Below are 107049 nucleotides of genomic sequence, written 5' to 3' on the forward strand. Positions count from 1 at the left end.
GTGTGTCTCCACTGTGTCTGGATCTCGCCCCCCCCCCTTGGAGCTACCTTTAGGGAGGGCCGGATGCCCGGCGGACACGTCGGAAGGGAGTCGGGGCGGCTGACTTTTGCGCGCGATGAGCGCCGTCTCTCTCGTGGGGATGCCTCTGAAGGCGAGGGAAGGGGTGCGGGGCGTGCCGTGACCTGGGGGCATTTGGGGAGGAGACGGAGGTGCGAGGAAGACGGCACCTGGCAGGAGTGAGCAGGCAGTCTAAGGTTACTTACTGGCTGCGGCTTCAGAATCGCCCGTTCCCCTACTAGCGTTTCTCAAACTTGGGTCCCCACTACGCTATTCCTAATTTAAGAATGGAAAGCGTAATGCTGGTGGTCAGCAAAAGAGGTTTAAAGACTCTCTCAAGGCAAACCTTAAAAAAATAAATTCTAGCATAAACACAACTGGGAAACACTGGCCTGCGAGCGCTCCAGTTGGATAACACTCGTAGGGGTCCCCAAACTAAGGCCCGGGGGCCGGATGCGGCCCAAACGCCTTCTTAATCCGGCCCGCGGACGGTCTGGGAATCAGCATGTTTTTACATGAGTAGAATGTGTCCTTTTATTTAAAATGCATCTCTGGGTTATTTGTGGGGCATAGGAATTGGTTCATATTTTTTCCCCAAAATATAGTCCGGCCCCCCCACAAGGTCTGAGGGACAGTGGACCGGCCCCCTGCTGAAAAAGTTTGCTGACCCTTTTTACCAAAGGTGTCATGGGCTTTGTAGACACTCGAACTCAGGACGCAAGGGAGAAATGTACTAAGAGGAAGGCACGCTTGGCAAATCCACACTGTGATTAACTCCTGCCCAGAAACCAATGTCCCCACTGTGGAAGGACGTGTGGGTCCAGAACTGCCCTCCGCAGTCACTTACGGACACACAGTTAAGAAGACCGTGTTCATGGAAGACCATCTTACTCGGCTACGAGGGATCGCCAAAGAAGCAGGACCACAACTCCCATCAACCCTAGCTAGCAGGACCAGAGGTCAGGGATGATGGGAGTTGTAGTCCGACAACAGGAAACCCCAATTTGACCGACGGTTTGGCCTTCAGATGGAGGCGATCGCAGGCTGCTGCTGTGGGGCGAGAGGAGCTGCCCCTCAGCTTTCTCTGGGCTCCTTGGACGATGCCCTCCTTGCTTCCATCTGACCTCCGGAGCCAGCAGCAACCCACACGAGACCCTCCTGTCCCGCCCAGTCCCCTCTCGTGGGGTGAGGTGCAGAGGGGGACTCCCCCCCAAATTATTTCGGGGAAGAAGCTCTGCGCCCCAGGGAGCCCCACTCCATGCCCTAGCGGGGGAAGTATATTCGCTTAGTGGAAGGACCTCGCCCTTCTGTCAGCGGCTGTATTCCCATATGTTGCCCAGTTCCAGGGGTCCCTCAGTGGTCATCAGTCCCACCCAACCTGGGTTCACTTTCCGCTGGGGCAACAGTCCTATTGGGGGGACGGGACGGGACGATGACGCAGGCAGGCCAGGTCTCCCGTCACCCTCCCTCCCTCCCTCCGGTCAGGAGAGTCGTTGGTGGGAGCCTTATACCCAGGGGAGAAAAAAGGGTCTTCAGTAAAAGACCCTCAGGCCTGGACGCCCCTCACTAAAGCCCCCCTCGCTCGAGGAACAGCTGGCGGCCCCGATTTGAAGAGAAGCTCTGAAGGCTCCTGCGCGCCTCCTGCTTCAAGGCTTATTAGGAAGGAGCTTGAGGCTCGCGCTCGGGCCCCGAAGATGGACAGCAAGCAAGGGGGCTTTCATCCCTTCTTTGGACTCCCCCATCCCCTTTGAGCTATTCTCCAGAATACAAGTTCACCGTGCTGAGTCCGGAGCCCCCTCCTTCAACCCTGCCCCCCCCAAAAAAGTGACGCGGAGCAGAGAGTGGTTCATGCGTTTTATTGCTCAGTGGCACAGCGGAAGCGGAGCGCTCTAGACCCGGAGCCAAATGACAGCTCCGAGGGGGCGGGCGGCGGGGGGGCTCATCTGTACTTCTCGGTCAGCACCTCGCCCACCAGGCAGAAGAACTTGTCAAAGGCCATGTAGACCAGGGCGTTGTAGTCTCCGCGGAGGCTGGTAGCCAGCGTCACGTGGAGGCACCTGGTGATAAACTGCAAAGAAGAGAGAGAGAGACACGGGGGGTCAGGTGGGGGGGTCGGTCAAGGGAAGACCCAAGGCGCGCCCCTCCTGGCCCTCCTCCGCCCCGTCGGCGCGCTTGCCTTGAAGTTGACGGGGTCCACGCGGAGATTGTAGGCGTGCAGGTCGCTGAGATCGGACAGGCAGGCGCGGATGTTGTCCAGGTTCTTGATGGCGCTGTCGAGGGCCTTGATGATCTTGTGGCCCTGGCGGTGAATGTCGTTGGAGCCGGGGCTCAGGTCGAAGTGCGGGAAGTAGATCTTGGACTGCGGGTAGACCTGGAAAAGCCTGGGGGGGGGGGAGAGAGAGAGAGAGATGGAAGGGGGCCGTCAGAAAAAAGGACGCGGCGGGAGGAACCAGAGGCTTCTCTCCCTTGGCCGCCCCGTCGAGCCTACCTGGTCATGCATTCGCCGCCCAGATCCTCGTGCTCGGAGGCCAGTTTGGACCAGTTGGCTTGGATCAGCTTGCGCTCTTCACCAGTCAGCACCATGTTGACAGCAGGCAGGAGGTCGAGTTGCTCGATGGGTGGCGGGAGGTGGTGGAGCTGGGAGTTCTACAGGGGCCGCCGCTTTTATAGCCTCTGCCTGCCCCTTCGAGCCGAGGCTCCAGCCGCCGCCCTCTTATCGCGAAGAGCCGGGTTGCGGGAGAGGTCGCCTGCGCTCGGGCGGAGAGCTCAACTCTCCCGAGGCGCTCCCGGAGGGGCTCCGGGAGGGAGGGGTGCTTACCCTTTCCCCACCACACCCCCTTCCAAAGAGCCCCCTCCCTCTAGGCTGCCCCCTACACTCCCCCCCTTCCGAAACCAACAGGGACATGCAAATGACACAAGTGGTGACCTTATTTTGGTAAAAGAATATATTTTATCGTCCCCCCCCCACGTATAGTGGACATAATATTAAGCATACAATAGGCAGCAGAAGCTAGTCTGTCATTTCTGGGGGAAAGGTATAACAGCAGCTTAAAATTGAAAGCATTGCTTAGAACCAGTTCCCAATGCCTATCTGAGTCTCTAGTCCAGGCATCCCCAAACTTCGGCCCTCCAGATGTTTTGGACTATAATTCCCATCATCCCTGACCACTGGTCCTGTTAGCTAGGGATCATGGGAGTTGTAGGCCAAAAATCTGGAGGGCCGCAGTTTGGGGATGCCTGCTCTAGTCCAATGCGTCTCTCCAGATGTTTTGGTCGGTCTGGGGAACTTGTCTCAGCTGATGGTCCCATCTCATGCGAGGGATAGATGTCAGGTGTTTGGTGTGGGTGTGGGTGTGTTTTAACAATCAAGCTGTAAATTAAATGAAATGAAATAATTTAATTAAACCTCAAAAACTGTCTTGAAACCTCCTGACTGGACCTCACATCCTGAGCTGGTCTAGATGGGGAGACCACAACTCGCCTTGGTTAGTAGGTCGCAATGCACACCGAGGGACAGGTGCTGCAAGTGTGCAAGTCATTAAGAGCTCCTTGTTTATTTTTGCGTGGCCGAGAGGGAATCTCGCAAGCCTGAGCTTGATGTGTAGGTTGGAAAGTGTCCCCCCCCCCAACAGCACAGAAATGTCTGGGTGTTTCTTTTCCTCCAAGCCCCCTGGTCCTTCCCCCCCCATGACCCCTTTAGACAGCAGGCCTGGGGGCAAGGAAGGGCCCTGCCCTTTCTCACTCTAGGGCAGCCACTTTAGGAGTCCTCATCCCCATCTATACTGCTGTTGCTACTGCTTCTTTCTTTCCCAGTGAAGAATTGGACTCTTTGGTGGCAGAAAGAGCCAGAGTCGCTGGAGGCCTGAGGGAGGGAGGGAGGGAGCTGCCCTGCAATAGTCCCCTCCCTCCCTCCCTCCCCTCGGACTCCGCTATCTCCTCAGAGACACAGCCTGCCTTATCCTCCAGCTTGCAGGGGGTGGCCAGGGTGATAGGAGGAGAAGGAGCCTGGGCTCTCCGCCCACCACGATCTCTGCGCAGAAAGCCACCCTGCTGGCCTCATCCGGAGGGATGCTCCTCTCCTGCGATCTCACCAAACTGGCAGGCAGGCACGGACTCTGTGCTCCCTGCTGCTTCGGGTGCAGAGAGATGTCTTTTCGTGGAGGCAGCCAGGAGGGCGGAATCCGTTCCTCAATCCGTCCAGTGCTGCTCTGAGTGCCTCTTAAGCAGACAGGAGAAGACATCTCAGTGAAAGAATTAATTGAAAATCCACCCGAGTCCATTTTTGCTGACTGTGCATTGCAATTCCTTGTTTTTCTGACCACACAGGCATTGTCCTCCCAGAGGATCTCAGATGGGAATTTCTCTTCTGGGGGACTCTGCAGTTGGGGATTCTCTCCCTCCCACCCCTTAACACTTGCATAAGCATCACCGCTCCCTCCTGCAAACTGACTTCTCCCTTCATTATTCCAGTTTCTTTAGCCTGGCACTTGGGGGGGGGGAAGAGAAGCTGAGTTTGGGGAGCCTCCCCACACCCTCCTTGGGACCTCTTGAGCTGATACTTTCAAGGATAACTTCCCAGACCTGGCCTGCCCTTATTCCTGAGCCAGAAGATCACATTTGGGGTTCAGAGCAAACAGGCAGAGCCCAGGGGGCTGAGTGCGTCCCCTGCCAGGGCCAGGAGGGGGGGGCAGGGGAATATGTGAGGTGTCCCTTTGTCCGGAGTGGAGACAAACACTATAGGTGGCAAGAGGGACCGTCTCTTCCAGTGTCCTGTTCTCAAAGTGGCAATCAAAGGCTTCAGGGGGAAGCTTACAAACAGGACCTGAATGCCAGACTCCCCCCCCCCTTGTGATTATCAGCAACTGGAATAATTATCATTATTAAATGTCATGCTCCCCCTTTTTAAAAAAACCAAGTGACTTGCAATATATGAACGAACACTTACAGTGAAACCTGCAAGAAAGGGGGGCAGGAATCTGAAACACAGTTTTTAAAATTCAAGTAGGTAGCCGTGTTGGTCTGACGCAGTAGAGTTGTGGCCTGTAATTACTGTACTGTAAATCAGGCACGTCCAACAGATAGATCATGATCTACCAGTAGATCACTGGACGCCTATGGTAGATCACTGGTAGATCACTGGCTCCCCACAAATAAGCTCAACAACTTTGGCTCAACAATATCGCCCTGCACCCCTAAAAAATGAGGCTTTCCTCCTCTCTAAATAAAGCTCAACAACTTTTATGTGAACCCAAAAAAACAGGGCTGTAAATAATAGAGACTGCAGCTTACCAATATATTCCTCTTTTGCGTATATGCAATCTGTTAATTGCACCCACCAAAGCAGTTTCTAACCTAGGAAAGTTCCTCTCACAATAAATTGATTAACCTTAAAGGCACTCTTCCTTAGTTCTATTGCAGGATTGATCCCCTTTCCCTTTAACTTGTGTGTGTGTGTGTGTGTAGTTTTACTGCTAGGTAGGGGCTGGGCTACCATGGAGACAGCTGCACCATAGCAACACTTGCAGCAGCAAAACCAAACCAAACTTTTACTGGGGTGGGGTAGGGGGGGCAGAGAGAAGTTCCAGCACCAAGAAACTGCTGCAGATTTTATACATAGAATCATAGAACTGTAGAGTTGGAAGGGGCCACAAGGATCATCTAGTCCCACCCCCTGCAATTCAGGAAACCTTTGCCCAACATGGGGCTTAAACCCACGACTCTGAGATTAAGAGTTTCATGCCCTCTGCCCATAATAAAGGGCGAATCGTTTCAAAAGTCTACATCCAGCCTTATCTGTTCAGTTTCATAAGAAATCCTTAATAGTGTTATCATCAATCCATACATGGATTATATAGTTTTTATTCAATTTTTCAAATTTACATTTCAAGATACGGTATTTATTTAGACAACCTTAAATCAATGACTTCCCTTCTTCTCTTTCACTGGTTCATACAGTATACTGTTGTTGTTGTTGTTTAGTCGTTTAGTCGTGTCCGACTCTTCGTGACCCCATGGACCATAGCACGCCAGGCACTCCTGTCTTGCACTGCCTCCCGCAGTTTGGTCAAACTCATGTTCGTAGCTTCAAGAACACTGTCCAACCATCTCGTCCTCTGTCGTCCCCTTCTCCTAGTGCCCTCCATCTTTCCCAACATCAGGGTCTTTTCCAAGGATTCTTCTTTTCTCATGAGGTGGCCAAAGTATTGGAGCCTCAGCTTCACGATCTGTCCTTCCAGTGAGCACTCAGGGCTGATTTCCTTAAGAATGGATAGGTTTGATCTTCTTGCAGTCCATGGGACTCTCAAGAGTCTCCTCCAGCACCTCCTGCCCCTTCATGGATCAATGCCTTGTCGTGGCGAAGGGGCTTGAATAACTCAGAGAAGCTATGAGCTATGCCATGCAGGGCCACCCAAGATGGACAGGTCATAGTGGACAGTTTTCACTAAACGTGATCCACCTGGAGAAGGAACTGGCAAGCCACTCCAGTATCCCTGCCAAGAAAACTCCATGGACAAAGACAGTATACTGTATACAGTATATAAAAATGTAAAGGGTCAATGTTTGGGACTTTTCACTTTTCTCGGAAACCGCTTGACCGATTGCGTTTAAATTTGGACACAGCGTCCAGTACAAATACGCGAGTGCCAACATAACCTTAGATTCCACATGTGCCAAACCTTTGGCAGGTAAAAACGGAATTTTCTCATAAAGAACATAGCGCCCTCCAGTGGACGTCAAAGGAACATCCGCCTCACCTGCTGCCATTGGCTGCATACTATCAGTGACATCACAACAGAATACACCAACCAACTGAATATGGGCCTTCAACAGAAAACACCACCAATGCGGGGGGGGGGACCGGCCAGGCCACAGGGGTTTGCGAGGGGGACAGGGTGGGGCCAGTCATAGGGATGAGCCGGAGGAGGGGGCAGAATAGGTCATGGGGCGGAACAGGGGGGGGCAGTCACAGGGATGAGCCACAGTAACGCGTGGCCGGCCCGGGACAGCTAGTTTTACATATTTTACATGAACTGAAACATTCAGTAATCCATTGTTACACCACCAAAACTTATTCACACTGTTGAATTTATCTTAATGCTACCAGTGTTTTTAAATGTACACAGTTTTCACCCAAATAATCAGTAAACATTTTCCAGTCTTCTTTAAACGTATATTCTACTTGTTCTCTTATTCTATATGCTAAATCTGCAAGTTGCACACATTCCATCAGTTTAAGTTGCCATTCTTTGGTTGGGACCTCAAGGAAAACACAGACCACAGTAAAGGTAAAGGGACCCCTGGCCCTGACCATCAGGTCCAGTTGTGACCGTCTCTGGGGTTGCGGTGCTCATCTCGCTTTATTGGCCAAGGGATCCAGCGTACAGCTTCTGGTTCACGTGGCCAGCATGACTAAGCCGCTTCTGACGAACCAGAGCAGTGCACGGAAACGCCGTTTACCTTCCCGCTGTAGCGGTACCTATTTACAGTGGTACCTCTACTTACGAATGTTTCTACTTACGAACGGAGCTCCGTCCGCCATCTTGGATGCGGTTTAGATAGGATTTTTTCCACTTACGAATTGTTAGATAGGGTTGCTTCGACTTACTATTTTTTTCTCCCAATGCACTCCTATGGGATTCGACTTACAATTGTTTTCGACTTACGAATTTGCGTTCGGAACGCATTAAATTCATAAGTAGAGGTACCACCTTATCTACTTGCACTTTGACACACTTTCAAACTGCTACCGTTGGTTGGCAGGAGCTGGGACCGAGCAACGGGAGCTCACCCCATTGTGGTGTCTAGCAAAACATGGACCGCAGTAGTAGCATACATACACAATCTTTTTTGACACCTGGGAATTTCCCTCTGAATTATCTCCAACAAAAAGGACTCTGTTTTTGGGGGGGAAAGGTACTTTTAAAAAAATTCATTATATATCATTTCCCAATACCCTTTTACCCTTAACAAGTCCAGCACATATGTTAAAACTTACCCTCTACCTCATTGCACCTCCAGCACTTGTCTGATTCAGACTTCTACATTTTAGCAAGTCGGCTCGGGGTTAGAGACCATCTATGAATCATTTTTAGATAGCTCTGCTTTGAAGGAGAACCTTGGAAGGTTTGGCTCACATTCTAGTGCCTGGATGGAACAATTGAACTGAGAAGTGGGGTGGGGACGGCGCTGGAATTCTGTACTAAAACTCAAATTTCTCCATTCATCACATTGTGCCTAATTGATTGTGTGTGTGTCACATTGTGCCTGCTTGCCTGCTTTTTGACCTCTAGGTAGATCAGCCAACACAGTCCGGCTTCACCTCTGCAGCTGAGATCTAGAAACATGGGGCGGTCTCCAACGAAGCAGTTATGCTAGCCCAAGGACTTTTGCCAGTGCAGCGGAACTTCCCTTCCCCTCTTCCTCCACAGGATGGTGCAGGGAGAGGAAGTTCTGTTGTGCAAGCGGAAACCCTTGCGCCAGCGGCCTTGTTTGTGTGACACGGGAGTCCAAAGCGATCAGGAGATGTTGCTGAACCCTGCGCTGCACGGCGCTGTCACAGCCGTTCAGTCTCTGGGCATAACGCTCCTCCTTGGAACTGTGCCAATACCAACAAATATTTTTCCTCCCTGAAGTGCACAGGAGAGGCGAGGTCATGCCTGCGTGTTGCAGAGACTCGCACTGCAGCTGCTCATTGTTCTCCTGTTCCAAAGTGCAGGTCAGAGGCGAGGATTGTGGAGCGCAGCCTCCACAGTCCTTGGGCCTTCCTTAAGCTCGTTTTTTGCACTGCTCCATGTTATAGGAATTCTAAGGTCTTGTTTTTGTTGTTTAGTCGTTTAGTTGTGTCCGACTGTTAGGGCAAAATTCTGGGTGCGAGAATGCTCAGCCACCCAGCTCATCAGGCAAGGGCCTGTGGTCGTTGCGGAGTATAAAAGGAAGGAGTCCAGCCATGATCCGGAGCAAACAGCAAGGTTTATTACTGCGCAGCAGGTTCAATGCCAGACTGAACACCGTGAACAGGGCTGCAAGAACTTTTAAAACTTCCCACCACCATCCCATAATGCACATCGAAAGCATCATACATACATCACTTGTGACAGGGTAAAACGTCAGAAAAGGGGAAGGTGCAAGGGGCATTAGCATACAGGTAAACAGGAGGTAAGCAGGATTAGCATAAGGATGTCCCAGGACATTGTTAAGCAAGTACCAGTAAGTATCTGGGAAGGGATCCTTGAGTACCTGGTGGGGGGAAACAATGGGTCCAGTTGTGTGTATTGCCTCTGGCTTCGGAGGGTTGGGAATGGCAGGAGATGGTACCTGAATGGATTATGGATATGCAGAGGAGCACCACCCTGGCTACCTGACCTCTTGCTTAAGGGATTATGGCTGTTCCCTGCATCCCTGAGAGCCCTTGGCCAGAGTCGCAAAAAGGAGGTTTCATTTAGAAATAAAGATACACTGTATTCATTCATAAAGAAATATGGTTACATAGAGTCTCAGGCAACAGAGAAAGGGTAGGAAAGGGAGCCTTTATTACTCAGGGCTTGATCTTGAGGGGTTCGTGTTGGTGCGATACTAGAGTGGTGTTGTAGGATCAAATGGGGTCCCCTTGAGGGCATTAGTGCCAATCTTGATTCCCAAATGAAGCCTCGTTTGGGTGCCCCCCCCTATAAAATTCCCTAACACCGACTCTTCGTGACCCCATGGACCAGAGCACGCCAGGCACTCCTGTCTTGCACTGCCTCCCGCAGTTTGGTCAAACTCATGTTCGTAGCTTCGAGAACACTGTCCAACCATCTCGTCCTCTGTCGTCCCCTTCTCCTAGTGCCCTCCATCTTTCCCAACATCAGGGTCTTTTCCAGGGAGTCTTCTCTTCTCATGAGGTGGCCAAATATTGGAGCCTCAGCTTCACGATCTGTCCTTCCAGTGAGCACTCAGGGCTGATTTCCTGATTTCCTAAGCTGATTTCCTAAGATATCTAAGATCTTATATATATGTAAAATAAATGTTCATAAATTTACAAGGCAAACATATACATAAGTACATAAACCACGAGTCTGAAATAGCACCTACAGGAGAGCAATCCTGACATCATTGCAGAGACCTCAAATATTCTCTGCAATGAGGAAGGAAATGGGAAAACCTCCCCATTGTCTCTTGCTCACAACTCCTGTCTTAAGGGCATATTTGTGTATGAATAGGGTGAGCCTGTTGTCTTTGTCCATGCAGTTTTCTTGGCAGGGATACTGGAGTGGCTTGCCAGTTCCTTCTCCAGGTGGACTCCCGTGTCACAAAGCTATGGTTTTCCCAGTAGTGATGTATGGAAGTGAGAGCTGGACCATCAAGAAGGCTGATCGCCGAAGAATTGATGCTTTTGAATTATGGTGCTGGAGGAGACTCTTGAGAGTCCCATGGACTGCAAGAAGATCAAACCTATCCATTCTTAAGGAAATCAGCCCTGAGTGCTCCCTGGAAGGACAGATCGTGAAGCTGAGGCTCCAATACTTTGGCCACCTCATGAGAAGAGAAGAATCCTTGGAAAAGACCCTGATGTTGGGAAGGATGGAGGGCACAAGGAGAAGGGGACGACAGAGGACGAGATGGTTGGACAGTGTTCTCGAAGCTACGAACATGAGTTTGACCAAACTGCGGGAGGCAGTGGAAGACAGGAGTGCCTGGCGTGCTCTGGTCCATGGGGTCACGAAGAGTCGGACACGACTAAACAACAACAACAAGGGTGAGCCTGTGACCTGGATTCAGGAACTAAGTATTTAGCATCTCAAAAGGAATGGCCAGGCTGCCCAGGTAAAGCAACCAGTGACCATTATCAGGTATCCTGACAGACAGGTTTTCTGCTGTGGACCGCCCCCCCCCGCGATGTATTTCTGCTGGGGACCACCCAGCATGTATGGTGTTTTGGGTGGTGGTCTTGAGCTACAGGGTAGACAATTTCAAAAGTCTATATACTTGCACACCAATGTTCTGGGTTCCTCTCCTCCCTCCCTGCATGGGGTGAGCTGCTTGTGTGAACTGAGTTTCCTGCATTGCTAGATGGCCCTGCTTTTACTGCAAGTTTTATTGTCTTCCCTCCTAAAAAAATAAATATGTTTAACAACCAAATATCCCCAAAAAATCAGATACAAAATTCAATGACCAGCATATTAAATGATCAAAGGAAAAAATAAATCTAAATCAATCGACACCCAAGAGGCTCATTGAGCATAGTTACCGTCCTTATTTTTCCTATCTTGTGGCAGGTGGGTTTTCAGGATAACAGGAATTGTGTCCATGCCCTGTTTCATTTTACCTAAGTTAAATCAAGCCATCCTTTTGAAAGGCCTTGCTGTGAAATCAGGTCATTTCCCCGCTTGATAGTTGCTGGTTGCGCAATGAATGGAATTGTGTCCAGTCACATAAAGATTGGGTGCCCCTTGCTGTGCCCTTTGCCAGGTTTATCCGATATGTCAACTTTTTAGCCATTGCTATACACCATGGCTCTGAACACCAGAAGCCCCAATGGAGATTGTTTTTCGTCTGCAGGCTTCCAGTTCCTAGTGATCAACCTTCTAGCCCTCATCAACAAAAATGTAATAATCTTTTATAATCTTTTATATCTTCCTGTTGCTCCTGCTCTCCCGATTGCCAGTAAAGCTAACACAGGTACTGTATTTACCCTTCATTTTTTCTATTACATTCAACATTTCTGTAAATACCAATGCCCAATTAAAAAACCAACACAATTTTAGCTGCTTTAAACAATGACATTAGCATTGTGGAATACATCCCCGTTCCAACTCAGTTTAGGTAAAAAAAATCACCTTCCATGTCAAGGATACAGAATGACATTTTCCGTCTTCCCAGAGCATACCGTCGGCTCAGTAAGAGTAAGAGCTGTCAGTAAGAGCTGTTTGGCAGTGGAATTTGCTGCCAAGGAGTGTGGTGGAGTCTCCTTCTTTGGAGGTCTTTAAGCAGAGGCTTGACAGGCATATGTCAAGAATGCTTTGGTGGTGTTTCCTGCTTGGCAGGGGGTTGGACTGGATGGCCCTTGTGGTCTCTTCCAACTCTATGATTCTATGATTCTATGGCTTCAGGGCCAGCATAATAACCTGGGCACCCCGAAACGCCACCCCTTCGCCCTGCGTTTGGGCGTGCGCCTCAATTTGGGCGCCAGAAGGAGCGGTGCCCCTTCTTTCCTTTGCCAGGGCTCTGAGGCCTCCCTGAGCCATCCCTCCTCCCCTAGTTGGTCAGAGTGGTGCAGGGGCTCTGATGCCTCACTGAGCCCTCCCTCCGCCGTCTCTTCCCCAGAGCGTTGCCAGGGCTCTGATGCCCCGCTGAGCCTTCCCTCCTCCATCCCGCTTCCCCCTGAGCCGCTGCTAGCGCTGTCGCTGGGCGAAATGCTGGTCAGGATGATGGGGGGAGGCTCGCTGTAGGGAGTCCCCCTGACAGTTACTCTCTCCAATAAAGCGATTTGACAACTTTATCTGGTTTGAGTCAGTGGTAGCGAAGGAGTTAGTGTGTCAGACTAGGCCCTGGGAGACCCAGGTTCAAATCCTCACTCAGCCCTGAAGCTCCTTGGAGGAAAAATGTTGCATAAAAATGCAATAAATAACAAAATAAAACTTGCCGTATAGCATATTGGTGGCTGCCACTGATAAAAGGGTCTGAAAGGTTTGTTGCTGTTTAGTCGCCTAGTCGTGTCCAACTCTTTGTGACCCCATGGACCAGAGCACGCCAGGCACTCCTGTCTTCCTCTGAAAGGTAGTGCTGTGTTTTAGTGAAGGAATTGAAGGGGGTGCTCATCAAATGTGCAAATGATGCCAAACTGGGAGAAGAAGAAGAAGAAGAAGAGGAAGAAGAAGAAGAAGAAGAAGAAGAAGAAGAAGAAGAGGAGGAGGAGGAGGAGGAGGAGGAGGAGGAGGAGGAGGAGGAGGAGGAGTTTGGATTTGATATCCCACTTTATCACTACCCGAACAGCGCCGTCTTAAGCGCCCCTGTCGCCATGGTGCGCCGGATCTCTCCGCCGCCCTTCTGCCCAGTTTCCCAGCGCGGTGGGCGGGTGGGCGCGGCGCTGCTGCGCGACGGGCGGGCAGGCACAGCGCGATCTCTCCGGCGCCCTCCCGCCCCGTTTCCCAGTGCGGTGGGCAGGTGGGCGCCGCGCGCAGCTGCGCAGCGGACCGGCCGGCCAGCGGGCGGGCGCAGCTCGTGGCGCCCTCCTGGCGGGCCAGCGCCATGGTGCCCTGCGCCACCGGGGGTCTACGTAGAGCCGGCACTGTACCCGAAGGAGTCTCAAAGCGGCTAACAATCTCCTTTCCCCTCCTCCCCCACAACAGACACCCTGTGAGGTGGGTGGGGCTGAGAGACTTCAGAGAAGTGTGATTAGCCCGAGGTCACTCAGCAGCTGCATGTGGAGGAGCGGAGACGCGAACCTGGTTCCCCAGATTACGAGTCTACTGCTCTTAACCACTACACCACACTGGGAGGGGTAGTGAATGCCACAGAAGACAGAATCTGGGGGGCAATGGGGCCCAAACTAACAAAACGAATTTCAGTAGGGAAAATTGTCAGGTTAGTACACATCAGGGGTAGTCAACCTTTTTATACCTACCACCCACTAATGCATCTTTCTTGATGGTTAAATTTCCTTACCTCCCACCAGTGCTGCAAGACCTCTTACTGCCCACCTGGAATCCTGAAACACCCACTAGTGGGCAGTAGGGACCAGGTTGACAACCTCTGGTACACATAAACAAGATCTAGGGGTCTCGGTGGAGCACAAGCTTAATAGGAGTCAACAGTGCAATGCCACGGGGGGGGGGGGGGGCTATTTTTTCCTTAGGCTGCATCAACAGAAGTCTAGTGTCCAGATCACGGGAAAGTAATAGCACCACTCTATTCTGCTTGGTCTCCCAGCGGTCATTCCTCCTCTGGTCACTGCTGTGGACGAATGACCTGACCGCTTGTCTCCAGGCACTGCCATCGTCTGCCACCTTCCATTCTGTGGACATGAACAAGCCAGAGTTGGCGTCGCTGAGGCTTGGGAGAGCACATCTTTCTTTGAGACTCTGTCCTGCCACACGTGATGCCCCAAATCATCCCGATGCGCCACATGTGGGAACGTTGAGCCATCGCTGCTGATGGCTGTAAGCGACCCGCAACTCGCTTCCATGAAGCACCGGGCTCAACATGCCAGCCTGGGAGACCATCCTCAGGGCTCTCCTACTATTTGAATGGAGGACTTTCCAGCATAGCTGCCAAGTTTTCCCTTTTCTCGCGAGGAAGCCTATTCAGCATAAGGGAAAATCCCTTAAAAAAGGGGATAACTTGGCAGCTATGCTTTCCAGTCCACCCACCTGGATCCTTAAGAAACTCTTGCTGCAAGACACCCTGTGTTCCACAGAGGGACAGCAGTATATAAGATTTAATAAGTAAATAAAATGATTGTTTAAAGGATGGCTTTAAAATGGAGGGTCACCTTCTGGGACACAAAGGCGGCGCCTGATCTTTTCTTTCATAAACAAATCCTTTCTCAGCTGTGAAGCTCTTGCTGGTGGGTTGTTGGTTGTTGTTTATTTGCCTAGCCTACGTCGCAAGGTTGTTGTCAGGATAAAACTGGGCTGAGCGGGAAGGGCGAGAGCCGCGCGTGCTGATCTGGGCGGCAGGATTTTCTCCCCAAACCTTCCAGGTGGAAGGAAGCACCGCTGTACCGGTACCTGCGCAGCGCCTCCCGGGCGAAAGCGCCCCTCCGCCCAGCTCCTCCTTCCTTCCTCCTGGGTGCCGGATGGTGCTCAGTCCCCGGAGCAGCGGAGGAGGAGGAGGAGGAGGCGGAGGCGGAGGCGGGGCCGGCCGGGCGGGGTTTGGCGGCGATACGGATCGGAGCCCGGGCGCGCGGCGGCGGCGGGAGGCTGAGCATGAATCGCTTCAAGGTGTCCAAGTTCCGCCACGCGGAGGCCAGAGTGGCCCGCAAGGAGGTGGGTGCCGGCGGGAAGGACCCCGATCCCCGCCCGGAGAGCCACCCGGGGCGCGCTCCCTGCCCTCCGCCCGCACCTGCCTCCGGGGTGGGGTGGGGTGGGGGTACTGGCTCTGCTGCCCCCGATCTCCCCACCCCCGGGATGCCCTGCTCCCGATGGGCACCCACCCTCTGCCCGGGGACGCCCCCGGCCGGGACTCCCGCAGTGCCCACCAGCCGGCGCGCGCCCAGGCGCCCGGACGGGCACTCCTTCCTCTGCCCAGGGCGGCGGCGGCAGCGGGGGCGCCTTCGGGGTTAACCCCTTAGGAGCCGCGGCCGCCGAAGAGGTGGGGCGCCTTCGGGGCGTCGGCAGCCGCGCTCTGGGCGTGGGTCACAAGACGCGCCTGGCGGCTTCCGCGGCTTCCGCTCTCTCTTCCCCATCCTGCGCTTGCAGCCGGCTTCCTCCTCGCGGGCCAAGGGGGGGGGGGGGAGGTGGCGCCTGCAGAATCGGGGGGGGGCGGGGGGAGGAGCCTTGGGCCGAAGCCCCGCCTCCTTCCCCTCCGAGGAGTGGATGGTGATGATAATAGAATTGTAGAGTTGGGAGGGACCCTCGGGGTCATCTAGTCCAACCCCCGCAATGCAGGATTGGGGGCGGCGGCGGCGGCGGCAGGACCCCCCCCAGGAGCTGCTGCTTTGCCTGCGATCTGAGGAGTGCCACAGCCTTGCACCTTTCCTCCTCTGCTTTGGGCGACCCTGGCACCCTATTTCCATTTGCCCTCATCATGGGGGGGGGTATTTTAATAGGAAGTGGTGTTGCTGCAACAGGGTGCTGAGCCCAGGATCTTCTGCATGCAGAGCACGTGTCCTCCCACTGGGCTGCTGCACCCCCTCCTTAAGGGGAAGCATTTTGGGGCGGCCTCCAGGGCAATGGCCACAAACCAGACAGGTGTTTGGGTGCCCAGGAGGCCCCCCCAAAGTGTCACTTTTTAGTTTGCGCAGAGCAAAGTGGCTGGCTGTGAAGAACACAGGCCTTGGGAGGGAGCCCCCTGGCAGCCTTGGGGGGAGCCTGAGCCCCCTGCCCCCTTCAGTCCGCCCCCTCTTGCGGGTCTGAGCAGCAACCCTCTTGCATGGGCCGTCTCATGCGGTTTGGATTGTGAGCTCTCTGCAGGGCCCCCTGTGTGGTGGCACGACCAACACAGCATAGACGACTTCTCAGGCCTAAAGGCCAAAATCAGATGAATGCCCTGAAATTTCAATGATTGCAGGAATTATTATTATTAATATAATATAACAGTGTGGCAAAACCAGGGAAATGTCAGGCTTTCTGTTGCCTGGGCAACCTCCTCTGCCTGCTGAAATTGTGAGAACTGCTTTGCTGGTGTGTGTAGCAGAAGTTGCATGAAAGAGCCTATTTTTAAGTGGAATAAAACCAGGCAGCCAACAAGCCTCCCTTTGTGTTGCTGCTGTGCAGTTTTCGAGGGCTGCTGCTGGAGACTGAGTGCAAAAAGGCAGGTGGGCTAGAGCTGGGGGATGTGGAGAATTCCTGCACATAATCTCAGTGCCATTTTTTAACCCACTTTTCGTCTCGAAGGAGCCCCCCCCTCCAAAAGTGTTGCTATGGTGTGGAGCGCACGGCGCCTTTTCAAGCAGCTTCCGACAGGTCTTCCTAGTCCTTTCTTCATGGGAAGGGAGAATTCTGAGAGCTGCAGCTTCTCCCACCACTCAGGTACAGTGGTGGGAGAAGCCGTGTTTGCTACAATTCTTCCACATCAAAGTTTGAGGCTTTGGAATTTGGCCACAGAAGCTGCACACACGTGAACCTTGACTTGGTTCCCCTCTGGACTAGGAACATATAATGTAAGGCTTTAGTCCTCCCTGTTGAGCATCTGCCTGGAACACAATCCACCAAGGAGCAGCAGGGAGGGATGTGCCGGAAGTATGTGGATGGAGGAGGAAAAAGTGCTGAAAACTCCTTTGCCTGGTGGTTTGTCTTCCTTCCGTGCAGTTTGGGGTGGAGGAGATCACAGACAGAGGGGAGGGAGGGAGAAAGAAGATTCCACCTAAACATTAGAAAGAACTTCCTGACAGTAAGAGCTGTTCGACAGTGGAATTTGCTGCCAAGGAGTGTGGTGGAGTCTCCTTCTTTGGAGGTCTTTAAGCAGAGGCTTGACAGGCATATGTCAAGAATGCTTTGATGGTGTTTCCTGCTCGGCAGGGGGTTGGACTGGATGGCCCTTGTGGTCTCTTCCAACTCTACGATTCTATGATTCTATGAAAGCCAAGAGATGGGATGATGATGATAATAATAATAATAATAATAATAATATTTCAACCCCCGCCCATCTGGCTGGGTTTCCCCAGCCACTTTGGGCGGCTCCCAACAGAACACTAAAAAACAGAATAAAACCTCAAACATTAAAAACTTCCCTAAACAGGGCTGCCTTCAGATGTCTTCTAAAAGTCAGATACAGTAGTTGTTGATTTCCTTGACATCTGATGGGAGGGCGTTCCACACGGCGGGTGCCACTACTGAGAAGGCCCTTTCCCTGCTTCCCTGTAGCTTCACTTCTTGCAGGGAGGGAAACGCCAGAAGGCCCTTGGCGCTGGACCTCAGTGTCCGGGCTGAACGGTGGGGGTGGAGACGCTCCTTCAGGTCTACTGGTCTTTGATTTGGGACAGGCGCAAGACCCCTCTCTGGCCCCTGGGTGCAGATGCTTCTCCTCCTGCTGTTCTGCAGGAATGAGAGAGGAAGCTGCAGAGTCTCTTCCCCTCTCTTTCTCCCAGCTCTTGGTTGGGGGGGAGAAGGATGTGGCAAAGCTGCAGGGGGTTCCCTTTCCTAGCTGAGCTGTGGGGCAGGGAATGGGTCTCTCCCTTCCTTCACCTGCTGTGCCTTCTCTCTCTTCTGTGTTGCAGGCCTGGATTGGAGACCTCCGAGCCGGCTTCCCGGCTGTTTCAGGGAACCACATCAAGGCTGGCGGCCGCTGGATCGCCTTCCACACAGACTCGGCAGGTAAGCTGTGAGAGAGGCTGGGCCCTGCCCTGCCCTGCGGTGGGTGGCTCTGCTACTCTCCGTGGGGCATGCTTGCACGGTGCACTTTGACCGGGCAGAGAGGTTGTGCCAACCTGTGCAGGCATGACACAGGGGTGGGGGGAAGAGTTGGCAGCAGGGAGAGTCCCAGTTGCACGAGGATGGGAAACTCCTTGGGAGGTCTGGTTGCCAGGGGAGGAGGCATCCTCAGGATGAAGACAAGGAGGGGTTGGGTGTGGGACCTTGCCATGCATGCTGTCCCTTCGTGCCCTACCCTCTCCCAAAGGTTCCTGCTTGCACCTCCCGGCTTCTCCAGGCCTTAGAAACTCTTGGGAAGAGCAGGGGAGGTCCTGCCCCCTTCGCCTGAGGGGCTGGGGTTGGAGAACTCTTGTCCCAGGGGGACTCACCTGAGCTGGGCACTGTTGCAAGGCAGGGGTGCAGAACCTCATTTCTGGGGTGCTGAATGCCGGCCTCTCATTCTTTAGCTCATGGCACACACACCCCTTGCCAGCCCTGCTGTACCCCCTGCAAGAACGCGTCCTCGAATTGAGAAAGTTCCTCTTCCTTGCCTGCACACAGTTGCGCAGTAACCTCTGGCTTTTTCTGCGGCTGGAAGGTACACACAGGTCCAAGTTGCACCAGTTGCTCTGTCCTCTTTGTCCTCCGGCCCACCCACCCAGGTTATGTCCCACACAATGACTTTGTTTCTGGTAATGGTCTTCCTGCAGGACATTTGTGTAGCTTCTAGCACAGGCTTCCTCAACCTCGGCCCTCCAGATGTTTTTGGCCTACAACTCCCATGATCCCTAGCTAGCAGGACCAGTGGTGAAGGATGATGGGAATTGTAGTCTCAAAAACATCTGGAGGGCCGAGGTTGAGGAAGCCTGTGCTAGCATCATGCCAGAGGTTATTAGTGAAATATAAAAAGAACTAAAAGGGAAATTCTGTTTATTGGGGATGCGTTAAAATCCAGTTTACTGCAATCTTATCCTGTATAGTGTTCCCTGTTTGAAAATCCTGCCCCCCTCATGTATTGCACCCACCTGCCCCCTCCCTCATGGATGTATCTGGGGCTCCCTGTGACTTGTCTCTTTCCTTCCCCTTCCAGGTGTGCTGGGCCTTGTGCCCTTGGAGAGCCAGAAGGGATCCCAGAGGGTCGTTTCCCAGCTGGGCTGCCATTCAGGTGAGCTTGGCACCTGGCAGGGCTGGAGCCTGCCTGCCTAGGTGGGGTTGGGTTGGGGCAGGTCGAGCGCCAGCTTCCTTTTCAGAAACTTCGTTAAATTCACGCCACCATTACAAAACGGAAACCTCAAGGTGCCGTCGGAGATTTACAGCAGACACAAAAAGTTTACCAAACGTTACGCTTGGGATGATAAATATACAATGGATTGGATTGATTTGATTGTATCTCTGTGCCGCTTCCGTTTCACACGAGTCCCAAAGTGGCTTAATAAATAACAGTGACAAAACAAAACATCACAAGAGCAGCATAAATCATACAATATAAATAACAAAACATTTGGTGAAACAATTGCGATCAGCAAACCAGCAACTAAAAGAACAGGCTGAACATCACAAATGCAGCATAAGTCATAGAGTCATAGAATTGTAGAGTCTCGAGGGACCGCAGGGCTCACCTGGTCCGGCCCCCTGCAATGATATAGTGAATTCTGCCAGCTTATAGACATATGAGATTCCTATTTCCTGCCCTGAAATCCCCACCTCCTTCTAGCTCGCGTCTCTCCAGGTTCCCCTTGCTCCTGGCTTCTCCAATTCCCTCCTTTAAGCCTGGCTGTTGTTTTGAGACGGTTCAGTCCCAGTTAAGCCCCAGTCAAGGGAGGGGCACAAGCAGGGAAGAGCCTCTTGGCCCCTGCCTTCCTGGGCGCAGGGTGAGCCCTGGTCTCCCGATGGAAGCTGGCACGGAGTCTCCTGCTGCCGCGTGGGCTTGCATCTGCTGCAGGCCTGTGGAAACGGAAAATGACGCAGCGACCTACTTTTGACGGGCAGGCCAGATGCCTCAGCCAGGCGGCCGATTTCTGTGCGAGTGCCTCTCCTTTCCTCCACCCCCCCAACACCACTTGCCCTCAAGATGGAGGTGGTTGTTGTTATTATTATTATTATTATTATTATTATTATTATTATTACTATTTTTTTATTTATACCCCGCCCATCTGGCTGGGTTTCCCCAGCCACTCTGGGCGGCTTCCAACAGAAAAATAAAACAGAGTAATCTATTAAACATTAAAAGCCTCCCTGAACAGGGCTGCCTTCAGATGTCTTCTAAAAGTCTGGTAGTTGTTTTCCTCTTTGACGTCTGTTGGGAGGGCGTTCCACAGGGCAGGCGCCACCACCGAGAAGGCCCTCTGCCTAGTTCCCTGCAACTTGGCTTCTCGCAACGAGGGAACCGCCAGAAGGCCCTCGGCACTGGACCTCAGTGTCCGGGCAGAACGATGGGGGTGGAGACACTCCTTCAGGTATACTGGACCGAGGCCATTTAGGGCTTTCAAGGTCAGCACCAACACTTTGAATTGTGCTCGGAAACGTACTGGGAGCCAATGTAGATCTTTCAAGACCGGTGTTATGTGGTCTCGGCGGCCGCTCCCAGTCACCAGTCTAGCTGCCGCATTCTGGATTAGTTGTAGTTTCCGAGTCACCTTCAAAGGTAGCCCCACGTAGAGCGCATTGCAGTAGTCCAAGCGGGAGATAACTAGAGCATGCACCACTCTGGTGAGACAGTCCACGGGCAGGTAGGGTCCCAGCCTGCGTACCAGGTGGAGCTGATAAACAGCTGCCCTGGACACAGAATTGACCTGCGCCTCCATGGACAGCTGTGAGTCCAAAATGACTCCCAGGCTGCGCACCTGGTCCTTCGGGGGCACAGTTACCCCATTCAGGACCAGGGAGTCCTCCATGCCTGCCCGCCTCCTGTCCCCCACAAACAGTACTTCTGTCTTGTCAGGATTCAACCTCAATCTGCAGGATTCAATCTCAATCTATATAAATAATTTATTTATACCCCGCCTTTTCCCCTGACAGGTAATCAAGTCGGCATACATATAAAAATGAGAACAGCTCAAAACATCGGAATAAAACGTTTTTAAAAAATTAAACATTGAGAGAAGTAAATGATGTGTGTATCTCTGGGGTGCAAGCCTGGGCAGTGTGCCTGGAGGTCCTGGGCTGCCCAGGCAACAAGGCCCTGCTCTCGGCTTCACTGATGTGCAAGACTCTTGGCTGCAGGAGTTGCCAGAAGGAGGTGTAAAGGGGGCCATCCAACCATCTTAGGGACTCCAGATTTGTGTGGAGGTTTACTCCTGAGCCTTCCGCACCCCCATAATATGTGCCACATATATTTATCTGTAAATCTATTAAAAGCATGCCAATAATTACAACACAAGCAGCACGACACCAGCCCTTTCAGTAAGAGCAGTCAGTTCCCAAAAGCCTCTTGGAACAAGAAGGTCTTTGTCTGCCATCGCAAGGACAGCAAGGAGGGAGCCAGTCTGGCTTCCCTGGGTAGGGAGTTCAAACGTTGCCAGCCTCTCGCAGAAGTGGGCCTGAGCTGTGCTCTGCAGATGCAAGATGACTGCCTCCCCCTGCGAAATAACGTCAATGGGGGGGGGCTCTGCCTCCTCTGCCTCCTCCTTGGGAGGGATCAAGAGGCTTGCATACAGCTCTTCTCCTTAAATTTCTCCTGCTGCTCTGGCACAGAACGCTGACCTACGGACAGGGAGGAGCTTTTGCCCTCGATGCCCAGAAGCCTCTTGAGAGGGAACGTTCCCATCCACCCCCACCATTTATCTGCTGGGCATAAACCCTCCCACCTCACGTGGCTCCGTCCTGCATGGCAGTGTGGTCTAGTGGTTAGTGTCGGACTTGGGCTCGAATCCCTGTTCAGCCATGAGGCGCAGCTGGGCAACCTTTGACCAGTCGCTGCCTCTCAGCCTCACCTCCCTTGCAGGGTTGGGACAAATTGAGGAGCGAGAGAGAGGTGCAGTCTCTAATTAAATAAATACTGCATAGCATGCAGTCTCAAACCTTGTTGTTGCAGCAAAATAAAAAAAATTCCTTCAGTAGCACCTTAAAGACCAACTAAGTTTTTATTTTGGTATGAGCTTTCGTGTGCATGCACACTTCTTCAGATACACTTGAAACAGACGAGTCAGACCCTTATGTATATACAGAGGGTGGGGTGGGGGTGGGAATGGGAGATGGGCTGATGGGAGTGGTAAACCTGTAGATGGCTGTTAACGACTGCTGATGACTGCAATTGGTCCTGCGGGGAAAAAGCAAGGGCTGAGGCGCTAAAGAAAGCTTGATCATGCATAATGAGATAAGAATCCAATGTCTTTGTTCATCCCAGGTGGCTCCATGGTTTTAAGCTTGGTAATGAGTTCCAATTCAGAAATTTCTCTTTCCAGTCTGTTCCTGAAATTTTTCTGTAATAAAACAGCTGCTTTGAGATCTTGTATAGAATGTCCTGGGAGATTGAAGTGTTCTCCTACTGGTTTCTCCGTCTTGTGGTTCCTGATGTCAGATTTATGTCCATTTATCCTTTGGCGTAGGGTTTGGCCTGTTTGTCCAATATCGCCTGTTGTTGCAGGTGACTTTCTTCAATTGACCATTCCAGCTGGGATATTATTTAGGACCACTTTTAATTGTTCAGAACAACGGCAGCTGCCGGGGAACCCACCCACAGGCTTACACAGAAGCATTCCCTCTCCTCGGCTTTACACCTCCGTAGAAATTAAGTGGCATTCTCAGAGGCAAAGCAGGCCTCCGTTATCAGAGCTGCCTCAGCAAGAGCAGAATGTCTCCTTTCTATCAGTGTGGCTCAAGGCTGAATTCTTCCCGCGCAAACATCCTTGGCGCATTCTTGATGCAGTCGGAGGAAGCAGATTCTCCTAACAATGTCCTCTCAAACTCTTTTCCCATCTCTTCTTCATCTGTAGGGATCGTGGTGTGTATGCGTCAATTCGTTGTCTTAGAAGAAATACGATTTTAAATGGTTTCCCTTGCCTGATTTATCTCCGTTGTCTCCCACTTGTAATAAAGTTTTGCGAAAATGGTATTCCAGAGGATGAACTGTGTGTGGTGTAGTGGTTAAGAGCGGTAGACTCGTAATCTGGGGAACCGGGTTCGCTTCCCCGCTCCTCCCATGCAGCTGCTGGGTGACCTTGGGCTAGTCACACTTCTCTGAAGTCTCTCAGCCTCACTCACCTCACAGAGTGTTTGCTGTGGAGGAGGAAGGGAAAGGAGAATGTTAGCCGCTTTGAGACTCCTTCGGGTAGTGATAAAGTGGGATATCAAATCCAAACTCTTCTTCTGTGTGGACAAAAAATAATTATATATATACCACCTTATACCCGGTTCACAGACTAAAATCAAGATATAAAACCACAAAATACATAATAAAAATTCTTATAACACATTTTTTGTGTTGTTACTTGATGTATTGCATTCATCAACCTTTGCAAGGTTGCTGACCAACATCTGTACTACTTTTTCTTATTCTGTACCTAGATACTATTCTGAAAATACGGTAGTTAATAATATTCAAAGAAGAAGAAACATGATCTCTCTCTCTCTCTCTTGCCCAGATGTGGTGACAGATTTTGACTTCTCTCCCTTTGACGAGCAGCTCTTGGCCACATGTTCGGCCGATGAAGTGGTGAGTGCTCAGTGAAGGGGTCTTCCTTTGGCAGACACCCCCCCCCAAGACCCTGGCAGGTCGTAGAGGAGACCCTGCCAGGCTCCATCTGTGACGGGGTGGGGGGGGCTATAGTGGAAATGGCCCCCAAGGCCTTTGCCCGATTGCTGCTGCTTCTGGAGAGGGCTTTGGGCCTGGAGGGGTGGGCTCACTTGGGTGCAAGTCTGCAATTAAGGTGGTTGGGGACCTTGGCGCAATTCCCACAGTAGGGCCCCCCCCCTCCATCCCCATAAAAGGAATGCACGGAGTAAGGTGCCAGTAAATATATCTTGAGGTGGTACTATTACCATTTTATTAAAGATAGAGTTCCCTGGGACATACGATTGGCTGCTAAACCACGCTGGGAATTGTAGCTCCATGATGGGAGTCTCCTAACAACTCTCAGAAACCATAACAAAACTAAAGTTCCCAGGATTCAAGCCAGGGCTGGATTTAGGTTGGATGAGGCCCTAAGCTGCTGAAAATAATGGGGCCCCTTTTTATGTCCAGCTGTCCTTTGTCAACAACAAATTGTCAATGTTTTTTGTGTTGAATACTGTATTTTCCCGCGTATAAGACTACTTTTTAACCCAGGAAAATCTTCTCAAAAGTCCGGGGTCGTATTTTCTTATACGGCGAGTATATTCCAAACTCTATATTTTAACTGGAAATGTTGGCGGTCGTTTTATACACCCATTCGTCTTATATGCCGGAAAATATGGTACAGTGGTACCTCGCAAGAGGAATGCCCTGCAAGACGAATTTTTCGCAAGACGAATGCGTCTTGCAATCTGATGGTGACTCGCAAGACAAATTTGTTTTGTGAAAAATTCGTCTTGCGAATCGCAGTTTCCCATAGAATGCATTGAAATTTAATTAATGTGTTCCTATTGGCAAAAAAATAAAAAAAAATTCAATGCATTCCTATGGGAAACTGCAATTTGCAAGACAAATTTTTCACAAAATGAATTGACTCGTGGAACGTCTTGCGAAGCACCACTGTATATTCTACCATGTTTCTCCGAAAATAAGACACTGTCTTATATTTATTTTTCCTCAAAAAACACACTATGGCTTATTTTCAGGGGACGTCTTATTTTTTTCTTCCTCCTCCTCCTCCTGCGGCCGGCATTGCTGCTGCGCCTATCACTATGTCTTATTTTCGGGGTATGGCTTATATTCCTTGAATGCTTAAAAATCCTGCTACAACTTATTTTATGGCTACGTCTTATTTTCGGAGAAACAGGGTATATGGTAATTGATGGACCTAATAGGTACCTAATAGCCATTTGCACTTAACAAATAGGAGCCTACGCAACACAAAACACTGTTGCTGCATGTAGGTTTTATTTTATTTGTTTTTTTATCTTATATTTTGGGAATGTCCAGGTTTTTTTCCCCCTTTCAGTTTTTTGGGCCCCCCCAAGAGAGTGGGGCCCTAAGCTATAGCTTGTTTAGCTTATACCGTATGTCAATCCGGCACTGATTCGATTCATGACTGTTTAGAGGAGTATTAATACCCCTTTATAAATAAAGAGAGGGCATTTGTTTTCTCCCTTCCTTGACTGGAGGGGTCTGCTTGGCTTTGCTGTGGTTCCCCCCACTTTGCTGCCCCCCCCCCGGTGGGTCGGGGTTGATCTTCTCTCCGGGTGACGGACGGACCTTTGCTCCTGGCCTCTTGCTCTGCAGGTGAAGGTGTGGCGCCTCCTGGACTCTGGCCAGGACCTCTCGTCTTCCCCCCACATTGCCCTGGGGCCGGAGGGCCGGCCGGTGGACGTGCTGCTCTTCCACCCCACAGCAGACGGCATCCTGGCCAGTGGGGCCCAGAAGGCAGTGAAGGTTTGGGATGTGGGGCACCGGCAGACTCTGACAGGTGAGCACTTTCAGGTTGGGGGTCTTATAAGAAAAAAACTGCTCCTTTCCCCCTTATGGGGTACCCAGGAGCCCTTGTTGTTGTTGTTGTTTAGTCGTTTAGTCGTGTCCGACTCTTCGTGACCCCATGGACCAGAGCATGCCAGGCACTCCTGTCTTCCACTGCCTCCCGCAGTTTGGTCAAACTCATGTTCGTAGCTTCGAGAACACTGTCCAACCATCTCGTCCTCTGTCATCCCCTTCTCCTAGTGCCCTCAATCTTTCCCAACATCAGGGTCTTTTCCAGGGAGTCTTCTCTTCTCATGAGGTGGCCAAAGTATTGGAGCCTCAGCTTCACGATCTGTCCTTCCAGGGAGCACTCAGGGCTGATTTCCTTAAGAATGGATAGGTTTGATCTTCTTGCAGTCCATGGGACTCTCAAGAGTCTCCTCCAGCACCATAATTCAAAAGCATCAATTCTTCTTCCCTTCATGGATCAATGCCTTGTCATGGCGAAGGGGCTTGAATAACTCAGAGAAGCTCTGAGCTATGCCATGCAGGGCCACCCAAGATGGACAGGTCATAGTGGAGAGTTTTGACTAAACGTGATCCACCTGGAGAAGGAACTGGCAAGCCACTCCAGTATCCCTGCCAAGAAAACTCCATGGACAAAGACAAAGACCAGGAGCCCTTAGAGAGTCATTCTGTAGGTTCTCTATCAGTAGGAGAAAATAACAGAGGCCAACCAGAGAATATTGAGAAGCAAAGCAGCTGGTAAGCCTGATCTGTATTAAACTGTACCAACAGGGTCCCCTGCTCCCTCCACGCAGGAGGGAGGAGGAACCCAGAACATTGGTGCGCAAGCTCTTATATAGACTTTTGAAATTGCCCACCCTGAAGCCCAAGACCACCCCCCAAAACATCATTCATACATCACAGGAAGAGGTGGTCCCCAGCAGAAATTTGAGTGTGTTGCTTCTCTCCTGTCTGCCAGGATACCTGATCATGCCTTATCTGATTGCCTTTTCTGCACAGCCTGGCCATTCCTTGGAGATGGTAAATACTTAGTTCCTGAATCTCTTGCGCATATTGATAGTGTGCTCCGCTTAACAGATACATGGTGGACTGTATTTGCCGGGATGTTTATGCCCCTACAGTCCAAAGGCAATTGGAAAGCTTTTCCCATTTCCTCCCTCCTTGCAGAGAAATATTTGAGGTCAATTTGGGAGAGTCGAAATGGCTTCAGGATTGCTCTCCTGTACTATTTCAGACACGTGGTTTAGATATGTATGTGCATTTGCCTTGTACATTTATGAACATATTACAGTGGTGCCTCGCTAGACGAATGCCCCGTAAGACAAATTTTTCGCTTCACGAAAGGAATTTTTGAGCGGAGGTTGCCTCGCTAGACGAATTCGTTTTATGAAAAAATCGTCTAGCGAATCACGGTTTCCCATAGGAATGCATTGAAATTCAATTAATGCGTTCCTATGGGCAAAATAATAATAATAATAATAATAATAATAATAATAATAATAATAATAATAATAAATAATAATATTAAATGCATTCCCATGGGATTCGCTAGACGAATTTTTTGTTATAAGAACTGACCCGTGGAACGAATTAAATTCGTCTAGCGAGGCACCACTGTGTGTGTGTGTGTGTGTGTGTGTGTGTGTGTGTGTATATATATATATACACACACAGTATATGACCTTAGAATTCCTATAATGGGGCTGGGAAGGTCAGAAGGGGAAATGGCCCGAGTTCTCCCCTCTGCTAGGGCGTACTTGTCTCCATTGGTTCATTTGCGCCAACTAAGGCTATTTGCCCCCCTAAGCCCAAGACTGCCCACCGAAACTGGCAGTGGTGGCTCTCTGGGGTTGCCTCAGGCCGCCTTTCGCACCCGCTCCCCCTGGTCTCTTTTAGCTGAAAAGAGGCACTCTGCGCTTCCTAACAAGTCTTCTGCTAAATTCTGAATTCATTCTGAGTATTCTGTCAGGGATTGCAGGGGGTTGGGCTTGATGACCTTTGGAGATCCCTTCCAACTCTGTTTGGAAGCAGAATAAAGGTAAAAGGAGCTACAGGTGCATTGTGGCAGGCTAGCTGAGCACTGCCCTTTGCGTCCCTGGCAAAAGGGGGTGTGGGGGGTGTCACAGTCAGCTCTGGGGCAATTCTCAAGGCGCAGGTGGGGTTAAAAGTCCCTTGTGCCCCCACCCCTTCTGCTCTGTTTCTCTGAGCACACAGATGTTGGAGGAAGAGGTCAAGGACAAGCCTTTCCCAATGGCTGCCTTCCAGATGTTTAGAACTACAACTCCCATCAGCCTCAGCAAGCCCTGGTTGGGGCTGGTGGGAGTTGTAGTTCCAAAACAGATTGGGGGGGAGGAGGGTGTATTTCCAGTGAGATGCTGGGAGGAAGGGGCAGGCGGTGTTTGCCGCCCCAGGCCAGGAATGTTGTGTGAACAGGAAACAGAAGGCAAGGAGGCCCTGTTGCCTAGCAACCGGCCACAAGGTCTGCAAGCTCCAACTCTGGGATGGAATTACTGTTCCCGGGTAGCGATTCCTCCTTCTCAGCACAAAGCAAAGCCTTGTCCTCCTCCTCTCCTTGCAGCCCTGGGAGCCAGATTATTTCCTTAGGACAGAAAAGGATCCCAGAGGAGGAGATGGCCTCTGACTGAAAATTAATAAAAAATTATTATAAAAAAAAAAGGGAGGAGAAAACTTTCTTCATGGAGCAGAGCCAAGTAGGTGAGCAGAGCCTCAGCGCTAAAGGGTGGCCAGGGGGCCTTTGCTACAGGATCTGGCTCTGTCTTGCTAGCCCTATGGACGTCAGAAGAGGCTGCTGGATCAGGCCAATGGCCTTTTTATCCCAGCGCCCTCACAGGGGCCAACCAGATGCCCATTATGGAAAACCCGAAAGCAGGATCCGGGCACCAGAGTCCTTTTCTCCCCTCCTGTGGTTTCAAGAAACTGGGATTCATACCCATTGCTGTCTGTGGCTGTAGAGGCCCAGCTTAGCCCTCATGGCTAGGAGCCATAATAATAATAATAATAATAATAAATAATAATAATAATAATAATAATAATAATAAATTTATTTATTTATACCCCGCCCATCTGACTGGGTTTCCCCAGCCACTCTGGGCGGCTTCCAACAAAAGATACATTAAAACACCAGCCATTAAAAACTTCCCTAAACAGGGCTGCTTTCGGATGTCTTCTAAACATCAGGTAGTTGTTTTTTTCCTTGATATCTGATGGGGAGGGCGTTCCACAGGGCGGGTGCCACCACCGAGAAGGCCCTCTGCCTGGTTCCCTGTAACCTCACTTCTCGCAGCAAGGGAACCGCCAGAAGGCCCTCGGCGCTGGACCTCAGTGTCTGAGCTGAATGATGGGGTTGGAGATGCTCCTTCAGGTATACAGGACCGAGGCCATTTAGGGCTTTCAAGGTCAGCACCAACGCTTTGAATTGTGCTTTTTGTTCCAAGCAGCAAAGTGCATCCGTTCAGCGACAAACACCTGTTTGGGACTCAGGGCTGCTTGCTTCAGCAAAGTGGCTTGGGAATCTTGCAGATCTTTTCCCTTCTTGGGGATTCTGAGCTGCTCAGTTGTTTGGATGCTCCTCTGTTCTCCTTAATAAACGTTTCGTTTTACTCGATTGGTTTGATCGGATGCCTCTTTTCTCCAGTGAGCTGCCTCCAGAGTGGCTTACAGCAAACATTCAAGCCATCGAAATGCAGAGCGTTGGAAATACAAATATACTAAAATACAGAGCATGCCAGTATAAATTTTAAAAAACGACATAAATCAACAATTCGGCAAACACAGAAAAAAAAACCCTCCTCAATATTATAAAAAAATAATCCAGGCTGAAGTACATGAATACACAGCAAAACAAGAGTGAGCTGGCAATAAACTTTCTGGCCCTGGTCTTGCTGCCCTCTGAATTCTGGTGCTGGAGGAGACTCTTGAGAGTCCCATGGACTGCAAGAAGATCAAACCTATCCATTCTGAAGGAAATCAGCCCTGAGGGCTCACTGGAAGGACAGATCCTGAAGCTGAGGCTCCAGTACTTTGGCCACCTCATGAGAAGAGAAGACTCCCTGGAAAAGACCCTGATGCTGGGAAAGATGGAGGGCACAAGGAGAAGGGGACGACAGAGGACGAGATGGTTGGACAGTGTTCTCGAAGCCACCAACATAAGAGCTGTTCGACAGTGGAATTTGCTGCCAAGAAGTGTGGTAGAGTCTCCTTCTTTGGAGGTCTTTAAGCGGAGGCTTGACAGCCATATGTCAATAATGCTTTGATGGTGTTTCCTGCTTGGCAGGGGGTTGGACTGGATGGCCCTTTTGGTCTCTTCCAACTCTATGATTCTACGAACATGAGTCTGACCAAACTGCGGGAGGCGGTGGAAGACAGGAGTGCCTGGCGTGCTCTGGTCCACGGGGTCACGAAGAGTCGGACACGACTAAACGACTCAACAACAACAAGGGCTGACTGAAACACAGTTCCAATGGGAGCGGCTGGTGGCATGCATTACAGCAGGCTCCCACATCCTTACTCCAGAGGAGGCTGACAGCAACAAAAGGCAGATGTCGGGGAGGGCAGTGAGGGCCTGTCTCTTCCTCAGCCTCCTGGGAGCATCGCCTGGAGGTGCAGGTCGTCTTGCACTTTGCCGGCCTGTTATTCTGCCTGCTCTCAGGCCGGGCGATCAGGTTGCGCCATGAGTGGCGCCTGCCAGGAGCTTTACCTTATCTCTTCTCTTTCCCTGCAGAGCTGGAGCCTCACGACGACCAGGTCCAGAGTTTGGCTTGGAGACCCGATGGCTGCCTGCTGGGCACTTCCTGCAAGGTGCGTAGCGTAGACCAGGGGCTTGGGGTGTGTTTGTGTGTGAACCTGCCCTTCAGGTCAGCGGGTGGCTGCCGAGTGATTCTCCTCGGGCTCCAGCCTCTGCGCTGTGACCCACTTTGCTCTTGCCGTGACGCCAGGGGGGGCTGCTGCTGCTTCTGACCAAGAAAGGTCTGTGGCCGAAAGGAGCAGCTGGAAGAAATAAGTGGAGCCAGCAAAAGGGGCTCCGCTGCTTCCACAGATCTCTCTGCTGTTCTGCACCCTCTTTGCTCCTGCCCTATAGAGTGTGGCACAGGGGGAGGTGCCACTCAGCCATGCAGCCCCCTGGGTGACTCTGGGCCAAGTCACTGTCTCTCAGCCTAGCCTACCTCGCAGGGCTGTTGTGAGGATGACCTGGGGAAGGTGAGGAGGAGCACATGCACTGCCTTGAGGAAAAGGTGGGCTATAAATTTAGTAAATAAATAGTATCATGCCCCTTTAGGCAACCACGCCCCCCCCCCCAAAATCATGGGAACTGTAGTTTTTTAAAGGACCTGAGAGTTGTTAGGACACTCCTGTTCCCCTCAAAGGGCTACAATTCCCAGAGTTCCCTGGGAAGAGGGATTGGTTGTTAAACCAGTCTGAGAATCGTAGCTCTGCAAGGGGTCTCCTAACAACTCTCAGCACCCTTAAGAGACTACAGTTCCCAGGATTCTTTGGGGCAAGCCATAACTGTTTAAGGTGGTTTTTGTTGTTGTTTAGTCGTTTAGTCATGTCCGACTCTTCGTGACCCCCTGGACCAGAGCACGCCAGGCACTCCTGTCTTGCACTGCCTCCCGCAGTTTGGTCAAACTCATGTTCGTAGCTTCGAGAACACTGTCCAACCATCTCATCCTCTGTCGTCCCCTTCTCCTAGTGCCCTCAATCTTTCCCAACATCAGGGTCTTTTCCAAGGATTCTTCTCTTCTCATGAGGTGGCCAAAGTATTGGAGCCTCAGCTTCACGATCTGTCCTTCCAGGGAGCACTCAGGGCTGATTTCCTTAAGAATGGATAGGTTTGATCTTAAGGTTTAAGGTGGTATGATACCGCTTTAAATGGCCTATACCACCAGTGAACACTGGGTGGCGCAAGACGCACACATACAGTAATACGGCTCCCAAGGACTAATGCTTGGTGCAAAAAGGCGCATTGAAAAGCCTGTGGCGGAAGCTGCTCTCCTGAACCCGATGCAGAGTTCTTGCGGGGCTGTTTCTGGAGATGCTCAGCTGCAACTTGACCTCTGGTTTCTCTCAGCTTGGAAACAAAACAAGGAGCACCTGCTCAAATATCTTTATTTCATAAACTCTATGCACTGCTTGATTGCAGAACAAAACAAAACAAACCCCAAAGCGGTTTGCAAAAAGGTGAAATGATGAAATGGAGAAAAATCTGCAGCCGTACTTTAGAACATACGAAAAGTTAAAAAGGAGAAAGCGGATTAAAATTCACCTCCACTTTCTAAGCATCCAGCATTGCAGGGGGTGGGGTGTTCTGTGATCTGGGTGGGCTTGCAGACCCTCCTGTTTTTAGCAGGCACCGAAAAGAGTACAGTGAAGGCCTGATGTCAATAGGCAGGGAGTTCCAAAGTGTAGGTGCTGCCACACGGAACGACTCGGTTCTTACAAAGGTGGCACCTGTAGAAGACTCATGCCCATTCCACCACCTGGAGGGGGCGCATGTGGACTAAGGGGATCTTGTAGATAAACTGGTCCCAGGTTGTTAAAGGCTTTATCTACTAATAATAACATGCATGAACCACTGCAGCAATCACTGTGGGATCTGCTAGCATAGAAACCATTGCCTGGGAAGTTCTGCAACCTTTCCAGGTGTGTTCAGAACCAGTCTTTCAGATGAGCAAAGGGACCAGGTGTAGTTTCACTTAAGGTTCTGGTTTTTCTGGTGTTTTGGGAGCTTTTGCCTCTGTAGACCAGCAAGCATCAAGGGCGCTGGGCACTGAAGCAAACCAGAATTAAGCCAGAAAATGCGTTTCAGAGCATTCATGCAAGCAGAGATTCCTAAGTCAGCTTCGTACCATGGTTTCACATTCTGGTCTGCTAGTAGTCAGCTGAGCAGAGTCGATTAGGGTTGCCATATTCCTGACACCCACAAAATTGGTGAGCTTTTTAAAGGAAACCACCAAAACTGTTCATCTTTTTTTGGGAAAGAAACCCAAATTGTTCAGCTTTTGAGGGGAAACCTAACCCCAAAATAGTGATTTTAAGCTTTTTTGAGCTGTTTCTGCTGCTTTTTCCATCGCGTTGCCATGCATCCAGGTTTTCCCTGACATTTTGCCAATTCAACAAAATCCCCCCAGATGCCATTTTTGCACCCCAAAACCAGGTCATGTCAGGAATTTTCTTGACGTATGGCAAGCCTATAGTTGATGGCTGTTGTGTGTTTGGACAAACAAACCAGAGTTAAGCTCAATAAACCACGGCTTAGCAAAGTGTGTGAACCAGGCTTCTGTTGATTATACCTTTTATTTATGCTTTGGCTGGTACCCACTGTACAAGGTTGGGGTGCCAGGAGGTCACTGGGGCATGGCTAAGTTCTGCCTTCCTCTCCATCCTCTCTTGCAAGGATACTGTGGACGCTTAAGCATTATAGTTCTATATATAGTGCCTGACTAAATTGAAATTTGGCTGCTGTGTTTGTGACGAACACCTGAGCCCTCGTGACCTCCCTTTCTTTCTCTGTCCTCAGGATAAAAAGCTGCGGATCTTTGACCCACGTGCCAAACCTACAGCTTGCCAGGTATATGGGCCGATTTGGCTGGGGGCAGGGTGGGGTTGGGGAGAGGGCACTGCCAGGACTGGCTTGTGCGGAGACACCTTGCCTAAAGCTGGTTGTTCTTCCTCCAGAGCAACTTCCTTGGGTGCCAGGATCCCAAGGTTCCTGCCCCTCTTAACAGCTCACAGCGTCAACTTGAGAAAATGCCAGGCGGCTGGTATGTTATCTGGCGTTGGGCTAGCGAGAGCCACAGTGGCGGTGTGGCTAGCCCAGCCTTTGCCGTCCAGGTGCCCTCCAGAGGTTTTGGACCCCAGCTCCATGGGCATCATATCATGTGTGGAAGCACCCACACCGAGCCCTCAAATGCCCCTTATTGCTTTGACAAAGCTCCAGGAGGGAAGCCCTTGATGCAGCGCAGAGTTAAACTGTGGAACTCACCCCCGCAGGAAGCGAGGATGTCCACCATCCTGGCTTTAAAAAAATACTACACAAATTCATGGATCCTTTCTTTCCATTGGAGTGGCCCTAATTTCACAGGCGCGGGACCGCCCAAAGGGCAGACGGCAAGGCTGGCGTCAGGTCAGCCACAGGAAGGGCTGGGGCTCCCGGTGGCTGCCAGCCTGGGAGAGTTCCTCAGAGTCAAGTGGCAAAACACTTCCTCTCCTGTACCATGTCAGCCTCCAGTGGGAGGGCCCGGAGTCCAGGATTTGATGCCCATATTGATGTCTCCACCTCCATCGTTCTGCCCGGACACTGAGGTCCAGCACCGAGGGCCTTCTGGCGGTTCCCTCATTGCGAGAAGCCAAGTTGCAGGGAACTAGGCAGAGGGCCTTCTCGGTGGTGGCGCCTGCCCTGTGGAACGCCCTCCCAACAGATGTCAAAGAGGAAAACAACTACCAGACTTTTAGAAGACATCTGAAGGCAGCCCTGTTCAGGGAGGCTTTTAATGGTTAATAGATTATCGTGTTTTATTTTTCTGTTGGAAGCCGCCCAGAGTGGCTGGGGAAGCCTAGCCATATGGGTGGGGTATAAATAATAAATTATTATTGTTATTATTATTATTCATGTAGGAAAGCAGCGTCTTAGCAAGAGGTGCTTGGCCTGTGCTCTGCCCTGCTGTTCTTCTGCATTCAGCAAACTTCTCCTTTTAAAACCTTCTGCTGCCCTTTGCGGCTCTCTCTAACCCTGGAATGGGGCCGCCTTGGTGAAGACTTTGTCCCCCGCCTCATTTCCCTGTGCGTCTCAACGAGTCCTCCTGGCTTGACTTGTACTGGCGGCCGCTGCTGGTCTTTTGCTTCTGTGCCCCCTCCTCCTCTAACCATGCCCCCCCAACCCCTGAACCTTAGGGGCTGCCCCCAGAGCAAGCCGTGTCTGCTCCGCTCTGCATCCCTCTTACCTGGCGTGGGTCCTGGGAAGATGGAGGAGGAAGAGGAAGAGCTTCCTTCTGCCCACCCCTTCCCCTCCGCGTGGGAGCTGGCTGTTCACACCTCTCATGCTCCAGATCCAGCTGTGGGATTGTTTGGGGGGGGCGTGAGGATCTGGGGGGGGCGTTCATTCTCCCTCTCCCAACCCCCTACTTCCCTCCCACAGAGGTCACCTCGGGGGTACCTGGCTCCCACCCTTCTCGCTTGGTGGGAAGTCCGGAGCCTTCCCTCTTCCCAAGAAGGCCGTGGGAAGCTCTGGAAGGGAGCTGGACTGGGTTTTGGGAAGGCCTATTTATAGCAGCGTGCGGCCAGCGCTCTCAGGCTCCTGCTCCCCAGCGGAGTAGGGGGGGCGGCCTCAGGGCTTCCGCTTCTCTTCTCACCCTCCCCACCCCCTCCAAAACGCTGCTCCTCCGTCCCGAAATGCTGCACCGAGGAGGAAGCCGCGGGGAGGCTGAGCCGGGAGGAAGGTGGGGGCTGAAGGCAGAGGGTCCCTGCAGGAGCTGTGCCAAGCGCACCCTCCGTCTCCCCGTTCCTTGGAAAGTGTCAGGGTGCCCCAGCAGCAGCTGGCAGAGAGGATCGGGGCCTTTGCGTTGTAACCGGGACCCCTGCTGGGATGGCCCCACTGCAGAAACGGGCAGTTGTGGAAGGGGCACCTGTGGGGCTGTAGAGCCCACTATTGTCTTTGGGGGTGGGGCAGCCAGTCCTGGAAGAGCCACAGAGAGCAGCAGGGGCCCAGCCTCTGCTTCTGGGGCCCTCGGGAGCCCAGTGGGGCCCCTGGCCCAGCTGTGGAAGGAGAGAAACTGATCCTTGCTCCTCTTCTGTGCGAGTCTTGAACTCGGGCATCTGGGCTGCCCACTGGGTTCAAGAGGCTGTGGTGTGTGTGTGTGTGTGTGTGTGTGTGTGTGTGTGTGAGAGAGAGAGAGAGAGAGAGAGTGTGTGTGTGTGACGCACACACTGAGTTGTTACTTGTGGAGGTGGAGGAATCTGTGTCGGGAAGGAGGCGGAGGAAGTGAGCAAAAGTCTGGGAAGGAGATTCTGGCACAACGTCTTGCTTCTAGGGCAGCTTTTGAAGTTCTCTGAGAGGCTGTGACCCAGAGCGGGCGGCTGCGGCTGTGGTGTGTTTGTGTGTGCAAGGCAACTGTTCCCCCCTCTTGCCAATGCTGATGTGGCTGAATGCTCCCTCCCTCCCTAGACTTTGCCTTCTCACTTTCTGCAGCTCCCTTTGAAGGGCTGCACCCTCTTCCTTGGGCAGTTTCCTTGGAAATCTAAAGGGGCTGGGGGGCGGGGCGCTTTTTGGCTTCAGGCTCTAGAGGGCTTCCTGCTGCTGGGATGTGTGGCTCTGCCTGGTGCAACCCAGATGTGTGCTGAACCATGACTCCCAGTAACCCTATCAATGGGCCATGTTGCGGGGAACTGGCCTGATGGAGTCCCACAACATCTCAACATCTGGAGGTCTCGTGCCAAGGCCAGTTCCACTCTAGTCTGCTCTGGATATGAATCCGGGCACCTAGAAGGGACTGAACATGCAACATGTGTCAAACCCCCCCCCCCCCGCCCAGTCATGGTTTGCTGCATGCTCAGCGTTCTTGCTGGGCGATGGTTTCCTGGGCCTGCAAAGGCACGAGTTGGGGGCCCAAGTGGACCTGAATGCCTCCCTTGCGTGACCCTCCATGGGCAGAGACTTTTTTTGGGTGGGGGATAGGTGTTTTGTTTTGTTTTTAATTACATGATCAGGAGACTGTACGGTCACCCTGACTCTACTCATTCCAGCCCAATGGCACAATTCTATAAATTACAATACAGTGGTACCTCTACTTACGAATTTAATGCGTTCCGAATGCACATTTGTAAGTAGAAAAAAAATTGTAAGTCGAATCCCATAGGAATGCATTGAGAGAAAAAAATTGTAAGTTGAAGCAACCCTATCTAAAAATTCGTAAGTAGAAAAAATCCTATCTAAACCGCATCCAAAATGGCGGACGGAGCTCCGTTCGTAAGTAGAAACATTCGTAAGTAGAGGTACCACTGTACAGTGGAATCTCTGTTTTCAAGGGTCTCGGAAGCCGAATGATTCGGAAGTCGAACGGCGAAAATCCGGAAATGAATGAATGCCGAAAACCCGGAAGTGAATGCTTCCGTTTTTGAATGCGCCTCGGAAGTCGAATGGCTTCTGAGGCGTGTTTCTCCATTTTCTCTCTTGAAATTGCCGACCGCCCATTGCGCCTCGGTTGTCAAACGTTTCGGAAGTCGAACGAACAGTCTTCCGGAACGGATTATGTTTGACAACCGAGGTTCCGCTGTACAAGAACCAGTAGATATGTTAAGAACCACCCATGATATCAAAGTTCTCTGGCTGATGAGGAAGGTTTTTGAAGGTACCAGAATTAGAGGGAGACTTTACTCAGGTACCCCCTCCTTCTTTTCCGTAACAAAGGTGTTGCAACAAAGGACATGTCAAAATAGAAAGTTTAAAACCCAATTTCATCGGAGAGTCCTTTCCATTTGTTGGGTGAAATAAATAAGGCCGCAGAAGCCGTTGGTTAGAAGTGGCCTCCTTATTAAACCAACCTTAAATCAATGACTTCCCTTCTTCTCTTTCACTGGTTCATACAGTATACTGTTGTTGTTGTTGTTTAGTCGTTTAGTCGTGTCCGACTCTTCGTGACCCCATGGACCATAGCACGCCAGGCACTCCTGTCTTGCACTGCCTCCCGCACTTTGGTCAGACTCATGTTCGTAGCTTCGAGAACACTGTCCAACCATCTCGTCCTCTGTTGTCCCCTTCTCCTTGTGCCCTCAATCTTTCCCAACATCAGGGTCTTTTCCAGGGAGTCTTCTCTTCTCATGAGGTGGCCAAAGTATTGGAGCCTCAGCTTCACGATCTGTCCTTCCAGGGTGCACTCAGGGCTGATTTCCTTAAGAATTGATAGGTTTGATCTTCTTGCAGTCCATGGGACTCTCAAGAGTCTCCTCCAGCACCATAATTCAAAAGCATCAATTCTTCGGCGATCAGCCTTCTTTATGGTCCAGCTCTCACTTCCATACATCACTACTGGGAAAACCATAGCTTTAACTATACGGACCTTTGTCGGCAAGGTGATGTCTCTGCTTTTGAAGATGCTGTCTAGGTTTGCCATTGCTTTTCTCCCAAGAAGCAGGCATCTTTTAATTTCGTGACTGCTGTCACCATCTGCAGTGATCAAGGAGCCCAAGAAAGTAAAATCTCTCACTGCCTCCATTTCTTCCCCTTCTATTTGCCAGGAGGTGATGGGACCAGTGGCCATGATCTTGGTTTTTTTGATGTTGAGCTTCAGACCACATTTTGCACTCTCCTCTTTCACCCTCATTAAAAGTTACAGGTAGGTAGCCGTGTTGGTCTGAGTCGAAGCAAAATAAAAAAATTCCTTCAGTAGCACCTTAAAGACCAACTAAGTTTATATTTTGGTATGAGCTTTCGTGTGCATGCACACTTCTTCAGATACCAAAATATAAACTTAGTTGGTCTTTAAGGTGCTACTGAAGGAATTTTTTTATTTTGCTTCGACTCAGACCAACACGGCTACCTACCTGTAACTAGAACTATGGAAGGCACCACATTGAGCCGCATGAAATGGAAGTCCATCTATCTGAAGAAGTGTGCATGCACACGAAAGCTCATACCAAAATATAAACTTAGTTGGTCTTTAAGGTGCTACTGAAGGAATTTTTTTATTTTGCCTCATTAAAAGGTTCTTTAATTCCTCCTCGCTTTCTGCCATCAAGGTTGTGTCATCTGCATATCTGAGGTTGTTGATATTTCTTCCGGCAATCTTAATTCCGGCTTGGGATTCATCTAGTCCAGCCTTTCGCATGATGAATTCTGCATATAAGTTAAATAAGCAGGGAGACAATATACAACCTTGTCGTACTCCTTTCCCAATTTTGAACCAATCAGTTGTTCCATATCCAGTTCTAACTGTAGCTTCTTGTCCCACATAGAGATTTCTCAGGAGACAGATGAGGTGATCAGGCACTCCCATTTCTTTAAGAACTTGCCATAGTTTGCTGTGGTCGACACAGAATTAATTGCAGCAATTAATTCTGTATAAAACCACTAAGCACAAAGCACAATACCAGCAACGTGACCAAGACTTTGGAGGTTTTTAAACAGAGGTTGTCAAGGGTTCCTGCATTGCAGGGGGTTGGACTTGGGGCTCCCTTCCAGCCTTGTGATTCTGCGATTGGGTTCCATGATGTTTTCACCCTTTGGGGTCTCTTTCCTCCACTTTCCCCCCTTAGCTCAGAGGGACCCTGCCTCATCCTCTCTCAGCTGTTCTCCTGTTTTTAAGCCCAGGGGCTTCTTTCGTTCCTTTCTCCTCTGCACATGCTCAAATCGCTCAGATGCAAGCCCAAGGGACCCATGCCAAACCCACAGCTGAGAGAGAGGGAGACAGGGCAGAGACAGCGGGTGGGAGTCAGTTTTCCAGGCGGGGCACCTGTGAAATGGGCGGCTGCTTCTCCCAGCCTGGCTCTTGATGCCCTTTTCCCCCTTCTTCCTTGCAGAGCATCCTGGCACATGCGAACGGCAAGGACTCGCGGCTGATCTGGGTGGATGCTGAAGGTCACCTCCTCTCCGTCGGATTCAACCAGGTACAGTACCTGCCTCCATCCCCTTTATAATGGAGCCACAGAGTTGGAAGGGGTCCCAGGGGTCATCGAGTCCAAAGCCCTGCAGTACAGGAATCTTTGGCCCAAGGTGGGACTCGAACCCACAACCCTGAGATTAAGAGTCTCCTGCTCTACCAGCGGAGCTATCCTACCTTTAGGAAATCAGGAAGAGGAAAATTAGTGCTGGCCAATGAGCTAAGGTGGGAGCAAAGACTTTTTGGACTTGGAGCAGACAGGAACTGAGATGCATGCTCTACCTGGCGGTTCTGGCGCAGAGCTGACACACAGGGCCTGAGGACTAGCGTCTTGGTCAGCACAGCCAATTGAAATGAAGCCAAAGGCCAATCTCCCCAAACTTGGTACCCTCCAGAGTGATGTTTCAGTCTACAGGGCGGTGCTGGCTGGGTGTTGTGGGCCAGAACATCTGGAGGAAGCCAACCCCTGTGTGGAGGACCTGCCTCTTTCTCGTTAGCTTTCCTAGAACTGTAGAGCTGGAAGGGACCCTGAGGGTCATCCAGCCTGACCCCCTGCAAATGCAGGAATCGCAACTTAGCAAGGAGCCGAGTTCGTGGGGAGTTTTCTGTTGCCAGAGACCATCACCCTGCCTGTTTTCCAGGTGAGGGAGCGTGAAGTCAGGCTTTGGGACACACGGAGATTCAGCAACTCTCTGGCCTCCATCACCCTGGATGCATCTCCCAGGTAAGACCAGTGAGGGGGAGGGGGCAGGTGGGGGGCTGGGAACAGGCGTGGCTTTTGGGGTGCTGTTCAGCTGGAGTTCCCACTGTGGGGCGAGGGGGGATTTGTTGTTTAGCCTTGGAGGCAGAACAGAGTGTGCTTAATCCAGTGCTAACCTTAAGTGTCAGTTTGACCCCCCCCCCGCAGGGAGGAAGTGGGGTGACTTGGGGATGAAAAGAGGCAAGGGATCGGGGGGGGGGGCACGCTGGCAGTGCAAATAAATGCTCATCAGATTTCGAATAGCTGGTGCCACTCAATCACGTCCACCCATTTTGTTGAATCAATCAAACGAAATCGTCTCAAATTGGATTTTGAATAGACGTGCAACCGGCTGTTACCGTCCTGAATTTTATTGTGCTGATATCTTCCTCTGTGGGTTGTGCGAACCGCTGTTCTGAATCAGGCTTTTTACGGGGCAGAGGAGCCAAGGGGGCGGTGGCCCAAAAGAATTTGGGATCCTCTGGCTTTAACCCGTCAGAGCTTTCTGGGCTTTGAATGCAAGAACCCACGGGACTCTCTTTGAGGTTGCATCGCTCCTGCATGTTGGGCGGATGCAGAAGGCGAGGAGCTTTCCCTGTGATAGGAGGGGGTCAACCCCACGGGTCTCTCCAGCTTCAGCACTTGCCACTGACCCATAGCTGTCAAGTTCTCCCTTTTTTAAAGGGAAATTCCCTTCTGCTGAATAGGCTTCCTCGCGATAAAAGGGGAAACATGACTGATAGCTATGCACTGATAGCTATGCACATGAGGCTGGCTACTCCAGAGAAGGGCCTTTCCAGTGTTGGCACCCCCAGGGATGCCTGCAGAGCACCTGCGCGATGACTTCTTTTAGGTGCCGGATGAAGGCGTTTTCCGTCATAATTTCCCCTCATTGCTTTCTGTGTTTGTTGTACTGACGTCCTTCTTTGCTTGTGGGTTTTATTCTGTGCAAGATTATAGTTTCCTATAGCATTTTATGGCTTTCGATCTTTTCCTTGTGAACCACCCACAGGACTTTTGCCATTAGGTGGTGTATAAATATTGGGAAAGAACAAACGAACGAATGAATGAAAGCTGCCTCCGCGCGATGCCCTCGGGAGGGGTGGGGGTGCAGCTGGCAGGAGCAACCAGGGCTCCCCCCTCCCCACTTTGAATAACGCTCCGGCCTTCTGTGATCTTTCTACGAGTCTCTGGGATGGCTGGTCGCCTGTGGAGAGTCAGAATCGCCTCCAGCCTCTTCCCCCCCCATTTTCTCTGGGCAAATGTGGACTTGCAGCTTCTTGGGGGTGCTTCAGGATACCTCCGTTGGCGAGAGAGGCAGAGAGAGCCCCCCTCCGCCCAGACCCCCCCCTTCCTGGCTGCATCAGGCAGGGCCTGCGTGGCTGTTGCCAAGGTGGGCGGCTGCTGTTCCTTTCTTCCTCCTTGCAAGCAACCCTGAGCAAGCGAGCGAGCGAGGGAGTAAATTGATTCCAGGCGGCTGGCTGGCTTGTTTTGGCTGGGGGAGGAATGTGGCTGGCGGCTGCTGTGCGCCTCTCTTATCGGCCTGCGTTGCTGCGTCGGGGTTAGAAGGTGACCCCCGTGTATCATCGGGACCCGGCCTGATAAGGAGGGGAGCGGGAGAGGATCTGAGGGACTTGGGGGGGGGACACGGGTGAGGGGAGCGCCGAGGAGCCCTGTTTCTCCTGCGCAGCTTTCCGCCTCCTCTGCGCAAGGGGGGCTTTTCTGAGCAAGCAACACGATCCAACAGGCGTATTGTTCTGCGTCCAGATTCCATTCCTTCAAGCTCTTGGAAACAAGAGGAGTCGCTCGGAGGACTTTTGGCTGCTTGGTTGGACTTGTGATATGCAAAATATGGATCAACACACACACACACACACACACACACACACACACACACACACACACACTTTCTGTTGGAAAGGCAAAGTGAGCAGAAGTGAGCCCCTGAGGGGGGGGTGTGAAACCAATTTGCCCCGTTTCTGGGCAACCACAACCCCTGGCTCAGCTGTTGCCGCTACTCCTGCAGTCAGGAAGGGGGTTGCAGGGTCCGCCCCAGGTGTCATCCTTGAGGGGGATGGCACGCTGCGGAGGGCGGCACTTAGCGTGGGCCCTTGCCTGCAGCATGCCTGAGCCACGCGTCTCTCCTGGGAGTGATGTGGGGACTCGGGGACCAGCGCTGCCCAAAACGGCGGTGTGGGGCTTGCATCCGCCAGGCGGACTCCGTGGGCAGCTCCCTGTGCTGCCCCCCCTGGGCGGATCGCCACATTGCCCCCGTGGGTGGATCGCCCCACCGCCGCCTCCCCAGGTGCCGGAGGAAAAGGAAGTAAGAGGTGACATGATGGAAGATTGTGAAATTATTCATGACATGGAGAAAGTAGATGGAGTAGTAGAGGAGGGAGAAAGGTTTTCTGCTGCTCCAGAGAAGCGGACACGGAGCAATGGATTCAAACTTCAAGAAAGAAGATTCCACCTAAACATTAGGAAGAACTTCCTGACAGTAAGAGCTGTTCGGCAGTGGAATTTGCTACCAAGGAGTGTGGTGGAGTCTCCTTCTTTGGAGGTCTTTAAGCAGAGGCTTGACAGCCATCTGTCAGGAATGCTTTGATGGTGTTTTCTACTTGGCAGGGGGTTGGACTGGATGGCCCTTGTGGTCTCTTCCAACTCTCTGATTCTATGATTCTATGATTCTAGTGGATATTCAAAGAAGCTGAATGTGGGGAGATTCCGGCTGGGTAAAATAAAGTCCTTCTATGCACAGTGGAGGGTTAAACTGTAGAACTCCTTCCCATCTTGCATTGGGTTAGCGAGAGGCACAGTGGCGGTGTGCCTAGCCCAGCCTTTGCCAACCAGGTGCCCTCCATCGGCATCGTATAATGTGCAGAGGCACCCACACTGAGCCCTCAAATGACAAAGCTCCAGGAAGAAAGCCCTTGATGCAGCGCAGAGCAAAACTGTGGAACTCACCCCCGCAGGAGGCAAGGAGGTCTGCCAACTTGGATGGTTTTAGAACAGGCCTAGGCAAACTCGGCCCTCCAGATGTTTTGGGACTACCACTCCCATCATCCCTGACCACTGGTCCTGTTAGGTAGGGATGATGGGAGTTGTAGTCCCAAAACATTTGGAGGGCCGAGTTGGCCTAGGCCTGTTGCTCTGCTCTGCCTCCACAGTGCTTCTGAATCCCAGTTGCTGGAAACTGCAGGAGCGGAGAAGAGGGATCTTGTGCTGGGATCCCGCCTGCAGCATCTGGTTGGCCCCTGTGAGAACAGGATGCCAGACCAGACGGGCCCTGGACCTGATCCAGCAGGCTCTTACTAGGTTCTTGAGGCTTGGGGATGTGCGCAGAATGGTTGCCCAGGCTCTGAAGACAAATGCCTCTCTCTCCCTCTCTTTCTCCCCCCCCCTGCCGCCTCTTTCTCTCTCTGCCTCCCCCCCCCCCCACCAGTTGCCAAGCCCTGTTCCAAAGCCCCCCCCCATCCTCCGCCTTGCCAAGCCCACTGCATGAATGGCCCTTGAGTCCTCTGGGGGGCTGTTTGCAGAGCAAACTGGGGGGCTGAAAGCCTTTCCTTTTGTGCTTCTGTGTTCCGCGGCTGCCGGGGGTCAGCGAAACTGCTGAAGCAGCTGGTATGGTGCCAGAGTGCGCCATGCCCTGTCCCTCCATGCTCATCGGCCCGTGTGGGGCAGCAGCAGAGGGTCCTGGCATGTGCGGTGACCGGGACCTGGCCGAGGGGTCCGAGGCCAGAGGAGCTTTGTGCTCCAGACACACAGGAGCCTCTCTCAGGGCTGGGGGAGGCAGAGCGCAGGAGGCACGTCCATCCTGGGCTGCATCGGGGCTTCTCGGCAAGGGCGGGGGTCCACTCTGGAAGCTCCTGCAAGCTTTTCTCCTGATCTCATCTGAAATGGATTTTGAAAGGCTGGTGGGCAAGCAGAGAGCAGAGACCGCTGCCTCCCCGAAAGAAGCAAACAGGGAGCCACTTTCCCTTCCTCTTGGTTAATTAGTAGCAGGTGCTGGGGGGGGGGGGGCTGGTTGTGGTAGCAAGAGGGGCCAAGGGCAGGTGGGGAGGCTGCTCCTGAAGGGGTGTGTGTGTGTGTGTGTGTGTTGCAACACAGCTGGTGCAAACGGCCAAGTTGTGCAAATTCCCTTTGGGAAGCCCCCTCCCCCAGCAGTCTTTTGCTGGCCCCCTTCCTCATGGCACACCCTGGACTTGATCCTGCTCTGGGGGTGCCTCAGCACCCATAGGGGACTGTTTGCAATGAATGGGTTGGAGCGGGGTTGGGAGGAAAGAGGGAACAGCGCTGGTCTGGCCTTGACTCTTTGCAGAGTTGGAAGGGACCCCAAAGGCCATCCAGTCCCACCCCTGGCAATGCAAGAACGGCAAGTAGAGAATTCCTGTCGGGTGGCCACCCAACCTCTGTTGAAAAGCCACCTGGTCTCATCTGAAATGGCACGAAGCACGAGGGAGGGCAACCAAAATGGTCAAAGGCCTGGAAACAATACCTAATGAGGAACGGCTTAGGGAGCTGGGTATGTTTAGCCTGGAGAAGAGAAAGTTAAGGGGTGATATGATAGCCATGTTCAAATATATAAAAGGATGTCATATAGAGGAGGGAGAAAGGTTGTTTTCTGCTGCTCCAGAGAAGCGGACACGGAGCAATGGATTCAAGCTACAAGAAAGAAGATTTCACCTAAACATTAGGAAGAACTTCCTGACAGTAAGAGCTGTTCGGCAGTGGAATTTGCTGCAAAGGAGTGTGGTGGAGTCTCCTTCTTTGGAGGTCTTTAAGCAGAGGCTTGACAGGGGGGGGGAGCGTGGGGTCTTGCTGGAAATGGCCCCCACCACACTGGCAGTGAGGAAGGACCTTGATAATAGCCAGAAGGGGACGGCCACATTTATAAACTTCCAGTGAAGGGGCTTGGAAACAAGTGAAGGAGACTTTGGGCTCACCTGGAAATCTGAAATTTCTGGGGGGTTTCCAGTGTGTGCATGGATGGAAATTTTGTGGGTGGGGGAAATGAAACACGTCATTCCAAATATTTACTTCCTGCCTTTGTGCTTTTATAGAGCCAGGCTGGCTATCGCAAACCCAGCTGCAATCCAGACAGACCTCTCTTAGCAACGCTGCCTTGGCTGCCTCGGAGCCTTCTTGCAGCAGCCTGGGTTCCCTTGGCCAATGTTGTTCTGAACCATTGCTTTTAAAAATACTTTGCTCATTCTTAAAAACAAGAGGCTGCCTCATTTCTTTCCAAACTGCATTGCTTCCCCCCCCCCACCATTCCCCTCCCCTTTTTTTTGGTGGTTTACCACCAGCCCATACAAAAAATAAATAACCATGATGTTGGTGTCCTATTTGAGGTCTCCTGTTTGCAGGGTGTGTGTGTGTGTGTGTGTGTGTGTGTGTGTAGGCTTCATATATTGATGGATCCTGCCTGCGGATGCAAAGAAAATGGATAAAAGCAGCGCATTGGGGGGGTGGGATAAATTACAACTGGTCCCTGTCCCGTATTTGAAGGAGGGACTCGGAGAGGAGTTTCCCCCAGGCCTCCCTAGAGATGACAAAGATTCTCCCTGAGACCCCACAGCCCTTCCCTGAGTCCACCCTTCCTCTGCCTTCCAGAGCTGTTGCACTACAATTCCCACCAGTCTGTTATTTGGGGCTGGTGGGACTTTCAGTCCAAAATGCCCAAGGAGCAAGCCTGGGTTGGGGAAAGGTGCCCAGCAGTGTCTTCCACAAGGGCCAGCCAGCTGCCTCCTTGGCGCCCACAAGCGGGGCCCTCGCTGGGTCTCATCTGGCACTCTGAACGGAGAGGTTCCCATTTCCGGCTGCCGCACCCGCTGGGCACCTTGTCCTCCTCAAATTGGCCTCACCCTTGAGGGGCCTCCGGCACTTAACGGGCACCACCGCGGCATCAGGTGGCGGCTTCGGCAGCTAAGTGCTTCCAGCTGGTTGGCGGCTGCTTCTTAGCCAAGCAGTGGGGAGGTCAGGCCCACCCCGCTGAGCCCCGGGCAGCTCAGGAAGCGGCACAAATGCTTCCAGGACATGGTCTGGGGAGGGGGGCTGGGAAATGGCTGAGGCCCTCAAGCTCTCCAGCAACATTCTGGGGTTGAGATTTGGGGTGGTGAGGAGAGTTGCCGGGAGAAGGTTTGACGCCACCAGCCTCGGATGCTTTTGTGCCGAAAGCCAACAACCCCAGTTGCCCCCCTTGGGGCTCTGCTTGCTTTCCCAGCACACGGTGATGGCAGAAGGGAAGTTGTAATGTGGCACAGGGCACAGAAGCAACTGCTTTGTGTTGTTTCACGCTAAGGCCTGCCCTGAGAAGGGCGCCTCTTCTTGCATAAAGTTCTGCAGCCCCAATGGAGCCTTTTTTAGGCCTGGGCGATGTATTGTCCAAAACCGGTCTTGTGATATTGGTTCCATAGTTTTTGACCTGACAATATATCGCGAATCGTGATGTGTGTTCGAGTTGGGTGATGTATCATCCAAAACCGGTTTGAAGTCCAGACAGTCGTACCTTGGCTCTCGAGCTTAAACCATTCCAAAAGTCCTCTCGACTTCCGAAACGGTTTGGAAACCAAGGTGCAGCTTCCGATTGGCTGCAGGAGCTTCTTGCACTCAATCAGAAGCTGTGGAAGCCGGCGTTGGACGTTGGACTTACAAATAACATTCGCAAACTGGAACACTTGTTTTTGAGTTTGTGGCATTTGGAAGCCGATTTGTTTGGAAGCCAAGCTATTCGCGTACCAAGGTACCACTGTGTTGTGATATTGGTTCCATAGTTTTCGACCTAATGATATATCGTGAATCATGATGTGTTTTAGAGTTGGGTGATCTATCGTCCAAAACCGGTTTGAAGTGCATATTGTGATAACGGTTTCACATTGCTCTCCCTTGGAATGCCCTCCTTCAGATGTCAAGATTAAGAACTACATAAATTTTAGAAGACATATGAAGGCAGCCCTGGATCGGGAAGTTTTTAATGTTTGATATTGTTAGGGCAAAATTCTGGGTGCGAGAATGCTCAGCCACCCAGCTCATCAGGCAAGGGCCTGTGGTCGTTGCGGAGTATAAAAGGAAGGAGTCCAGCCATGATCCGGAGCAAACAGCAAGGTTTATTACTGCGCAGCAGGTTCAATGCCAGACTGAACACCGTGAACAGGGCTGCAAGAACTTTTAAAAGTTCCCACCACCACCCCATAATGCACATCGAAAGCATCATGCATACATCACTTGTGACAGGGTAAAACGTCAGAAAAGGGGAAGGTGCAAGGGGCATTAGCATACAGGTAAACAGGAGGTAAACTGGATTAACATAAGGTAACAATGCACGATGTCCCCGGACATTGATAAGCAAGTACCAGTAAGTAACTGGGAGGGGATCCTTGAGTACCTGGCAGGGAAAAACAATGGGTCCAGGTGTGTGTATTGCCTTTGGCTTCGGAGGATCGGGAATGGCAGGAGATGGTACCTAAATGCATTATGGATATGCAGAGGAGCACCACCCTGGCTACGTGACCTCTTGCTTAAAGGATTATGGCTGTTCCCTGCATCCCTGAGAGCCCTTGGTCAGAGTAGCAAAAGGGGTTTCATTTAGAAATACAGATACACGGTATTCATTTATAAAGAAATATGGTTTCATAGAGTCTCAGGCAACAGAGAAAGGGTAGGAAAGGGAGCCTTTATTACACAGGGCTTGATCTTGAGGGGTTTGATTGAGGGGTTCATGTTGGTGCGATACTAGAGTGGTGTTGCAGGATCAGACGGGGTCCCCTTGAGGGCATTTCTGCCAATCTTGATTCCCAAATGAAGCCTCGTTTGGGTGCCCCCCCCATAAAATTCCCTAACAGATATTTTACTATGTTTTACATATGGTGTAAGCCACCCAGAGTGGCTGGGGAAACCTAGCCAGATGGGTGGGGTATTAATAATAAAAATAATTTTATTATTATTACTGACCAGGCAATATATTGCGAATCATGGGGGTGGGGGGGTGCATGCTTTGTCAAAATCACGATGCAGGAAAAACCATGAAGCCAGTTCCTCTCCATAGCTCCATCCTTATTTCAAACATGGTGATATGTCAGTATATTGCGATGTTTAGCTGGTGATACATCGCAATGTTGAAAACCAAATCTCACTCAGCCCTTGCGCCCAGAGTGCCTGCAGTCCTGGCAAGCAGGGCTAAACCCTGGCCTCTTGCTGCCCGAGTTTCCTTGCCCCCCCCCACTTTGATTGCAAGTGCTGTTAATCATCTGCAGGCTATTAGTGCAGATGCCAGACCGGCTGGTGATAAGGATCTGATTTACCGGTAGGCTAGGCTGGAAAAGCCACTTCTGGCTGTTGCCTGCTGCCCTGCCCCAAAAACAGAGGAGGGCAAGTGGAGTTGAGGAGGTTGCAGCGACCCTGTTTTGCTCAAAGTCGAAGCCGCTTCTCACTTGAGGGCTGCAATGGACAGAGAGGGGAGGCGGCTGCCTGCCACAGACCAGAGACTGGGCGTGTTCAGAAGGACTTGCAAAAAATAAAATGAAGGCAAATAAGAGGTTTGCAGAACCTCCGTCCTTCAGAGATGTTGCTTTTTAGCAACTGGGGCTGGCCGGATTCAACCGCACCACGGCAACACCTTTCGGGAGAGGCGGGTGCACAATCACCAAGGAAAGACACTGGAAAGAAAACACTTGGTTTTACTTGAAAAAGAAATGTTAAAAGTTCACAAGGTGCTTCAGGCAAGCATCTGGGGTGTGTGAGAGGGGTGCTGTGTCGAAGAAGAAGAAGAAGAAGAAGAAGAAGAAGAAGAAGAAGAAGAAGAAGAAGAAGAAGAGGAGGAGGAGGAGGAGGAGGAGGAGGAGGAGGAGGAGGAGGAGGAGGAGGAGGAGGAGGAGGAGGAGTGTAACCATCACAACCAGCGACCGCATAATATCCTGGGGGGGGGTGTCCCTGTGCAGTTGCAGCATTTGTGCTTGAGAAACTCACTTTCCCTGCCCGCAAGTGTGGGCTCCATAGAGGCAGTGTGGCCTAGTGGTTAGAGTGCTGAACTAGGAGCTGGAAGGGTTGTTGTGAGGGTGAAAAGGGGCGAGGAGAATCATGTATGCCACTTTGAGCGCCTTGGAAGAAAAGGTGGTATATAAATGTAATAGATATCTTTTTTTAAAAGAGACAACTTGATACATTATGCTAGTCTCTCTCTCTCTCCCCCCCCCCCCCCGGTTGTGCAGAAGGGCCCTGATTGAGAGGGAAATGTGTTTGCGGCAGCAACAGAGAATTATGTAGCTCAGTTGGCGAGGGCACCGTGCTGATAATGCCAAGGTTGCAGATTTGGTCCCTGTATGGGACACCTGAATATTCCTGAATTGCAAGAGGGTTGGACTAGATGACCCCAGTGTGCCTTCCAACGATAGTTCTATGTTTCACCAGGACTGCTCCTCCTGGTGGCGAATACCCAGCATAAATGGCAGCCGGTGTAAAAAGGGGGTTAGGATGCAGTACGGAATAAACCAGGGAGGACCCTTGTAGTTCTGCAGCAGCGCACCTGTCCTGCATGCAGAAGGTCTTGGGTTCGATCCCCGGCGTTTCCTGGGACAGGAATCCTGGCTGAACCCCAGAGAGGGGCTGCCTGTCGGTGCCCTTTGCTCGGGGGCTGCTCAGGGTCTCAGGCCAGACGTTTGGGGCTGAGCCTGGCAGCTCCTTGCCCTGAGTGTAGAGCTCCTTGGTCGGGTGGGGCTTGGCAGGCGCCTCCGGAAGCCCAGCCTCCTCCTCCTCCTCCTCCAAAGCCTCCATCTCCTTAGCTGCCTCTGCGCTCGGCTCCCCCCCCTTTGGCTCTGACATCCAAGTGGGATTAGGGTTTCATTCGGGGGTTGAGGAACCCATTTCCTGGCGCAGAGTCAGACTCCTGGAACCAGTAGCCACCGCTTCCGTTTTTGCCCTGTCTTTCGCTCTGTGGGTCTCTCTCAGGGGATTGTGTGTGTGTGTGTGTGTGTGTGTGTGTGTAGGCTCTTTCCCTCCCTCTCTGGCTGGTTTATCGCCCCCCCCCCATGTCTCTGAGCCTCTGGGTCCTTCTAAGCTGACAAGTCTCATCCTTTGGGGGTGCTGCAGATCGAGCCACCTGCCCCCCCCCCAGCGCCTTCCCTGCGGATTTTCTCGTGCAAGAGGGCAAAGAAGTGCCGCCTGGTTTTAAAATGTGGATTTATTTTAATTGCATTATTTTAAAATATATAGAGGGAGTTGTGATTTGTTATGATGTAAACCACCCAGACTTCTTGGGAGCATTATATAAATTGCATTTTGATAAGCAGTCTCTCCAGATGTTGTGGGTGGACTCCCAAATCTGACCCTCCTCCCTGACCATTGGCTGGAGTCCTTGCCAACCCTTCAGGGCTGTTGTTAGCACAGCCTCAAGTTGGCCGGCAAAGTCTCCTGGCAATGTGAGGGTGCAGGCCTGTCCAGAAATAATCCCTTCTTCTTCTTCTTCTTCTTCTTCTTCTTCTTCTTCTTCTTCTTCTTCTTCTTCTTCTTCTTCTTCTTCTTCTTCCTCTTCTTCTTCCTCTTCTTCTTCCTCCTCCTCCTCCTCCTCCTCCTCCTCCTCCTCCTCCTCCTCCTCCTCCTCTTCTTCTTTTTCTTCTTCTTCCACCTCCTTCCTTGTCCACCGCCCTTCACTGGGTAACAGCAGCGCTTTCATCTCCCTCCCTGTTGCGGTCGGAAAATCCACATGGCTCTTAAGGAAAATATTTGCTCAGCAGCAGTTTTTGCAGGAATTCGGGAAGCTAATTTGAAAAATCTGCTGGGAAGCCGACAATGGGCCCTTTCAGCGTGTCACCGAGACCCCGTGGGGAGCAGTGCCTGGCTGCCCACCGAGCCCCAGCCCTTCCTGGCTCCCCCCCCCCCACCGAGGAAACCTTTGCCTTCTGCCTGCCAGGCCCAGAGGTGAGGGCAGGCAGGGTGGGGGCTGCCTTGGGGAGCAGAGAGGGCAACCTGCTAGACTTTGGTCCTGCAAGGGGGGCAGGGCAAGGGGCCCATGCTGGAAAGCGGCCATTGGCTTTGGGGAAACAGGAGCTGGGCTTGCAACGCCTCTCGTGTTAGAATCCTAGTTGGCAGGGACCCCGGGGGTCATCCAGTCCAGCCCCCTGCAATGCAGGCATCTCAGATAAAGCATCCCTGAGATGGCCATCCAACCTCTGCTTAAAAACCTCCAAGGAAGGAGAGGCCACAACTCCCCACTGCTGAACAGCTCTTATTGTCAGAAAGTTCTTCCTGATGTTTAAGGATGCCTCCCCCCCCCTCTCTTTGTAATTTCCTCCTCCTAAGGAGAGGTGCTTGTGAGGTTTTCTGCCTCAGGCACTACAATCACCTGGCTAGCTTTGGCTACACCTGAGGCCCTCCTCAGAGCCCTTCCTCAGAGGTTGATGGTAGCAGAGAGCAGGGCCTTTTTGGTGGTAGCTCCCCACCTATCAAATGCTCTCTCAGTGAGGGCTGCTGGGTGCCTCCACTGACGACTTTTTGGTACCAGGGGAAAGCCTGCCTTTCCTTCCAGGCCTTAGAGCGACTGAGACGATTGTTCTAGTTACAGGTAGGTAGCCGTGTTAGTCTGAGTCGAAGCAAAATAAAAAAATTCCTTCTGTAGCACCTTAAAGACCAACTAAGTTTATATTTTGGTATGAGCTTTCGTGTGCATGCACGCTTAGTTGCTTAGTTGCTGAGACGATTGTGTTTTACTGTGAGCTGTTGCTAGTGCGTGTATTGTAAAAAGGTCAATGTTGTATATGGCTTCTCTCTCTTTTTTAAAGACATATTTATATTTTTAAATGTAAGTTGCAAACAACTGATGAGTCCTAATAATAATAATAATAATAATAATAATAATAATAATAATAGGAAAGAACATAAGAGCTTGCTGGATCAGGCCAGGTGGAGCCCATCCACTCTGGCATCCTGTTCTCACCGTGGTTAACTAGATGCCTCTATTGGGAAACTCAGGAGCAGGATCCTAGCACAAGAGTGGCACTCTCCCCTCCTGGGGTTTCCGGCAACTGGGATTCAGAAGCATGGCTGCCTCCGAGGGTGGAGGCAGAGGCAAGCCACCCTGGCTGGGAGCCACTCCTAGCCCTCTCCCCCTCCATGAATTTGACCGGTCCTCTTTCAAGACCAGCCACGATGGTAGTCGCCACTGTCTCCTGGGGCAGGGAGTTCCACAGCTGGGGTTGCCGAAGGATGTCCTTGTATCTGTCCCGAGTTTTCCAACATTGGATGTCCACGAGTTTGAGAGAGGGAGAAAAGCGTTCCTCTGTCCACTTTCCCCGCGCCAGGCGTGACTTTATAAACTCCCCCTTTGCTCCCCTCTTCTCTAAACCAAAAACCCCCCAAATGCTGCATCCTTTCCTCACAGGGCAGCCGCTCCATCACCCCCTGGATCATTTGAGTGGCCCTTTTGTCAAGCTTTCCCAGCTCTTCCATATCCATCTGGAAGTGGGGCGACCAGAACTGGGCACATAATTCACAACTCTGCCGCTTGACAGGGGTGGGGATGGATGTTGTTTTCCGCTCTGCCTCGGGCAGCAAAATGCCTTGAACCGATGCCCTAGAGGTGCAGCAGGGGCACGATTTGCACATTAAGACTGTGCCTGAAACCAAGAGGGAAGGAAAGCCCCCCCCCCGCCTTGAGCATCCGCTGTGCCCCCTCCCCTGCCCCCCACACCACAGCCACAGGGAAAGAGCTGCGTTCCTGCTAGGTGGGGCCACGGCTGCGCAATCCAGCATTGGAAAGCCCCTCCGTCTAATCAGATCCATGTGGCGCCCGCTCGGTCCATGCGCAGCCGGCGGCAGCGGGTGGGGAGGGAGAAGCCGCCCTGGACTCTTGGCCGGCGAGAGGAGTCTGGAATGGGAGGCAGCTGTGTCAACAGGACCTGGGTTTGGCTCTGGCGGAAAAGAAGCCCAGGCATTTTGGCGCACCTTGCTCTGCCCCCCGCCCCCCCCCCCCGTGTGGGCACAGGCAGGCAGCCGTGCTTGCTCCAGTGGCTGTATCAGGCCTGTGGAGGAAGAGAGATTGGCTTCCCAGTAGTGCCTGCTCTAACTGGCAGCAGCTGCCCGGAGTCTCTGGGGCGGGGTGGAGCAGGGGCTTCATTTCCAGCCTTGCCCAAGGGACTCCGGCACGGTGTTGAAACAGGAAGGCTCCCTCGCAGCGTCCCGAGGGGAACGGCCACCGTGTCTCTGTGGAAGGTCCCAAGTTCAGTCTCCAGGCAGAGGCTGCTGGGAATGTGCCCTGCCTGACCCCAGAGCCATTGCTGCCAGCCAGTGTAGACAGTATTGAGCTAGATAGAATCCATACCCTCCGACATTTCCCTGATAAAATAGGGACGCCCTGTTCTCCCGTCAGGAAGCTTCTCCAGCGTTTGATCTTGCGGCACAGACAGACATCGTCTGCTCATCGACTTCGGTTACCTCGAGCCGATGGCAGCCTCTCTTCCTCACCTACCTCGCAGGGTTGTTGTAAAGGACAAATGCGCGGGGAAAGGAATCGTGTGCACCTTCCACAAGTAAATGGAAATAGAATTTTAGCTGTAAGCTGCCGTGAGTCCCCATCAGGGAAGAAGGCGGTTAATAATTAGTTAATTAATTAAATTAATTAATACTAAATGCAAACTGTGAGATTGCTCAGGAACATACCAGAGAGCAAATCCTATTGAACTCAGTGGGACTTTGTTCCGAGTAAAAATGCTTCGGATTGCAGGCTGCCCAGTCTTGACCCAGTTACCTGGGAGTAACTCAGCTCCATGGACTACGGTGGCATTTGCTTCTGAGTAGACAGCGTGACTCTCTATTTACAATAAAGGAATCAGCACTCGCTGCGTTTCCTAAGAAATGGCTGGCTGCAGAAGCATTGCGGCGAAAGGATTTCAAGTGGTTTGGTGACCTTTTCTTCAAAATTACAGGGAGGGCTTCTCTGCATGGCCGCTTCGCCATTTCCTTCATTCGGGGCAGGGATTTTATTTCCAGCAGAAACGGGACTCTCCTCTCTCTCTCCACTTTTAATTGTTCTCCGAGATGTGGAGGAAAGGGGAAAAAAGGGAAACCGGGACATTTGGGGATTTAATCATGAGCCAGGACAGCTTCTGTAATTCCGGGACGCTTGGAGGGTATGAGAATCACCAGATCTTAAGAGTGGGAAGGGACTCCCAAGAATCATCTAGTCGTGCCCCCCCTGCAATGCAGGAATTTCAACTAAAGCACCTTGGACACGGTATAAGTCCCCCACTCTTGGAGGGTGGGGGGGTCTCAGTTCATGTGTGAGTGGTCTTCTCCCCTGCCCCTGAGTGAGGGGGGGTCTCAGCCTCCCACCCCCCCTCCCCAAGTGCACCCCCTCCCCCTTCCTGCCACCGTCCCTTATGGCAGGGGGCGATGACCCCACCCCAGCCGCATGCAACCCTCGAGTCCCCCCTCCCCCCTGGTCGCACTCCAGAAACACCTCTTTCCTTTTAAATTTTTTATTTTTTGTACAAAAACGCTTACACAGCCCGGTGCTACAAAAAAAGGACCTTGGCTCCGTCCGTGTTAGAAAAGAGAAGTTCCCAGAAGAAATGGGACATAATTCTGTCTTATAAATATTCTCTAAGAGTCCATAAAGCTTTGTTTCCCCGATAAGCTCCCCCAGAGAGCTCCGTCTCGTGTGTCCCCCTCCCTCCCCCACCCCGACTTCAAGCCCCCCCCCCATCAGAAGGGGCTGCTGGTCCTTCCTTCATCTGCTTGCCCCCAGCTTGGCAAAAGGATCCTTCGTTGCCAGAACATGGAGCCCTCTTGCTTTGCTCCGTGGCTCCTGGCCACGCTCCGGGCATCCCTGGGGCGGCCACGGCTAAGCGGCCGCCTAGTCCGACGGCCTCAGGTCCACCCCTGGGGATGCTGTGCTCTGAACGCCTTAGGGGACTTCCGTGTTGCTACGAGGCAACCCCCCAGGCGGGCTGGGCCCTGCTTTTTCGCCCCAGGCTGCCAGCTTCGCTCGGCCCCCTTCTTGGGTTCTAGAAGTAGGATGGCCGCAGGGTCCTGGGTGCAGGGCGGCCGGCCGTCTGCGGCTGCATGAGCGGCACCTCGTACTCCAGCCCATTGGGGGCTGCTTTCTGGCCGTGGCCCCCCAGGTCCCCGTTCTCCTTCACCCCCTCCAGCTCCAGCGGGCTGGCAGCTCCAGAGGCGGCTTGCGCCTGTCTCCTCCTCCTCCTCCGGCGCACGTAGTAGGAAGCGGCTGCCACGGCGGCGGCAAGCAGCACCGCGGAAGCCACGGCGGGCACCACCACAAGCGCCAGGCTGGTGCCCTTGCCCTGGGTGACGGGCGCGTGCTGCTGGTGAGTCAGGTGCAAGGTGCGGGTCTCCACGCACAGGTCGTCCTCGTGCGCCGTGCCCCCCAGCGGCCCCACGCAGATGTGGTAGGAGGAGTTGGGTGCCAGGCCTCGCACAGTGTACTCGGGCAGAGAGGCTGGCAGGCGGAGGGTGACAGGGCGCTTGTCCGGCCCGGAGAGACTCCAGTATGTCAGGCGAATCCCTTTCAGCTCCAAAGACGACCAGGCCTCGTTCTGCAGGTCCACCTTCAATGAGGTGCCCCCCACGTGCTTGATGGCCAGCCGCTCGGGAGGGGCGGGTACCCGGGCGGCAGTGGGCACGGCTGTCGCCCGGACCCTAGTCTCGCAGTACGGGCCAGTGAAGCCCACAGGGCAGGCGCACTCCACGTGGTTCCGGGCATCCAGCTGGCACACTCCCCTGTTGAGGCAGGTGCCTGGCGGGCAGAGGCGAGGCTCCGCGCTGGGCAGGCCTTCTGGCGTGGTGGCAGAGGTGGCCGACGTCAGCTCCGTGGGGCTGGCCGTGCTGGGCGCACCCGGGCGGCTGGGCGCAGGTTTGGCCACATCTGGGCTGGTGGTCTTCTGCGTGCCCACACTGCTGCTGGTGGTGGTGGTGGCTGGGCAGCCGAAGTCTGCGTATTCCAGGCTCTGGAGCAGCCGGCCAGCGTTCCTGGGCGGGAAGTGGCAGCGAGTCTCCTCGGACCTCCGCAGCAGAGCTTTGCTGCTGGAGGCCCAGCTGACGAACCAGCTCATCGGGCAGACGCAGTTGAAGGGGTTGGCAGCGGCTGCCACGTCCCGCAGCCGGGGGAAGGAGGCGAGGAAGCCCCCCGGGAGGCTGCTGAGGTTCAGGTTGCTGATGTCCAACTCCTGCAGGTTGCGCAGTTCGCGGAAGTCCTCGGGGCGCAGGTGCGAGATCTGCGTGTTGCCGGCGAGGCTGAGCTTGGTGAGGCCCCTCAGGAGCTGCAGCCCCGGGGGCACCGCGGGCAGCAGGTTGTCGGAGACGTCCAGCTCGTGCAGGGCGGCTACTCTCCGCAGCAGCTCCTCCTCCACCTCGCCCAGGCCCAGCCCGGCGATCTTCAGCGACTCGAGGTTGGGGACCCGGAAGACGCCCGGCTCGAGGGCAGTCACCTTGTTCCGGCTGACGTCCAGGAGGAGCAGGGCGGGCAGCTGGAGGGGCGGCAGCGTCCGCAGCTGGTTGTGCTGCAACTTCAGCTCCAGGAGGTTCTCCAGCGAGTCAAAGGCAGCCGGGTGGATGTGCTGAAGGTGGTTGCGCTCCAGGTAGAGCCGCTCGAGAAGGCGCAGGCCGTGGAAGCTCTCGTTGGTGACCTCCCGCAGCTGGTTGGAGGACAGGTCCAGGTTGCGGAGACCGGCCAGCGGGCGGAAGACGTTCTTGGGGAGGCTGCTGATGAGGTTCTGGGACAGGTCCAGCAGCTGGAGGGCCGGCAGCCCCGCGAAGCTGTCTTCGCCCAGGGACCGGATGTCGTTATCAAAGATGTACAGGTTGGCCGTGTCCGGAGGGAGGCCCTGCGGGACGGCGGTGATCCTCCGGGAAATGCAGAAGACCGTCTGGGGCTGGCCACACTGGCATTCGGAAGGGCAGCCCCGGGACAGGATCCCGGCAGGGAGGACCAGCAGCGCCCAGAGCGCCAGCTGCCTCATGGCGCGGCTCCTGCGGGGGAAAGAGAGAGCCGGGTTAGACAGTGGAACTCCTGACCATTCTGCTGCAAGACACCCCCCAAGTTTCTTCCCTTCCGGAAATCTGGTTTCTGCTGGCAGAGCCCGACTGGGTTTATGCCCGGGGAAGGAGGCATGGCGAGGGTTTAGCGCCGATGGGGATTGGTAGCTCCTGCAAGGCAGGGGCGGGTGATGCTTCTTGTGAGATCCCCCCACCCCCAATTCCAAGCAATAGTGTACAATTCTTGCCCCCCTGCCTTTACTGTTCCTTAGGAACTGGGAGGTTATTTGTCTATTGGCTCAGTCTCATGCAATGTGGGGGTGGGGGTTTCATCATAAAAACTACACCTGGACAAGGGGGTCCCGCCTCTCCTTGGCCAGTCCCCCCCCCAACCTGGCTTGGTCCTCAGGTGAGGCTGTGCTCCCTAACTTCCTGCTTTTTGGACACCCAAGGGTCACACGGGAATCAGAGGATCACAGGATTGTAGAGTCGGAAGGGACCACGAGGGTCCTCTAGTCCAGCCCCCCTGCAATGCAGGAATCTTTGGCCCAACGTGGGGCCCGAACCCACAACCCTGAGATTAACACGAGTCGGTGCTGACACCACTAGTTAAACAATTCTTAAGAGAAGTTTTATTGATTCTCCTTCCCAGTAGTGGAGATTGTTTAGAGAGGGTTTTTTTTGGAAGTCAAAAGCCATTACTGGGACAAACCTAATCGAAAGCTTAATTATGGTTAGAATGAAGTCTGTGGTTTGGGCATGTCAGAAACGACAAAGCTTATATTTTCCAATAATTGGGCAAAACCAGAATCAGAAACTCTGGCATGAGGTGGATTTGCAAACTATAGTTTAACGCCATGTTGGAAATGACAGGCCATTGTTACAGCTCTGGAGGGAGTCAACTTACGAAACTTACGAGGGAGGAAAATTCGTCGCAGTGCAGCTCTCTCTGAAGCTGCTGAAGGCGGGGTGCCTGCCCCAGATTGCCGCCCCTGCGCCGAACCTTGGCTGCCCCTGCCCCCAAATGTCTATCGCTTGAGTCAGGCAAGTGAGGTAGAGCCATCTGGCCCCAGTCAAGGGAGCCCCACCCTGCCTCCTTCTGCGCTGCGTCTCCTGCTGCCACCCAGGGCTGGCTGCTCCCCACCAGCTGCAGCAAACTGGAGTTCCCACAGCCCGGGGTGGGGGAGCCCTTGCCCTGCCAGCCCCCCAGCTGCGTTTGGCTCTGGGCAGGAGCATTCAGGAGGAAGCCCCCGGGGGCTCAGCCCAGCAGAGGCATCTTCAGGGCTCCGCATACAGGGAGTTCTTACTACCCAAACTGCATCCAAGACTGCAAAAGGGAAGAGGGGATGGGAGAGACGTCGGGAGGGCTGCCCCCTGCAAGACGGAGCAAGCTTGTTTTTTGCTGCTCCAGAGGGGAGGACCCAGCCCCATGGATCTAAATGGCAAGGAGCGTCTCCACCCCCATCGTCCAGCCTGGACGCTGAGGTCCAGCGCCGAGGGCCTTCTGGTGGTTCCCTCACTGCGAGAAGCGAAGTTACAGGGAACCAGGCAGAGGGCCTTCTCGGTGGTGGCGCCTGCCCTGCGGAATGCCCTTCCATCAGATGTCAAGGAAATAAACAACTGTCTGACTTTTAGAAGACATCTGAAGGCAGCCCTGTTTAGGGAAGTTTTTAAAGTTTGATGCTTTATTGTATTTTTAATATTTTGTTGAGAGCTGCCCAGAGCAGCTGAGGAAACCCAGCGAGATGAGCAGGGTATAAATAAAAAATTGTTGTTGTTGTTGTTGTTGTTGTTGTTGTTGTTGTTGTTGTTATGACTCAACATTGGGAAGGGCTTTCTGTTGGTATGCGCAGTGGAATGCACTTAACCTCTCCTTTGCTGGAGGTTTTCAAGCAGAGGTTGGATGGCCACGTTCCGTTGGGGGTCCCTTCCAACACTACAATTCTATGACTTACATTTATTGCTCCCTGTGATGGGCAGAGATGGCTCCCCCGGGGATGGGGCAGAGAGAGAGAGAAGAGCAGCTCCATGCGCTCCCCCCTGGGGCTTGTTTCATTGTAACCACGTCACCCCCGTCGCACAGAGGCGTCTTGTGACTAGCCGGAAAACCCCCATCTTGCTTCCTTGCTGCCAAGTCCCCGGGAAGTCACAGTGAGTTTTTCTGCGCCTTGTGAGGGGGGCAGCCGTGTGTCAAGACACTCCAGTCTCATTCCACCTCTCTCACTCCAGCTGATGATTTCATTCTGCGTAACCAGTCTCTCCTCCTTGTATATATTAGCAATGTCTCCGAGGGAGGGGGCTCAGCCTAGCCTGTCATCAATTCATGCCTCCAAAGGTCACCGGAAAAGAGCCGAGGAACAGGCTTGTGCAAGAGAGCAAGCTTTTGGAAACCCCTGGCCTTTGGGTGCTGCTGACGGACACCCGTGGGTGGGGGCAGAGAAAGGGGCATGTGGGGAAGATCTGGAGGGAAAACACACCCTCCCCTCTCTCCATGAGGATCTGCCTCCCCCCAAAACTGTCAAAAGCCCAGGAGGAGGGACCCTGCCCTCTCCAGAGGGGTGATGAAACTCCTGTTTGGCTTCTTCTCGTATCTCAAGAGGGAAGAAGAGGGCAACCAAAATGGTCAAAGGCCTGGAAACGATGCCTTATGAGGAATGGCTTAGGGAGCTGGGTATGTTTAGCCTGGAGAAGAGAAGGTGAAGGGGTGATATGATAGCCATGTTCAAATATATGAAAGGATGTCATATGGAGGAGGGAGAAAGATTGTTTTCTGCTGCTCCAGAGAAGCGGACACAGAGCAATGGATTCAAACTTCAAGAAAGAAGATTCCACCTAAACATTAGGAAGAACTTCCTGACAGTAAGTGCTGTTCGACAGTGGAATTTGCTACCAAGGAGTGTGGTGGAGTCTCCTTCTTTGGAGGTCTTTAAGCGGAGGCTTGACAGCCATATGTCAAGAATGCTTTGATGGTGTTTTCTGCTTGGCAGGGGGTTGGACTGGATGGCCCTTGTGGTGTCTTCCAACTCTATGATTCTATGATTCAAGAGCAGCCCTTGTCTTGGGTTAAGAGTTCCCCAGGCTCCTGAATCCCACGAACTCCCAAAGAGTTGCAGCGGGTGCCTCTCTCTGCCCCTGCCCACCATGCGATTCCGTCTCCGGCAAGTAGACCAGGAGTGAGGAGCTGGATCTGGTATGCTGGACATACCTAGATCTGGACAGGTGGATCACGGTGGGCACCTGCCAATCACATGGGGCCTGGTAAGGTCAGAGCCAGCAGCCAGGCTGCAGAGGTCCTGCACACACACACACACACACACACACACACACACACACACACACACACCGACCGTAGCTCCCCTCCCATGCAGTTCTGCTGCAGGGCCAATCCCAGCAGGGCTGGCGCTGAGTGCCGGGTTTAAAGGTGCTGAATACCCAGCCTGCTTGCAGAGTGCCCTGGAAGCGACGGAATCAAGAGCCCTAATGGACTGGAGATTCTCAATTTGTGACAGAGACAAAGAGAACTGGAGAGTTGGGAGGGACCCTGAGGATCATCTAGTCCAACCCCCTGCAATGCAGGAATCGCACAGGGCTGCCTCATGGGTGGGGCTCATTCCTGCAAGTGGACTCCCCTCCCCCCACATGGAAGTGCCTTAGTGTCTGGAAGAGGCGATTCCCAAAACTTGCAAGCCGTGCACGGTTTGGGTTTGAACTGGGAAGGCATCTAGCCTCCCCCCCCCAAAAAAAACCTGGCACGAGCTTTGTGTTTGGATGCAATATTTCCCAAGTGAATTCTCCCGCTGGAAAAAGGACAGGCGGGCACCCAGGGCAGGAAACGCTGCTTTGCCCAAGCGGGAGAGTTGTGGTTCTCTTCTGTCCTCCGCTCGCTCAGGAGACCAGCAGTTGCTCTTTCCTGGCCTGGGACCCCCCCCCTGGGGCTGCCACCCTTGCCCATCCCAGGAGGAGGGAGCAGTGGGATCCCCCAGACCCCATGATGTAGGGCAGGGCCTGTCCCCTCAAGATCTTTAAGACTCAGGCTCTGCTCCTCTCTGTGTTCTTAGCACAGCCATTAAGCCAGGCATGGGTTCAATCCTGCTGCTTTTTTTTTTTAAGTTTGGGGGGGGGAGCGCAGAGGGAGAGGAGAACTCCCCTTCTTGCTCCCTGAAGTGGGAGTGAGGCTGGAGTGGGTCCTGGGCAGCTCAGGAATGCCCCCTCCCCAAAGCACGATGGGTCACGGGGGGGGGGGGGGGCGCTGCTTCTTTCTCACATGTCTGTCAGTGCTTTTAATAAGTGAGCTAATGAACTTTGGCAAAGAGGGGGGGGGCTCTGGAATGGTCCCCCCCAAAGCTGGCACCACACAGACAGGTAACAAAGGCTGGAATGTGCAGCTGGAGGAAGGAGGGGAGGGGGCAGGCCTGGGATAGGATGGGCCCCCTCCTTGGCAGGATGACCGTTGGTTGATGGTGAAGTGAAGAAATCTCCTGAAGGGAATCGACGGGGAGGGGCATTTTTGCACCCTCTTGCAATGATAGAACTTGGGGGCACCCCCTGAGAGAAAGGGAAACAGCACACGCTTTCCATGTGCTCATTCAGGGGTGGTGGCTCAGAGGCAAAGGGCACTCCTTGCTACTGCCAGTCAGCGTCGACCATTTTGAGCTAGATTGTAGAATTGTGGAGTGGGAAGGGACCCCAAGGGTCATCCAGTCCAGCCCCCTGCCAGGCTGTTGTGGAGAGTGTGTGGTTCATAGAATCATAGTGCTGGAAGGGACTCACGAGGGCCATTAGCCCAACCCCCTGCAATGCAGGAATCTCAGCTGAAGCATCCCTGACAGGTGGCCATCCAAGCTCTGCTTAGAAACCTCCCAGGAAGGAGAGTCCACAACCTCTTGAGGGAGTCTGTTCCGCTGTCAAACAGCTTTTACTGTCAACATCAACTTCGTTGGACTGGAAATGTTGTGCGGATGCCTGATTGTCGTCTTCCAAAGCAACTGCTCTATTCCAAACTTAAAAATGGAAAGCGTAATGCTGGTGGTCAACAAAAGAGGTAAAAGACTGTCTCAAGGCAAATCTTAAAAAACGAAGTATAAACGCCAATAATTGGGAAACACTGGCCTGCGAGCGCTCCAATTGGAGAACAGCCTTTCCCAAAGGTGTTGTGGGCTTTGAAGACACTCGAACTCAGGACGCAAGGGAGAAACTTGCTAAGAGGAAGGAACGCTTGGTAAACCCTCACCGTGATCAACTCCCACCCGGTAACCAATGTCCCCACTGTGGAAGGACGTGTGGATCCAGAATTGGCCTCCACAGTCACTTACGGACTCATTGTTAAAACCATGTTTATGGAAGACAATCTTACTCGGCCACGAGGGATCGCCAAAGAAGAAGAAAGAAGACTGTCAGAAACCTTTTCCTGATGTTTAGTCAGAATCTTCTTTCTTGGAACCTGAATCCATTGGTTTCAAGCTTGCTCCCTCTTCTGTGCCATGTACTAAGATCCTTGAAGATGGTTCTCCCATCCCCTCTCTCTGTCTCCTCTTCCCCAACTCCGTCCACCACCGTTGCTTTCCAAACCCAGCATCCTGCCCCTCCCAGTGTAAGGCAGCTCTCTACCTTCCAAGGCTGGCCAAGTTATTTTGGCACTCGAGACACAAAGTCCCAGAAGTGTGTCTCCCTGCAGGCAAAAAATACCTGGCTACTAAATTAAATAACCGTTTGCTGCCCTTTCTTGACATTCACCAGCCACCTCCCTCCCTCGCCTAATGGCCACAGGCTCAGAGGGAAGGCTTCGATCGGGGAAGCCAACATGGCCCGCCCTCTGAAGTTTGGACTGAAGCTCTCATCACCTCTAGCTGGGGGTGGGCGGGGTGGGAGTTGTAGTCCCCAACGTCTGGGGGACTGAGCGCTGGGTTAGAGGCATTTGCAGCGTGTGGGTCCCTCGGCAGCCATGTGGCTCCATGCATATGGATGCTGAGAAGCAGGCTGGATCTCAGAATACGGGGCACTGGGTTGGGGGGCAAACAGCAGGGGCAGAGCTTCCGTGCCAACTTCCTTTCAGTTGCTGCTAGGCAGCGAGGGAGCCGGCGGTGGGAATCTTGGACTGGGCTTCCTTTAGCTAGGTGGTACAGGATCTGGTCTGCCAAATCGCTCCTTTCAAGAAGCTTAGAAGTCAGCTGAGGGAAACAAAGGGCTTGGGGAAAAGATCTCGATGAGAAGCGGCTTTGTTTTTTGTGGGGACAGGTGTGCCCGTCCTGCGTTAAAGGCTTTGGGCAGGGTTCCCTGGGTTGAAATGCTTTACGTAATAAGCCTGTATTGCATACGGTTATTTGTTTTGAGGTTGGGGGAAAAAAATCAAATATTTAACAACGAAGCACCTTGGCGTTTGTTCCCTGCGTTGGAACTTCTCTGAGTGAGGCACCTGCCTGGCTGCTCTTGAGACTAGCTGGGGCTTGGGCTTGATCCTGCCCACGTCTCCTACCTGCCCTTTAAAGCTGGGAGCTGTGCCTGGCCGGCCAGCCTACCTTCCTGCCCTCCTTGACTCTGCAGACACTTTGGCTGTGTGACCCGGCTCAAGAAAAGGCCAAACTGACTGAGAGTACGAGTTTCTGTTGGTAGATTAATCAAGTATATTTGCGTTCAGGGGGGAATATTTCTACATATTGAAACGATGCCCGCGTGTGTGTCCCTGCCTCAGGGTGTCCTCTCAGTACAGGCGTCCTCACCTCTTCTAAAGGCAGCGAGTCAATATTCGAAAGCTTCAAAGAATTGTAGAGTTGGAAGGGAGCCCCAAGGGCCATCCAGTCCCACCCCCTGCAATGCAGGAATCCCAAGACATCCTTGACCAGAGAACTACCCAACCTCTGCTTAAAATCCACCGCTTCCCCAGAGAGTCCAGAATGTAAAGTCCGCTGCCTAGTCCATTGGCTTTTTGTTAATTGAAATGTCTTTTTAATGGGTTCGTCCAACTGACGAGTTCTTGGTCCTTGTTGCCAAATTTTTCAGCCACAGCCGGGGTGTGTGTGTGCATGGCGGTGGTGGTGGCGGGGGGTTCCCTCTCCCCTTTAGTACAAAGGGTGGAGCAGGCAGCTGTTGAAGGGTCCTCTCCTGCACCCCCTCCCCACATGAGCTCTCCACCCCCCTGCCTGCTTTGGGTGCCCCACAGCCCCCCTCTCTTCTGCCGCTGCCTCCCCCTCATCTCCCCCGCCCCCTTGACCTGCCCTCTTGTTCCTCCTTCTGCAAGCTCTTAACCTGTCAGGTGAAGGCAGACCGTGGGCCCCTCTGCTGGGGCGAAGGTTGGCCTGCCTGGAGCATTGTGGGTAATGGGAGCCAGCTGTGCTGGGGGGGGGGGGCGCTGACAGGCCAGCCCAGGCCTCCTGAAGGGGCTGCTGTGTTTTGCTGGCAAGGAGATAAGTGGGTTTGACCCTGGCCTGATTGCAGGGTCAGGGCTCTCCGGTTTCTGCCTGGCATCCTGTTCGGGTCAGGATTAGGGGTGAGGGTGGGGGTGGGGAGCCAGCAAAGCCCCCCCCCACCTTCCTGGGAGCTGCCAGGCAGCCTCCTTGCCACTGTCGGGAATTCCTCACTTACCTACGGATAAGCAAGAAAGGCCAAAAAAATTCCCTGACCAACCCCAGCCCTGTACATCCTGTTGGACCTCATCCAAAAGGAACCCCAAACCCCCTTGAACCTGTCCCGTGGCAACTTTCTTACTGAGCAATAAACCAGTCGGCTTAGAATCATAGAATCTTGGAGTTGGAAGGGACCCCCAAGGGTCATCCAGTCCAGCCCCCTGCAAGGAAGGAATCTCAGCTAAAGCAACCATGACAGGTGGCCATCCAACCTCCAAGGAAGGAGGCATTATGGCTCCTGTGGCAGAACCTCCCTTCTTCCTGCTCGCTGCTGTCTTCCCAGCCCCAGTCAAAACGCAAGAATAAATGGAATAATGGGAAGTCTGCTGCCCTGTCATGGTGACCCAGATCTACCACGGGGGCAACTCCTGCCAACCTCTTCCTCCCAGGAGGGCTGCCTTGGGCTTGCCCAAAATAATAATAATAGTAATAATAGTAATAATAATCTTTTATTTGTATCCCACCCTCCCCGGCTGAGACCGGGCTGAGGTCGGCTAACATCAAATATAAACACTGATATAAAATCAAACAATAATTAAATCACCTCTTAAAAACAAGTCTCCGTATAGTTAAAGCTATGGTTTTCCCAGTAGTGATGTATGGAAGTGAGAGCTGGACCATAAAGAAGGCTGATCGCCGAAGAATTGATGCTTTTGAATTATGGTGCTGGAGGAGACTCTTGAGAGTCCCATGGACTGCAAGAAGATCAAACCTATCCATTCTTAAGGAAATCAGCCCTGAGTGCTCACTGGAAGGACAGGTCCTGAAGCCGAGGCTACAATACTTTGGCCACCTCATGAGAAGAGAAGACTCCCTGGAAAAGACCCTGATGTTGGGAAAGATGGAGGGCACTAGGAGAAGGGGACGACAGAGGACGAGATGGTTGGACAGTGTTCTCGAAGCTACGAACATGAGTTTGACCAAACTGCGGGAGGCAGTGCAAGACAGGAGTGCCTGGCGTGCTCTGGTCCATGGGGTCACGAAGAGTCGGACATGACTAAACGACTAAACAACAACAAAAACAAGTCAGGATCAAATTAAAATCTGAATTAGATGGCTTTCCGCAGGATTTGGGTTGGGAACAGTAAATGCTCATCAGGCCCAACTGTGTACGCTGATCTTATATGGACCGGTGAGAATCCTGGGAGGCCTCATTCATACCAGTTATTATACAAAAAAGGAAGGGGAGTCAGACTGTGCCTTGGCCAAAGGCCTGGCAGAACAACTCTGTCTTACAGGCCCTGCGGAAAGATGTCAAACCCCGCAGGGCCCTGATCTCTCGTGGCAGAGCGTTCTACCAGGCAAGGGCCGTAAGGTCCTCCGTGGGACATACCAGGAGAGGCGGTCCCATAGGTACAAGGCCCTAGGCCATATATAGGGCTTTAAAGGTTAAAACCAGCACCTTAAACCTGATCCTGTACTCCACTGGGATCCAGTGCAATAGGGAGCAAGCAATAGGGTCAACGTGTGTCCAGCAGAGAGAAGGTCTGAGGGGGGAATTTGATAATAATAATAATTATTATTATTATTATTATTATTATTATTTATTATTTATACCCCGCCCATCTGGCTGGGTTTCCCCAGCCACTCTGGGCAGCTTCCAACAGAAAAATAAAACACAGTAATCTATTAAACATTAAAAGCCTCCTTGAACAGGGCTGCCTTCAGATGTCTTCTAAAAGTCTGGTAGTTGTTTTTCCCTTTGATATCTGGTGGGAGGGCGTTCCACAGGGCAGGCGCCACCACCAAGAAGGCCCTCTGTCTAGTTCCCTGCAACTTGGCTTCTCGCAACGAGGGAACCGGCAGAAGGCCCTCAGTGCTGGACCTCAGTGTCCGGGCAGAATGATGGAGGTGGAGACGCTCCTTCAGGTATGCTGGACCGAGGCCATTTAGGGCTTTAAAGGTCAGCACCAACATTTGAGAACAAAAAGGGTTCTGCAAGCCGCCCACAGTGCTGTTCCTGAGTTCCCGCCCTCTGCTGAGCCCCAGAGGAAGGCAACAGAAAACCAGCCCTGCGGGGTGGGATCAAAGCTTGCAGCAGTGTCTGGGCAGATGTCCTTGGGATGCCCAAAGCACCAAGACTGGGGCTCAACAGCCTCCCCTTGCTTCCCCTTCCGAGAATTTGGTACTCAGAGGAAGACGGACTCTGGTGCCAGAGGTTATGTCTGTTTATCTGTCCACATCTCCCAATCTGTCTTCAAAGTGACTAGTAGCCAGAGACGAGACAGGCTTACCCTCCAGGAATTGGTCTCATCCCCAGTTAAAGCCCCACAAGCCAGTCCCCATCCACACATCTTGTGGCAGTGAGTTCCACAAGGATGTGGGTTGCACTGCAAAGCCTTCTTTCTCTAGCTGGGCTTCCCGATGTTGGCACACAAACACACCTGCCACCTTCACTAGAAATGCCACGGCTGTATTGTGATGCTTTCATTGAGATTCCTGCATTGCAGGGGGCTGGACTGGATGACCCCCAGGAGTCCCTTCCAGCTCTCCAGTTCTACGATTCTGTGTCAAGAAGTCCTTCCTTTTGAATCTCCTCCTGGCCTTCACTTTCACGGAGTGGAAAAGCCGCCTCTCTTTTCCACTTTCTCCATGCTGTGCACAATGCTATACTCCTCTGCCCCACCCCCCAAATAAAGTTGGCTTTTTTTCCAAAGTAAAACGATTTGGCCCTTGTCTAGCTTCTTGCCCCCCCCCCCCAAATACTAGATGTGCTTCCAATCCACCTTGAATCTAGTGTAAACTAAGATGCTGTCTTTCCCCCCAATCACCCCAGAGCTGCTGGCTCAACTTTCTCTCCATTCTCCTCACTGGTGGGGGGGGGCAGCCCTTCTCCCCCTTGGAACCCCCCCCCCCGCAGCCGCTGGGCATGCGCCAAGGCGAAGCTGCTGGTGCTGCAACTCAGAGGCTTAATCAGAGCCTCAAAATGCGCTCATTGCTAATTAGGAGAGCTTGTTATCCGGGATCTGAGACAGGAAAGTCCTCTTAATTGGCAGCAGAGCGGGGTGGGGTGGGCCCCTCTGCCAGGCCTGGGTCAGTGCTCTGCCCAGGCTGGAGCCAGATTAGCAGAGGTGAACACACACACACACACACACACACACACACACACACACACACACACAATTGCACACCGCTGTGGCTTTGAGGCTCATTCTTGCCCGATGAGCTCAGCGCTCAGTCGACTGGATCCTGGAGACGGGTCCAAAAAGCTCTCAGCCGTTCCTTCCAGCTGGCCCAGGGACAGCCTTGCTCTCTGCCCCCCCCACTGCCCCCACCCCACAGAGGACCCTTGCTGGGCTCTACTCTCCCGCAGGTCTTCTGTCTGTGCAGGTTTTTGTGTGCGCGCGTTTGTTCTCGGTTTTTGCGTTTGCAGCGAAGGACTGAAAAGTTTCCCAAGCGCTTGCAAAGCCCGCTTGGATCAATTAGGAACAGCCATTGGAAAAACAAGGAAGTGGTTGATTGGCGTGAATTGAATGAGAGGCTGCTGGCTTTTGCAACAGGAGCAGCTCTGCAAGGGGAGATTTTTCTTGGAGAGGGAGTTGTTGAGGAAAGGGGCTTGTGTGGAAGGGCCCTTTTCTGCCCTGGCGAGACCCCTCCTGGTCACAGGCTGGTGGAATAAGGCAGCTTCCGCTCCCCAGATCCTGGCCAAGGCTTCCTCTTTCTCTACCCCCCCCACCCCATGGGAGTATTAACATCCACAGGGCAGCTGCGATGGCTTCTGCCTTTGGTCGTGTTGAGAAGGGGGGAGTCCCAAGGCCATTCCTCCCTTGGTAGCGAGAAAGTTGCCTTATGAACCCTGTGAGGTTTGTGGCCTCCGGGGCAAAGCACACAGCCTCCCGCCGCCCCCAATCCTAACTGGGGAGGGGGGGGGGACTTGGGCCACGCTGGAATGCGCAGCTCCTCTGTAGTGGCTGCGGAAGATGCATCTGCTCCCAAGATGTACGGACTTGAACCAGAGGCGTCTCCTAACGCTTCCCTCCTGCGCCTGCTAAAAAAAACCCCACCACCCCAGGCGGGGGGGGGGGGGCTGGCTCTGCGGTTGGCAACACATCAGAGGCTCTTCTTGCACATGCTAGGCGCCCCCCCAACATTCTTTCCTTAAAGCTAGGCCCCTCCTTGACACCGTCAATGCCCCCCCCCCAGAGCAGGCAGCATTCTTGGGCTGTCAGTAGCCCGGGCAGCATTGGAAACACCTGGGCTCTGCAGAGAGCTGCCAAGTGGGGGTCTCCTCTGCACGTGCGAGAGAGACGGGGCCGGGGGGGGGAGGGGCTGGTGCCGTGTTCAATGCTGCCTTTCTCAGAGTTCACTCTCCCTTTCGGCAGAGTGCGCAGTGTGTTCTGGGGCCCTGGCTGCAGGCAAGAAGGGCAGCAGAATTTCAGGGTTTGCATGCCTGTTTCTGGGCCGTGGCGGACCTACATCTGGGGGCCCCTGAAGCTGGAACTCCCAGGCCTTGCCACCAGCAATGAAGTCTGGGTGACCCCTGTTATCTTTGTCCGTGGGGGGTTGTTCCACAACAGATCACCTCCGAACCTTTACAGCATCTGTTTTGGGATGGTTGAAATAGCTACTACAGGAAAAATATCAATTTGAGTCGTGCCACTCAAATTGGGTCTACTAACTAGACCCATGGGCACATGGACTAAAGTGGCTTTTGAGGTCCCACTGGGATTAGGGGCCCTGAAACTTAAATTTCATTTGTTTCACAGTAGAAACTGTCCTTGCTTCTGGGGTTCCCAGAGCCCTGGAGTGAGAGGCTTGCACCGACCGCACTCTGCAAAACTGGGGGCGGGGGGCATGGAAGCCTTGCCCCTTTCAGGGGAACTTAGTGGAGCAGGCACTGTTTGCATGCAGGCCTGGCCTGAGACATTTGGGCCTGGGGAAGGGGTGGGACCCCTGCCCCATTCTGCGGACAGACGCTCGCTCACGGGACCAGCACTTGAACCCTATGCTAGTGCATCCTCACACACACAAAGACATGAGGCCACAGGCTAGTTTGGGGAGGGGTCTGCCCTCCCACCAAGGGGGTGGCTGCTGCTGTCTAAGAGTAGGGTTGGCTTTCTCTCTATGTCCTTCATCTATCACATGACTTAGCCCAAACTGCCCCTTCTTTCTGCTCCATCTTAAGTTGCTTAGTGCTGAAAAGGCTGCTGGGCATCCCTGCTCAGCCTGGGGCTTCTGGCAGCCATAGTTGGTCTGCGCTGGTCCCAGGGAGAGCCAGAAAAGAGCCTCTGAGATTGCCTTGGTCCCCAGTTGGGGAATTGGATGGTGGGGGGGGGGGGGGGAAGAGCTATGCCACATAACCAGGGCAGCAGCAGCAGCAGGCGAGGAGGGCACTGGGAGGGCACTGGGCGGAGTGCCCAGCACCAGCCTTCGCCCACTGGAATGCTGCTCGGAAACGGCAGGGCTGGGGTTTCGCTGACGCGTCTGCCACTGCGGCTGCCACATCCAGGCTGCTGAGTAATGTCTGCTGCTGCCGCTGCTGCTGCCCCTTTAATTGCAGCCTCAACCCAGGTCAGGAGTGGGACACCGCAGTGCCAGGATTAAGCCTGCCGCAGGATTAATTGCAGGGCGGATCTCCACCCTCCTCCTCCTCCTCCTCGGGGCTCGGCAGGGACAGGTTCCGTGAGCCGCCTCTGCCATGCTGTCTCTCCTTCGCAAGAGCTGCCCCATCTTTTGCACTGGGGCTCAGCCGCTGAGCTCTCTTCGGCCTCTGGGCTCTTCTCTGCTGCCCCCCGGGCTTCAGCCGCCCTCGGGACAGAGCACAGCGCCCACAAGGGAAGCCAAAATGGCTCAGGGCCCCCCTTTTGCAGCCTGCTTTGTTAGCCCTCTGTGGGGCACAAAGGGGACCAGTGCGCCTGCCCCTCTCCCCTTCCCTCCTGGCCTTGACCGCAGCCGCCACAAGGACACCAGGCTATCCTTAGCCAGGCACACAGAGGTAACCTGTCATTAGCTCAGGGTGGCACTGGCCGACCTGCACTCCTGCGGCTGGGTTGTCAGCAAGTCAGCTAGGTTGGCACGGCTGCAGCACCACCTCTGCTATTAAAGAGGCCTTGGCACCGATGGCACCTGTGCCCGGCTAGGAGGGCCCCTCCGCTCTGCCGCACAGGAGCATAAGCAGAGCCTGCTGGATGAAGCCCATGGCCCATCCACTCCAGCCTCCTGTTCTCCCAGTGGCCCACCAGTTGCCCCATGGGAAGAAGCCCACAAGCAAGATCTGAGCGCAAGAGCCCTCTTCTCATCTCCCGAGGTTTCCAGCAACCGGCATTCAGAAGCATTTCTGCCTCCAACTTTGGAGGCAGAGCAGAGCCATCGATAGCCTTACCCTCCTTGAATTTGTCTCAACACCCTCTTTTAAAGCTCTCCAATTTGGTGGCTGTCACTGCCTCCTGTGGGAGGGAGTTCCATAGTCTATATCATGGGTAGGTAAACTAAGGCCGGGGGCCAGATCCGGCCCAATCGCCTCCTAAATCCAGCCCGCAGACAGTCCGGGAATCAGTGTGTTTTTACATGAGTAAAATGTGTGCTTTTATTTTAAATGCACCTCTGGATTATTGGTGGGGCATAGGAATTCGTTCATTTTTTTTTTTTAAATACAGTCTAGCCCCCCAGAAGGTCTGAGGAACAGTGGACCGGCCCCCTGCTGAAAAAGTTTGCTGCCCCCTAGTCTATATATATACAGTATCTTCTATCTGAAAAATGACTTTCTTTTATCCGTCCTGAATTGTCCAGCACTCGTTTTCACTGAATCTCCATGCATTTGAGTGTTAAGAGAGGCAGAAAAACTTTTCTCGGTCCACATTCTCCACGCCCTGCATAATTTTATAAACTACAATCACCTTGCCTCTTACTGCCTTTTCCTCTAAAGCTGCCTTTCCTGGGAGGGAAGAGAACTGGGCAAGGTTGTCCCTGATCATGTTGGCACTGCCCGTTTATCCGTATGCCACTTCCCACAACTGGCTCTCCACACCGCCACGTGCCAGGTGTTGCAGCCTCTTGGCACAGGGCAGGGGAGGCCATATCAAAGGAATCTCCTGGGCTTTTTGCTGGGGGGGGCATGAAGAAGAGTGGAGGTCCCATGTGTGAACCCTTTCCTGGCAAGCTGGGGCTCCTTTCCCCCTGCCTCCACCACACACTGGGCTCCCCACAGTCTGCCACAGCGCAGGCAGGGGGGCTGCCTCCTAGGGTGCCTGCCAGCTCACCTTCCTGGTGAGTTCCTCTCACCAGCACGACAAACAAGGCAGCCATTGTCCGGCTCAGGCTGACCGGCCTCTGAGCCGTCTCTCCTGGAGTTTGGTGCGAGAAGCTGCCAGACCAGGAAGAAAGGGAGGTGGCGGTGGCTTGGCGCTCTCGCCCGAGGATCCACCCAGTGTCCTCTCAGAACAGCGCCAGAGGCTTCCTTGGGCAGCTGCCCACTCACAGGGCTCCCTCCCTGCTTCTCTGCGCTGGGTCTCTTGCCTGGCAAAGGCTCATTTGCCATGGAGCAAGTCGGTGCTCGGCTGGCTTCTCCAGTCAAACTGTTTCCAATCCCTGCACCAAGGTACAGACCTCCTTGTTGGACTTCTGACTGTACTCACGTTCTCTGACCTGATCATAGAATTGTAGAGTTGGAAGGGATCCTGAGCATCATCTAGTCCAACCCCCTGCAATGCAAGAATCTCATAGAATCATAGAGTTGGAAGGGACCACAAGGGCCATCCAGTCCAACCCCCTGCCAAGCAGGAAACACCATCAAAGCATTCCTGAAAGATTGCTGTCAAGCCTCTGCTTAAACACCTCCAAAGGAGACGACTCCACCACACTCCTTGGTAGCAAATTCCACTGCCGAACAGCTCTTACTGTCAGGAAGTTCTTCCTAATGTTTAGGTGAAATTGTCTTTCTTGTGGTTTGAATCCATTGCTCCGTGTCCGCTTCTCTGGAGCAGCAGAAAACAACCTTTCTCCCTCCTCTATATGGCATCCTTTAATATATTTGAACATGGCTATCATCTCGATCACCCACGACAGAAGGCCATGCGGCCTCTGCTTTAAAATCCGCAAGGATCCCATCGGTTCCCTCGCAGAGTTGGCTGGATGCACACATTGGTGAGCCACTCTGCCTTTGTTTCTCCTCTGCCGGGTTCGTTTCTGGGCATCAGTTGGGCAGCCAAGGTTGGCACTTGTCTCTGGCAATCCCCGAGCAACGCAGAGCCACACTGCAGCTCAGAAAGAACCCCCCCTGCCCAAGCCCTTGGCCCTTTGCTTCCCCTCCTCTTCTCCCCTCTCCTGTCTGCTTGGAACAGGTTTTGCAATCTTTCCAGCTCAGCCTCCTTGTTCCTCTCTGGCAGGCGTGGGGGGGGGCGGTTGGGGCTCCCCCTCAGGTGTTCCGGAGGAGGCAGGCCAGGAAGCTCAACCTTCCAAGAAGAAAATGATTCCAGCCGCTGCGCACGGCCAGAGCCAGTTGCGTGGGAGGAGGAGGAGGAGGGCTGGTGCACCTCTTGCGCACCCTCCTGCCTTGCACACCCTCCTGCCTTGCGCACCCTCCTGGCTTGCGCACCCTCCTGCCTTGCACACACCGCCAGGAATGCTGCTCCCCAAGGACCAGCTAATGAGAATTCCAATGCTGTGAGGCATCTGCTGCTTTTCTGGTTTGGGATGCTTCTAAGGAAGAGGCTGGGCTGAAGCTGCGCATCAGGGAGGGAGGGAGGGAAGGGGCACCCCTCAGGTGAGCCAGGTGGGTGCTGCCAGGTGGAAGGGTGACCCATTTGACTTTGGGCTCAGGAGGCACCGTGAGGAGCTGTGGTGAAGAAAGGTGGAAAATTCTGGGTCTTTTTAGTTCAGAGGCAGAGCGACAGGAATTTGTAGAATTCTGCTCATGGACTTCCAATGAAGCCGAGCACTGGAAGATTCGGGACAGGTCAAAAGGAAGTCCTTCTTCATGCAGTGGCACTCCCTCCTGCAGGAGGCAGGGATGCCCACCAACTTGGGCAGCTTTAAAAGAGGACCAGGCAAATTCATGGAGGAGGAGATGGCTATCGAGGATTCTTGCCATAGGGACTCTGCTCTGCCCTCCACAGACAGAGGCAGCCATGTTGCTGAAAGAGGGTTGCTTGCCCTTGTGCTCATGACCTGCTCCCTGGTTTCCCACTGGGGCACCTGGTCGGCCACTTTCTTGGTGTTTTCCTTGATTAAAAACAACTGTTCATCAAATAATCAATAAGCAGGCAGCCAATTTTAGAGCGTTACTATTACAGTGGTGCCTCGCTAGACGAATTTAATTCGTTCCACAGATCTTTTCTTATAACGAAAAATTCGTCTAGCAAATCCCATAGGAATGCATTGAATTTTCTTTGAATTTCTTTTGCCATAGGAACGCATTAATTGAATTTCAATGCATTCCTATGGGAAACCGCGATTCGCTAGACGAATTTTTCGTAAAACGAATTCGTCTAGCGAGGCAACCTCCGCTCAAAAAATCCTTTCGTTAAGCGGAAATTTCGTTAAGCAGGGCATTCGTTAATCGAGGCACCACTGTATTTAAATATTTACAAACTGTTATAAAAAAACTGCAGGTAGCAACCAGCCCCATCTTAGAAGAAGCGCCCCCCCTGAGCTGGGAGGGGAGTCCTCTTTGGAGGTGATCCCCACTGCAACATCACCTGAAAACTCTTTGCTTCAGAACTGCGTATTTAACTCTTAAGTCAGGAGCTGCTGCCTTCTGCTGATTCAAAGTCGTGGTCCCTCTCGCTTGGTGGCCTTCTGGAATAGCAGGGGTGGCTCTATCCCAGCCCTGCCTGGGGATTTAAGGGCAGGAGCGCTTACAGATGCAAAGCAAGAGCTCTCTGCCCCTAAACCATGGCCTAAAAGCAATAGTTATTATAAGATTTATTTGGCAAGGCAACAGCTGTGCATCCTTGAGATCCCTGTGAATTAGTGAGAGGATCTGCCCGTCTTGCAGGCGGCATTCCTCTAAAGACCAGCCGCTCGGCCACAGAGGAAGCAAGGACTGTTGCCTTCAAGCCTGGCTGTGAATCTGGTAGAAGCACCTGCCTGTCCCCTGTTGGAAACAGGGTGCTGGTCTAAGTGGACTGCCAGTGTGATCCATCAGGGCTGTTATTTTGTAATCCTAAAGAGCAAGGAGAATGACTTGGGAAGTGGTCAGTGGAGCTTTTTAAAAATAGGTTGGATGGCCAACTGTCAGGAATGCTTTAGTTGAAATGCCTGCATTTCAGGGGGCTGGACTAGATGGGCCTTGGGTGCCCCCTTCTACTCTACAATTCTATTGCTCTCCAGCTTTACGTCTGTACATAGTGGGGGCACAAACCATCATCTTTACCTTTTTTAAACCACCCAAATGCAACCACAGCAGGTTATTTTAGCAGTTGGGCTGGGCTTGCTAAATTATTGGATGGTACCTTACCAAGCCTCAGGTGCCCTCTTTGCCACCCTGCAGACCCCCAACCCCCACCTGAGCAGCTACAACAGCAACATATGCAGGGCCCCCCTAAGCGGCAGGGCAGCAGCTGCACATCTGCTGAGCACACAGCCCATTCGCTGCCACCAGCCCTGCCTCAGTTCCCCCCCCCCCCCCCGTAGCGGAGAGCACAATCCAGTTCAAGCCCTGGATCCCCCTGGATCCCTCGGGGAAATGTTCAGAACCGGTGGCTCCGTGGAGCCCTGTAGCATTTGAAAAAGCAACTTGCTCCTTGAAGCAATTGAGCATTCTGTGGCCTTTATCTAGGGGGCGACGGGGGGGGGGAGGTGGGCAGTGGAAAGGGGAAATGCAGGAGGGATTTTGTTTCCGAAGAATAATTCCAAGACATAATTTGTTGAACGTTGTTGCGTTTTTTATCTAAACCACTAAAGAGGTTTTTTTTAAAAAATTCTATTAAGGCAGTATATAACTTTTTACAAACAAACACATTTCTTTCTTAGATTCACTACTTCGGGTATCTGTATATTTATGCTGCAGATTTACCCAAGGAATCCTGAGAATCTTAGTTTGCTCTGAGTCCTGGGAATTCTACCTCTAGAGCCACTCCTGCCTCCCCCCCCCAGCGCCCCACAAAATGACAGCTCCGCTACCGTTTCCCTGCCATCCTCAAGGAGGGATCAGGAATTCTCTGTCTCCATAAGGTAGAAAAAAGTCCGTTCCACCCTGCCCTCCCACAAGCACCCACGGGACACATCCATGTATAATGAGCTGGAGGCCCCCTGCCACATCTCTGCCTGATGCCCTGCACCAGAACCCCAAGTGGTCACTCGCGAAGCTACAGCCCCAGCCTGGCCCCCGCCAACACCAGGAGAGCCAGAGGGATGGAAGAAGAGGCCTTTCCCTGCAATCTCTCTTGATTGGCACCACAGAGATAGAGAGAGAAGCTGGCACCTGGCACAGTGGCCCTGCCTCTGCCCCCCTCTCCCTCAGCCCCCCGTGGGTGGCAGTGCTGCAGCAGGCCGGAAGTGACAAAGCCACCCCAGGTCGGGTCGGGGTGAGGGTGGGCTTGGATGACTTCCAGGCTTGTCATTCATTCACACAGCTCCTTCCTGCCTCTGACACTCTGTTTACAGAACCTCCCAGAATCCCACTCATAAAGTACGGAAGAAAATAAACACCCGGGCTGGAAAAGGCAGGGGGGCAGAAGAGAAAGGAAACCGTGCAGAGGGGGGGCAGGGCAAAAATGCCCAGCCAGCCCCCCAAACGTTGAGCGGGAAAGGGTGTTCCAACTGGAGGAGAAGGGAAGACCGCCAGACTCTCTTCCTACATGTTTGTTCCACGAGGCAACCCACATCTCTCATCCCAGCTCTGCAGAGGGGCCCCCGGAGTCCGTGCCTGACGCCAGCAGTGAAGGAGCTGCCAGCCCTTGCTGGCTCTCCCAAGCCTCCTCCTCTAGCATCAGCCAAGACACCCCAAAAACCCCTCCTCCTGAATCTTGGCTCAGAGTTTCTCTCCCAGACCTGCTTTGCTTGGGAAGCGGGAAGGGAAAAGGCAAGTGGATAGTGAGCCCATCTGGGGGGAGTGAGACTGGGGTGCGCAGCAGAATAGATGACCGCTAGGCCCCCATCCAGCTGGGAGCTGTCCTGACAGAGGCCCATAGAAATGATGTGCCCTTTTGACGTGGCTTTCAGAGGACAGTGAGATAAATTGGTACAGTGGCAAGGGAGGAAAAGCACTCTGCACATGCTCTGTCCCAGAGCTGAACCCAGATCACTATACAGGAGTGCCAGAACTCCTGCTTCGCTGTAGCCACAGGCAAAGGGAGGTGGGGAACACCTTGTGTTGGGAGCGCCTTTCATTGGCCCAAGGAGAGGGAGCCTGGGCCCTGTCTGGGTTGCCAACTTACCAAGGGGAGCTGCTGCCGGGGTGCCAACTTGAATAAAATATTGGGGGGCGGGGCCTGCATAATCGATCACGCAGCACTTGAATGGCAATGCCCATTAACTTTGGGGGAGCCCAGGGCCCTCGAATATTGTATGGGGTGGCAAAGACCCCTCCTTGAGCGAGCCCTAGGAGTTGGCTCCCACCGAGCTCGGGAGTCCGTCTCCCGCGTCTCCGGCGAGGCACGCTCACCCAGCCCGACTTGGGGACTCGACCCGGGACTTTGTCCATGCCCAGCGCAGGCTCTGTCCCTTCGTGGGGAGGCGCCTCGGAACAGGCTTCCGAGCTGCCCCGAGCTGCTGGGCATCGGGCCAGTGAGTCAGGGCGACCCCTGCGCTAGAGGACAACAACCCTGCGAGGTAGGCGAGGCTGATGCACGATTGGCGGCCGCCTTCTTGCGCGGGACGTGCAGGAAGGAAGCACAGGAAGGCAGCGCCGACGGGCGACTCCTGGCTGAGTCGAGGTCTCCCTACGAGGTCTCCCTGCTCCCCGCCCCGCCAACTTCTCCGGAGAAACTCCGGCTGCAAGCGCGAACGCGGAGCCGGAAAAGCGAGCGAGCCGTCGAGGGAGCGGCTGGCCGGCTCGGCGGCGGACTTACCGACTGGGCCGGGCGGCCGGCGACTCGGGACCGGGGCGTCGGGGTCTAGAGCGCGGCGCGGCGGAGGGGCGACTGCCGGGGCGCGCGCTCCATCGCCGGCTGCGGCTGCTCCTGCGCGTCCTGGCCGTGCGCTGCTGCCTCCTTTGCGCGGCGCCCGAGCGAAGGCGAGACGGGGCGGGAGGCGGCAGGAGGCGGGTCCGGCTGGCGAAGAGGCTCCTCCGACGGGCGGCCGCGCCGGATTGGCTGCGGGGCCGCGGAGGTGGAGCCGGGGAGCTGCTCCGAGGGGCAGCCGGCGGCGGAGGGGCCTGCGGCGGGGCGGGCTGCCTCTTTGCCAGCCCCCGGGCAGGCTGCTCCTCTCTTCTCCCGCCGCCACCCCGGTACAGGTTTGCTCCTGCGAGAGGCCGGGGGCAGATGCGACGTCTCCTCGACGGGCCCCGAGTCACCGACTGGAGACGGCGGAGAGAGGACCACTTCCCCCAATCCCGCAGTGGCCTCTGGCCGGCAGCCCCGTGCCGACGCGGCTCCCCGCCATAGGCTACCTTTGAGCCCCGAGAGGTGTTGCAGGGGCGGGGGGTCTTCCTAGCCCCCTTCCAGGTGGCAAGGATGAAGGACCCGGGACAAGGCAGTGGCCCTGTGGCCTGATCCAGGGTTCTGCTGCTGCTTCTTGGGCCACTGCCCAAGAGACTACGACAAGGGTTGGGGCTAGAGACTTCTTTTGGGGGGGTGTCAGCTGAGGGCAGCAAGTCGCCCTGCCCTGCCTGCAGGTGATTGCATCTGGAGTGAACCCCTTTTTGGAGCTGGCAGCTCTGTGACCCCCCCCCTGGGTGTCTCCCCTCTGGCTGTGCTTCTGCCTGGTCCACTTGGCTGGGCCTCCTTGGCCCCGAGCCCTTGTGCCGCCTCTCTGGGTCAGCTTTCCAACTGCTCCTCACTGACCTTCCCTGGAAGGCCTGGGCAATTCAGGTGCAGAGGCCTTATCGCCTGTTGGTCGAGGATGGAACGCTCATCCTCCTCCAGGTCGCCTTTGGGATTCTGCCCAAGGCACGCTCTCCCAACTCTCCCAGGGAGTTGCCCAGGGGGGCCTGGCTGCCTGCTGGGTTGGTCTCTCCAGGGGCTCAGCGAGGACAGGAGAAGAGGGCTGGCTGCCACAAGGCCACAACGGCTATGATCCACCCTCCGAGGTTGGAGGCAGCAAAGCTTCTGAATATTGCAGGAGGAGAGAGAGAGCTCTTGTGCTCAGGTCCTGCTAGCCGGTTTCTCTTGGGGGGGGAGGAGTTAAGGGGGATCCAGGTGCCCCGGCTGTGTATCGCAGAGGGTTGGACTAGATGACCCTAGGTGTCCCTTCCAACTCTACAATTCTAGGATTCTAAGGTTCTGGGATAGATGGACCACCGGCCTGATCCAGCAGGCTCTCCTTATGAGACTCTCAGGGCTGAGGAGCCTAGCAAGGCCTCCATGTGCCAAAGAGAATTCTCCCAGCCTGTGAGCACACCTGCCCAGCGGTTGGCACCAGGAGGTGAGTCTTCTTAGCCACCCTCTCCTAGCTCCCCTCTGGGGCAGCACTGGAAGATTCCAGCCAGACACAGCCAGGGCACCTAGAGCCCCCTTATTTCCAGCTCCCCCCCCTCTGCTTGGGAAAAGCCCCAGCCACTCTCTGGGGGCAGAATCTGGTGGTTCCTGTAGGAAGTTTGAATCCAGCGCCCAGAGGGAAGCGGTGGGCTCCCATCCCATAGGCTCCCATAGATGTCGGATGGGGAAGAAGAGCCTTCAAAAATGTCCCTTCATCTTGCAATAAAATAAAGGGCCCTGTAATATGTCACAGGTGTGAAATGTGGATAGCTCAGTTGGTTAAGGTTGCAGGTTCGACCCTCATATGAGACAGCTGCCTATTCCTGCCTTGCAGGAGGTTGGACTGGAGGATCCTCAGGGCCCCGTCCAACTCAACAATTCTATGAGAGAAGAGGGAGGTGTTTTCCTTCATGCCGGGGGGGGGGGATTTGTCCAGAAGCAGGTGCCCAGCCTCTGGTGGGCCTGTCCTGTCCCCGTTCAACGCAGAGGTTATTCCAGACCTGGAGGGCACTGCCTGAATGCCCAGAACCAGCCAAGGGCTTGCTTCAGAAGGCATAGCAACACCCACACATGCCCAGGGTGCTCAAGGCGGCTTCAGCAGCCACCCTCAAACAGCCCAGCGTTGCCCCTCCAAGCTTCAGCCTATGTGTGACCTCCAAAGGCCCCTGGGGGGGGGCAGCAATGCCTCCTCTCCCTCCCTCCCTCAGCAAACGGAGCCAGCGAGTCACCCCCTCCCCCACCTGGGCAACCACAAAAATGTCCTCTGGAACCTAATATCCCAGCCTTTGTTCTCTCCCCAGTGAGAGAGCCCTGCTATTTGGCTTCCCCTCCTGCCTTTATCTTAGGTCAACAGAGGGGCTGAGGGCTCCGCCTTCCTCTCGGGTTCCTCAAGTGCTTTCCTCTTTCTGTTGCCCCGCAAAAGAGCCCGCAGCTGCTGCCACCCTGGAGAAACTGGACTGCCCCCCCCATCAGATGGCAGGAACCCCAACACTGCTCAAATCGGTCTTCCTTTCCTTGGGGCGGGGGTTATGGAGATCACAGAGTTGGAAGGGACCCCAGGGTCATCTTGTTGAACCCCCTACAATGCCCACCCTGGGGCCCAAACCCAGGACCCTGAGAGGATGGGCAGCAGCCCCCTCCCTCTGGCCGCTGCTCTGGGCAGGAGCCCCTTGATGTCTGCTGAGGCACAGAGGAGATGGAAGGCTCTTTCAAGGGCTGTGAGTGCCTGGGGGCCTGCTCCTGAGTTAAACTGTTGGGCACACACTTGGCAAGATGCCCGCTGGCACAGCTCCCAATGTTGCAGAGCCAAAGGGTCCGCTTTGAGAGTGACAGATCCGTCCTCCCTGCCTAGCAGGATCTGTGAGCCTCGACCAAACCCCATGAGAGTATACACACACACACACACACACACACACACACACACACACACACACCCCAACACAAAAACACACAGTTCTGGCTGGCCCATGCTGGCTCTTTGCACGTGCCCAGAGGGCTTTTGGCTGGCCTGTCCTACTGTGGCTTCTTGGAGGTTGTATCTGCAGGTGGGGGGGGGCTGCCTGGGTACCTTCCCCTTATAGCTCTTCTCTGCCACGTACTGCGGTAAAGAAGAATAGGCGAAAGATGTGCTTGAGTCACAGATGGAACAAGGAACTGGATCCTAGACAAAGGGTGTCAGGCAACTCTGGCTGGCACAGAAATAATGCTCCTTCCTTCACTCACCCAGCTGGTTTTGACCTTGTGTGTGTGTTAGGATCCTCCTTCTTGCCCCAGGCCCCACCATTCCCCCCCCTCCGGGCACAGCCCCTCTGCCAGCAAAGCCTGGCATAGCCGCTTCTCAGCTTGCTCGCTGGTGGGGCTGAGCACTAAATTGGGGTGTATGCTTCCCTTCTGGTGTTTTGCGCCTTCTCTGCCTCCCCCCCACCTACTGGAAATAGAAGCCCCTGCGTGGACCTGGCAGCTAAGACCACAACCATGAGGCTGGGGAGATCCTGCTCCCCATGCCCTCCAGTTAGGTTGGGGGGGGGTCTCTGCTGTAGGTCCTAGGCCAGTGGTTATTTGGGGGTCTTTGGACTAAACGTCAGGAAGAACTTTCTGACTGCAAGGGGAAGGTGGCAGACTCCTTCCTTGGAGGTTTCTAAACAGAGTTTGGATGGCCGTCTGTCATGGATGCTTCAGCTGCAATTTCTGCAAGGCAGGGGGCTGGGCTGGATGACCCTTGGGGGTCCCTTCCCGCTCTACCATTCTATGGCTCTATGGAGAAGGCAAGTGCAGTTTCTCGGATGCTGCTCATGAGGCCCTTTGGGAAGACCCCTTTCCTGACCCCTTCCTCAAAATAAAGAACCAGCCCTTCGAGCCAGCTTGACCCAGCGGTTCCATTGACCAACGCGTAGCTTGGATCCTGCAATCGCCCACAGTGGTTTGAAACCTGCGGGTGCTGCCTGGCTTTTTTTTTTAATAAAGAAGAACCAGCCCTTCCTGCCCCCACCCACCCAGCCCAGCTCAGTCACCCTCTGAGACACCCAGGCTCCTTAAGCGTCCCTGGATGCGCCTGGGTGCCAGCCGCCCCACCCAGGCCTCGTGCCGGGATGATCCTGCAGCCAGCCAGGCGTGCTGCCTCTCGGAGGCGCTTCTGCCGCCAGGTGGGAAGACCAGCTGAGCCTGTTTGTGGGGAGGAGGCCCGGCTGGGACCGGTTGAGCCGACTCCAGGGCTCTGGACATGATCCTGAGTCATGCAGGGAGAGGACACGCAGCAACACTCCACAGCACTAGGAAGGAGGGCGGGCGCCTTTCTCCTCCTCTCTGCCTCACCTTTGGGTCTCCCACTTGCAGCAGATTCTTCAGGGTGTCTTCTGCTTTTGCCGCAAAAGGTTCCCCCGGCAGGAGGAGGGCGACTCCTTGTGCGTGCCAGGAGTTTCCTGGGAGGGATCCAGGCACCCCCTGCCTCTGCCAGCCTGCTGGGATACTGACCCCGCCAAGTCTCTGCCTGCCTGTCGCAGGACTCTTCCCATGCCCTGAGCCTTTGGCTCATTAACTGCCCAGCCCTGGGGCTCCCTCGATTTGCCTCCCTTTGGGGGAATTCTCTGTCCTTGATGGGTTTCCCCTTTAGCAGCCTCTGGGTCTCCTGAGCCCAGCCAGGCAGCCAGGGTCCCATCTGATTTGGAGAAGGCCATGCCCCAGGCGTGTGGTTAAACCACAGGTGGCGCTGTGGTTAAACCACTGAGCCTAGGGCTTGCTGATCAGAAGGTCGGCGGTTCGAATCCCTGTGACGGGGTGAGCTCCCGTTGCTTGGTCCCAGCTCCTGCCAACCTAGCAGTTTGAAAGCACGTCAAAATGCAAGTAGATAAATAGGAACCGCTACAGCGGGAAGGTAAATGGCGTTTCCATGTGCTGCTCTGGTTTGCCAGAAGTGGCTTTGTCATGCTGGCCACATGACCTGGAAGCTATACGCCGGCTCCCTCGGCCAATAATGCGAGATGAGCGCGCAACCCCAGAGTCGGTCACCTAATGGTCAGGGGTCCCTTTACCTTTACCTTTATGCCCCAGGCAGCTGGAAAAGGGGTGCAGGTGGTAAGCAAGGGAGACTTCCTTGCATCCCCAAACGAGAGACCAAAATAGCCTTCCCAGGTCAGGCAACAACAGCTGCTCTCTTGGGGTGAGGACTGGGCTCCTGGGAATTTTGCCAGGCTTCTCTTGCCACCCCGGGTGAGGGCCTGGCCTCCGCTCCCTCCTCCAGCGCCCTCACGAGCGTGGGAAGGCCAGCTACCTGCAGAAGGGGGAGGCTGGCAGTGCCAGGGCAGCGTTGGGCTGGAGCCTCCGTCAGCCTTGGGGTTGTATATTACAGGAGACTGACATGGGAAGCCATAAACTGGAGGCAGGGAGGGGGAGCAGGAGGGGGGAGCTGCCCAGAGCTGTTCTCACAGTCCTGCGGAGCAGCCAGGGCAGAGAGGGCACCATCAATCAGTACTTGATAAGGGGTAGCTCAGTAGAGCATGGGACTATTAATCTTGGGGTCGTGGGTTCGAGTCCCTTGCTGCACAAAAAGATTCCTGCATGGCAGGGGGTTGGACTAGATGACCCTCGGAGTCCCTTCCAACTCTGCAATCGAATCCTGTGAATCGAATCCTAATTCCCAGCAAACTAGTGGAGGTAGACATTTTGACTCTGTTATAAGAATTCTAAGGTGTCATAAATAAAATGAATGTTCATAGGAGCCATCTTGACTCTGTATGACCCCAAATATTCCTCTGCAGAAGGAAGTACCTTGGAAAAACCTCTCCCAATGGTTCTTTTCCCCTTTCAAATCCTACAATTCCTGTCTTACGGGCTTAGTTGTGTAGGAATAGGGTGGGCCTGTGATCTGTATCCAAGAACTAAGGTATTGACCATCTCAAAAGAATGGTCAAACTGCCCAAGTAATACAATCAGCAAAACAGTATCAGGTACCTTGACAGACAGGAGAGAATATTGCTTCTTTTGTTTATCTTTTGCAATGATTACGTCTTTCCTCTCGTCTAACTTCTCTGCTTATTAGATTGATTTATACATCTGTCAGGAGATTTGTGTTTCCTATATAAATTTTGAGATAATCATTGACTATTGCCCCATCTTTGTTGACTCTTTGTGTGGCGCTGCCTCTTAATCTCCCAGATAATTTTGGAAGCTGTGAGTACTCAATCACTTTTTCTTACCAGTCAGTTTTTGTGGGAATGTTATTTCTTTTCCAATTTCTGGCTACTAGAATCCTAGCTGCGATGGTTGCGTACATAAATATAGGACGGGCAGTTTTTTAAAAGTTTCTCGTGACACAAGACCAAGTAAAAAAGCCTAATTTGCGACTGCTGCTGGTTTTGGAGGGAGCAAGTCCCACTGGGACTTGGATGACTTGGATGATGACTTGGATGATGGGCTTGAGGGCACCCTGAGCAAATTTGCAGACGAAACCAAATTGGGAGGGGTGGCTAATACCCCAGAGGACAGGATCACACTTCAAAATGACCTGAACAGATTAGACAACTGGGCCAAAGCAAACAAGCTGAATTTTAACAAGGAGAAATGTAAGGTACTACACTTGGGCAAAAAAAATGAAAGGCACAAATACAGGATGGGGGACACCTGGCTTGAGAACAGTACATGTGAAAAGGATCTAGGAGTCTTGGTAGACCACAAACTTGACATGAGTCAGCAGTGTGATGCAGCAGCTTAAAAAGCCAATGCAATTCTGGGCTGCATCAAGAGGAGTATAGCATCTAGATCTAGGGAAGTAATAGTACCACTGTATTCTGCTCTGGTCAGACCTCACCTGGAGTACTGTGTCCAGTTCTGGGCACCACAGTTCAAGAAGGATACTGACAAGCTGGAACGTGTCCAGAAGAGGGCAACCAAAATGGTCAAAGGCCTGGAAACGATGCCTTATGAGGAACGGCTTAGGGAGCTGGGTATGTTTAGCCTGGAGAAGAGAAGGTTAAGGGGTGATATGATAGCCATGTTCAAATATATGAAAGGATGTCATATGGAGGAGGGAGAAAGATTGTTTTCTGCTGCTCCGGAGAAGCGGACACGGAGCAATGGATTCAAACTACAAGAAAGAAGATTCCACCTAAACATTAGTGAGAACTTCCTGACAGTAAGAGCTGTTGGGCAGTGGAATTTGCTGCCAAGGAGTGTGGTGGAGTCTCCTTCTTTGGAGGTCTTTAAGCAGAGGCTTGACAGGCATATGTCAGGAACGCTTTGATGGTGTTTCCTGCTTGGCAGGGGGTTGGACTGGATGGCCCTTGTGGTCTCTTCCAACTCTGTGATTCTATGATTCTATGGGGAATGATGATGCAGCTTGCAGGAAAAGCCCTCTCTTCCTTCTGCCTGTCTTGAATCTTAATGTTTAGCTTTAGTGGATGATCCCAGCAGGGCTGTGGTGTTAGGAAGAAGAAACCTCTCCGTCCACTTTCCGCCTGGCCCCTCCGGCCACACATTGCCTTCTCTCTCTCTCTCTCTCTCTCTCTCTCTCTCTCTCTCTCTCTCTCTCTCTCTCTCTCTCTCGTCGAAGAAGTCCCCAAGCCCTGCCACTTTCCCTCTCCTTCCGCCCCCTCATCCTTTCGGCCTCCCTCTTCGGAATCTTCCCCAGCCCTCCAATATCCTCCGCTCTTCCTCTCCCCAAACGTTCCCATTGCCAAATTCTTTCGGAGAGTTGTTGCTGTGTGCTACTGAAACAGGAGATAAATGGCACGGGGCGATGCTTGCATTGGCGAAAGGAGCTTCTCAGGGAGCCAGAGAACGAACTGACTATAGAACCATCTAGCTCAGAAGGGGCTGGATTCACTGGCAGGATTGGAATAAACTTTCACAATTTCATTTGAGGAACAGATATTTCAGAGAAATGATAAGGGATTTTATTTTTGGGTAGGTAAAGCAGGATACGATAAATAAAACTAAATAACTCAGCAGAGGGCGAGTGGAGAGAAGTTCAGAGGAGGGGAGGGAGAATAAGTGTAAATAACACAATGAAGGAGATTTGTATCATTAATTGTTATAAAATTCAATAAATATTCAAAAAAAGAAAGAATCATCTAGCCCAGGCATGCCCAACTTGCGGCCCTCCAGATGTTTTGGCCTACAACTCCCATGATCCCTAGCTAACAGGACCAGTGGTCAGGGATGGTGGGAATTGTAGCCCAAAACATCTGGAGGGCCGCAAGTTGGGCATGCCTGATCTAGCCCAAGTATCCCCAAACTTCGGCCCTCCAGATGTTTTGGACTACAATTCCCATCTTCCCCAACCACTGGTCCTGTTAGCTAGGGATCATGGGAGTTGTAGGCCAAAACATCTGGAGGGCCGCAGTTTGGGGATGCCTGATCTAGCCCATGGCAGGAATCACAGCAGAAGGCTATTGGTTTGTCTTTTCTGGTTTTTATTATGTATTTAGTGTTTTTACCTTGTATTATTATTATTATTACAGTATTATTATTATTATTATTATTATTATTATTATTATATTTAGATTTATATACCGCCCTTCCTCCAAAGATCCGAGGTTGCTTCACCAAAGAAAAACATGAGATAAAAGCACAAATAAATAGTTAAAACCAAGACAAAACAATACCCTGCTTTCCCACAGACACATCTAAAAGAATATTGTAGAATATTGATCAGCCCAAGGCCTCCTTGAAGAGGAATGTTTTCGCCTGTCGCCTAAAGATACATAATGAAGGCGCCAGGTGAGCCTCCTTGGGGAGAGCATGAATGAAGGGTGGTATACCAATAATAATAATAATAATAATAATAATAATAATAATAATAATAATGGTGCTTGTGCCCAACCCCAGCCGCTGCTCTTTGTTTGCCCTCTCCTCTCAGAGGTGACCCTTTTTGTGTGTGTTGCAGGGCCCTGATCCCACTCTTTGACCCCAGCACCGGCCTCCTCATCCTGGCAGGGAAGGTAAGCGCTCGCCCCTTGCCCTCCTGGGTCTGCTGGCTCTTCCCTCCCTCCTTCCCTGGGGAGGCCATTTGCAGGGGAAGGAGCCAGGATTTGGCTCAGTCTGGCCCTTTTCTTTCAGGGGGAAAACGTCCTCTTCTGCTACGAGGTGCTGCCCAGCCAGCCGGCACTGGCAGAAGGTGAGTATCCGAGACCCTCTCCAGATGTTTGGGCTCCTGGCCCAGGTGCTGCTCTTCCTGGCCCTGGAGAGAGTTGGGCATCAGGCCTGGCCCCTTGTGTGCCCTCCCTGGTCCTGCCCAGCCTGGCACTGCCTGAGAGAGAGGGGAAAGCCTTGGGGAAGAAGACCCATGGCATGAGAACACCCCAGGCAATGCCAAGCTGGGTGGGCCTTCAGTGGCTTGGGCTGTCAGCAGAAAGCAGACCCTTCCTCCTGCCCGTGTCTGAGTCTGCAGGTTCCAGGTGGTGCCCTGCTCACGTCCTTGCCCCACAGATGCCAAGGGAGGAGTTGGGAGCAGAAGGGGCAAGTTGGCACTGGCAGAGGGGGCACCTCCAGGGCAAAAAAAGGCCCTGCTGTTTGGCACCTCCAGGGACTCAAACCCTGCTCTGCCTTTGGCTTCCACTTCTTGGGCGAGTAGCCAGCTGCTGGGCATCCCATGCGTGAGCATTGTGCCAGGGCCTGCTATTGGGCACCTGCGAGTGCCAAAGAAGAGGATTGCCAATTTAGGGTCCTGAAAGTCTCTCTCTCTCTCTCTCTCTCTCTCCCTTTTGCCCAGTCAACCAGTGCCTGACAGAGACCAAGTCCCAGGGCATTGCCCAGGTGCCCAAACTCGCCCTGGACATCATGGGCTGCGAGGTGATGCGGGTCCTGCAGCTGAGCGAAGCTGGCATCGCCCCCATCAGCTATGTGGTGCCCCGGAAGGTAAACAGGCAGCGTTGGGGCATGGGCGGGCAGAATAAGAAGGGCCGGGGGGCCGGGCCTGGAGGTGGCCGGTCCCACGGGGCTCACTCGCAGCCTGTCCTTCAGTCCACACAGGAGTTCCACAAAGACTTGTTCCCCGACTGCGCAGGAAACGTCCCTGCGGCCTCCGCACAGGCCTGGTGGTCCGGAGACAACAGCCAGGTGAGAGCCCTCGTCTGCCCACCCACCCCTTGCCCGTCAGGTGGCTGGTGTTGGCTGCTCTGGGCTGGAAGAAAAGGCCAAGGGAGAATGCCCTTCCCCGAAACAACAACTCTGCTAGCCTCTCCAGCTCCTCTAGACCCCAGGGAGTCCTCTGCTGGCCTGACCCAGTCTTCCAGGTGGTGCCTCGGGAGGCTTCAGAGGCCGGGCGGTGCCCTCTGTGCCACCCCGCCAGGCCATGAGACATCTCTGCTTCTGTGCACCCCCTGTCTGCCAAGTTTCCCCTCAGCTGTGCCTGAAACTTGGAGGGCAGTGTTAGAAACGGGGGTAGAAAAGCTATTTGCCACCCGGCTCCTGGAACATGGCTTGCCATTTCCACACACCCCCACCCCCACCCCAGGCAGCTGCACTTTCTAATTATTTTTCCGAAACCCATGAACTAATAAACCATTCGCATCAGTGACACATTGTTGATATCTCATTTTTAATAGGAATTCTTAATTGGACCCCGCAAGCATAAATGGGGCTCAGCCCCCGCAATTGTGGCCAAAACCATAAGTCATTTGAGTAATTAATATTTACAAATGCCGGCATGTGTGTTTGTGTATGTATGTATGCATATGCATGCATGCCGGTATCTGTAAATATTAATTACTCAAATGACTTAAGGTTTTGGCCAGAATTGCAGAGGCCGGGCCCCATGTTATTACATACGTTATATAAAGTATTGTGCTAGATTTGAACTCACATGTTTGGGGTGGGGTGGCATTTCTCCCTCAGCGCCAGCAGCGGCCATGTTAATATCGGTTGCCGGATGCAGCCCCAAGACTTCTCCAATTGCTCACCACCATACAATTCCCTGTCACAAAATGCACCTGGCGCCCGGCTAATTTTGACCCCTGTTGGGGAGGGAGGGAGGGAGGCTTTCAGCAGCTGCTTCGGAAGCCTTTGCTAGACGGCCCCCCCTTGCCCCACAGCAGGGCAGCAGGGCTCTCCATCGTGGCCCCACCTAGATCCTGCCCCAGACCTTCTGCCACTGGTTCTCTCTCCCAGCTGCTGACGGCTCCCTCTCCCTCCTCCTCCTCCTTCTGTTCTCAGGTGGGGAGGATCAGTCTCCATCCTGCCCAAAGGCCCAGCAAGGCCTTCATCTCTCCCTGCCTCCAGGAGCACCAAACCCCCGACCTCTCCGCCCAGCCAGGGGCAGGGGACCAGGCTGAGGACCCAGAGGTGAGTGTGAGTGGTGCCACTTCAAGAGCCCCCAAACCCCCGGCAAGGCAGTCCTTCTGCTTCCCCCCCCCCAGACATCTCCATTTAGAGTTACTAGTGCAGGAAGTTGTGGTTTCTCCTCTGCGGGGGGTTGAGCTAGATGGCTCTTGGGGGTCCCCTCCAGCTCCACAGTTTGGCGGTTCTACGGCTAGATGGCTCTTCCCTGCTCTGGAAGGCTGGGCAATGCAGACGCAAAGATGCTCCTGGGAAGACAAGCCTGGCACCTTTTGGAAGGGGCCGCCTCTGCCTCCCCAGCCTCCTGGCACCTGAATCATAGAATCGTAGAGTTGGAAGAGACCACAAGGGCCATCCAGTCCAACCCCCTGCCAAGCAGGAAACACCATCAAAGCATTCCTGACAGATGGCCGTCAAGCCTCTGCTTAAAGACCTCCAAAGGAGGAGACTCCACCACACTCCTTGGCAGCAAATTCCACTGTTGAACAGCTCTTACTGTCAGGAAGTTCTTCCTAATGTTTAGGTGGAATCTTCTTTCTTGTAGTTTGAATCCATTGCTCCGTGTCCGCTTCTCTGGAGCAGCAGAAAACAACCTTTCTCCCTCCTCCATATGACATCCTTTCATATATTTGAACATGGCTATCATATCACCTGTGCTCATGCCAGCTGCAGGCTTGGAAGCCAAGGTGGGGATGGGGTAGAGCCCCAGGCAGAGACCAAGGCCCTGCAGAGTCCTTTCCAGAGGGCATCCTCTGGCCTTTGGGCCTCTCCAGAGCTCTCCTGACAACCTTCTGCCAGGCTCCTTCTCCCCTAAGACCTTAAGACCTTAAGCATCCTGTTCTCACAGTGGCCAGCTAGATTTCCTGCAGGATCTGAGCACAAGAGCCTTCTCCCCCTTTGGGGTTTCCAGCAACTGGCTCCTCCTCTGACTGTGGAGGCAGAGTAGAGCCATTGTGGCCACGAGCCATCGAGAGCGATTCCCCGCACCTCCAGAGCCCAGGGCGTTTGCTACCGTGTTTCTCCTAAAATAAGACACGTCTTATATTAATTTTTCCTCCAAAAAAACACACCACGGCTTATTTTCAGGGGATGTCTTATTTTTTAATTAAATAGGGTACAGCAATCCACATTTATTCCATTATAATTAAGTTGCCCTTGCCGTTTGCTGGCTCTTGCTGGGCTGGGGCTCACCGCAGCGTGCGCTGCTGGCTTAGCCGGCTCCCGTTCAGTCGGAGCGTGGCGCGGCGCTGGGCTGGGGATCGGCGCGGGGATCTGGGGCTCCTGCCGGGCGGAGGATCGGCGCGGCGCGCACTGCTGCGTTCGCCAGCTCCCGCTGGGTCGGGGCTCGGCAAAGCGCGCGCTGCTTGCCCTTGCCGTTTGTTGGCTCTTGCTGGGCTGGGGCTGCTGGCTTAGCCGGCTCCCGTTCAGTCGGAGCGCGGCGCGGCGCTGGGCTGTGGTTCCTGCTGGGCTGGGGATCGGCGCGGGGATCTGGGGCTCCCGCTGGGCTGGGGATTGGCGCGGCGCGCGCTGCTGTGTTCGCCGGCTCCCGCTGGGTCGGGGCTCGGCAAAGCGCGCGCTGCTTGCCCTTGCCGTTTGCTGGCTCGGCGCGGGGATCTGGGGCTCCCGCTGGGTCAGGGCTCTGCGTGGTGCGAGCTGCAGGTCGCGCAGGGTCCTGCTACTGTAGTCCGAGGCTCTGCGCAGCACGTGCTGCAGCTTCTCCCGGCTCCCAGTCCTTCTGCACTCCACGTGGGCATCCGCTTCCGGCAATGACAGGAATCTTCCTTTTCCTGTTCCTTACGGAAGCGCCATTCAGCACGGTACGGTAGGTACCGGTACCCCTAAGACGTCTTATTTTCGGGGGATGTCTTATATTTTTTTGCCTGTAAAAGATCGTGCCATGGCTTATTTTAGAGGCACGTCTTATTTTAGGAGAAACACGGTAGGCCAGGAGCACTGTGGATCTTCTATAAGTGGAAGGGATCTAAGGGTCCTCTAGCCGAACCCCCTGCAATGCTCTGAGGCTTCCTCTCTCTCCCTCTCCCAGGCCAGCAGCCCCCTCTCCTCCCCCGCCAGCTCCCTGACGTCCCCCTCTGGCGCCACAACACCCTCCCTGTCAGCCACCAGCGGCTTTTCCTCCAGCCCCAGCCAGCGGTCCCTGCAGAGCATTCTGGGTAAGCCTCCTGCCACCCCACCCCCCCAGGTGAGGGAATGGTGGGCCCCACAACCTGTGCCGCTCAGAGGGTGTTTTGGGGACCCCTGGCAGATCCTCTCTCCCCACCGCGCTGCCGATGCACAGAGGTGATTCTGCGTTTTCCCGCACAGCCAGGAGGGGAGAGAGGGTGTCCCTTCCTATCTCCTGCCCCCCCTCACCCGCCTCTTTGCCCCCAGGACCCAGCTCGGGGTTCCGCCACACCCAGGGTGCTGTCCTTCACCGCAGCACCCACATCACCAACCTCCGGGGGCTGAACCTGACCACGCCGGGGGAGTGCGACGGCTTCTGCGCCAACCGGCACCGCGTGGCCATCCCACTGCTCTCTGCCGGAGGGCAAGTGGCTGTCTTGGAGGTAAGGAGGCAGAGGCCATGACAGAGGGGGCGCCTTTTAGGCTCCCTGTGGGGCAGCTGCCCAGCCTGATGCCCGCCTGCGTTGGCAGAGCCTCATAGGGGAAGGCCCCCCTGGCTGCACTGCCAATCGCCAGCCTCACATGCGTGAGGCTCGGCCTCCAGGAAGGGCTGTGAAGGACCCAGGGGAGCGTCTGCCCGTCAGGGTTGGCAACACTGGGCTAGATGCCCCACGGCTCTGTCTGGGTGGCAGGCAGGCAGCTTCCAATGCTTTCCATCTTTGGTCCTGAGCCCCTTGGTTCCTGAGAGCACCAGCACCTGCCAGCTTGCCCACTGTGGGAATGTTGTGGATAGTAGGAGAGGATATATTGATTACATATTATCCTCCCTCCCTCACGCTAGTGAGTTACATATAGCAGAGCTCATTCAGATTCGTCTGAATCTCTTTAGCAATCCAATGTGCCATGCTCAGATTGGAGTATATTCCTGATGAGACCCCTTTGATTCCCTCCTAAAAGAAATAAAGACACAAGAGTCTTCCTTATAAGTAATGAGAAGTTTACTCACATTCAGTTCACAGTTGGATCCCTGAAGGCAGGCTTTAGCCTATACAGATACAGTGCGGCTTACACCCTCGTAAGGATGGGCCCATGTGCTGCTGGCAGAGAGCCAGCAGACAGCACCAGGACCAGTGGCCAAAATGGAAGAGAGGAAGAAGGCTGTTTGACTGGACCTTTTGTGGGGTCTGCAAGGGTCACGCCCACCTACCTGGTCACATGCTCCAGACCAGGTGTAACAGGAAGTTGAACTGGCTGGATCAACATCCCCCTGTCTGTTGCCACTCTAGGCAATCAAGGAATGTTACATTTGACTGCTACAATGGATTACATCCCATACCCACTGGCGCGGCAGAAGTGGGGTGCCTGTGAAGGGCCCAGTCTTGGAGGGAGGGCAGAGGAGAGGGTCCAGCACCTGTCCCCCCCTGCCTTTCTCAGAGACTCACCCTGCCCTCCTCCCCCAGCTCTCCAAGCCAGGCCGCCTCCCAGACACATCGCTCCCCACCATCCAGAACGGGACGCCCGTCTCTGACCTGTGCTGGGACCCCTTTGATCTGCAGCGTCTGGCGATTGGTACGTGACCTCCCCCCCCCTCCCGCCCGCCCGCCCGCCCCGGAGCTCCTGGGCCCACCAAGAAGCCACCACTGGCCTCCGGACTTCCTGCGGGAATTCCCAAAGCAAGCCCTGCTCTCTCGCCTTGCCTTCCTGCATCGTCTGGGCATCAGGGTGGGGGGTTCTCTGCAGCCAGGGTCACGCTCTGCATGGCACGATGGGCTGTCACACTTGCCCCCTTGTTTCCTCCGGTGCAGCGGGAGAAGACGCCAGGATCCGGCTGTGGAGGGTCGAGGAGGGAGGTCTGCAGAAGACAGTGGTGGAGCCTGAGTTGGTTCTACAAGGTGAAGCTCCCCCTGCCCCGCTTCCCCCCCTCCCCACTCCTCTGGCTTGAAGGGGTTTGGCCAGCTTATGGCAGAGCCCAGCTAGCAGGCACCTTCTCTCCCCACCCCCACCCCCCAGGCCACACAGAGAAGATCTACTCCATCCAGTTCCACCCCCTGGCTGCAGACATCCTGGCTTCCTCATCCTATGACATGAGCGTCCGGATCTGGGACCTGCGTTCTGGCGGGCAGGTGCTGAGGCTGGAGGGGCACAGAGACCAGGTAGGAAGGCCCAGCAAGCAGCTCTGTTCCCTCCATTTCTGCAAGGGGTGGGGGGCACCAATTCATGCCAGACAGTCCCCCTCCTTCCCAATTGCTGACTTTACCCCATTTGCCTACCTATAATCCACAATTTTATATTTTAAAAAAAGCATTTCCAGGTGGTATTACAGTGTATGAGAATATAATCAACAAAAGCGCCTGTAAAAATAATAATTCCAAGTGGCTAAAAAGGAAAGTTAATACAGTGGAACCTCGGTTTTCAAGTGTCTCGGAAGTCGAATGATTCAGAACCCAAACACCAAAAAACCGGAAGTGAATGCTTCCGTTTTCGTACGCACCTCGGAAGTCAAACGTCTTCCGAGGCGCGTTTCTCCATTTTCTCAGATTAATATATATTTTTTTTATAAACAAAAATTAAAAGAAATACAACAATACAAACAAAAACAAACAAATCATTAGGTGACTTCCCTCCGTCCCTTCCTTCTGGATTTCATTATAACTCCTCTTTAGCAATTTATTCATCATTATCATTATACATTTGTTAATTTAATTAATCCATTTCCTAATAACCTTTCTGTTGTGTATTGAGTCAAAGGATTTTATATCTGTATTATTATTGTCTGTATTTGCATTAGGATAAAGTAACTGCCTTTTGGTTCCAGAGGGTACAGCTACTATTGGTTCATTTAAGCTGCTGTATTTGGATCCTCTGTCTTATTGGTTTCCTCCAAAAGGCAGCACTGTGATTGCTTGATATTGTTCCCTCCAAAATGTATCCCTTCCTAGCTAGTCCCCTGTCCCTATAAATGTAGCTTTCCTCTCCTCAGTCTTCAGTCTTGTTCACTTTAATAAAGAGCTGTTACTAGAGAACTGTCTCCAGCATGTTATGTCAAGAGAGCTGAAATCACAAACCCCACGTCACAACAACTGGCGACGAAGGTGGGATCCGGAATGCTGAGGAGCGGTTAAACACAACCCTGCCTCAGAGTCCGGATTGCAGCTGAGAACAAGACTCACTGGCCAGCTGAGAAGACGACCCTGCCCGCTAGGACAATGGAGAGTCCAAGGGTATTGGAGCCCTTCCAGCCATCAGAGCCCCACACCTGGGAAGACTACGTCGAACGCTTTGAGTTCTTCGCAGTGGCTCAAGGGATCACCGATGCCAGCAAAAGAAGGGCCACATTCCTGAGCTACTGTGGGCCCGAGACCTTCAAGCTAGCCAAGGCATTACTTGCTCCAGCGAAGCTGAGTGAGACATCTCTCCAAGATATTCTTGCCTGCCTAACAAGCCACTTGGCGGCTACTGAGACCAAGATGGCCCGGCGGATGGAGTTCCATAAGAGGCAGCAGCATGCTGGGGAGTCTGTATCCGCATTTCTGGCTGAACTCCGGAAGCTCGCTCAGCACTGCGGCTTCCAAAATCTGGAAGAGACTCTCCTGGATCGGTTTATTGGTGGTCTGAGCAGCAAGAAAGCCAGAAGACGCATCGTGGCTAAAGAAGAGGTTACCCTTGCTTCAGCCTTGAAGGAGGCCACCGCCACGGAGAATTATGAAAGAGAGGAGCTTGATGCCAGTCGCAAGGCCACTAAGCCACAGATAGAAGTTGCGCATGCCATGGACGAGCTAGAGGCTACTCCGAGCCAGAGCCCAGTCCGTGGGGTCGAGTTGGTGCGTCAGGCCTGCACAGTGCACAAAGATCGCCGAGGCAGTTGCCCAGGTTGTGGCGGAAACCATGAGCGGAAGAGTTGTCGTTTCAGGGATGCTATGTGCCGGACGTGCGGAAAGACGGGTCACATCGCCAGGGTCTGTAGATCGGCGGCGTCGGGAGCAACAGGAGCACCTAGACTGGAGCATCGCAGACCGCCCACAGCAACTCGTTTTCTAAAGGACTGCCACTACGTAACGGAGATCAACGGGAGGGCCGTGCAGTTTCCAGCGCAAGGCAAGGCACACGTCAAGGTGAAGATTGAGGGTCAGCAGTGCGACATGGAGGTGGACTCCGGATCTGCATTCACCATCGTGTCGGACCAGACCGCGAAGACATTCTTCCCCAGGGGTAAGTTGCCCCCTCTGGAGCCCTTCCCGGCAACCTTGCAGTCGTACTCAGCAGGCCGCATCCATGTTATGGGAATGTGTGCCGTGAGAGTACAGTTCCGGGACAAACAGGCTGTACTCAAACTGGTGATTGCGAAGGGCAGTCGCCCCAGTCTCCTGGGCACTGACTGGTTCCCCGCCCTGGGACTGAGTATCTCAGGGCTTAATTCAATCCAAACCTGCCCTGAGATGAGCGAGGCATTATGCAAGGAATTTGCTGGTCTCTTTAATGGAAAACTGGGTTGTTATAAAGGGCCCCCAGTTGACTTCGAGTTGGACCCCGGTGTGGCCCCAATCCGACTCAAACCAAGGCGAGTGCCATTTGCACTGCAACCCAAGATCGAGGCAGAGCTGGATAAATTGGTCAAGCAGGGAGTTCTCTCACCCGTGGACTCTGCTAAGTGGGAGACTCCAATCGTCACGCCCCTTAAAGCAAATGGGGAAGTCAGGATATGTGCAGATTACAAATGTACTATCAATAAGGCACTCAGGGGAAACTCATACCCCATTCCAGTCGTATCACATCTGTTGGCTAAACTGGCTGGGGGCAAGGTGTTCGCCAAAATTGACCTGGCACAAGCTTACCAACAGCTGCCAGTAACCCCACAATCAGCGGAAGCACAGACTATTGTCACACATAAAGGGGCGTTCAGAGTTAACAGATTACAGTTCGGAGTTTGTGTGGCCCCAGGGATTTTTCAAGGGCTCATGGAACGCCTGTTAAGAGGTCTGCCGGGGGTCTTGCCATTTTTTGATGACGTTTTGATTGCTGGAAAAGACCCACAGGAACTGGTTGCGCGTGTCCGTGCAGTGTTGCTCAAGTTCAAGGAGGTGGGGTTGCAACTGAAAAAAGAAAAATGCAGTTTTGGGGTGCCAACTGTGGATTTCTTGGGGTTTAAAATTGATGCATCAGGCATCCACCCCACAGATGCTAAGATTAAGGCCATCATCGAGGCACCACGACCACAGAACAAGACGGAGTTGCAGTCATTCCTGGGACTTATTAACTTTTATCATTCGTTCTTACCCCAGAAAGCTTCGGTAGCTGAACCATTACATAGACTATTGCAGAAAAAGAATGTGTGGCGATGGGGGCGGGAGCAGCAGAAGGCTTTTGACTCCTTGCGAGGAATGCTGAGTAGCAGGAGCGTCCTTGCTCATTATGATGAATCAAAGCCGCTGGTCCTGGCATGTGATGCCTCTCAATACGGTCTGGGGGCTGTGCTGAGTCATAGGGAACCGGATGGGTCGGAAAAGCCCATCTCTTTCTATTCCCGTACGTTGTCGCCCACAGAGCGCAACTATGCTCAAATTGATAAAGAGGCACTGGCTATTGTGTCCGGAATCAAAAGGTTTTATGATTATTTGTACGGTCGCCATTTCTCCATTGAAACGGACCACAAACCACTGTTAGGGTTGTTCAACCCAAACAAACAAACGCCACAAATTCTCTCCCCCAGAATGTTGCGTTGGTCAATATTCCTGAATGGGTTCCAGTACACCTTGACCCATGTGCCGGGGAAACAGTTGTGCCATGCTGATGCGCTGAGTCGATTGCCCCTTCCTGGCGGGAGCAATGAGGATCCTGCTCCGGCGGAGCACATTATGATGCTAGAAACACTTCCGGGGGCTCCTGTAACAGCTACGGATATAGCTGAGAAAACTAGGAAAGATGCTGTTCTCTCCCGTGTGCTCACTTGGGTGGGGAGGGGGTGGCCAGGTGGTCCGCATGAAGAAAAATTCAGGCCTTATGCGACAAGGCAGCACGAATTGTCCATGCATAAGGGTTGTCTCCTATGGGGAGATAGGGTGATCATCCCAGTACCACTGAGAAACAGGGTTCTTGAGACGCTTCACATGGGACACCCGGGAATGGTCAGGATGAAGTCGCTAGCCCGATGTTATGTGTGGTGGCCTGGAATGGACCAGAACATAGAACAATGGGTACGAACATGCAAGGCATGCCAAGAGGTGCGGCCAGAAGTGGCCAGAGCACCAGTCCACTGGTGGGAGCAGTCCAGGACTCCCTGGAGCCGGCTGCACATAGATTTTGCTGGGCCATTCCAAGGGAAGGTCTTTTTGGTTATCGTTGATGCATATTCCAAATGGTTAGAAGTGGCGATGGTCCCTAGCATGGCATCAGCTGCCGTAATCAAGGTGTTGAGGCAGCTGTTTGCTACCCACGGGTTACCTGAGACCATTGTATCAGATAATGGGGCAGCTTTTGTATCCCAAGAATTCAGGGCATTCTTGGCTGATAACTTTATAAGAGGGGTCACATCCGCGCCCTTTCACCCATCCTCCAATGGGCAGGCTGAGCGCATGGTAAGAACAGCCAAAGAATCCATTGCGCGCTTAATGGAGGGTAACTGGTCGGCTCGCATTGCGCGAATGTTATTTTTGCAGCATGCGACGCCGTGTACTGCGACGGGCAAGTCGCCAGCCGAGCTGCTCTTAGGTAGAAGACTGGTAACGGTGCTGGATTATGTCCACCCAGATAAAATGCCAAACCGTAATTCAAGAGCAACCCCCCAGGCTAAGACTGACACAACAAGGTATCTCGCCCCTGAAGATCTGGTCTGGGTGAGGAACTATTCACGAGGTCCACGGTGGGTGGCCGGTGTGATCACCCGGGCTAGTGGACCTGTGTCCTATTATGTGACCTTGGAAAATGGGCAAGTTTGGAAGAGACATATAGATCAGCTGAGGCGCCGGGCGCTCAGCAGGGAGGAGTCAGATAATTCATCCCTGGCTAATGACGCACAGCTGCGAGACCAGAGTGAAGATGGCCCAGAGGTGCAGTCACCAGGGGCTTCAGCAAATGAACCAGGGTCTGCTAGTCCTCAGGATGACGAGGTACAGGTCGGGGACCCTGAGATGTCTGGGACTCCATCTGTTCCTGACGAAACCCCTATAGCAGCCCCTCCACCACAGGTAACACCCAATCCAGAACCTGCAACACCTGTTGTCAGGAGATCAGGTAGAAGTTGTAGGACCCCACAGTACCTGAGGGATTACGTCTGCTGTGCTCACTAGGGGGGGAGGGGTGTTGTGTATTGAGTCAAAGGATTTTATATCTGTATTATTATTGTCTGTATTTGCATTAGGATAAAGTAACTGCCTTTTGGTTCCAGAGGGTACAGCTACTATTGGTTCATTTAAGCTGCTGTATTTGGATCCTCTGTCTTATTGGTTTCCTCCAAAAGGCAGCACTGTGATTGCTTGATATTGTTCCCTCCAAAATGTATCCCTTCCTAGCTAGTCCCCTGTCCCTATAAATGTAGCTTTCCTCTCCTCAGTCTTCAGTCTTGTTCACTTTAATAAAGAGCTGTTACTAGAGAACTGTCTCCAGCATGTTATGTCAAGAGAGCTGAAATCACAAACCCCACGTCACAACACTTTCCTCCATTTTCTCAATGGAATTTGCTGACCGTCCATTGCACCTCGGTTGTTGAACGTTTTGGAAGTCGAACGGTCTTCCAGAACAGATTACATTCAACAACTGAGGTTCCACTGTATTACAAAGGCCTGTCTAAAATGAAGTACATTTTTCAAAAGGCATCTGCCCAGAGGGAGGGAGGGAGGGAGGGAGGGAGGGAGGGTGGGTTCCTGCCTCACCCTCCAGTGGCAGGGAGTTCCACAGGGCACAGCCTGCCGTGTTGAAATGAAAGCCAGCCGAGACTGGGAACCATGTGGGGAGGCACCAGAAGCGCCCCTTCAGAGGATGCTGGACCTGGAAGGAGCCCCTAGTGCCCACGAGTTAGGACTGGCCCAGCCCTCCTGAGGCCCATGTGCGGTGAGGGGGCTGACCCCCTTTGTGGCCTTTCAGATCTTCAGCTTGGCCTGGAGCCCCGACGGACGCCGGCTGGCCACCGTCTGCAAGGACGGCCGAGTGAGGGTCTATGAGCCCCGAAAAGCTTCCCAGCCCCTGCAGGTGAGTCGAGGGGATGCTTGGCAGGGAAGAGATGCGCAGAGGTGAGGAGGGGGAGAGGGAGAAGGCCTCTTATTCAGGAGCGCGGGGGGGGGGAGGCATGTTCTCCCGGAGGGGAGCGAGCCTAGTAGCCCTCTGTGCTGCGTCTCAGGGCGAGGCGCTGCTGCCAGCCAGTGCAGGCAATTCTGGGAGGGGGGGGTGGACCAATGTTCTGACTCTGTGTGAGGCAGTTTCCCAGGTTCCTATGAGGGAGGGCTTGGCGGAGAAGCAGGTGGCCTCAGCAACTGTTCCCTGTCTTGGGGTGGGGGCACCTAGAGAATAGCCATGGCCCCCTGCTCTCTGAGGCACCCGTCTCTCTTCACAGGAAGGCCCGGGGCCTGAAGGCGGACGTGGCGCTCGCATCGTCTGGGTGTGCGGAGGCAAATACCTGCTCGTGTCGGGCTTTGACAGGTAAGGCTGGCCTCCCCCTCCTTCCAATGCTGCCTCTCCCAGGAGCCCCCGGCAGCCCCAATCCCAACAGCATCTCTTCCACCTCCTCCTGCAGCCGCAGCGAGCGGCAGCTCTCCCTCCACCCAGCGGAGTCTCTGGGGCCCCCGGTGGCCACGGTCGGCCTCGATGTCTCTCCATCCACCCTCATCCCCTTCTACGACGCAGACACAGGTGTGGTCTTCCTCACGGGCAAGGTGAGCGGGGGTGGGGGGCCTGATCCTCCAGGAGCGGCAGCGGCAGAAATGGCCTGCAGGCCCAAGCAGGGTCAGGCCGGGGGGGAGGGGAGAAGATGCTGAGCCCCATAGTGCCAGTGTGGAGGTGCTGCGTGCTACTTCCAGCGTAGGGGAATAGGGGGCCAGTCTGCAGGTGGGCAGACCTAGAGCATCTCTCTGGCTAACAGGAAAAGGGGAAAGGCAAGGAAGTGTGTGTGGGGTGGATGGGGGGGGGTTGTTCGTTCCTGAAGTCAGCAGTTGCTGGCCCCCACCAGGGGGCTGGGCTGGGTGATCGACCTTGCTCTTTCATTTTTCTCTTTCCTTGCCTTGCAATTGTTTTTATTTTCATTTCTAATATGCAACAAGCAATAACAAAGGGGAAAGATCAAAGCAAGACCGGGGAGGGGAGGGGAGGGGAGGGGGGAAGGCAGGCCGGCCTTGAGGAGAGAGGAGGGAGTGGGTCAACTTTCCCAAAACAGCATTCTATTTCCTTCATAAGCTTGACATGAGCCAAGGAGGTCTTTAAATAGGAGCCTCGATGGAAGGGTAGCTTCAATGTATTTGCTTAAATCAAACTTTAGAAAAGCCGTTCTTTGTTTTTCGGGTAGCACAGGGTCTATTTTGTTAACTTTCCCATTAAAGCCGCAGTCCAGATCTGGGGGTGGGAAGAGTCATGCCAGCCTTCTGTTCTGACGCTGAGTCCCGGAGGGGGAGCCTGGCTGGGTGAGCAGCCCCTCTTGACCCTGAGGCCAGCCCAGGTGCCCCCTTTCTAGGTCCCTGCCCTGCCCCCATTCCTTCTGACTTGGATCCCAGACCCCCCCCCTTCCTCTTCCCTCCGCCCTGCAAAGCCTCTTCTCTCTGCCACGTGTTTAGGGGGACTCCAGGGTCTTCATCTACGAGGTGGTCCCAGAAGCCCCCTTCTTCCTGGAGTGCAACAGCTTCCCGTCCAGCGACCCCCATAAGGTAAGGCGGCAGCAATTATGTCCCTGGGAGAGAGGGAGGGGGGCACCCCCTCTTGCCCCAGAGTCTTGGTTTGATTCAGTCCACCCCTCTAGGCTTTCCTCTGCATCCATGAGGGCTATGGCAAGGGTCAGCAAACTTTTTCAGCAGGGGGCCGGTCCACTGTCCCTCAGACCTTGGGGGGGGGGGAGGACTATATTTTGAAAAATAAAAATAAAAAATGAACGAATTCCTATGCCACACAAATAACCCAGAGATGCATTTTAAAGAAAAGCACACATTTTACTCATGTAAAAACATGCTGATTCCCAGACCGTCTGTGGTCTGGATTGAGAAGGCGATTGAGCCGGATCCGGCCCCCAGGCCTTAGGTTGCCTACCCATGGGCTATGGCTTGGTTCCTTTAAAAAGGAAAAGAATGTGGATTTGCAAGATTTGGAGGCGAGGATAAAATGTCCACAGAGCAGCTGTCAGTGAAATCTCCTGCCTCAAGTGGGGAGGACCCCTAAATTTGGAGTTCCAGTGAAGTTCCAGAGGTCTGACTCCTCCGCTCTGCCCCTTATCCGCTCTGCAAAACCTGCTTCTGGCCTGCCCTCTTGTGGTTGTTCTGGGCAGAGCACCTATGGAGTTAGAATCATAGAATCATAGAGTTGGAAGAGACCACAAGGGCCATCCAGTCCAACCCCCTGCCAAGCAGGAAACACCATCAAAGCATTCTTGACATATGCCTGTCAAGCCTCTGCTTAAAGACCTCCAAAGAAGGAGACTCCATCACACTCCTTGGTAGCAAATTCCACTGCCGAACAGCTCTTACTGTCAGGAAGTTCTTCCTAATGTTTAGGTGGAATCTTCTTTCTTGTAGTTTGAGTTATTGGAGGAACAACTTAACCCCAAGGGTTGGGTGCGAATTGGTGGGTGGCGGGTGCCCAGATGTGGCCCCTGCTTCACTTCCAAGGCCCTGGGAGGGGCAGAGGGCGTTGCTGTGCCCTTGCAGCTGCGAACTGGGAAAGGTGTCCCCGCGGGGCCCTGACCTCTCGACTTCCGCAGGGCTACCAGTTCCTGCCCAAGACAGAGTGTGACGTTCGGGAAGTGGAGATTGCGCGTGCCCTGCGCCTCCGGCAGACCTCCATTGAGCCCGTGGCCTTCCGGGTGCCCCGGGTCAAGGTAGGGTGCTGGGCCTCTGGGCCCTTGGTCTCTGGCAGGGGAGGAGGGAAGCCTCGGACTAGAGAGGCAGCACTGCGAAAGGTCTTGCCACCCTCGCCGAACAATGCCAGGCCCCTTTGCCCTGCCCACCCCCAGCCACACACACACACACACACACACACACACACACACACACACACCAAGCTGGCATCTTAGCAAGCTTCCCAGAGTGACCCCGCTCATTTTTGGCCAAGGATTCACAGTCGGACCTGAGTGTCTCAGGGTCCATCACTGGACAGAGACAAAAAGGAAGGGAGGCAAATTCCTCCACATCTGCAGAGCCAGAGTAGAGCCATCTCCTCCTCCTCCTCCTCCTCCTCCTCCAGGAATTTGCCCAATCCTCTTTTAAAGCCATCTAGCTTGGTGGGCATCCCTGCCTCCTGTGGGAGGGAGTTCCACAGATTCAGGGCAGATAAAAGGAAGGACTTCTTCGCCTGGCACACAGGGAAACTATGGAAGCAGCTGCCCCAGGAGAGATTGGTGGCCCCCAACTTGGTTGGCTTTAAGCAGCCCTCTCCTCCAAGATTTTGCCTCATCCTCTTTTAAAGTCAGTGATCATCATCGCTGCCTCCTGTGGGAGGGAGTTCCGCAGTTTAGGCTCTGCATGAATGAATCCTTTCTCTCTCCCGAACCTTCCCACCATGTGGGGTGCGCAGGCCGAGTGTCCCACGGACTGATGCCCTCTGTTCTCCCCCACAGAAAGAGTTCTTCCAGGACGACCTCTATCCTCCCACGGAGGTGCGGTGGGAACCGGCCCTATCGGCCGCTGCCTGGCTGGGCGGCTCTGACGGTCAGCACCGCAAGGTCAGCCTGCGGCCGAAAGACATGACCCCAGGTATGTGGCAGGGGGGCGAGGGGGAGCGCATCAGTGGGGCATGTGCGCACGTGCTGTTGCAGAGCGTTCACGGTTTATAGAATCATGGTGTTGTATAGTTGGAAGGGGGCACCCAGAGTCATCTAGTCCACCCCCAATGCAGGAATCACAGCCAAATGCATCCCTGGCAGGTGGCCACCCGAGCTCTGCTTAAAAACCTCCAAGGAAGCTCAATGAAAGGCTGCAAGAATCCCTTTTGGCTGCCCCTGGGGGCAGGGAGGTTGCCCCCCCCATGCCCTTGGCTGGCTGTGTGAAGGGGTGGCATTGAGGATATCACAGTGGTAGGAATAGAGGAGCCTTGCGGGGGCCAGAGCATCTCAGCACACAGAAAGGCCAAAAGCTGGGTTCCCCCTCTGGCTAGGGAAAGGCCTTTCCTGTGTTGGAGAAACCCCTGGTGGGTTTGTGGCTGAGAAAGCCCCCCCCCCCGCCTCCAGACCCCTTCAGCCGCTGACCCGCCATGCAACCTCCTTCCGCAGTGAGCGAAGCCCCGAAGGAGGCTCCCAGCCGGAAATATGTGCCATCCTCCGTCTACCTGGAGGAGAAGTCAGACGAGCAGAAGAAGGAGGAGGTGAGGCCCCTGTGGGGCTGGCCGCTCTGGTTTGGGGGGCAGGGGAAGGAGGGGAGGGGGCTGGCAAGCTCTCCCTGATGCCCACAGCCTTGTCACTGGGGGCGAGGCAAATGCCACCTGGGGAGGCACCTTGGACTCAGCAGCAGCAGCAGCTGCATCTCCCGTCCAAAAGACCACGGAGCAGGTGAGAGGCAGTGTGGTGTAGTGGTTAGTGTCTGGCTAGGAGAGACGAGGGCTCAAATCCCCACTTGGTGGTGAAGAGCGCAAGGTGACCTCAGAAGCCAGCCGCTGCCTCTCAGCCGAGCCTACCTCGCAGGGTTGTTGGGCGGATTAGAGGGGGAGAAGGAGAACCAGGGCCGCCCTCTTGAGCTCCTCAGGGAGGAAAAGGAGGGATAGAAATACCCCCGATAGAGAAGTGTTGAGGGGGCACCGTGATGATCAGCGGTGGAGGAGGAAGGTCTTAGGGGTGGCAGACGCGCCAGCCCTTTCTCCTGCCCACATCCTGGCAACGGTTGGCTCCCCTGCAGCTCCTGAGTGCCATGGTGGCCAAGCTGGGCAACCGAGACGACCCCCTCCCTCAGGACGCCTTCGAAGGAGTGGATGAAGAGGAGTGGGTAAGAGCTGGGCAGGAGCCCCCTGGAAGTGCCACGCCCGGGGGAAGAGAGCTGGTGTCCGTCCGCCTGTGCCCATCCTGGCGCCTTTGGGCTGCTTCTGCCCCCACCAGGGGGCTCTGCGGTGCAAAAGGGGAGTGCTGTGGGGGAGCGGGGGCACTCGGATCTGATCCTCCGCAGCTTTGACCATGTTCCCCCTCCCCATCCCAGGGCTGGGCCGAGGGGCTGGTGGCCTCTGGGTTGGCAAGGGTGGTCTTGTGGGCAGGGGTGCCCTTCCAGAGCAGTGGCCAGTCTGGCTTCTCCCATCCATCCATCCCCCTCTCTCCTGCTCCATAGGACTAACGGCGGATGCTTTGACCAGGGACCGCACGCAGTGGCCTTTCTGCCCGGATGACCCTCCTGCAGCTGGATCCCGGCCACCCTCTCCTCCCTGGACTGGAGGGTGCCCAGACCTCAGGCCCCCCTGGGAGGAGCAGGCTGACTTCCAGGCTCCTCTTCCCCCACTCTTCGCCAAGACTGCCACCCTGGGTTGGGCCATCGCCTGCCCACGCCTCAACCAAGATGCCAAGGAGATGCTGCCCACCGAGTCTTCCTTCCTCCCCCTGGATCCTCCTTCATCTGGGCTGCTGCCCCGCTTCCTTCCCCCCAGGCAGAAGTTTGCCTTGGCTTCCAATGCTGACGGTCCAACGGCTGCTGAGCCCAGATCTACTTTTGGACCTGCCGTGTGCCTGCCAGGCCCCCAGCCCCTCTAGAGGGATGTGTGGCTTTGGGGGTCTCCAAACTCATTCGGGAGTGAGGCTCCTTCTGCCCCCTGCAGCTCTAGGGTTGCATTTATGAGGGTATGCGTGTCTTTCCGTCACATCCGCGCCCCGAATTGTCTCTCCAGGCTTGTCCTCGGAACAAAGCTCTCCTTCTGTGTCTGCCCTGCCAGTGTAACTTGAAAGAATGTCGATTTCAGCTCTTTCTTCGCCTCTTGTGTCTGTTATTCCAAACACCAGCCTTCTCCCCAGGGTGACTCTCTCCTCCCCACCCCTAGAGGGATGGAGAGCACCTGGCCCAGCCTGGCAGACCTTTCTGCACCCCAGAACAGGTGCTGGTGTCACACAGGCCCCTGGAGGCCCCCCGCGGCCCCCACGTGCCTTACAGACCCTGGTTCTGCCTTGCAGACCTTCTGGCCGGCGGACTGTGGCTTCCCTGCCAGGATAAAAGGGGAGCCACTCTCCCAGGGGAAAGCTTGTCCTTGCCACTTCCTCCTCCATGGCAGCAAATGCCTTACTTCCTTAGTTTCTGCATGGTGCTGTCTTTATTCGATCCAGGTCTCTCCGTGATTTTAAGCTTACCAAGGATTGAATAAAGACACTGGATTGAATAAAGACACTGGAGTCTTATCTCATTATACATGATAAAGCTGGAAGGAATTCTCACCCCTTGCTTTTTCCTGTAGACCAGGCACGTCCAACAGGTAGATCGTGATCTACCAGTAGATCACTGGACGTCTGTGGTAGATCTCTGGTAGGTCACTGGCTCCCCCCAAAGAAGCTCAACAACTTTGGCTCTACCCCAAAAGGCTCAAAATTTTAGCTCTTCACCACCACCACCCCAAAAAATGGGGTTTCCCACCTGCCTCAGAAAAGCTCAACAACTTTGACCTGAACCCCTTAGAAATGGGCCCCTTAAAAAATCTCAACAACTTTGACTTGAACCCCTAAAAAGGGGGGTGGATTACTGCCAGTTTTTAACTCTGTGAGTAGATCGCAGTCTCTTGGGAGTTGGCCACCCCTGCTGTAGACCATTTGCAGTCTTTAACTGTCATCAACAGCTATCAGTCTGTCAATCACCCACTCCCTCCACCGTTATGAGTAATATCTCTCCCCCACCACCATCTGACTATATATAAGTGTCTGGGGACTTCTGTTTCGGTGTATCTGAAGAAGTGTGCATGCACACGAAAGCTCATACCTATGACAAACTTAGTTGGTCTCTAAGGTGCTGCTGGAAGGAATTTTTTTATTTTGTTTCGACTACATCAGACCAACACAGCTACCTACCTGTAACCAGGAATAATCAGACAAGGGACTTAAATCCACGATAAATGTGCATGTAAGAGGAGTGTGCGCACATTGGAGCACATTGTATGCATTGATTTTTTCCATGTGGGCACAATCCTCACCTGTCTGTACTTTCCGAACTTTCATTTTGCTCCTGTCCTTCCAAAGCATGGGTAGGCAAACTAAGGCCCGGGGGAGGGATCCGGCCCAATTGCCTCCTAAATCCGGCCCGCAGACGGTCCAGGAATCAGTGCGTTTTTACATGAGTAGAATGTGTGCTTTTATTTAAAATGCATCTCTGTGGGGCATAGGAATTTGTTCTTTTTCTTTTTTTCAAAATATGGTGGCCGTCCACCCCCCAAGGTCTGAGAGACAGTGGACCGGCCCCCTGCTGAAAAAGTTTGCTGATCCCTGGTACAAAGGGTGCAGTGTTTACAGCAAAACAGCTCTTTTTCTGCTTTCGCTTTAGCGCAAAGCAGCCGTATTAAACATAAAATTTGCCCTTGTGGTTAAAGGAGTCAGGGAAGGAAAAACCATAATAAAAGAAAAGGATTTCCCACGACAAAGCAGAGCCTCCTTTGTTCTCTCTTTCGGAAGTGGACAGGGCAGCTTTCCCTATATTCCACCCCAAAGCCTTTTCCTTTAGCTGTGTCCTCGCTCTTGACCTTGGGAGAAGCGGGCCTGCTGGTGGGTCCAGCCGCAACACACACATTTTCAACCTGCTCTTTTGCACAAATCCCAAGACTGTGAAATGCTGTTGAGACTTTGGTTGCACAGTTCCACGTACAATTTTTGTTTTTTTAAAGGTAAGCAAAGACCTGCAAAGGCCCAGGGAGGGTGGGAAAGCGCCATTCATTCTGGAGGAGGGGATGGCCGCACAAAGGGCACCGGCATAACCCAGCCAGCACCACTCACGGAGGAGAGAGAAAGGTCCCAGGAAGGACTGGCT

General features: G+C 53.6%; 3 protein-coding genes across 3 annotated transcripts; 1 reads left to right on the top strand and 2 right to left on the bottom strand.

The window, feature by feature from the left end:
- Positions 1-1898: 1898 nt before the first annotated feature.
- On the bottom strand, positions 1899-2712 carry LOC118093251 (hemoglobin subunit alpha-D). The gene is made up of 3 exons (XM_035132216.2): positions 2546-2712; positions 2234-2438; positions 1899-2125 (listed from the first exon to the last, which is right to left on the bottom strand). Exons 1-3 carry the CDS (start codon positions 2638-2640, stop codon positions 1997-1999), a joined length of 429 nt encoding a protein of 142 aa, XP_034988107.2. The 5' UTR covers positions 2641-2712; the 3' UTR covers positions 1899-1996.
- A 12205-nt stretch (positions 2713-14917) lies between these two features.
- On the top strand, positions 14918-105012 carry CORO7 (coronin 7). Its single transcript, XM_035132186.2, has 28 exons — positions 14918-15023; positions 17915-18011; positions 19138-19212; positions 23630-23700; positions 25408-25591; positions 30347-30423; positions 33143-33193; positions 39136-39222; positions 39857-39939; positions 86448-86502; positions 86621-86678; positions 87273-87418; positions 87524-87619; positions 88715-88843; positions 90882-91008; positions 91226-91401; positions 92419-92527; positions 92764-92850; positions 92969-93111; positions 99035-99139; positions 99501-99586; positions 99681-99819; positions 100711-100800; positions 101844-101960; positions 102699-102834; positions 103350-103441; positions 103969-104055; positions 104389-105012. The coding sequence occupies exons 1-28, from the start codon at positions 14964-14966 to the stop codon at positions 104392-104394; spliced, it is 2769 nt and encodes a 922-aa protein (XP_034988077.1). The 5' UTR covers positions 14918-14963; the 3' UTR covers positions 104395-105012.
- On the bottom strand, positions 54407-77718 carry VASN (vasorin). The gene is made up of 2 exons (XM_035132196.2): positions 77504-77718; positions 54407-56928 (listed from the first exon to the last, which is right to left on the bottom strand). The coding sequence occupies exon 2, from the start codon at positions 56916-56918 to the stop codon at positions 54948-54950; it is 1971 nt and encodes a 656-aa protein (XP_034988087.1). The 5' UTR covers positions 56919-56928; positions 77504-77718; the 3' UTR covers positions 54407-54947.
- Positions 105013-107049: the final 2037 nt, after the last annotated feature.

This window comes from Zootoca vivipara, chromosome 14 (assembly GCF_963506605.1).
Source record: "Zootoca vivipara chromosome 14, rZooViv1.1, whole genome shotgun sequence".
Lineage (NCBI taxonomy): Eukaryota > Metazoa > Chordata > Lepidosauria > Squamata > Lacertidae > Zootoca > Zootoca vivipara.

Coding starts and splice junctions, on each gene's coding strand:
- LOC118093251 (XM_035132216.2), bottom strand. CDS start 2,640: ATGGTGCTGACTGGTGAAGAGCGCAAGCTGATCCAAGCCAACTGGTCC. Junction 2,439..2,545: donor GGCGGCGAATGCATGACCAG/GTAGGCTCGACG, acceptor CCCCCCCCCCAG/GCTTTTCCAGGTCTACCCGC. Junction 2,126..2,233: donor TGGACCCCGTCAACTTCAAG/GCAAGCGCGCCG, acceptor TCTTCTTTGCAG/TTTATCACCAGGTGCCTCCA.
- CORO7 (XM_035132186.2), top strand. CDS start 14,964: ATGAATCGCTTCAAGGTGTCCAAGTTCCGCCACGCGGAGGCCAGAGTG. Junction 30,424..33,142: donor TGCTGGGCACTTCCTGCAAG/GTGCGTAGCGTA, acceptor CTCTGTCCTCAG/GATAAAAAGCTGCGGATCTT. Junction 87,620..88,714: donor GGTCCGGAGACAACAGCCAG/GTGAGAGCCCTC, acceptor TTCTGTTCTCAG/GTGGGGAGGATCAGTCTCCA.
- VASN (XM_035132196.2), bottom strand. CDS start 56,918: ATGAGGCAGCTGGCGCTCTGGGCGCTGCTGGTCCTCCCTGCCGGGATC.